This window comes from Phascolarctos cinereus, unplaced genomic scaffold, assembly GCF_003287225.1.
Source record: "Phascolarctos cinereus isolate Bilbo 61053 unplaced genomic scaffold, phaCin_HiC Scaffold_726;HRSCAF=1367, whole genome shotgun sequence".
Taxonomy (NCBI): domain Eukaryota; kingdom Metazoa; phylum Chordata; class Mammalia; order Diprotodontia; family Phascolarctidae; genus Phascolarctos; species Phascolarctos cinereus.
Window position 1 is genome coordinate 97,154,858 of NW_027556098.1, and position 144,179 is coordinate 97,299,036.

The 144,179-nt window shown below is 37.6% G+C and overlaps 1 protein-coding gene and 1 long non-coding RNA gene across 3 annotated transcripts in view; both read right to left on the bottom strand.

The window, feature by feature from the left end:
- Positions 1 to 3,700, bottom strand: part of LOC144454505 (uncharacterized) — a 3,890-nt gene extending 190 nt beyond the window's left edge. Inside the window, exons 1-2 of the long non-coding RNA XR_013482942.1 lie at positions 2,237 to 3,700; positions 1 to 770 (exon numbers count right to left, since the gene is read on the bottom strand). The exon at positions 1 to 770 is cut by the window's left edge and continues 190 nt beyond it. This is a non-coding gene — a long non-coding RNA (uncharacterized LOC144454505). The remainder of the gene's footprint in view (positions 771 to 2,236) is intronic.
- Positions 3,701 to 13,734: 10,034 nt separating this feature from the next.
- IFT57 (intraflagellar transport 57) lies at positions 13,735 to 88,140 on the bottom strand. 2 transcript variants are annotated; one of them, XM_020999927.2, is made up of 11 exons: positions 87,874 to 88,140; positions 85,563 to 85,725; positions 81,028 to 81,146; positions 79,692 to 79,782; positions 73,987 to 74,055; positions 56,679 to 56,801; positions 24,045 to 24,116; positions 23,330 to 23,461; positions 17,310 to 17,372; positions 14,966 to 15,032; positions 13,735 to 14,010 (listed from the first exon to the last, which is right to left on the bottom strand). In XM_020999927.2, the coding sequence occupies exons 1-11, from the start codon at positions 88,089 to 88,091 to the stop codon at positions 13,832 to 13,834; spliced, it is 1,296 nt and encodes a 431-aa protein (XP_020855586.1). In that variant the 5' UTR covers positions 88,092 to 88,140; the 3' UTR covers positions 13,735 to 13,831. The 2 variants fall into 2 exon arrangements, with proteins under 2 accessions (XP_020855586.1, XP_078002812.1); XM_078146686.1 differs by having other exon boundaries at positions 13,950 to 14,263.
- Positions 88,141 to 144,179: the final 56,039 nt, after the last annotated feature.

The following is a 144,179-nucleotide window of genomic DNA, read 5'->3' on the forward strand; positions in this document are numbered from 1 at the left end:
GGCCAGATTTGAACTCAGGTCCTCCTAACTCCAGGGCTGGTGCTCTATTCACTGCGCCACTTAGCTGCCCCTGTAACCCTTTTTTTGCTGTTGCTCAATTGTTTCATTCAGGTCTGAATCTTCATGATCCTATTTGTGATGTTCTTTTCTTTCTTTTCCTTTTTCCTTTTTTAGTATTTTATTTTCTTCCCATTACATGTAAAAACAATTTTCAACATTCATTTTTAAAAATTGAGTTCCAAATTCTCTTCCTCCCTCCTTACCCCTCCCTCATTGAGAAGGCAAGTGATTTGATATGTTATACATGTGTAGTTATGTACAATGTATTTCCATATTACTCTGTTGTAAAAAAAACCAACCAAACAAACACAGACTGAAATAAAAACCAAGAAAAATAAAGAAAGTAGAAAAAGTATGCTTAGATATGTATACAGATTCCATCAGTTCTTTCTCTGGGGATGGATAGCATTTTTCACAGTAAGTCCTTCAAAGATGTCTTGGATCATTGTATTGTTGAGAAGAATGGGTAAGTCATTCACAGCTGATCATCTTACAATACTGCTGTTACTGCGTACAACATTCTCCTGGTTCTCATTTCACTTTGCATCAGTTCATTTAAGTCTTTCCAGGTTTTTCTGACAGCATCTAGCTCATCACTTTTTATAGCAAAACAGTATTCTCTCACAATCATATACATTTGTGGTTTTCTTGGCAGAGATCTGGGAGTGGTTTGCCATGTCCTTCTCCAGTTCATTTTACAGATGAAGAAACTGAGGCAAACAGAGTTAAGTGAGTTGCTCGGGGTCATACAGCTTGGAAAATGTCTGACGTGGGATTTGAACATGTGAAGAGAATTCTTCCTCACTCTAGGCCCTGCACTCTAGCCATTACACCACCTAGCTGCCCTTGCAACCCTCAAAATGTAGCATAAATGTGATGCTTATTTTATACTGTTAAAAATAAGTCAACCCAAATTAAAAGAGGTAGGGAAGGAAGGGAAACTGGGTAGTAAATGATGTATGCTTAGCAATCCAATTTAGCATATTTGATATTTGAAATAGTGAATCCAGTCATGAACATATGAATATGCTAAAATATTCAGTGTCTAAAGAAACCACAGTGGGCTTAGGAAAAATTGGGCAACAAGCAATGAAAATTGGAGAGTCTAAAAGAAATTTAGCTCTACCTGCTGTTCTTTCTGTGCCCTTTGAGTTATGCTGGAATACCTGTGGGAACACAGGCTTGTGGGCCACTGGCTGTTTTTACATGTAATTTCTGAATCTGTAGAGGCATGGTCAGTCAGTTCAGTTCTTTTGGCATGTTCAATGGGCAAACTGCTACAGAATTGATTAGATCCACTTTTCTGTTAGCTACTTGGATAGTCAAACAATGCATGAACCAGGCCTAATAGTTATTTCAGTTGCATGGGCACAGTCTTGAATATTTGCTGTAGCAGATGCTGAGAACTTATTAGCCTGCTGGCATGATAAGGAGTAAGTAAAAAGGAAGAGGGAGTGGGCAGCTAGGGTGCTACCAAACACAGGTTGAACGGAGATTAAAACTAGTTGTCCATGCAGACAATGAATGTCTTTTTTTTGGCCCACTTACTTCCATAGCTAGTTCAATCTAGTCAGTGCAGAAAAGACTTGGTTTTTAAAAACAACAGCAACATCAACAAAAGCAAGAATAGACTGGTAGCCCTTTATAGAACAATCATTTAGGTGAATTCTGGGGCCTTTGAGGAGGTAAGAAAGCATAAATTATAGAAGTAAGAGCCTTCCCAGAAAACCCACCTTCCTTCCTCAAAGAGTTCAGTGCCTGACTCACAAGCCTCTCTCTCCTCCCCAACTTCTGCCCTCATACTTGCTGTGTTCAGCTGGCCCAACTCTTTGTGGCCCCACTTGGGGTTTCCTTGGCAAAGACACTGGAGTGGTTTGCTATTTCTTTCTCTAGCTCATTTTACAGATGAGGAAACTGAGGCAAACAGGATGAAGTGATTTGCGCAGGGTCACACAGCTAGTAAGTGTCTGAGGCCACATTTAAACTCAAGTCTTCCAGCCTCCTGGTCAGACACTCTATCCACTGGGCCACTTAGCTTCTCAGCCCTCACATTAGGGGACTTCAATGTACATACTGATACTCTCTCAAACACCTTTACCTCTGAGTTCCTAACGTTGCTTATTTCTCATGACCTACTCCTCCATTCTACCTTAGATACACACAGAGATGATCTTACCTTTGATCTTGCCATCATCCACAAGTGCTCTGCTTCCATGTTTAGAAACTCTGAAATTCCCATATCTGATCACAATTGGTTTATTCCACCTCTTCCTCTGCCTTGTGAACCCTACTCTTCTTCACTATGATCTCTAACCCCTGAACCCCTAAATTCTTTCCTAGGTAGTTACCCCTTATACTCTCCTCCCCTCCCCATCTTGGACTTCTTAGTGAACCAGTTCATCTTGACACTGTTCTCTTCTCCATTCCCTTACCATGGCATCCTCTATCACTGATCTTGTCCCGCCAAAACAGCTGTGAATTACCCTTACCATCTTCTGCCTTAGCTCCTGCCTACTGCTGCCTAACAAAGCTGAGAAAAAAAAAATCCTGAAACTGTACTGACTGGACCTACCACAAATTTGTGTTACATAATATCATCTACTGCAAGGTAATCCTTTTACATTTCCCTAATTGACTTACTAGACCACTCACCGCAGTGGCTTTTCCAAACATTTTTATCTCTCCTCAAACCTCTCATGGTTCCCCTTTCCCCACCCTCTCAACTGAGAACCTTGCCTTATAATACACTGGAAAAACAGAAGTTCCTCACCAACAGCTTCCTCTTCTCCCCTCTTCCTCAATTCACATGCCTTGTGTCACTACCTACTTCTTCCTCTCATTTCATATGATGAGGCAACACTTTCCCTTGCCAAGGCAAGCTCCTTCTACATGTATGAGTTCATTCCATCCTGTCTTCTCCAGAAGACTGCCTCCTCTATCGTTACCACTTTCTTACTTTTCTTCAATAGCTACTTGTCCAGTGGCTCCTTCCTTACCGCCTACAAATATGTCCATGCATCTCTCATTCTCAAAAAACCCCTCACTGGATATGTCCATCTCTGGTAACTAGCATCCCTCATTTTCTCCTTCCTTTTCTGCCTAAACTGCTTGAGGCCATCTACAATAGGTGCCCCCACTTGCTTTCCTTTTACTCTCTTTTAAATTTCTGCAGTGTGGTTTCCAAACTCAACATTCAACCAAAACTGCTTTCCCAAAGTTAACAATCTCTTAAGTGACAAATTGGGGCATCTAGGTGGTGCAGTGGATAGAATGCCAGGCTAGAGTCAAGAAGACTCAGCTTTGTGAGTTCAAATCTGGCCTCAGACACTTACCAGCTGTGTGGCCCTGGGTAAAGGTCACTTAACCTTGTTTGCCTCAGTTTCCTCATCTGTAAAATGAGCTGGAGAAGGGAATGGCAAACCACCCTAGTATCTTTGCCAAGAAAACCTCAAAGTGTGGGGAAATGGCTGAGCAACAAGTTATACATCTTATGGCATTTTTTCTCAGTTCTCATCCTTCTTGACATCTTTGTAGTCTCTGACACTATCAATCACTCTCTTCTTTTTTGGTAAATAGTATTTCATTTTTTCTAATTACATGTAAAGATAGTTTTCAACATTCATTTTTTATAAGATTTTGAGTTTCAAATTTTTTTCTTCCTCCTATCCGCCCCCCCCACTCCCAAAGATGGCAAACAATCTGATACAGGTGACACACGTACTATCATGTAAGCATACTCCCAACACAAGTCAGGTTGTGAAAGAAGAAACAGAACAAACCTCTTCTCCTTTTTCTCCAAGTTTTTGTGCCCCAATCTGGTTGCTTCTCAGTCTCCTTTGCTAGATCCAGGTCATGCCCTTTAGCTGTGGATGTCCCACAGGGCTCTAAGCCCTCTTTTCTTCTTCTTATATTATTTAGTGGTCTTATCAGCTCTCCTGGATTCAATTATTTCTATCATATCAATATCTCTATGTAGTATTAATCATCTCTATGCTGATGATTCTCAAATCTACTTATCTAACCTAATTTCCAGTCTTGCATCTCCAACTGTCAATTAGACATCTCAAATCGGAATGTCCCAAAGACATCTTCCATACTACGTGTCCCAAACCGAACTCATTATTTCTTCCCACCACCAAAATCTCCCTTCTTCCTAACTTCCCAATTACAGCGGAGAGTATCACTGTCTTTTTATTCACCCACGTTGGCAACCTAGGCATCATCCATGACTCCTCATTCTCTTCCAAGCCAACTTCCCCCCATCCAATCTATTGCCAAGACCTATTGTTTTGTAACATCTTTCAAATACATCCCCTTCTCTCTTACCATGATGCTGGCCCTCATCACCTCACAGCCAGATAATCAAAAAGAATCTGGTCTCCCTGCCACAAATCTCTCCCCACTCCAGTCCATCCTCCACTCAGCTATCACTGAGTTTGACAATGTCACTACCCTACTCAATTATTTTATTATTATTTACTAAAAATCTTGTTTTGGATTCAAAGCTCTTCATAACCTTCCCTCTTCTCCCCCCTCACCTACTAGTCTTCCAACATCTTATACGTAGTCTGTGATCCACAGACAAAGGCCTCTTTGCTGTTCCTCATGCAAGACTCCAAAACTCTAGGCATTTTCACAAACCTGGAATCCTCTCCCTCCCCATCTCCAATTCCTGGCTTCCTTGGCTTCCCTCAGGAATCCTTTCCAGATCCCCCTTAATTCTCCTGCCTTCCTTCCCCCATAGATTATCTGATTACCAGTTTGTCTATAATTTAATCCCATCACTTGAGGATTATTCCCATCTCCCAGGGAGGAAGTAATTAGGAAGAGCTGAGGTGACTCTTAATCCACCTACTCATTAAAATGTCTACCAATCAAGATTGCCTTACCTTTGCCAGGGGCAGTCTAAATGATGTAATCTCAGACCAATTAGAAGAAAGACACATCTAGGTTTAAAAGACCCTGTCAGCCCCTCACTCTGAGCCTTTGGTCACTGAAGCAATTGGCTCAATTTACTGGTTACTGTTACCCTAACTAATAAATTTATCATGTTTAGAACCTTGTCTCTAATTTCTTTTTTTTTTTGCTTTTTAAAAATTTAGTATTTTATTTTTCCCCAGTTACATGTAAAAACAATTTTCAACATTCATTTTTAAAACTTTGAGTTCCAAATTCTCTCCCTAACCGCCCCCCCCCCCCCCCCGGCAAGCAAAGTTTAATTTTCAAAAGTAACAATAGCTTGATTATACATAGTTGTTTGCATACTGTCTCCCCTATCAGACTATGAGCTTCTTGAGGTCAGGTACTGTCGTTTGTTTTCCTTTGTATCCAATGCCTGGCACATAGAAGGTGCTCAATAAATATTTATTGATTGACTAAGCGGGGGACTTCTTTTCCCCCATACAGAAAATAAGGGAAGTATCATTGTACACAAAATTAAACACAGCCCTATTACTTCTTCTGAGGATGTGGCCTGAGGTAAGCCGCAAATCAGGGAATATGGATGCCAGCATCATAAGCACATCTCCCTGGTTGCCAATCCAATTCAATCCAGTGAGACTCACCATGCAAAGGCTGCATGCTAAATGTTAGGGCTACAAAGACAAAGAAAAAAATGGGTTCCTGCCCTCATGCGATTTGCATGCTATGGGGGAAAGGGGATATAATATGAAAACAGACAATGTATGTACAATATAAACAAGGAGGAGCACAAGGAAAGGTTCCCCATATGTGACACTCAAGCTGAGCCCTGAATGAAGTTAGGGATTCTAAGAGGTGGAGGTGAGAAGAGGCATTACAGCTATGGAGGGACAACCCCACACAGAAGCACAGAGATAGGACAGGAATATCAAGTTTGGGCAGCATTCAATTGATCAACTTGGCTTGCAAGTGTACTGCGTAATGAGAAAGATACAAAATAAGTCTGAAAGAGTAAACCGGAAGCAGATTGTGAAGGGTTTTAAACGCTGAGCTGGAGTGTCTATTTTATCCAAGAGAAAACAGAGCGTCATGAGCAAGGGAATGAATGACCTGTTCAGCCTTACTCTTTGCAGCTTGAATGAGGATGATGGGAGTGAGGACAGACTGGGGTCAGGGAAACCAATTAGTCGGCTACTGCAACAGTCTAGCCAAGAGGGCTTGAACTTCAAGGAAAGCAAATTGTTTTGGGTAATAGAACATGGAAATACAAAGACAGTTTGTCAAAACGAACTATGTGCGTTAATGGTTTTAATGTTTAACACAAATGGACAGCGAGATGTTCCTGGTAAGTACTACAATGAAATTTCTAAGAAAAATACGTTTGGTACATCTTTGCAATGGAGAACTTCAACTTGACAGTTGTTTATGGTGCCTAGATGCTCCACTATGATTTTCTAACTCCAGGGGCTATTAATGTCATTGTTGAGAGAAGAAGTCAAGGCCCAGTAGGGGAAGAGTAGGAACTGCCACAGTGCTGGGAGGGAAAAGGGACTGATGCAGGTCCCCTCATCATGTGTTTTCAACCTCTTTCCATACCCTTAGACACCATTCTAATTTCTTCCCCTCCATGCCATCAATTTCCTATGCTTTCTGGGCACTTCTTCTAGATGCTCCCTTGGTTTTAGTTTCATTAAATAACTACAGAATACCAAGACTGAAGATAAAACACATTTCTGTAAAGTAATAAACAAATGAAAAATGACAACATACTAAGTGACAGGAAGAAAGATGCTGGAGAACCATCCTAAGGAAAATAAATAGGGCTGGAGATGCTGGGAATACTGATAATATATTGAGATAATATTTGTAAATTGCTTTGTGCATCTTAAGGCGCTACATAAAAGTTAGCATTTTTACATTGTCATTATCATCACATCTAGAGTTTGAACAATCCAATTACCTACCCCCTAGCCAGGATCTTCAGGCCCAATTCTCATGGATGCATACGATAGAGAGACCAGGTGGCCGACTGTATGTAACACTCTGAGAGTCAGGAAACATCCTTACAGAATTCACTTCGTTTGAAAGAATAAAGCAGGACCAAAGAGGCCCTTTCACATTGTAGCCAGTGCATAATTTGTAAAATTTTAACCTTGGTTAAAAAGCACAGTAGCAAAAGCACAAAATTATGATATTTGATGTCTTTGAGATTTTTTTAAAAAAAGAAAATGCTGAGTTGTATGCTTAGTACTTCAGAAATACCTCCCCTTCAAAGATTCTTGATCAAAAAAGAGGCTCACTTTTGTAATGAAGAGTTGTCAAGAAAACATAAACTGTGTGTTCAAAGCCAGTTTTGTCTTATTAAAATAGTACTTCACTCTTTTCTATGCTGAATTTTAGGGTTCATGATTTTGTTGCTAATTCACTGAATTCAGAAAATAGCACAAGTCAATCTATCAGACCCTGAAATAGGGCGGTATATTGTATCTACTATAATAATACTGTCATACTTCAGTGGAACAATGGGTTAAGTGATTTGCCCAGGGTAACACTGCTATTAAGTGTTTGAGGCTGGATTTGAATTCAGGTCTTCCTGACCCGAAGCCCAGCACACTATCCACTGTGGCCCCTAGGCTCCCTTAAGAGTTATAATTCTTAATTACATTATTAAAAGTTGTACTTTGTCTTAAAAGATCAGGAGGAGGACCTGCGTAATCTTAGTGCACTTAGTACAAATGAGGGTAGCTGACACCATCCACTAATAAATCTTGTTTCACATGAAAACTGAAACAATTAGCTGGATGATTCAGGATCTCCAAACCTATTGAGTCAAAGTATTGGGGTGGGAAAGGCGGCACTTTTTTGGGGAGGAGGCAGCTAGGTGGCACAATGGATAGAGCGTTGGCCCTGTAGTCAGGAAGACTCTTCTTCCTGAGTTCAAATCCAGCCTCAAACATGTATTAGCTGTGCAACCCTGGATAAGTCACTTAACCCTGTTTGCCTCAGTTTCCTCATCTACAAAATAAATTCGAGAAGGAAATGGCAAACCACTCCAGTATCTTTGCTGAGAAAACTCCAAATGGGTTCATGAAGAGTCAGGTACAACTGAAAAACTACTGAGCAACACTGGTTGAATGCCTGATTTAATTTATCAGATAATCTTTCTACTTTCTCATTTGCCTGTTTTAAAAAAAAATTCTGGGAATCAACACTAACTTGGTGAAATTTTGGGGTAGGCCTTCCTTTCTAAACCAGGTCCCTATTCTTGCCTGTGCAATTACAAATAGAGAAAAATTCTGGGGCTATTTAATCTACTTGCTATCTCATGGTTTATATTTTTTTTCTTTTCCTCTTCCTCCTGAGAAACAAATTAAATAAATAGGCTCGCATCCCATTGTATTGATTGTTATCTTCTTGAGTAATGAAGTAATTTATACATAGTGATGTATTTTTATCTGTTTGGATGATCTTCAATGAGTTTGGAAGGAAAGTAGAATATAGTATATAGGGGAGGGGAAAAATTAAATAATGAAAACAAAAGTAGAAAAAGGTTAAAGAAGGTGATAAAGGAGGGGAACCTGATTAACTACACATAATATGACTTCCACCAACTTGTCATCACTGTTGCCTTTCTCTATGTCCAATAGAGAGTCTAACACCCACAATAATATCTGCCCATCCAAATATCTCTCATTTTGTTTCAGGAATGGCTGGCCAGTTTGTTGCTCATTATTAGCATAGCTGAGCACAAATAACCCTTCACTTGAAGAGTTTGTCATTTTTTCTTTTCCTTATGAAATTCCTTTTTATTACATGTGAGTCAAGTGCAAATTATAATGATAAGATGTGGCTAGATACCTGTTCTCTCCTTACGCTTGGGAACACCTACCCTTACATTAGTTAAAATGTCTAGTATCTTTCTGGGGGCAACAGAAACTGGATGATACCTCTAACAGAATCATTTTCTCCACAAAATCTCATGTAGCACTAAAACAACTAAATATCAAAATTTAATATAGCTAGGACTTTTAAAAATGTGCATTTTTAAAGATTTCTATTTCTCCAAGAAAAATAAAAGGTAATTTCAGATAACTGGGATACAGAGAGAAGAATGACTTTGTCTTCCTGGAGACAAAACTACTGCAACAGCATCTCAAGACTTCCTCAACTAGCTTTACATAATAAGATCCTATGGAGATTACAAAGACCTACTCAATACTCACATTCTATTTTCTAAATTTTGACATATACATGGAGGACACATGCTTTTCAAAATCTTATTTTCAATCTTTTAGCCAACTATATGATATAATCTACTGTAGAATAACTCATTTGTGAAAACCCATCTGTTTCCTTCCAAAATCATAAATAACTAGGATCAGAGATTTAGAGCTCTAGGGGATTTTAGAAGCCACCCTAAAATGCTTTACCCCTTCATCTTTCAAGGGAGGAAACTGAGGCTCAGAGAGATTAAGAGGCATGCCTAAGGTCATACAAAGTGGGATGCACTCAATATATGTGTAGATTATTCTCACAAAATTTTTACATGGCCAGGAAAAATTCCCTGAAAGTTGTAAGAACACAGATAATACCTTGTTATCAAGAGAGGCTGAAGGGTACTTTTGGCCAAGACAAATGCCTGAATGGGCCTGGTTACTGACAAAATGCTGACATTTATTTTAGACTGAATAATGATCAAGAAACCCATTGACAATCTACAGTTACTTCTTCCACCTCAGAACTGCCCAGTCTGTGGAGGAAGCTAAGCCCGTGGACAAAGGAAAAGGAGGCCCTCCAGATAAGCAAATGGAGTGCAGAGGCATTCTCCCAGCAAGCAAGGAAAGCAGGGGGCAAGGAAACCTATAAAGTTCTGTGTCTTCGTAAAGGCATTGAGAGTAAATGGGGTCCCAAGGAAGTCCCAGGGTGGCCCAAAAGCCCCAGTATGGAGACCCTGGAAGTCCCAGGGAGTGGCAGCAGGCAGCGGTGCTCATACTTAGACAGAAAGCCTTTCCCGATCGCCTTTGCCTGGGATGATTATTTCCAGTCTGTCCTCTATAGGGCTTGTTTATACAGAGTTGTTTTCATGCTGTCTCCTCCATTAGACTGTCAGCTCCTTGAGAGCAGAGACTGTTATTTGCCTTTCTTTGCAGAAGTAATTTAATGTTTATTTGAGTGACTGAGCTTACGCCCATGGTCTCTGAGGACCCTAACACTCTGTTATGAGACATCAGAGAGGGCCCTGAAGCTCCAACACTGTGAACTTCAAAAATTAATAGGCAGGGAAGAGAGGGGAGTACACTAACTCTGGGAGTTGGTCAGTTTAAGATCCTTGGGATTCAAGTTGAGACCAAGCAGGGTGGACCATCTCACCCAAAAGCAAATTTAGAGATTCCCCAAAACGAGTAAATAACTCAACAACTAGGCAGCTAGGTGGGGCAGTGAATCAATGGCCTGGAGTCAAGAAGACCTGAATTTAAAGCCAGCCTCAGACACTTAATAGCTATCACTTAACCTCTGTGTGCCTCAGTTTCTTCGTCTGTAAAATGGAGATAATAATAACACCAAGGGTTGTTGTGAGGATCAAATGAGATAACTGTGAAACTTTTTGTACAGTGCCTGGCACATAGCATTATATAAATGTTAGTTATTTTTATTATTATTAACTGCAAGCAAAGGAAACATTATTTTTCCACGACGACTACATGAATAAGTACAATAAATTAAGTGAAATTTTAAAAAAATGAAATAAAAGCTCTAGAGCAAAGAATTGGAAAGAGAATAAGTATCTTAGAAGATAAAGTGATAAACCTTCCCCAAGAAATGGAATCCCTGAAAACTCAAACAGACCAAACAGAAATGAGACAGCAAAAAATATTGGAACAAAATTAAATGGTTGAAAGAAAAAAAGAAAATATAAAATATCTGATTTAGAAAACTAACCTGGAAAACAGGTAGAGGAGGGAACTGAAGAATCACTGGACTCCCTGAAAGCCATGATTAAAAATAAAAAGCCTAGATACTTTATTTCAAGGAAGCATATATAAAAAATGTCTAGATCTATTAGAACCAGAGGGCCAAGTAAAGATAACATGAATCTACCATTAGCTTCCTGAAAGAAACCCCAAAAGGGTAAATCCCCAGAATGAAACAACCAGAATCCAGAGCTTCCAGGAAAAAGAAAAAATGTTGCAAATAGCTAAAAAGGAGTTCAAAGATCTAGAGTCAAGATCACATAATACCTGGCAGCTTCTATTAAAAATGAGAGATTTTGGAATACAATATTGCAAAAAGATAAAAGGTAATAGATTTATAGCCAAGAATAACTTTATCTAGCAAAGCAAAATATAACCTTGTAAGGGGAAAAAAAGAACTTTTATTGGAATAGAGAACTTTTAAGAGTTTCTAATAAGCTAAATACAAACTCTGAAATATAAACAATAGAGTCTAGAGCAACCTAGAAAAGTAAAATTATTTGAACAATCGGAAGAAGCACTAGGATGACACAATGCTAGCAATTTAATAGGGAGAGAGGAGAAACAAGCATCCCTTCAGAACCTTAAAATCTTCAAAGGGTACTGAGGGAGTTAAATAACATAAGCAGAGATATTAGGGGGCAGTTGTTTTATGACTATTGTTCAGACTAAGTGATTTTTCTTTTTCTTTTTTTAACATTTTTTTTCTTTTTAGGCAATTGGGGTTAAGTGACTTGCCCAGGGTCGCACAGCTAGTAAGTGTCAAGTGTTTGGTCTGAGGCAGGATTTGAACTCGACTCCTCCTGACGTCTGGGCCGGTGCTCTATCCACTGCACCACCTAGCTGCCCCCTAAGTGATTTTTCTAAAACACAGGTCTGATCATGGCATCGCCCCACTCTATAAACTCCAGTAGCTCCGTATTGCCTCCAGAATCAAACACAAAATGTTCTGTTCGGCATTCAAAGCTCTTTATAACCTAGCCCCCTCTTACTTTTCAAGTCTTTGTATACCTTACACCCAGAAAAGTATTCTTTGATCCACTGACACTGGCCTCCTAGCTGTTCCATCAACAAGACCCTCTATCTCTCTGTTCCTAGCATTTTCTCTGGCTGCTCCCCAACCATCTCCCCCCATGCCTGAAACGCTCTCCTTCCTTTGCTCTAACTACCGACTTCCCTAGCTTCCTTTAAGTACCAACTAAAATCCCACCTTCTAAGGGATGCCTTTAGCAACCCCTCTTAATTCCAGTGCCTTCCCACTCTTATTTCCTACACATCTTGTACATAGCTTGCCTTGAATATTTATTTCCTTGTTGTCTCCCCCATTAGATTGTAAGCTTTTTGAGGGCAGGGATTATCTTTTGCCTCTTTTTGTATCCCTAGCATTTAGCACATAGTAGAGCCTTAAAAAATATTTCTGAATTGAACCGAATATGCAGTTGGATACGTAACCTATAGCACTTGTCTATATATGCAGATGTATACACACATATACGGATATACACATGTATGTAAAAATTTTGATAGAATTGAAAATAGACAATGGGTTGGGCCCAGAACGAAAAGAGGGAAAAGAATAGTCTTGACTGCCTTTTAGAAACTGCAGTTATTTTAATGATCTTAAGATTTCCTCTGAAACAAAAGTTTGACATCGATATTCTTCCAATGACAATACATGGTTGCGTCTAGATGGCACAGTAAGTAGAAAGATGAACTTGGAGTCAGGAAGTGCTGAATTCAAATCCGGCCTCAAACATTTACTAGTTGTGTGATGCTGGCCAAGTCATTTAACCTATGTTTCAGTTTCATCTTCTGTAAAATGGGGATAATAACAGCAACTAACCTCCCAGGGGTATTGTGAGAATAATATCTGTAAAATGCTTTGAAAACTTTTAAATGATATATACATATTAACCATCATTATGATGATGGAATAATATTAACATAATAATGATTATGGTAGTCTCTGAAGGATTAAAGCTGAAGATCACTCAAAGGGTAATAAAGACGTACATAGCTGGCTTGACAGGGTGGCAACACACTAAAAAACAGGATTAAATAGGAGAAGCAGTATCAAAGAAACATATTTTTGAAAAAGAAGACAGACTAGTCACATAAAAAGAGGAAAACCAATGGACCATATCCTCCAGCAATATACTTTTGATCAAGAGAATGCAAGGAAGGTTCCCCTGCAGCAAATTTATATGATGGGGGGCCAAAGGTCACACAGCATAGGTAGGTTGCTTTGCACATCATTGTAAGGAATTCGCATTGTGAGGAAATCATAGATGCACTGGAGTGTTTGAGTACATTTTGTATTATAGTCATTTGTGTACCTTTATCTCCACAATTAGAGTTTAAGCTTCTTGTAGTCAGAGATAATTTTATTTAGTTTTATACCCCTTCTCCTCAACTCCAACACAGTGCTGTCCATGGAACAGGCTTTTAGGAAATGTTCATTTAACTGTTACTTCTATTCCTGTTAAAGGTTTATGAGAAAGGGGCAGAACCAGCCATACCTCCATAGCTCTAGCATATGTAACAAGAAACAAAGACAAGCTCACTAATAAAAATTTCTAATTATTTTATTAAAATTATATTCCATCTCAAAGTCAAATTCACCATCACACAATGAATGTGAATATATATACATATATATATATATACATATATATATATATACATATATATACACATATATATATATACATATATATATATATATATACATATATATACACACACACACACACACAAGAATAAGATATCTTAGACATTCTGATAATATTCAGTGAGGTATAATTGTTTTTTAAATTAAGCAATATGAAATATAATTGGACTGAAGAAACAAATGAACAGAGAACAAAGTACAATAAATTTTAATAAGAACCTACTGCAGATTCTGGAATGATTGTTGCATGCATATCCCTAGTCATATTTGACTTCTCCTTTAGTTTTGACTGAAGTAATGTGTGTTCCACTACACCAATTCTAATGTCCATTTGGACTGTTTCTTGCTTCAGTTTGGTTAAGCTCTGTTTAATCTTTACCAAAGGAGCTGTAAAACAAAAATAACATGGAATAAAACTGTACTTTTGGGGTGTTGGTCTACTATTGTGTTTGCATAATAACAATTTCTTTAATCTTTGCCTTACACAAAAAAGAGAGATTAAAAAATATAGCCAACAACTCACTGTTGTCAGTTTTGCTGTGGTATTTTGGACATCTGTGACATCTTCCAAATCAGAAAAGACCTTACTTTTGATGTGCTGTGTCTGATCCTTTTTTTTTCTTTTCTAGGGAATAGGCTGCTGTAAGGGTGAGGATGAATAAATAGAATTTTACATGCCCCTTTTAAGTTATCATGTGTGTAAATGGTGGGAGACTGGAAAGAGAACACAGTGAAAGTCAGTCACCTTCCATGTAAGGGCAACACAGCTACTATGGTGAGGTGCAACATGGGAAACATATGGCCCCATTTGGTAAAGCTTTGGGCAAATTAGGAAATCTTAGGAAAATTGAAAAAAATATAGATATATCTAGCTCACTGTGAGAGCTGATTTTTGATGAATGTTTCCTCTTGCTCTTTAATGTCTACTGTGGGAAGAAGAGCAATGTAAGATCATTCCCACTACTACTCTTGTGCCCATTTGTACAAAGAACCAACAATCTTCGGGCTGTACTTAGAACAAAAATCTGTCTTTTACTATATGGTACTATTTTGTTTAATAAACTGATTATTTTTATACTTTTTGCTCTCTCTTTGACTTCATTAAAAAGATGAATAAAAAAATCAAAGTCAGTCACCAAGTTACTAGTGAACTATAATCAAGAAAATATTGCTTTGAAAATTAGAAATCTCTTTTGTATTATTTTACCTCCAACAAGTTAAACTAGTTCATATAAAAATTATAATCATTATCTTAGTAATATTTTACTAACTTGATTTTTTAATTCAGTAATCATTCATCTCTTTCATTGACATTTTTTCCTTAAAATGAGCATATACTTACCACCATCAGTCATGCTGCTGCCCTTTTCTTCCATTTCCTGTTTTACCTTTTCTAATTCTTCTGTAATCTTAAATTGAAGGGAAAAAAGGTTTTCATGAACGCTGTATCTTTAATGACCATTTAAATATTCTGAATGCTTATGGTAGGAAGAAAAAAGTGAAGTTAGTATTAAGAATGTAATCTGGTCATGATTCCAGTAATAAAAAGAACTATACATATACTTAGTATGGTAACCTTTGGTTCACCTTCTTTGGGGTATCCTGCATGGGTGTGTAACAGTCCCAGCCCATCATTTTTGGGATCTTTCCCACTGTACAATCTTGCCTAGTTGCCTAGCTAACATATCAAGACTGAGCCCTGTGCCCCTTTACCACTAATCACTGGAACCTCCTAGTCCCCTACCTCAGTAGAGATGATTTGGCATCAAGACCTGACCACACAGAGAAAGAAGGGACTCTAGTCTATCCCTTATATAAGTCCCTCCACCATTCCCATGGCCAAAAACTGGTGCCCCTTTCCATCTGAGGGCAATACATTCTATGGCATCCCTTCATTTGTCTGAGCTGCTTCTGGTGATAGGTGCTGAACCAACACGCTTTTTTGACTTGCTTACCGCCTCCTCAGTTCCTGAAGCTTCCCATGACCCTTACAGAAAATCCTGTGAATATAACCATCCTCTTGCGCTGTGCTATGTGGTCCCTGTCCAACTCACTCCTCTCTCCTACCTACTTAGTAGAGCCACTAAAGGACAGGACACACAGTTTCAGAGATTTTTCATCTTCAAAGAATTTTACATTAGCATTAAAATTTACTAAATTAGTTTCTTATTCACTTTTCCAGGCTGCAAGATGGTAGAATATATCTATTAAAATTGTTTTAGGAACCGGGCGTTCAAGATGTGTGTGACATATGCATATCCTATTACGCTATTCCCTAATAATCAGTTATTAATTAAAACAGTATAAACACCTAAGGAGGTTTGGGATTCCAAAAAGCCTCATATTTATCTTTTTGGTGTTGAGATTTTGAGGAAAAAAAGGTCATAGTTTGGTATTGTAGGGAAAAAAGACAAACAAAAAACCTTTATGTACACTGTGGCAAAATGTTAAAATGCAAAGCCTGGCAAAACATTGCTGCTAAAACAAATACTGTTTAGAATTCTGTAATATTAAAATTAAAAAATATGTTTTTAAGCTGTATCTCTTTTTGAGTCCTTATCTGCAACCTATATCCGGACTGCATTATTTCTATTATCAGCAGTAACATAAACTTCCACTAGAAAATGTGGCCAATTACTTGTTAATTATGAAAAATGTTTGATACAATCTAGACATTATTGTAATTTAATAGGTATTATTCTGTCATAATTTGGGATAAATAAAATACTTCCAAGGCATATAATACTCATTCAAATAAATCAAGTTAATTTTTCATACACCTAAAAGTTACAATTGGGAAAATTACCTCTTCTAGAAAACTAAATGATTCCCTGGAATCCTTAAATTGTTGATTTCCCTAACATATCTGGGCACTTTTTTCCAGAGAATGTTTTATCTGATTGGGTGCACCACAGGATTAGATTCACAGTATTTCTAATGCTATATATCAAAATACTTTAAAGTCATTAGCAAGTTTTCCTCATTTTTCCCTGAGCTATTAAAAAGTATAGTTTATGAAATACCACTGGATTGAGAATAAAGAAAATGTGGGGTTTAGTCTCAAGATGTCCACCGATCTTGGTGATTTAAATTTACTGTTTTGGGTTTTTCACTAAAAAATGGGAAATAGAATCTAGAGCTTCTCACTTAGAATCTTAGAATAGAACAATCTTAGACTCTCACTTCTAAGAACATAAAAATGAATTAAACAATAGGTATGAATGGCATAAAACCATCAGAAGAAGTTACTATATTAGTATCTCTCCTTTCTAGTTTATGGATGGTGAAACAGATAAAAATAGGTTAAATAAAAACCCTAGATTACAGAAGAAATGAATGGTTATTAAAAACACTGCTTACATGGTATAGAATCCTAGACTAGTGTTATACTTTTTACACTATATATTTCTTCTAATTATGACATAGTATATTATGATTTATGCAATTAGAGAGTTAATCATATAATGAAGAATTTTCAATTAGAAAATTAAAGGTCTTTTCTCCTATAGAAGATTATTAAAAGTCACAGGACATCTGTATAATTAAAAATGACTGCAGAGAACATTAACCAATGCAGAAAGCAAGTATTAATGCCCATGGGATGACTTTCCCACAACTGAAAACAGCATGTGAAAGCCTAGGTAACTAAGGGCAGGATCAACATATCAGAAGTGCCATCTCTGTACCTCAGAAAGAATTCTAGTTCTTTCAGTCACTCCACCATTTCCCTGCTGGTATCTTTCCCTTGCCTGAAAAAGAAGACATTTAATTTAGTCACACGTCCAAAATAGAAGCACAAGATTACTTAAATATGGCCACTTTGCAGTTGCCATTTCTGCATATCATTACATGACAAAAGCCTCCTTTTTTGGTGGAAATGTTTGTGAAAGTATCGATTAAGTGCAGCTATTTTACATGGCTAATGAACATTATGTCCATCAGATATATATCTGACCTACAGCACTATAAAGTGATAACATTATCTTTATTTTAGGATTTTGACTGTATAACTTGCAAAATCATTGTTCAATGTAAAAATCATCTTCTGTAATTCTTAAGCAGTATGGGAGAATGGTTTGTGTTCACTCAGATCTGCACAGCAAGCAGCGAAAGCTAGTTCTAAAAATCAATGAGAATAGATCATCATGCTCAGCACTTTACCAGATTTAACTAACAGGATGACTACAATCAGTATGTATATAGTTGTAGGGAAGAAATGTTAAGAAAATAGTTAATATTAATGCTTGACAGTTACAAAATGTAACTTTGGAAACAGAATTAATCTGTTTCCAAAGCATTTCTGAAGAAATAACAATACATATAAGTATATAACATGTGGTTAATCAAGGTAACAGGAATATGGGAACTGTCTCAAGTAAAAAGCACTATCTACTTTGTCTTTATGTGGGGAACTCCTGAAGACCAGCACAGTAGCTTTGTTTTTTTTTCCCATTTAACAAAATTCTACCTCTTCTCCCTTCCCTGCTTTCAGTGGGTGCAAGTGTCTGCTAAAGTTAGAAATACGACTTTTATCTATTTATGCATTTACCATCATTCTATCCCAGTTTCAGCAAAGCAGAGAGATAGGCCCCATGCTGATGAACTCTTTTTACCCCAACTTTTAGAAGAATGGCTACTATAAAATTCTGCCATCTTCTTAAAAGTGAAGGACTTAAAAAATAATTCTGATTTAATTAACTGATATGTCTGGATTTGTTTTGTTTAGTCACTTTTTAGTTGTGTTTGATTGTGATCACTTTTGGGGTTTTCTTGGCAAAGATACTGGAGTGGTTTACCATTTCATTTTCTAGTTCATTTAACAGATGAGAAAAGTGAGGCAAACAGGGTTAAGTGACTTGCCTAGGGTTACATAGCTAAGTAAGTGTCTTGAGGCTGGATTTAAACTCAGGTCTTACTGACTCCAAACCCAGTACTCTATCCACTACACCACCTAGCTGCCCTATGCCACCTGGCTACCCCTAGATTTAGCCTTACTTTTATGCCATTTATTTTGTTGTTGTAAGATATTATGGTAAAAATTGTCTTCTTCCTTTTCTTCAGCCATTCTTCAGGGACTCTAAGATCTCACTGGTATGGATATACATCTCACCGGGGCAGTTCCAAATACCTCCATGGTTTCTTATTCTTCCCAATTTTTGTCCATTGTTTTCTGTAAACCTTCCATACAGTGTCTACCCACTGTCTTTGATGACTTTTTTTTAAAAAATATTTCTTAGATACCAATGCAGCACTCAGGTCTGTCCATCCGTCACTCTTACTAAATAACCAACCCATTTTCTCTTCTAGCAATACATATCCTTGACAATGACTATTACATTTCCTCTATTCTGAGCCATATGCCTCTCCATTTAATACCTCTTTGTGACTGTCACACAGCATTACTGAATCATATTGAGCTTGTAGTTCATTAAAACCCTCAGATCTTTTTCACACAAATTGCTACTGGGCTAAGCCTCCCTTATGTTCATAAAGTAGAAATTCTGAATCCAAGTGTGGGCTCTATTAAATTTCAACTAAGAAGATTTATCTAATTGTCCTAATTTCTTGACTGCTTTTTAGTTCCTGATTCTATGATCCAATGCACTAGTGACCTCTCCCACTTTGTGTCTTCTGAAAAAATAATAAACATGCTATTTAAGCCTTCATTTAAAGCACTGATAAAAATGTTGAAAAGCATAGGGCCAAAGATAGAATCTAACAAGTTGTCACCAATTTAATATTCTTTGAGTTCAGTCACTCAGTTAAGTTCTGACTCATCTCTCCAGGGAGAGTATGACAGACTTTGCTGAATGCTTTGCTGAAATCTAGGTAAACTATATCTATATCTAGAATTCCTTTGATCTACCAGTATAGAAACTACATCAAAAAAGGAAATGACAGTAGTCTACCATGACCTGTCATGGACAAAACCATGCTGCCTTTTCTTTCTAAATGCTTACAAACCATTTCTTCAGTACTAAATTCTAGACTGTAGCCAGAAAATCAATCCAACTTACTGGCTAGAAGTTAATAGACTCTGATATCCTCACTTTTTAAATAATAAGGACAATCATCAATCTTCTCCAGCCCTGTGGTACTTTCCCTATTCTCAAAAGCCATTCAAAGGTCACTGATAGAGACTCATCAATGACATCCTCTAATTCTTTCAGTAACAAATCATCTGGCTTTGGTGACTTGAACTCACTAATGGCAGCTAGATACTCCTATTCTCTCATCTTTGACTTCAATTCTCTGTTATTAACTCTTTTACTTTGTACTGCTCAGCCCAAATATTTTCTTTGGCAAAGAAAACAGAAACAAAGTAAGAGCTGAATAGTTCTATTTTTTCCTTTTAACCTGTTATCTTATTCACGTTAGGAAGTCGTCTTTCCCCTTTTTTGATACTTCTTTTTCTCTTAATAGAACTAAAAAGGCTTTTTTGTTGTTGCTGTCCTTAACATTCACCACTAATCTCAGCTTCTTCCGAGCTTTAGCATTTCTGCCACTATTCTTTTAAGACATGCTCTAGTTATGTACTCATCCTCCATTAACTTCCTTGACTCAGTCAGGTCTTTCCAAAATCCAAATTCCTTGATAAATCTCCCATCTCCACTTTGGTTTCTTTACGTGGATAAGTCTTTTTTATTCTTTATTGTAATTGTTTTTGTTTATGTCTTTAGAATTGTATTCAAGAGCTTCCCTTCCTATAGAGGACTTACTTCTTCTATAGAATTTTAGGCCATCGGAGCCTACCTATCCACTTCTGAACTTTGAAATCCAATCTCCCCAAAGCTGGGATGCATGTCAGACTATGTCTGGCTTTCCTTTTTTTCCCTCCAACACAAATAATAAGATGGAATGGTCACTTTCCCATAAGGTCCCTATTATTTCTATTTCAACAACCAGTTTCTTCTTATTAATCAAAATCAGGTTCAAAATATCTTCCCTTATTTTCTCCATCTTTTGAAGAATGAAATTATCATTAAGTTGATTCAACAATTTGTTAGTGCTCTAATGTGATGACCAGATGACCAGATAATTTTAGTCCCCACTTACAGATTAAAGTCTTTTGAATCAGATTTGCAAGACTCTACGCAACAATATTTTACCAGCCCTCACTAGGTGCCCTCCATCGCTGGCCAAGAGCCTATTATTTCTGTACTTGAAGACATGGTCCAGAAATCCAAAGCCTGTTCTCACATACTATCTTCTTATTCAGCTGTTCACTTTGTAAATCTGTTGTCCTTTCCAAAATCCCTCCCTTCAATTGGCAGCAGTGATAAAAACACCACCTGTGCCCCAAAGGTTTCCAATTTTTTGCCCAGAACTTTATAATTCCTAGCAAAGCTTACTTCATTCCTTATGGAGGTATCATCTGCCCTCTTCTGAATCACCAGAAATAGGTAGTGATTGTCAGGTTTAAAACCTCTCAGTTATACGAATGGGAAAATGTGACATGTTGCAGAAAACTACCCTGGCCACTCCCTGCTTATGCTTCCTTCATGGATGCCTTCAATGTATACAAAGATCAGTCTCAGAAAGATTTTGTGGAGTTGAAAAAAGTAGATATATGGCTCAGTAGCTGTAGATATTTTTTAGTTGCCTTTTTTTGTGTAATAATATTGCTTGTAATTTTTTCCATTCTTTCAGGCTCTTCTCTTCTTTGGGATAGCTTGAAAATTGATCTGAGTACTTTAAAAATTGTGTCATTGGCAGGATGAATTTCTTCTGCATTTCTTTATTTAGCAAAGTCTGCAAAGCCTGGTCGCTCTTCCTCACTTATCTTTGAAAGTACATTCTTGTTTCTTCTTCTTATGCTGGGTAGTAAGACAGTAAAGCCAAATGTGCAAATGTGATTCTGTTATTATCAATTAGAATAGATTGAGTCTTTGCTTGCTTTAGAAATGCTGGCATATGTTTCACTTCACATATCTTTTCTTTTCTTTTTTTGCTTTTTGGTGAGGCAATCGGGATTAAATGACTTGCCCAGGGTCACACAGCTAGTAAGTATCAAGTGTCTGAGGCCAAATTTGAACTCAGGTCCTCCTGACTCCAAGGCTGCAGCTCTATCTACTGCACCACCTAGCTGCCCCCACATATCTCTTCTGTCTTCAGTTTCATTTATAAATGTTCTTGGTATGATCTGGTTTAGCTGGATCTCATTCCAAGATCACTCTGGAAACTCATTTTCCCTTCAAATACTTTTCATTGTCCTGTGAGCTGTCAGATTTACCATAATATTTTGTAATAGTTTACAGATGAGTTTGTACTCTAAACCAATGATGTCAAACTCAAACAGAAATGGAGGCCACTAACCATACATAAAGATCTCTGTGATTTTTCAAGACTGATTTAGAGAACCATGTATTAATATAACATGAGTTTTTTCTTATTTTTGTTTTTATAAATATTTCCCAATTATGTCTTAACATGGTTCGGGCTGCACTTGGGAGCATTGTGGACCACACGTGGCCAGCAGGCTGCCTGTCTGACACCTCTGCTCTAAACTACTATTGCCTTTGGTCGCCCTCGATTTCTGCTTGACAAGAAGATCAGCGGGTTGTTAGCTGAAGTGGTTTCTATGTTTTTTTCATGTTCCACTGGCAATTAACTTATGTTCATTAAACTTCTCCGTAAAATTTTAGTACTAGTCAAACTCTTCTGTCATCCTCTTTTTCTATAAAGCTTTGTAAATGATCTGATACTATAACTTGTCTTTGGCTGCTACATCTCCCTTTGTTGAGGAGAACAAGTGCTTGCCAGCCAAGGGGTTCCAAGTATTTTTGATTTCTCCTTTGTGATGACTATTTTGCATGGCTAAACTTTTCTAAGAAATGGTAATAATAATTGTCTAAGAAATGGCGACAATTAGTTTTGTCTATTTCCCATTTTTTCTCTCTAGGCCAACAGTTTATTAAACAGAGTGGGTTGTAGGTGCTCTAATTAGGTACCCTTATCTTCTCATCTTTATCATTTCTTTTCATTTACTACTAATTTTGCTCTATGTAGTTGGTGATTTGATTACAGCAAACAGCCAATTCTGCGATGACTTCGACTTTAGTCATTAGGTGTTTCTGGTCTCTTAAGAGTTAATTTAATTTTTTTGTGATGTTATTTGGTACTGCACATAGTTGGGGCTTAAGACTATCTGATGAACTGAACTTAATTAAATGATGCATAAATAGGAGGAGCCTTCTGAATCAGTTGTAAGCCTCTGACTTCTCACATTTCTTGATTCCTAAATATATTTCCCAACATTACTTTTGCCCTTCTCTACTGTGCATAAACCTTTATGTTACTATTGTCCAATATTAAAGGAAAACATGGAAGTGCATTTTATCTTTTTCCCTCCTGTTCACATAGCAAGTTAATGGAAGAATCAGAACCTGAATAAGAGAGTTCCCTGTCTCAAAGTTTACTGCTCTAGATATGTTCCTCAGCAATATGAACCCGGACCTCCATTTCACATGGATATTACTTCAAGGACCTCCATCCAGAAGACGGGTCTTTAAAAAGGAAATTACAGTCTTGGCATACCTGACAAAAGGGGATAATTAGATCTGCTGCCTACTTATTTTCCAGAATTACCAACAGAAGAATATGCTGCTATTGTAAAGAACTTCAAGTTTCTCAAGAGAAAGGTGTTAAGCTAATGCCAAGGATTAGGATCATTAACCAGAACTCTCCATAGTCACTCTTCAGTTACCTCACTCAGCTGGGCTTGAGCAGCACGATACTCTTGAACCAAGTGCTCAAGCTGATTGTTGATATATTTTTCTCGGCTGCTGATCTTTTCCAGGGTCCTACTGATCTCGTTATGGAGTTTGTCCAAAAATCCCTAGAAATTTCATAGGATTTTCAGTATGAAAGAAATTTCACAAAAATCTTTTTCAGAAATCCAAATGAAATATATTTATCATTCCATAAACCTACCTAACATTGCTCAACTCTCTAAAGACATGTATGAAAAATATTTCTAAAATTTTTAGTTATGAAAAGTTTAGTAAAAATATTAGGCATACTTTGAAGACTGTGAAAAAGCACCTATGTTAATGTATAAGTCAATGCATTTTTCTGTCTTGATGTGTGTCGGAAATGTGCATGTGTAGTATTAACCTTGTACAGAGTAAAATACATAGAATGAATATGCCCAAACTGGGACTTAAAGAGAGCTCCTTCAGTGGAAATATGACTTTCCAGTCCCAGAGCTCCTACTGTTCTGGTATGTCTCATCCCCTCCCTTCCTGGCCAACAGTGTCACCATGATAACAACACAAAGAAAGTTAGCTTTTCTTACATACTATTCAGCTAGATGAGCTCCTCACAGGACTCAGTTATAGCTTCTGTTTCATTTATGTCACATCACAATGAGGACTTTTGTAGGAGAAGAAATATTTGCTGACGGATAGTAATGTACTTACCTTTGTCTCTTTTAAAGAAGATTCAATTTCACTTTTGTGTTGGTGCATTTGGTCAACATGGATTCTCCAATCCTAGAAACAAAAACATATGAAAGCATCAAGTTTATCAATGGCATATGGAAAAAATACTTTTTTTTTCCTAAAAGAGAGATATATGGCATCTCCCCCTTTTTGTTGTTGTTGTGTGGTGCTGCCCTATATGTAAATCACTATACTTAGAATATTTCATCCCAGAAATGGCCCCATTTTAAGTGAGGAAGTTCCTAAATATAGTTTACAATCAGATTATAAAGCAATACATGTAAAGCATTTTAGGATAAAAGGTTCTAAATAAATGTAAATTATTTTATGTGTTCACAGAGTGATATCTGACAATTTGAATATAAATTACTATTGCACTGCTGGTGGTTAATATTTATGACTATCCATCAACATAAAAAGTATTATGCAAGAAAAGAAATAATTATTTAAGCAATTAGAATCATGTTGCCAGGAACCTCTTTGGACCAAATATCACATATCAAAAGATTATGTGTCCCTTGGGATTAATACTGAACCACTTGCTTGTAATAAGATATTTTAAGTCAACTTTACTTATGAAGCTCCTGAATATTGCTATAATTTTTTTTCTCAATTTGACAAAATTTATTGAATTTTATGTATGAGATGTATCTACGAGGGCAGCTAGGTGGATGCAGTGTAGAGTGCTGGGCCCAGAGTCAGTAAGACTCATCTTTCTGACTTCACTCAGACACTTACTGGCTGTGTGACCTTGGGTAAGTCACTTAACCTTGTCTGCCTCAGTTCCTCAACTATAAAATAAGCTGGAAAAGGAAATGTCAAACCACTCTAGTATCTTCACCAAGAACACCCCAAATGGGTTCACGAAGATTTGGACATGACTTAAAATCACTGAACAACAAACGTATGAGATACAACAAACCATGGATGCTATTTCTTCTAGATTTCTTGACTTCCTTAAACCTGCTTGGCTAATTGATTAGTATGCTTGTTGAAATCTATACTGACATTTAAGTTGTATTAATCTAGTATCTTAAAAATCATAAAAATCATTTAGAACTGAAAATAGAGATTATCTAGTGTGACTTATTCATTTTAAGGATCTGGAAACTGAGGCTAGAGAAGCAAAAGACTTGCCCAAGTCCATACAAATAGTGAATAGCAAAGCTGGGATTTGAATAGGTCCTTTAATTCCAAAACCAACAATGATCTCAAATGTTTTGTTTTTTCAAGATTTTTATTATTTAAAAATTCCTAACAGTTTTTGCAAAAGGGACCTTAGAAATATTCTCTGATCATGTCCTATTAAAAAAAATAAGTTACAACTATGTAGACCATTGTACTTTATGCTGTGGTGCTTAGTGGAAAGTGATTAAGACCTACAAGCTTAGCCTGACAGGGGAGATAAGATGTATATGTAAAAAAACCAGGATATAAAAAAGCAGAAGAAAGCTGCATGGGGCAACTTCTAAAAGAGAGTCATAAAATGCCAAAGGAGCTCAGAGAAGGGTCAGGTTAATTCTGGCTGAGGACATGAAGGAAGGTTTCAGAGTGGAGGTGGCACCTGAGTTAGTATTTAAAGGATGGGAAAGACTTCAGTGGGCATCACAGAGCACTGGAGGTGTAAAGAACAATTTTAGCAAAAGAATGGAGGCAAAGGCGTACAGGGAATTTGTGGGCAATAACAAATAGCACCGTTTGGCTTGAATGTAGGGTTGTGTGAAAGGGAATAATGAGAAATAAAGCTGGAAAGACAGATTGGGACTGGACCTGGTGGGCCCCGAATGCCATGTGATGAGGTTACATGGAGACTAGGTAGTAAGGTGTTACAACAGTCCAGATTTGGGTAAGACAAGTCTAAATCTATTTTTAAAATTATATATACATTTTAATTGTTTTCTATGTACAAAGGAATAAGACTAGGTAAGGCAGAGAAAGCAAAAAAAGAATAAGGAACTTTCAGTCTTGTAGGGGAAAGAAGATATTTATGTACCCCAAAATATAATACAAAACAATAGGGGCAAAGGGGAAAAAAAGAAGAGAACAAATGAGAAAAAAAAATTGATTCATTAGGTCTAGCTAAGGGGAAATAAGGTAGGAATCAAAGGTAAGCCTGGGGTTCAGGCAATTAGGAGTGACCTAGGTGACTAGGAAGCCTGGGTGACTAGGAAGATGGTGGCATCACTAACAAAAATAAGGAAGTACAAAGGAATAGTGTATGTTGAAGTAATCGATAGAGTATGTATAAAGGACTTTTCTAGAACATATTTCATATTTATTTATATAACTTCTTCCCCTAATCCTCCTACATTCTATACATCACTTTATTATAAGAAATACACAAAAATGTTTCACGAAAAACTTCTACTCATTTTTTCTTTCTGCTTTGGAACAATAACTCCAGGTAGGGTCAATGTAATAATTAGGGTGGGTGATGGGCACTTTTCCCTTGGGTTCTCCCGGTCTCCCCTCTGTGGCCCTGGCCTCCCCAGTATTGGTCTTCATATATGTCCTAGGTGCTCTGTCTTCTCTGTGGTGTGATGTTGCTCCTTATCTTCTCCCTTTCTTCTACCAAGGTTTATGGCCCTTTCTCCATCGTGAAAATTGCTAATCACAGCTTTGCCTATGGGTGCCAGCAGGGGCTACCTGGGCTACCTGGAAACTTTTAAGTATGTCAGCTGGCAACATTCACTTTGTCCCAAATTAAAGGAGCAGCCAGACACTTTGTACTGACAGGTTGTAGAACAAAGAAAGAGTCAGCACTTACATTTTACACTCATTTCCTTTAATCCGTTTCTACTTAATCTCTGTCTCCCCTTCACCTATGCTAGGCTAGGTTTACAACGCTTTCAATATAAAAAATTGGCTTGCAGTGAACTATGGCAATTATGACTGAGCAGATTTGGCCCAGGAATAAGGCCTCACTAATCCTGCCAAGAAACAAAGGTACAGTAAGAAGTTGCCTGAACCTTAAACTTTCTTTTCCTGTACCAAAGGTACAAGTACTAAATATAAATGCTAGCTTTGAGTCATTTTGTGGATCTCCTTTTTCATCCTGTCCCTGTCTTTCTTTCAGACTGCTAACTTACTATCACTGGTCAGGTAAGTATTTAACAAAATACTCACCCTTAAATGATTAAAAAAAAACACAACAACAACCCAAAGCAGGGCTAAGAAATGGAAAATTGTTAAAAATAAAAACAAAACAAAACAAACCACCACCCTAGATTTCAATTAACTTTGTCTTGATGGCTGTGTGATTCTGGGTACGTCACCGTTTTTTAAGTAAATGGAAATGTGAATCTCAATGATTAAAGTGGCCAAGGGTGGTACTGGACTATGACATTATGCTTACTTAATTCTACCACCATCATCATTTGGGGATGAAAATGCTAGGTGAAAAGATGGGGAATTATGATTGAATACTATACGGGATGATTTCATATCCTATATGCTTTGGCTTCAGCCTAAATCATGCAAGATTTTTTAGCATTTGCCACCATCCTTAAAAATGAAAACTTGGTAAAGTCACAATCACAAATTTAAGTGTGTACTTTGTTAAAAAAAAAAAGTACTCATGGAAGGCTATAAGGAAATTTGAGAAACTTTGGAAGGGGTTGACTGACATGGTTATAGTGACAATTATTTGAAATGTGGTATTTTAGATTGACTTGAATTCATAACATCTAGATTACAGAAGCTTCTAGAAGGGCAGGAAAGAGAAGGTGTCTCTATACTATAGCTTCAGGCCAAAACCAGCCTGCCCTACAGCCCTGAGTTAAGATGGGTTTTCACATTTTAAAATACAATGAAACTTAATTTAAAAATGTAAATATCAATCGGCATTTGGGCTGTAGTTTGTCAGGCTCAGCTTTAGAAGAACATCACCACTGTCTACAGTATCAAAAGGTTTATGAGGATTTTTGCAGTAAGAATAGGAAAGAATAGGAAAGAAGGTATGGATTTTGGAGGTGTGCCAGGACTTGAAAATAATTTGGATTTGTGATCAGGTTTTTCTGCAATGCCTCTAAATCACGAGGAATGGCGTTCGCAATAATGACTATCTCACTTTTATATCTGTATCAACAGCACCTAGTAGGCACTTAATAAATGTCTGACTGATAGCAAATTGATATACAAGATAAAGTAAGAGATTATGATTTATATTTGTACTATGCTGATTTTGTAGTGCTCAGATAAAAGGGGCCATTTGAAGGAGAGGGAATGGATCTCAGTATTTTACTCCTATCTGATGGTCTAAGAATCCTCAGTTCATAATTTTTAGAAGATTTTATGATATCCTATTTCTTTGCCCCTACATGAATGGAAGATGACTAATACTACTAACAATATCTTATATTTATGTAAGTTTCATACTTTTTCAAATTACTCATATACACATGATCTAGTACAATTCTCAAACCAACTCTCGGAGACAGACAGGGCCCAATGTTTATTAAAAAGAAAACTAGACCTGAGTTTGGGTCCTGGCTCTGTTATCGCTTCCTTTGGCAATTTTAGGCAAGTAACGGTTTCTCCCTGGGTTAGTCTAATCACCTGTATAAAGAAATATCTGATATATCTAGTTTGAAGTGAAATTAGAGAATTAGAGAAGATTAGAGATTAGAAGATTATGAGAATCAAATGACACCATCAATGTAATATGCTCTATAAACCTTAAAGTGCAAAATGAGTCAACTAATGATAACAGCTAACATTTATATAGATAGCCCTTAAAGGTCTGTAAAGAGCTACATATATTATTTAAATTTGAACTTCATAACAACACAATGAAATTAAACTTCTATGATTCATATCCCCAGTTTAGAGAAGAAGAAATTGAGGCTTGGAGAGTTTAAATGACTTGCCCAGAGTTATTGAGCTGCTACTGAGGTAGGATACGATTCAGGGTCTTTTCTGGCTACTCTGCCTTTAAGTTACTATGATTTGGAGGCACACCTCCAAAATCCATACTTTCTTTCTTATTCTTACTGCAATTATGTTATGACTGAGAGAATTATTATTTCTTTCTCATATTAATAACTAATTAATTGAATCAGGACCAAGGTTTTTTTCATTTTTCTACCTCCCCAGAAATCAACGAGTGTGGGAAATATTGGGCAAAGACTTACCCAGACTAAGGTCTAATTAAAGACACTAAAAGAAATTCTAAGTTTAGGTGAATGGGTAGATGCCTGCTCACTGTGTTTACTCAGGTCTGAGGAAATATGGATTTTCCCTTTTGTCAGACAAGTGATACAGAAATTGACGTTTCTTTGACAAAGATTTGGGTGCTCAGTGTCACCTACCTCAAGACCCACCTCTCATTATAATAGTCATTCACTGATTGTTAACCAATTAGAGTTGATTGCCAGCTTGAGGAACTACTCACTCTTCCAAGGGCATATAAACTGTGAGTCCAGGGGCCATCTCTAATCGTCTTGATCTATATCTTGCCACTGGACTCAGATGATCCTGGAGTAGAAAGTGAGGCTGATGACTTTGCAGAGCCCTCCCTCACTTAAATCCAATTCATTTGCAAGACATGGCATCACCTTCCTCATGTCATGGTCCTCTTCAAGAACAAAGGACAAACTACAACAAACTGTGAGCCCACTGCCACGAGGGGCCTTTGGCATTTCAGAGTGTCACTGACCTCTTTTATTAATAAAATACTAGCATTATTAATGAAATGACTAATTACCCAGACATTATGTCTCTCACACTTTTTATACATCAGTGATAATGAAAGTAAAGTGCTTTATAACTCTAAAGGAACATAGATCTATACCATTCTCTCCCCTGCCCCACCCCAAAGAAACAAGCACACTGAGATTAAATGATTTGTCGAAGTTTCCAAAATGAGTTAGTGACTGAGCCAGAACTAGAAACTAGGTCTCCTTAATACAATGCTTTTTCTACCATAACATTAAGCTACCTCCCTATTTCTCTTTTTTCTATCATTCAATTTCTATGAGAAACAAATTCTAAGTACTACCATATCTGATTGCCTCAGTTTCCTTAATTATAAAATGAAGGGATTGGACTCAATTATGCATCAAAGCTTGAAGAACATAATGTAAATATTTATTAGCTAGCACCAGTGGTATGCAAATTATTTGGGGCAAGCTCTAATTTTTGTAATGGTTTCATTTTGTGATAGAAATGGTCAGATATGTGTGAGCTTCTATTGATATTAGACTGAACCAGAATTTGTGACCTTGTACAGATGAAACCAGAAAGAGCTAGGTTTCTCGCCTTTTATTTTAGTTCTCTACCAGCTGAGTGCTAGATTTCATGTCATACACACATCTCATTGCTCTTTTTTTTTTTTTAATTCTATGGTTTTAAACAATGGGTAATATTCCAAGGAAACATGCAAGTTGTAGCTCTTAAAGAGCACACCCAAAGGACAACAGAGATATTGAAGCAACTGGGGAGAAGGGGTGGTGGTCAAGCGTTTCAAGAATCACTCAAGCTGCTGAAACCAGATCAGTTGTGATCAAGTGCAAAGGAAGGTGTCATAAATGGAAGGGGGGAAAAAATCCTCTAAGAACTGAAAAACTATTGATGTGAAACAGCTTAATTAATCCTTAAAAAGTAAAAAAAAGACTTTCAAGGGGATCAGAAAGCTGGAAGGATTGCTAATGATTCCTTACAGTGAGGATTAGGTTTCTTAGAGAAGATGGAGGAATAGTGAGATCAGTTTTAAAAAGTTATGAAGAAGCAATACCTGTCATTGGCAAGACAATATAAAGACTGGAGTATTGAAGATTGGGAAAAGGCAATTTTTACAGATAAAAGACACTTTTTCATTTAAGGTTATGCCAAAACAATTGTTAAGAACAGGTAAGCCCGTAAGCCCTGGGCACTGTCATCAGACTGTAAAAACAGAGCTAAAATATGTTTTGGGGATTTTTTTTAATGGTGAGTGGGCCTGGAAATCGTGTTCTTCTATGGTGAATGATGAATTCTGATAAATATATTGATATATTGTGGGGCAGAAATTATCCTAAAATTATTGAAATTCCAAATGGAAACAGAATCCCACACTATGACTTGCAACATGCCACAAGTCATTAAAGGTTAAGAAATTCATCCAAGAAATGGAGATAAACATGCTTGAGTGACCTGGGAACTTACTTGGTTTAAATTCCACTGAAAATCTATGTGCTATAATCAATGTTAAATTCAAGAAGACAAACTGTTTGTCAAACATATAGTTAATACTCAAAATGACCAATATGTATTTTCATGATGAATTACATCTTATGAACTCAATGCCAATTCATATAAAATAAATAATCAGAAAAAAAGGCAGCACGTTATTAAGTTTTTTAAAAATGTAAAAAAGTTTGAAGGTTTATTTTAATTTATTTTCCCTTGTCCCAAGTAATTCACAGGCCAATACAGGATCACAGATTTAGAATGGGGAAGAACCTTTAGAGGTCATCTAGTCTAACCTTCTTATTTTATCGATGAGGAAACCAAGGCACTGAATTAAGTGACTTGCCCAATATCACACAAAGCTAATGTCTGAAACAGGATTTGAACCTAGGATTTCCCAACTCTAGGGCCAGTGTCCTAACCACAATACCACGCTGCACCCTTACATATACGTATAGTGGTTTCTGTATACTTTCTATTTGTCCGTCACTACAATCTGTTTACATGTAAACTCCCAAGAGGCAAGTCCATATTTCTTTAAGTTTTATTGCATAAAGCAACAGTGTGTAGGTGGATGCTTAATGAATTCTGAAATCTGTCTACTAAATGTACCACTTCATATATTTGGTCTCTTCTGCTAGGGAATGAATTAACTGTAAAAAGCCAAATCACTGAAGCTTATTTTTTTAAGTGCCAAAAGCTTAATTTAAACATTTGTGATAGAAAGCTTTCTGAAATGTTATCACCTATTTCCCTGCCTTCTTGAATAATCTTTTTCCTGCTTGTTAAGGTTCATGATTATGAACTTCAATTACTGTCCTCAGGAATAATAATACAATAACTGAAAGGCTGACTGAAGTGTACAGCGGTGTTTATTTTTCCCCTAAATGGCCTCACACTACTGTGCTTTTTAGGTTCTTGGAGCTGTGTTTATATTCCTTCGCTGTCAGACTTTAACTAACACTTATTGCTGTTGTCAATGTACACTTTTGACTTTGCAAACCAGATAAGCAAGTTGGTTAGAGCTATGCAGTAACAGTTAAACAGGCTCTTAAGTGAGGGCCTATTTTTTTCTTCCTTGTGAATAATATAGCACTTTGGGTATACTAAGAGTTCTGGACATATTTGATTCTCACAACCACTCTGCAAAGTTGCCTGTTTTATAGGCAAGGAAACTGAGGGTCCGAGAAGTTAACTGACTTGCCCAAGCAAGGACTCAGTGGCAAGGCCCAGCTCTTGGGACTTCAGTTCAGTGTAGTTCTCTCTCCATTATGACACTGCGTAATCTTTAAGTGAAAACTCTCTATTTTGCTTACTCAGGGAGTTTTTACTTCCTTCCTGTTGGGTTTCCCACAGCCACCCTCTCCTCCATGTGAAATCCTCAGAGGTTATCTTGTCTAACTATGTCATATTTTATGGCTGAGGAAACCGAGGCACAGAGTGGTTAAATGACTTGTGCAAGATCATAAGAAGCAGAACAAAGATCTGAGCTATAGTTCTGATGCCAAATCCACTTTTCTTTCAGCTGTACTGTTCCTTTGATTCAACATTATTATATAACCACAAGATGAGAGCATATCCCAGTTTAGCTGTAGCAAATATTTCTGGGACAAGGCTATTATTCTTTTATTTCTAAGATCATTCATTTATTCAACTGGCATTTAGTAAATGTCCACTGTCTACCACAAGACACCAATCCTTCTCTTCTCCTCAGACTCCCTTCCCTGACAAAATAATTACCTCTATTTTTTCCTTGTACAAGTGGTCTTAAGAGTACCTTTTGTTTTGTTTCTTTTCCTTAACAAAAGGAGATTTCACATTTATTACTAATGGGATTTTTTTGTTGATTATCATTCAATTAAAGACCTGTTTCTTATTAGTAAACTATTTAAGTAATGAAAAATTATGCTGATCATGTTATAAAACAATGATTTTTGAATGTAACTTTTCTCAATTTTTAAATTTGGCATTTTTTCCTTTTTGTCAGTAGTACTAAGCCTCTTGCTGCACACCCCTGAAACTCGTATGCATGATTTTTTCCTTCGGACATTTAAAAAAAATTGCTAAAAGAATCACTTGAGCAGGCTCAAGGGGCAGATTGAAACAGATTTTTGAACTAGCTGAAATACTTCTTTTTCCTGCTTTCTGAATGTTCTTATTTATATAGAGAGAAGCAAGATAATGGGGGTGAAGGGTATGTAGAGAGGGAATATGTAGTATCAAAACAGTCACTGTCATTTTCAATGTTGCCTATAATTAACCTGAAGCTAGACACTCATGATCTCAAAATAAAAATCCTTTATTACTTAAACAATTTTTGTTTCTAATGTAGGTTATGAGTTTGTTATCTTTGTTCAATGCCATCTATTCCCAAGGAAGAGATTTTCATTTTTTGATGAAGAGACGTCCTATTCATTTATCCTGATTCATGTATCTCTCTCTAGAGCTGCACAGTTTTTTGCTGTTTTTTTTTTTATGCAAGGTTTCCAGAGACATGAAAGGGAACTCCATGTCTGGAGAACATACTTGGCAATACAGAAAGGGAGTGAATCAGGCTCTGGTAAGCCAAATTAGAATCTGCTAATTTTACAATGTACGAAATAATTATTTATTACATATCAAAACCTAAGTCACCTTTTAAATGAGAAACAACCTACGCAGACATCAATGACAATTAAGTCTGACAAGGAGCTGGGTGTGGTGCAATGTTATAAAAACTAAAAGGCTCCCAATTATGAAGAAAAAGCCAACCAAACACTGGCAGTATTAACTATGAGACTGCTGCTACAAAGAGAAAATTAATCAAATCAGTAAATATATAGTTTTTCTTTGCTGTTTTTTAGCCTTTTAAAAAATTCTGAAGTTAAACACTAAATAAAATGGGCATTTCCATACATAGATAGGAACAGAAAAAGAAGGTTTTATGTGAAACTGCAGATTTCTATTATATCAATCTCACTTTTAAACGTACAACAAATTCAATTTTAGCTTTCAAAGCTGTCTTGTTTGTCTGGGTTTCTTTTCTGGCTCTCCTTCTGTTCTCTGTATTTTTTTTAAAATGCCTACTGAGGCATTTTTTTATTGTGAGACTTATTTTTCTTTTAAAAAATGTACATTCTTTAGGACAATCTGCATAACAAAAGGTCTGCTAATTTGTATTAAACATTTTAAAAAGAAATATTATGTTCCATTCTTTGACAATAATGAAACATTCAAGTAGCCTGTAAATTTTAGTAAATTAATATTCAATTAGCTAATCTCAATTATAAATGCCTATTTATATGATACCCAGTAGCAGCACACTCCACAGCTTCCCCTTGAAGCATTTACACAATAGGTATATCCTTTATTGGAGATTTCTTTAAAATCTGCCATTGCTTTTCACTCTCTAGTTACAGATGATGGTAATCTCTAAAGCAAAACACTTCTTTTCCTACTTCAACTTGGAACTAGTGATAAATGGAACCTTTGCATGAACCAGCTGAAACATTTATCAAAATCAGGGTAGATATTCAGGAAGGCATTATCAGGCTATCTTTAAACACATAGTATCCTGGATATTTGGAGAGGCTGTAACAAAAACAACTGAAACTGTTCTCCAGTTATTCAAGGCTGGCTGGATTTTTCTCCACCCCTTTGCTGTATATTTTTACATGTATAACCTTAATTATAGGATTCCTTCCCACTATCCTGAAATGCTTCTATTGCACAGACTCTACAAAGAAGGAAAAGGTTTGACCTTGATGAGACAACTTTAACTTCACTACTGAAGCTTCATTCAAAAACTCCTTGTTTTGTTTTGTTTTTATGTGTCAAGAAAAGCTTTCTGCAAAATCTATTTTGTAGTCCATGACTGAACGTTTTCCTATGTTCTCAGACAGCACATGTTTGTCAGTTGACTAATCATCCATGCTGTTCAAAAGTATGTGTCTAGTTAATTTAAGCAGTTTATTTTGATAGTGTTCACCTCCTTTTGATTATAGCAGGTGTTTCAAGGATAAATTTGCTGAAAATTGTATTTTGTTTAAACAACAGCACCATGTACATTTATGGCCCTACTATATTAAACAACATTTATTGTCTGGAAGCAATAGATACAATTACAAACATTTGTGACAGTAATTGGCGCTATTACTCCTGCATGAAGTCTCACAGAGACCAGCTTACTGCCACCTGTATTTACATTTCTTTGTTGCTATGTAATTCCCAGACTCGAATTTTTTATTTGGCATTTTATTTTTCCTCAAATTATGTGGATATTTCTCAACAGAAGGTCTGTGTACTTATAAATTTACCAGAGATAAAAATGTCATCTCACCATTATTCAAATTATAGGAGGAATTTCGTTTTAATGAATAATGTCCAATTCTATATAATAAGGCTAGTTCCACATCCTGGCAGACAGCTCATTCTAACACTATTTTGCTGATATGGATACAAGAATTCAGGTAAAAGAGAATGGGTAAAAAATGAACTCAACAAACAGTTAGTAAATCTTGGCCTTTGCAGTAAGGTTTTATTTGCATTTCAATACCTGGGTGGTGGCAAATATTTTTAAACAAAATTTGGAATTTTTTTTCAAGATGTTGCTAGTGTTGTTTTGGGATTTTTGTTTGTTTCTTAACAGTGATTCTTGACTGCTGATGTTTGGGTGGGTGGGACTGCAAAATGAGAGTGTTCTGTTCAACTTATGGAGGAGACAATTGTGAGGAAATGTAGGTTTCTTTGCAGTGCTCACAAACTTCATAGGATCACACATTTAGATGCGGAGGTTATCCATTCCAACTTCTTCATTTTATGGATGGGGAAATAAGGCCCAGGAAATTTAAGTGCCTAGCCCAGATCACAAAGACAATAAGTGTCTGAGTTGGCATTTGAACCAAAGTCATCTGAGTCTAGAACCTGTGCCACTAGTACCATGATATCTTATAGGCAGCAAAGTGACCAGAGAATGGTTTATTGCCAAACTTGCCAAATAAAACTGTCATAGTCATTGATAACAGAATTTCAGTGCTGAGAGGAACTTGGAGGTCATTTAATACAAAGAAACTGAGAATTACCTCACAGCTCAGTTAACAGCAAAGCTGGGGGCTTGAATTTCCACCAAGAACTATGAAGTATATTTTGAACGATGATGTAAATTATTTCATTATATGAAGTAATTAACAGAACAGTCCTAGTAAAATGTACTGAAGCCAAGAGATCTGGTTCTAATTTTAGCTGGCTCAGTACTTCACTGTGTAACCAACAAGGCTGAAACTTTCCAGGTCTCAGGATCCACCTTTGGAATGGATTACCCATCACTAAGCTCCCTCCCCATTCGAAGGATAACAATTCACATTCATAAAGAACCTTAAGTGATTTCCAAAACAATTTATTCACAACAGTAGTGAAGTAGGTAACAATCAATCAACATTTATTAATTACTTACAATGTGCCTGGCACAAATGCTAAATGCTAGAGATAAAAAAAAAATAGCAAAAGACAGTTTCTACCCTTTAAAGTGCTTACAATCGGGGCAGCTAGGTGGCGCAGTGGATAGAGCACAGGCCCTGAATTCAGAAGGACCTGAGTTCAAATCTGACCTCAGACACATAACACTTACTAGCTATGTGACCCTGGGCAAGTCACTTAACCCCACTGCCTAGCCAAAAAAAAAAAACACCAAAAAAAATAAAAAAAATAAAGTGCTTACAATCTAATGAGGGATGAAGAGGTTTGGTGAACTGGATAGTGAGTTAATTAGAGATGTGTATAAGGATTGCCTTGCAGCAGTGAGGGCCCAGTTGAGTAGCATAAATGTGTAGTGGACCTGGTCAGCACAGGTTTGTGATTTTCTCCACCTTTGTTTAATCATACACGCTTAAGAGCAAAGGAAGCAGATAGTGAACATGATGTAAGGCTGAGGTTTGGCAAGGCAAGACTGACAATACAATAAGGGGGCAAGAGACTCAAAAGCAGAGGGCAGTATAGAGTTGAACTGGCTTACCAAGCGATCAAAATGGGGAAGAGGAGAGAATAAAGCAAGTGTAGGAGTGATGGCTGGGAAACAACTGAAGAGCTGGTAGTCATGGTGTGGATAAAGAGCAGGGATCAGGATTGTAAGGCAGAGGGAGAAGGTAGAATGACAACAAATTGTTATCAGATAAAGGAATTTCAGAGTATACAAACATGGAACTGGAGTATTTGTAGGTGATAACAAGATCATCTTTGTGTATGGCTGAGTTGAGATGGATTAAATCATGTTAAATTAGTAAACTGAGGAACAAATATCCTTTTACAGAAAAGGAAACTGAGCATTAGATAAATTTATTGATGGGCACAGCTCATTATGTCAGTAAGCATTAGAACCAAGACTTGAAGCTAGGTATGCTGACCAGAGTTAGGTCTATAATTTTTACAGTGCCTAGTACTGAAGTACTAACAATTAAGAAGTATTCTTCACTATTACTAATATTCAACAATTTCTAATACTCCCCAACATTACTGACCCAAAGTTTTACAAAATATGTGAAAATAACTACATAAGCTGTAGTCATGGCTCAGAGACAACATTATATTTGCTCTTAGTCAATAATCTCTATATATTTATAACCTCTACCCTTCTCACTTGCCCCTTGTGCCATCATGACTTCTTACTGTTCGAAAATGTAAAGCCATATACTTAACATCTCTTTTAAGTAACTAACACATGAAGGGCTACATAGTGTCATAAATGGAAGTCAAAGAAAAACTGGGTCCTAGCATTAGGAAGACATGTTCAAGTCTTATCGCTGATATAAGGTAGACAAAGAGCCGGAAAGGGTCTGGACCACCTAATCTAATTCCTTCATTTTGCACATGAGAACATTTAGATAGGAAGTAGGTTGACTTTATTACTGAACATCAGAGATGGGATCTGAACCCAGATCTTCTGGCTCCAAAGCCAATGCTTCCAAGTAGTTGTTTAACCACAGAAAAGTCAATTAACCTCTTAGTGCCTGAGACAGCTCTCTAAGACTATAAGTTTTACTAAATGCTACACAATTATAACAACCAAGAATCCTGACCCTGGAGAAGAACTGAGAAAATGCACTTCTTTCCTTGCAGAGTTGGAGGGTTAAAAGGATGGGATGTTAAACAGTCAGATTTTGTTAATATGTTGAGTTTTTTTTTCTTTCTCTCTTTTTTTTAATACTCTGCTATAAGGAAAGGGGAGGGGAAGGAGGAGGAAGGGATATATTCTAAAATGAAGGGGATGTAAAAATAAAGGATGACAATAACTTTTTTTTAAAGGAGAGGGGAAAAAAAGACTATTATAGGAGAGCTAGCAATCTGCTTTGGTAGAGGAAATTTTCACATTGGGAATTTCCTAGACGAAGGAAATCCAGGTCCAAACCAAAAAAATTATCACCATTAAAAATATAAACAACACAGTATGTTTTTCTACAGTATCAAAATTGCCTTCCATTTTTATGGGCTTTTGTATAGTTAAGCAACTCTGATGGTCTTTCAAGTTTATTAAAATGAAATTCTATTTGTAATCCTCTGAAATCTCATACCTTTTATGTATCGTCATTTTGCACGACGTTGGCTATCTGGACAGAAGCTACGGCTCTGAATCTTAGCTCTGTGGCTTACTGGTGTGACCTTAGCCAAGTCACTTCAGCTCTTGGGCCTCAGTTTCCTCCCCTGTAGGTTACACCAGTTAATTTCTAGTTGTAACGCCTATGAGCCTGTGAAATAAGTCTCTTATTTGTTTTAGTCACTGGTTCCTGGGGAAGAAGCTGTGATATGTGGATGGATTAAAGCACTGGACTTTGAAATCCAATGAGATTTCCTTGTGCAGGTTCAAGTCCCGCTCAATGCAACTTCTTATGTTTAATCAAACAATGGAAAATAGGGCAGTTTTCAAAAGAATATAACAGCCTTATGCAAGAATGCTTCCTGCAAAGATAACAGAAAAAAAAAGGTCAAAGTTGGCAGGGCTATGGGGAGACGGGCACACCCACTGCACTATTGGTGGAGCTGTGAATTAGTCCCTCTACATGGACCCTAACCCTCCCACACCACCCCAAACTGTAATACTGTAAAAGTAAATAAATTGTACAAACCTTTGATCTAGTGATACCGCTATTAGACATATATATTGGTATACAAGGAGGTCAAAGGCAGAGTGACAGGCCTCATATGTACAAAAATATTTATGGTAGCATTTATTAGAGTACCGAAGAACTAGAACAAGAATAAATGTAAGACCCCAGTGACTGGGAAGTGGCTTATAAAATTGTGGAATATTAATGTAACAAAATTGTTACTGTGCTATACAAACTGAGAAATATGGCTAGATATGAGAATTCATATTCACAAACTTGAGAAGACTTGTATGAACCATACAGACTGAAGTAAACAGAAACAGAACAATTTATAATACTTTGACCACAATAATTTAAAGGAAAACAGTACTAAAAAACTTCAGAACTCTGATCAATGCAATGGACCATCAGAATACTGACAGTGAAACATGCCTCTTGCCTGTTACTGTTCCACTGGGTAGTGGGATGAGGAGTCACTAGGAAGTGAAAGTATCATAAAAAAAGTATCAACAAAATATCTTCCCCCAAAAGAATGCTAGATTAAGAAGATCTGGGTTCAATTCTCAGTTCTGCCACTGACTAGCTGGGTATCCTTGGCTAAGTCAAGCAACTTCCCTCGGCCTCAGTTTCACCATCTGTAAAAGAACCTCCAGTTGGTATAGTGGGAAAAATCCTGTACCTAACAGTCAGAGGACCCGGGTTCACATCTCAGTTCTGTCACTACCTTTGTAACTATGGACATGTGACAAGTTCTCTGTACCTTAATTCTCCATCTATAAACGTAAAATGAGGGGTATGTGAATAAATGACTTTTAATGTTGCTTCTAGTTCTAAACTTAGGATCCTATGCTCTTTAGTGGTTAAACTATATGACCTTCAAGATAAATTTTAGCTTTAACATTCTGTGATCTATGATAACTGATACTTCAATATGAATTTTTTTTTTACGTTCAGGTTTTAATTGGAAAGCGATGCAAAACTAAAGGCCAAATGAGATTCCAGCTGCCCCTTTCTTAACAATATACATTTTCTAAAAAATCTTTTGCAAATAATAAGATCAAGAAAGGAGTATGTGTTTTAAAATTATTTTTAAAATTATCAAATTATTTGTAGGAATTGTTTGTGCTGTTGTTTGTAGAATCCAAGATTGTTTTTACAAGTGTAATTAGTGATGGGGAGGGGAGAGAGACCAAGAAAAAACATGTAAGCATAGAAGAAATGCAATGAAAAGGTTTGAGATCATTAGAAACTTCCAAGCCTTTTTGGTAAGAATCTCTATATCTAAATTCACTGCAATGAATCTAAAGATTTACATAATTATGAAAGACGCTTTTGATGGAATGAAGGAGGTGGCCAACCATCTTTTGAGACAACAAAGAAGGAAACATTTAATTACAATTTGGAAAAAAAAAGCTAAGTCATTAATCAAAAATTTTAATTCTCATATCCATTGGGCATTAAAGCATGTTAGAACATTTGTTCAATGCATCAAATATCCTATATTAAATCATTATAATTTATAATGTTAGAAATAATTTCTGTATAAATGAAGAGAGTCATGCAGGCATTCACAGAAAGTTACCTCACATTTTCTATTACTCATTATTTCCAAAGAGTAGCAGTAAGGTATCAGAATGCTAATTTTCCCCTGGTCTCTGGTTAGAGTTCCAACCCTTGTCTAGAAATATCACTATCCAAATAAATGCTAATAAGTTTAATCATTTTAGGCAGCTATTTTCCCTTACTTCAGTGCATGAAGTAAAATGAAGGTTAGCTTTATCATTAAGACTGGAAAAGGGAACATAAAATGATTTTCTAGCATTCAAGACACTTCATCAAATATTTAGAGGTTCAGAATTAATGAAAAATAAGAAGCTTCCAAATAATCTGTAGACGTTTCATCATTCTACCTTTTTTTAAAAGTACACCTTGAAAATAAAGGCTTCTTTGCAAATCTATTTCCACAACTATTTAAGTGAGCAACAAAGAGGGGGCAGTGTAGGAGTAGAATAATTTAATTTTTAAAAACAGTCCATCATCCAGGACAATGCTGTCCTTTAGCTATCCCCTAAAATTGTGAGCTGACATCATGCTAAATCCAGACAGGTAAACAGCTGCTTTGCTAATATTCCCAACCCGCAGTTTGATTTGATTCCAAACTAGTTCTACTTGCATTTCTTTATGTACTAGCATTTAATGTGTTAGAGATACATTTCTGACATTTTATGTGCTATCTCAACACTTAAAATTATTATTCATCTTTTGTTTATACATCACATATCCCAATATTTTCTTCCCTATTCCCTTCCCAGAGAACCACCCCTTTTAATAATGAAGAAAAAAAAGAGAAGCAAAACATGGTTCAACAAAATGAACCAATACATTAAAGATTTTAGTGCTCCACACCCACAGTCTACCATGTCTACAAAGAAGGGAGAGGTGAGGTACAGTCTCCTACAGCTTCTTTGGGGCAAGCTTGGTTGTTATACTTTTACAATAAACTGTACCTTTTTTGAGAGCAAACACCCTACCACTTCTTGGAGTAAGAATGGGTGCGCCTAAATCTAAGAGTAGCTGACATTCTTTTCTATTTCTCTAACTGAGCCTGTTTGTCTTTTTTAACTGTTAGGAATGTTTGCAGTTTCATTTTTCACATGGAAAGCTTGAAGTGGGGGAATTTCAAGTACTCTTTGGAATAAGGACCCATATGAAATCTGTCTGGACCTCTTAAGACTATACTTTAGGGGATCACCAGGGGGACCCTAGAGAATTTTGGTGTGCCCTGAGTAGAAAGGGACCTTTTTTGTCCAGACCCAGGTGGACAGCTTTGTGCCCTGAGGAAATCATGGAAGAGTTTCCACTGAGGAGAGTTTTCTCATCTGAGAAAGTTGAAAGAGTTGACTTCAGGTCCCAAATCCCTGTGGGGAGAGCTGCATGCGGTTTGGAAAACTCTATGCGGACTGGATTTCCATCTAAGAAGGGAAGACAGTTTTCTTTGCCTTTCTTTGCTCTTTCTTTTGCTTGTGAGTTGAGGAAGACCCTGGCACATACTGCCTTTTGAACACAATCCTTATCTCTATTTTAGGAGTCATCTGTGGAGGCATAAGCAATGATCTCTCACTTGCTTCCCCAGTGCTGTACAGTAAAATCTCAAAACAACCAACGTTGCATGATCATATGCAACACCACATGTACAGATGAAATATTTCATGAAGTTTGCCAAGGATTTCTTCTTGCTAAATCTTAGCCTTACAGAGCCTTTCTCAACTGAATTATAACCCTAAGCATTGGACTCAAGATAATCTGGTGCTTGGATGGATTGTTAGTCTATTATAAAAGTAGTCTTGAAATACACCCTTCAACTGGCCTCTCTCCATCTTAGGTTAGAAACACATTCAGTTTGGACTTTGAGAGCTGAAGGGCAGATGCCACTTACCTCACACTTTGGTTCACTATGGGACCATTTCACAGAGAGAACAAACCAATTTTTTCATCATCTGTGATCAACTCTCAATTATACATGCCAATGGAGGGCACTGGTGATATAGCAAATTCAAGAGGTTATATAATTAAAAAAAAGTTTTGCCTCTCTGATTCTGGAATATATAATATACATCTTGGTGACAATGGGTTTATTTTCCTAACTGTATTTCTCTTAAACCAATGTTAGGTAGGAATAGCCAAGATTCTAGTAGAATTCTCCCCAACAATCCGTTCCAAATAACTTTAAAATAATGCATCAAATCAGATTCTGGAGCAGTGTAATTAACAAAAGGTCAGAGTGAGACATTTTTCTAGCCCAGAACAACTTGGGAGGTTGGAATTAAGAGGTCTGTGGCACTAAAGTGGGGGCTGGCTAGGAGGGCAGCAACAACACCAGTTAGGGGCCTTGGAAGCAGCAGCAGAAGCAATACCAAGAGCTGTCACTGCCAAGAGATGATAAGGGGACTGTACAGTTCATCAGAAAGAGATTACAGGGGACGTCTGTACTGGTACTAGGTGTGGGACTAGGTATAGGGCAGCGACTTCATCGCTTATTACCCAGTTCTGGGTCCCAGTTCCAGGGACAGTGCAGCGCTTGTAGTCACAAGATATAAGAACCCTAGTTTCAAGTTACAGTTCCAAGGCAGGGAGGGAGCGCAAAAAAATACACTGAAGAAAATAATTCCCCCAAAAGCAGAATTGGCCAAATGGAAAAAAGGATACAAAACCTCATTAAAAAAATAATTCCTTAAAAACAGGAGTAGATTAAGTAGAAGCTAATGACTCCATGAGACATCAAGAAACAATAAAACAAAGCCAAAGGAGTAGTGGTGGTGGTGGGGAATAGAAGAAAACATGAAATATCTCACTGGAAAAACAACTGACCTGGAAAACAGATTGAAGAGAGATAATTAAAGAATATTGGATTACATCAGCCTAGACATCACATTTTAAGAAATTATAAAAGAACCCAGAACTAGAGGGCAAAACAGAAATGGAAAGATCCCAAAATGAAAACCTCTAGAAAAACTACAGTCAAGTTCTAGAGCAATCTGGTCAAGAAGAAAATATAGTAAGCAACAAGAAACAATTCAAATATTGTTGAGCCACAGTCAGGATCATGTATGATTTAGTAGTTACCATGACAAAGGAGAGGAAGACTTGTAATATAATAAGACAAATTCAATAAGGGCATTATACGAATAGGTTAGAAATTAATTGGAAACTAAATAACCTAATCCTAAAGAATGAGTGAGTCAAAAAATAAAAGCAATCAACAATTTCATTAAAGATAATGACAACAATAAGACAAAATACCGAAATGTGTGGGATGCAATCAAAGTGGAACTTAGGGGAAAATGCATGTCTTTAAATGCCTGCATCAATAAGAGAAAGAAAAGATCAATGAATTGGGTACAAGTAAAAAAAAAACAGAAAAAGAACAAATCAAAAATTCCCAATTAAATACAAAAACAGAAATCCTAAAAATCAAAGATGAGATTAGTAAAATTGAAAGTAAAAAAAACCAAAACATGAAACCACTGAATAAACAGATAAAGCTAGGATCTAGTTTTATGGGGGGAAAAAAACCAACGAAATAGATAAGCCACATGTTAATTTGATTTTAAAAAGAAAGAAGAAAACCAAATTGCCAGTAACAAATAAGGGTGAATTCACTAAATTAAAGCAATTTTTTCAAGTTATTTTGCCCAATTATATGCCGCTGAAACTGACAATCTAAGTGAAATGGATAAATATTTACAAAAATATAAATTGCACAGCTTAACAGAAGAGGAAATAGAATACTTAAATAACTCTATCTTAGAAAAAGAAATTGCACAAGTCATAAATGAATTCCCTAAGGAAAAATCCCTAGGACCAGATGGATTTACAAGCAAATTCTACCAAACATTTAAAGAACAATTCATTCCAGTACTACATAAATTATTTGATACAATAAGTAAAGAAGGAGTATTAACCTAATTCCATTTATGACACAAATATGGTTTTGATATAAAAACCTGAGAGAGCAAAAACAGAAAAAGAAAACTATAGACCAATTTCCCTAACGAATATTCATGCAAAAATCTTAAATAAAATACTAGACACTAGCAAGGAGACCACAGCAATATATATCACAAATACCTCATACTATGACCAGGGGAGATTTATACCCAGACTTTAAGGCTGGTTCAATATTAGGAAATCCATAAGCATGAGTGAACATTATCAATAATAAAAACAACAAAAATCATGATTATGTCAATAGATACAAAAATAGCTTTATGTAAAATACTATACCCATTCCTATGGGGGGAAAAACACTAGAAAGCATAGGAATAAATGGAATTTTTCTTAAAATGATAAGTAATATCTATCTAAAACCAAGAGCTTGCATTATTTGTAATGGGAATAAACTTGAGGCCTTCCCAATAAGATTGCGATGAAGCAATAATGCCTATTATCACAACTATTATTCAATATTCTATTAGAAATGCTAACGATAGCAAGCAATAAGACAAAAAAAGAAATTGAGGAATAAGCATAGGCAATGAGGAAACAATACTATCACTCTTTGCAAATGCTAAGATGATATTCTTAGACAACCCAGAGAATCAACTAAAAAACTAGCTGAGACAACTAACAGCTTTAGCAAAGTTATAGGATACAAAATAAACCCATGTAAATCACCAGTATTTCTATATACTACCAACAAAACCCAGTAGCAAGAGACAGAAAGACAAATTCTATTTAAAATAACTGCAGACAGTAGAAAATGCTTGAGAGACAACCTGCCAAGATACACCCAGGAACAATATGAATAAAACTACAAAACACCTTTTACACAAATAAAGACAGATCTGAACAACTGCATAAATATTAATTGCTTATGGGTAGGCCAAGCCAATTTAATAATATAAGAACTTATTCAGTGCCATACCAATCAAACTCCCAAAGAGATCAAAGAGAAAGGAAAAGGGATTGTATATACAAAAACATTTACAGCAACTTTCTGTGGCGGCAAAGAATTAGAAATTGAGGGAATGCCCACCAACTGAGGAGTAAGTTGTGGTATGTGATTGTGCTGAAATACTATTGTGCTGTAAGAAATGACACAAGAGATGGTTTCAGAACAAACAGGGAAGACTTATACGAACTGATACAAAATGAAGTGAGAAGAACTGGAGAACACTGTATATAATAAAAGCAATATTGTAAAGATAAAAGATATTGCTACTCTGATCAGTACAATGATCCATGCCAATTCCAAAGGAATTGGCTATCTACCTCCAGAGAAAGAATTGATGCAGTATAGACTGAAGCACATTTTTCTCACTTACTTTTCTTGCTAAGATGGAAAGATGTTTTGCATGACTTCTTATGTATAATGGGGTATCATAGTGCTTGCCTCCTCAGTGGATGGTAGAAGGGCTGGAGGGAATGAGAGAATTTGGAACTGAAAATTTAAAAATGAATGTTAAAATAAAGTTTAATTCTATGAGCACTATCTGTAGCAAAAGGTGATGGTTTGAACGTGCTAAGCAACAGGAGCTTAGTTTCTACCAGACTGCTTTTCAGTTTTCCCAGTATTAAAACTATGGCTAGCCTACAAAATGAAGAGTCGGCATGTAGCTAAAAGACTGTCATTAAGGTTGCATATTGTCAATGCTTGAGCACTGTAAAATGCAGAGAAGAAATAAGAAGGAGCTTTACCATTCTGTATTTTTTTAAAATGAGGCAACTGGGGTTAAGTGACTTGCCCAGAGTCGCACAGTCAGTGAGTGTTATGTGTCTGAGGTCACATTTGAACTCAGGTCCTCCTGACTCCAGGGCCAGTGCTCTATCCACTGTACCACCTAGCTGCCCCCATTCTGTATTTTTTTTGCTGGCAAGCAAAGTAAGGAACAAATCTGAACTTTCTGCTAGAAGGCCAAGATGGTAAAGTGTTTGGTTAGGTGCCAACTAAACTGATTTGCAACTGATCCAAAGCCATTTAAAAGTTAAATCCATAATGGACTTATTAACTGTTGCCCTTTATTACTTGTCTTCCCCATCTCCATGACACTTAAAAATGAATTTAAATGTGAAGAATGAGATACGTTGATCCTAAAGAGAATTTAATCCATTCCTGTTGTGCATGTGTGTGTGCGCACATACACACATGTGCACAAGCTTACGGACAAAGTTTTAACTGTTAATTGCACCAGCTATTATATGTAATAACAGACTGTCATTTTAGCCAAAATAAGTTTTTGTTTTAGCCAGGAGCTGAACAAGAGTGGAATCTGAGGTACCATCTAACTCTTTAAATTCAAAGAGAAAGTGAGTGCTTGAGGAGATAATTACCTAAACGAAGCCTTAAAAATATGTTTTCATATAAAATTTGTTTATTTGGAATGTGAAAAGTACAGATAATTTGTATTCATTAGCACCTTGTAAATGGTCTAGTGTATAATTCTATTTTACTATATCAAGTTTAATGGAAGATGTCTGACTTTATTATAGTACTTTTCTAACCAATCTGTAAAATATTAAATTTGATCCTCTAGCTGCATTTGCTCAATCTGAAATGTTCAGAAAGAAAATGTTTTTGATATCAATTGGAAATAATTGATTTAGACCAAACTGCCTGAAAATGAGAATTCCTAAAGACTGGTGATTATCTAATAACTTTGGGTCATTATATTTTTACTACCAAAATGCAAAACAAAAGGTGATGATGTACTTCAAGAAACAGTAAATAGAAATATCAAAGAACAAATGTTTTTTCACTTAACAATATGGCTTTTTTGCCTAAACCTTGAATTTTGCTACTTAAAATAAATCTGTTCTATTATGTTTGGTAAGTGCAAAGTTTTCAAACTATCTAATTCTTCCTAACTACTAGAGTATGTGGATCTACTAAATGTTGAGGGAAAAAAAACCTATTTAATATTCTTAGCATATACTTCTTTTGCCTTTCTTTGCATCTCCAGAGCTTAGCATAATACCAGACATATAGTAAGTTCTTAATAAATGGTTATTAAGGATGATGATTTTTTTTTATATAAGTTACCTTCCTATATTACATATTGCTGCTAGATGTAATCTTTTTTTCTGAGCACTAATAAGTGGTAAAATAATGTACTGCAATGAATGGGTCATTTAGGATTGAAGTTCCATTGAGAGAATACTCAGGGTAGTAAGGGGTAGCTAGGTGATGCAGTAGACAGGACGCTAGGCCTGAAGTTTGGAAGACTCATCTTCCTGAGTTCAAATCTGGCCTCAGACACTTACTAGCTGTGTGACCCTGGGCAAGTCACTTCACGCTGTTTGTCTCAGTTTCCTCATCTGGAGAAGGAAATGGCAAACCACTCCAGCATCTCTGCCAACAAAATCCCAAATGGAGTCACAAAGAGTTGCACATAATTGGGGGGAAAAAAAGACTGAAATCAGGGCAGTAGAACAGAAGGGAGGTACTGTCACTGGTCTCTGTGTGTCTAGATATCATAAAGAAGAAGAAACAGAGCTATTTTAGGAGGAATTCTATCACCAAATGTTCTCCCTTTCCTACATTTAGTGATAGAATTCCTTCACCCACACTACACATGAATGGTAAGTGCTTTCTCTATGTAATGATTAAAACCAGATTCCTACCTGAGGTCTGTAGAACCAGGATGAATGTTCTTGCTAGTTAGGTTTGGAAATATGTTTATTAAATATTGTTTGAACTGGTTACTTGGTTGGTTGATTAAAATGCATTATAATGGCTATAGGACCCCATTCCACTTCTTTCTTTGACAGTAGCTGCAGGCGGGGCGGCTAGGGGGCACCATAGTGCAGAGTGCTGGGCCTGGAGTCTGGAAGACCTGAGTTAAAAAAAATCTAGCTGGGTAACCCTGAGCAAGTCACTTAACTTTGTTTGCCTCAGTTTCCTCGTCTGTAAAATGAGCTGGGGAAGGAAATGGCAAACTACTCCAGTATCTTTGCCAAGAAAGCCCCAAATAGGGTCGTGAAGAGTCAGACATGATTGATGTATATGGCTTGTTTATACATAATTCTTTGCATGGTATCTCCCCCATTATATTGTGAACTGTGAGGACAGGGACTGTTTTTGTCTTTATTTGTGTCCTGAACACTTAGCACAGTGTCTGACACACAGTAGGTGTTTAATAAATGTTTACTGACTGACCAGACTCAAAGAGCACTGATATGAAACAGACATAGAAGTTTTAGCTGACTAAAAGCTAACACTATGCTGCGGCTGCAAAAAAAAAAATCATCTAAGGTTGCGTTAATAGAAATAGAAAATTACAGTTAGGAGGAGATGGCTCAATCCTCAGCTATGCTCCTGTTCAACACTCATCAATAGTTTGGATAAAGACAGATGGCATGAAGTTACTAAGAAGGTAAACGAATATATTAGAAAATAAAAATAAGATCCCCAAAGATCAAAATATGCTAGAACAATGTTAGATTAACTTTGTATTACTTTTAAACTGTTTTGCTTGTTGGTGCTTCCTTCTGAATTTCCTTCCCTTCTCTCTACATTTTACAATGTTTCAATGGGTTAAAAGATTTGCATCTGATGCCTACTCCCTCCCACCTCTTTCTCCGTGTTTTTATACTCTTCTCACACATGTTAATCATGACAAATTGAAACTTTCACTCTCTTCTTCCTTCTTTCTATGTTCCCTATGCTTTTTTACTTTCCCTTCTTTTTCTTCTCAAAACAGGACCAATCCACCCCCAAGGTTTCTGTGTTTATCTTATTCAATTTTTCTCTCCTTGGAAGATATTAAGGTTCTGAATTTTTTCAAATTCAAAAATGTGTTACTTAAGAACTTGAATAAACTTCTTTGTTCTTGTTTCTTCACCCCCAAAGCATGTTTAGCATCGTATTATCATAAACCCCATTTAATTGCCCAAATAACTTTATCTTTCTAGGTTTCTCCAAGTCTCATGTTTGCATTTCAAAATCTCTACTCAGTTCTGCTATTTTCATTAGGAATTCTTGCAAGTCCTCTCTTTCATTAAAGATCCATTTTTCATTGTAGAATTATACTTAGCTTTGTGGGTTAAGTTATTCTTGATTGTAAACCACCTTTTACTCTTTGGAATACTATATTCCAAGATCTCCTCCCATTTGTAAAATTCTATCATTTATAAACTTATAGGAGTCTTACTGGCTCCTCAGTATTTGAATTCTTTCTTTATGGCTGCTTGATGTATTTTTTTCTGTGACACAGAAGCTGTGGATTTGGACCAAGACACTCCTAAGACTTGGTTTCCTCCAGGAAGTTATCAGGGAATTTTTTTCTATCTTTAGTTTGGCTTCTGATTCTAATGGATCTGGGCTGTTTTCATTTATGATTCCTTGAAATATAGTATCCAGGTCTTACTTTTTTAATCATGGTTTTCAAGACATCCAATGATTCCCAAATTATCCTCCTTTCCAGGGCATTTTTTTTTATCAGATATCTATCTTATTATTTTCTATTTTAAAAAATCTTTTAATTTTGTTCTATTATTTGCCATCTCATGGCTTCACTGAATTTTGTTTGATGTAATTTTCAGGAAATATGCAAGGTTTACCACCTTCTCTTCTGAGCTATTTATTTACCTTCCAATTCTCTTCTACAGAACTTTTATTTCATTTTTGAATTTCTTACTTCATTTCTCCTAGGTAGTCATGTAATCCTTATGTAAAATCCATTTTTTCTAACAGTCCTGAACTGACCTCTGCCTCAAAGGGTTAGTCCCTCATGGATCTTCAGGGCCCTCTGTGTCGCCTCATGACTGGCTGTTGAGCCTTAGAGCGGCCCATTCTAAGTGCTGCCAAGCACACACTGGTGCTATTGTTCCCAGGGGCTTTTAAGGTCCATGCTGTGGATTTCTGACCATGCTGGGACATCCTCAGGGAAGTCCTCCGCTCTTGCGATCTCCAGAGAACCTGGCAGGCTATACATCTCTATCTCATCCCTGGTTGTGTCAGAAGGCTGCTAGCTGATTTGCCTTCATTGGAACTGGCTTTGCTAGAAGGCTTTCTTTCCCTGAACAATAGCTTCATGGGCTGGCTGAGGTTTTTGTGCAGCTCCTCAGTGGAAAATTCATTCATTATAATGTCTTACTGAGTTTCTTGAAGAATATTTGGTCTGTTGTCATATTTAAGTTTTTGCTTGAGTAGGTATGTGGGATTTGGGCTCTCTGTTGCCATTCAAGGTAACTATCATGGCTCTAAGTCCCTGATGGTCTTCAGTTGTTTTTGTCCAAGACTTAGATAATTAGGTAGTTAAAGTATTTATTAAATTTTTGTTATATTCTAGGCAGTGTGCTGGGCACTGGCGATACAATTAAGAAGCAAACAAGGGAGCCCCTAAGAAGTTTACATGCAAAGAACACATAAAGGGGAGGTGGAAAGGCAGGAGGAGTTGAAGGGAAAGAGTGAAGAAGAAAACACTAAGAATGAGGTTAGGAGCTACTAGCCTCTAAATGCAAAAGAGACCTGGTTCCAGACAAGATAAAGGTGGCACCTATGAGCCGCCTCAGTGGTTCCAGGGATGAAGTCCAAAGTTCCTGTGGAGAAGAAATAGGGATGGATGCTGTCCAGGGTGGAATCAGCGTGGATTAGAGTTGTTGGCCAGAAAGTGACTTTGTAGTATTTGCTAGGTTCCTTGTAGCTATGAATGTCCAGGTGAATCACTACAAATAGGTAGCAGCCAAGTGTTTTTTAAATTTTTTTAAATAAGCCTTAGGAGATTCTCTGCTATGGCTTGGTTACATGTCCTGGGAATATAGGTGGGTCACTCTCTTGTTAACAGATTGACAAATGTCTGTCATGCTGTCCTTGATCCACGAGAGTCACCAACCATTACATTCTACTTTTCTGACCCTTAAAGGATACTCTCTCACATGACAGCTCTTACCATTTTTACTATTTTTTTGATGACAAATATCTGCTTCCTTTTCAAGCTCCTGCCCTCTTTAGAACTTCAAATTTGTTTTTTCTTTTTCGCTCCAAATAGCCCTTTCCTTCCCTTCCTCTTCTGGATGACAGTCTTCTAGGCTCCAAACTCTTGACATAGGTCAAATTTTCTCTGATACTTCAGATCCTTTCCCCTCCACCAGGCCTCCACCTTCTAAAGTCAGTCTCTGAAGGGTCCCACTATTCAGTGGGTGGCACCAGGGAGTGGTGCTTCCACAGCTCCTCAAGCCAATGTCCCAGGTTGTTTGTACTTGATACCCGTTTGGGCAGAATCTCAACCCAGTGGCACCATCCTGCCCCGTTCTCAACTAGTCCCAAGCAGTACCCCACACCTCAGTCTCAGTTCTCTCCACTTCCAAAGCTGCTGTCTTCTTCTGGTGTCCTTTATAGCCCCTTTTACCTTTAAACACAATCACATCTCCCCATCTTAAAAAAAAACAAAACCAAAACCAAAAAGAACTTCACTCAACTCTGTCCTGTATTTTTTTTTCTTCCTCAAACCAGAAAAACCCAACTACACTCATTGCTTCCACTTTCTGTCTCACTCACTCCTCACTTAACCCTTTGCAATGTGGTTTGTGACTTCATCACTCAACTGAAACAGTTCTGTTCAATATTATCAACGAACTATTAATTGCTAAATCTGATAATCTTTTCACAAACCCTTATTTTTCTTGACCTCTGTTCTATTTGACGTTGTTGACTGCCTTCTCCTCCTGCTTATATTCTACTCTCTGAATTTTGTCATTTCATTCTCTTTTGGTTCTTCTACCCATCTGACCACTCCTTTGCTTATTATGACCTTTAACCATAAGTGTTAACTAAGATCTGTCGTTTGCCCTTTTCTCTTTTTCTCTCTCTTTGTGTCTCATGTCTCAAATATCACTCCTCTGCACTTCTGCCTCACAGAATTCTTCTTTCAAGATTTAGCTCAACATCTACCTGATTCTCCCACTTGCTACTGTACCTCTCTCCCTAACTACTTTGAATCTATTTGCATTTACTTTCTTTTTTATTTATACTCTGGTATGCTTATACATGTTCTCGTTTCCCCTGATAGAATACAAGCTCTTTGGGAGTAGCAAATATATTATTCTTGGCATTTGTATCCCTAGTAAGCATCTAGTAGATACTTAATAAATACTTAATAAATGTTTGTTGAATGATTGAAAAATGCTCTTTTACTGATTTGTGGGTGTCTATACTTTTTAATCTCCTAAGTGCCTTTTAAAAATAAATATTTGCTAAATATCTGTTGTTTTTACATTGTCTAAATCTTTCCCTGTACTTTCTTCCATATAAAAAATAATTTTTTAAGGGAAAAAAGAAAAAGCAGGAGAAAAGGAAAAAAAACATGCAACAAAACCAATCGACACATACAAAAATATAATCAAACATATGAATGTTCCACACCCATCGACCTCCCATATCTGCAGAGGAATATGTGTGTATGTGATAGCAGGGGAAGGGCGTTGGGGAAAGAAATATTCTGACTTGTCAGATCTCTCTTTGGAGTCTTGCTTGTTTGCAATTTTGCAATATTCTGCTTTTCAATTTTCCCAGAAGTTCTTATCAAATAAGGAGTTCTTTCCCAAATAATTTATGGTTTCAGGTTTATCAAACACTGTGTGATAGAGTTCCATTATTTCTGATTCTTGCTTGTCCAGTTCCTCCCACTCCACGGATCTACTTTTCTATTTTTTAACCAATACCGTATAGATTTGATGACTACTGCTTTAAAATATAGTTTGAGGTCTGAAATGGCCATTCCTCCTTCATCTTTTTTCCTTGATATTCTAGACCTTTTGTTTCAACAAATATTTTGTTATTATTTTATCAATTTCTGAAATTTCTCTCTTTGATGGTTTGATTGGTAGAGCATTAACATGTATATTAACTTTGAGCATACTGTCATTTTACTGGGGAAGGAAATGGCAAACCATGCCAGTATCTTTACAAGAAAACCCTATGAACACAGATGTCCATGGGATCACAGTCAGACATGACTGAAAATGACTAAACAACAACAAAATTGTCACTTTGCCAAGCCATAAGCACTACATATTCTTCCAGTATGAAAAGGAATTAACAACTTAAGTTGTTCTTTCTTTAGGAACACTTTGTATTAAGTCGCTACAAGTACATTTTTTTTTGTTTTGTGAGGCAGTTGGGGTTAAGTGACTTGCCTAGAGTCACACAGCTAGTTTGTATCATGTGTCTGAGGCTGGACTTGAACTCAGGTCTTCCCGACTCGAGGGCTGATGCTCTATCCACTGCACCACCTAGCTGCCCCCGACAAGTACATTTTGTATGCTTTACGAGCTTGATCTCCAAATATTTTAATGCATTGAAACCCCTTTTGAAAGTCCTTAACAGACTTTATCACCTCTTTATAGCAAGCCACACCAAACTTCCTTTCTTATGTCTTAACAACTTCATAGCCACACACTGCTTCTTTTAGCACTAACTTGTTTTTCCCCATCAATTTGTTTAACCTAATTTCATTGCAAGGACCAACAGAAATATAAATATTCAACTCTCATTGCTTATAATTTGCTTTCCTTAATACTTTGACATTTATTTTTCATTTACAAAGCTATTGATTGATCACCCACAAACTCACATTTTAAAATTCTTTATCTAGAATGTCCTTACGTCTCATTAATAAGAAATAGTTATTACTGTTTTTTAATTTCTCTCTGTATAACAATACACTTGTCCTAGTGCTAAAAGCTAATGGGAACATAACATTCAAAGCTGTCAGAAGAAACTTAGAGAAAATCTAGTCCAACTGCCATATTTCATGGATAAAGAGACAGAGGCCTAGCAAGGTTAAGCTGCTCTGTCCAGTCACCCTGGGAAAAAGTGGAGTGAACCCTAGTCCTCTGATTATATTTTTAAATTTTTTTTTGTTAGGCAATGGGGTTAAGTGACTTATTGAAATTTCATTTAGAGCTTAGTCCTCTTGGGGAGAAATCTCATCCAAGACTTTGGTTATATCAGAAGAAATCTACTTCTTAAATTAAAAGCCAATTTATTATGATACTGGGTACTGTAATATAGTAAAATGTTAGTAAATGTTCATATGCTAGTAAGTGTTATGTGTCTGAGGCTGCATCTGAATCCAGGGCCAGTACTCTTATCCACTGCGCCACCTAGCTGCCCCTAGTCCTCCGATTATAAATCTAACATTTTGCCACCATATCATTCTGGTGTGTTTTGCCTCAAAGCTCTCTAAAACCTTCTCCAAAAGGAAACTACAGTTAAGTACTTTCTTCCTGCTTCGTAACTCTGACTCATTCAGCACCCACCTCCTATGGTCTCATCGTTTTATAACCAACTACTGCCAGATGCTCCTTGAAGGCAACAAATCTTTTTTTCCTTCTTTGAACATTTCAACACCATTTAATCAAACAGAACATAAATAGTTTTTAAATATATTACAAAAACTTAGGCCAAAAAGTTCACATGGTGCTTGAAGGGGATGGAGGAATTGTGCAGATAAAGGCCAGTCCATGAGGCAACTCCTGGCAAGACTTCAGTGCAAGTCCATTGCTCCTGAACTCAATCACCATCACAGCCCCTATCAGAATAGCATATCTACTTCATGTCTCATTTTTTTACCTGGAAAGTTTTTGTTAATCCCCTTTAAAGACTGGGTTTACAAAAAGCTAGCATTATGAAGTTCCTTATTTCCTGCTAGGTCCTATGCCTACAATGTGGATAAGCTGCTACAAGATTAAATACAGGTCAAATCTTATTATGCAAATTCTTTTTAGCATATTGTGATTCTGTCATATTGGATTATAAGGAGAAACAGGTATTAACAGGGGTCTAGAAATCCTTTTGTTATACAGAAACTTTTTTGTAGTAAAATTTGTTGCTACAAGATTTAACCTGCATTTAATTTTCTAAATGCTATTATACCCATGCACATTTGTGATTTATTTTATTATTACTTATATTAGGTAGCATGTTTGGTGGAAACACATAGATAAAAATGTCTTTAATACACACATATACAGATATTGGTCATATGTTTTAAATACTCATATATAAGTAATGAAAGAGATCTTTAAGTTTGAGCATTTGCTTGTAAAATTTTTAAAAAATAAAAATTTCCTTCATGATATTATTATTATTAATTTACTAGCATACAAACATTTACTAACATTTTACTATATTACAGTACCCAGTATCATAATAAATTGGCTTTTAATTTAAGAAGTAGATTTCTTCTGATATAACCAAAGTCTTGGATGAGATTTCTCCCCAAGAGGACTAAGCTCTAAATGAAATTTCAATAAATTAAATTAAGATTTCAAGCATGATCTAATAGGAGAAAAAGAAATTTCTATTGGCATATATTGACATATAGGAGATGTGAGAACATCCCTGGAATATCCTTCTTTCCTAAACCAAGCTGGTTTAAAGGGAAAGAGGAATAAAAATAAGTCAAGTCCAGGAAACCTCTCGAAATTCTAGTAAATTCTATAGTTGTCACGGGAGCTAGTTTGGTTAACTCTAAAATGAAATGGATTTTAAGGCCCATTATGGGAAAACATTGAGGCAATACTTCAAAAGAGTATTTTTTTCCCAACCAATTTGGTACTTCAGAACAAATCTAAAACAAATCTCCTACTGCCATTCTGCTCTGGGTATACAATGGAGCAAAAGAAAGACAGAAAAGGAAGAAAGGAAAGAAAGAAGGAAGAAAAAAGGGAAAGAAAGAGGGGGGAAGGAGGGAGGAAGGAAGAGAAAGAGAGAGGGAAAGGGAGGGGAGAAAGAAGGTGCCTTTGGTTCCTTCACCCAGGCATTTGTCTGGCTCATTTTGGAGGTGGAGGGGGGAAGAGGGGACACCATCATAGTAGTACTGACAGGAGCAGCCAGCTCCACCATCATGCCTCTTCTATCTCTCCATACCTTATTATCAGTCCGAATCGTGACTTTCAGTTGTGGTAGTACACGTTCCACTTCTAGATTCCATTCTGCAGCATCTGTTGTAGATTCCAAAATATCTTCTTGTTTGGCAGACTCGTTCATATCCTAAGAAAAGAAAGATATTACAAGATTGGGAGTTTATAAAAAGATATGGTGAAATCTTGAAGCATTTTAGCAGCAGTACACAATTTAAATCAGGCACAGTACTACTGAAATTATAATGGGAACAGAAACTATTCTATCATCCCACCCATATCAAAGCAAAATTATTCAAAACTCTGTGTAAAGTAGCAAGAGTATAGGAATCAAAGGATCACAGACTTAAAGGTGGAAATGACCTCGGAGTCTATTCTAGTCCAGTCTCCTCAGTGTAAAGATAGGGAAACTGAGGCCTAAGGAGTTTAGGTGACTTGCTTAAGATTACCTGGGTAATAAGTGGTAGAGCCAGGATTTGAACCCAGGTCCGCATCTTTGAAGGGAGGCAGTGTGCTTCAGTGGAAACAATTCCGAACTTTTCCACTAAATTTGGAGCCATGGGACTAGAGTTTGAATCTCAGCTTTGCCATGTAGGTTCATCTTGTTGTTCAGGTGTTTAGTCATGTCTGACTCTATGTGACCCCGTGGACTTTGTTTGGTCCATGGGGTTTTCTTAGCAAAGATACTGGAATTGTTTGCCATTTTCTTCTCTTGTGTGCTCCCTCCCATTTTACATATGACTGAGGCAAACAGGTGTAAAGTGACTTGCCCAGGGTCACACAGCTAGTAAGGTCACATTTGAACTCAGATCTTCCAGACTCCAAGCCTGGAGCTCTATCCACTGCACCAGCTCACCTAGGCTGGTCTATCTAATCTTAAGTAGGGGGTTGAACTTAGATTTGAAAGAGAAAGCACTGTATAGTGGAAAGGGAACAAGATTTGGACTGTAATGTTAGGATTCAATTCAGGGTTTGTTGCTTTTTATCTATGTGACATTAGGCAAGTCACTTCCTTTCTCTATGTCCTCATCCATAAAAATGGGAGAATTATCTTGAAGGTCCTTTCAATCTCCAAATCTTTGACCCTAAAAATGCAAAATAAGATACTTTGCTGGGTTCAAAATGAAAGGGACTTTAGATGTAATCTAACTCAAACCTATCATTAAAAAAAAACTTGGGCACAGAGTGAGAAATGACTTGGACAAGGTCACCCCCAAATCACAGAGGCAGGATTCAAAGTCCAGGTCTGATTCTAGATCTAGCATTCTTTCTGCTGTGACTCTGCAGATTGGCAGCTCAGGATTCTACTGGTGCTTGAGGTCTTTAATGGCTCAGAAACTCATTCCCACTTTGGAGGCTTAAAACTACACTAAGACTTTTGGGACACCCTGTGTAAAGAAAATACAGGCTCTGGTGAGTGCCTAATGGGCAGCTATATACATAATATCATGTAATAAGAATTTCACTTAGTTATCCCAGTTTATAAGTTGCTCCATGCTAAGCTGGACACTTTAGGAAGTTGTATTAACCTTTTCAGAACACAAGGGTGTCATTTAGTTCATTTATGTAGTAATTTGCTAATCAGTAAGATATCCTAGTGAGCTGAAAAAGCCTTTCACATAGCTACTCAAATTTCCTAATTCATTCCTAGAAAATAACTTATATACTACCAGAATCCACCTAATTACTTAATAAGGATGGGGAGAAAAGAAAAAAGGCTAGGGTCTATAAACCAGCGTTAACTCAGGACACTTCAATTACTTCCTGTTTGCCCCATTTATTTGACTACCATTTTCCCCAAATGAAATTCCTAATGCCTAGTAACTTGATGCATTAACTAAACAAGCCACAAATTTGACCAAGTACATAAAATTTTCAAAGCCCACACCTTGCACTGGTTATATTATTCCCTTAAAATATTATACTTCCCAACTCATTTGTTCTCTATTTAGTAAATGTAATTTTATGCAGGGTTCTGAGGAGAAGAGAAACAAATAGTTGCTTTGGTTTAATCAAAATGATCTATTGTGATGACAAAGCACTCCTATAAACCAGCATTCACAGGGACAGGTCCTACTCTTGGGAAACAGCCTTTTCTAGGGAAAAGCTGCTATAGGAATAGCTAAGCCTAAAGCCAGATCGCAGTCGCCAAGAATCCTTGGACCACAGCATCATTCTGGATGGCAAAGTTCTCTTGACTAACAGTTAATCCCTTTTAAATACTAACATCTTTTGTTTTTTGCTTTTAGTGGACGACAAACATTTTTTGTTTCCTTTCTTTCTTTTTTTATTAATTTATTTTGATTTATCAACAATCACTTCCATATGCTTTTGAGTTTAAAATTGTTCTCCCCCTTCTTCCCCACCACCCTCCCCAAGACGACACACAATCTGATATAGGCTATCCATATACATTCCTATTAAACATATTTTCACATTAGTGATAACATCTTTAGTTTTAATTATTTCTAACAAAAACACATGATAATTCATTTATTCACTCAAAAAGCATTTATTAAGCATCTAGTAAGTGCCAGGTATTGGAGATACAAAATAAAAAAACAAACAGGCCCCCTGTCCTCAAGAAGCTGACAGTCTACATAATGTAAGCTTATATACACAGAGAAGAAAGCTTACATACATAGAAAAGAAAGTACAAAATATTTACAAAATAATTTCCAGGGGAAGGGGACTAATAATAATAGAGGGAAGGAAGAATCTCTTTGCCTTCTTAAGAAGAGTTTATTGAAAGCAGTTTAGCTTTTTCTTCATAACTCAGAATCAGCCTCATGAATATCAAATTTTATACTAACACAGAGTGGTGCCCTTAGAGCTTAGTAAGGTATTTTTGGAGGTTCACCCTTATAGAAAATGGTCCTAGACCACTAATTTTCTTGAGTTCTTCTGCCTATTGTTTCTTCCTCACAATTTTTCTGTCTCCTTCTTTGCTGCCAACTGACACAAATTATTCCTGCCTACAGTAGGCCCTGTGCCTAGCCATTTTACTTCTTGTAATTTTTATGGCCCTGGAAACCAGATAATTAAGTTTATTAAAATTATGTGCATAATAAGAGTCAATACACTCTGAATAAAAGATTGAGAAGCTCTGCTATGAGTAAAATTGACACAATTTATTTAGTGAAGACACCTATTTTGTGACACCTATTTTGGTGATTCAAAGCTTCCTTCCTAATTTACTCTAGATACGTGAGATATTACTATTGGGTAACAGAACTTCCCTCTTCATGTTTCAGGCATAAATGGAAAGCGAATAATAATATGCTACTTGGATTAAGACGATTTTCCCCAGAAGATATAACCATTTTTAAGTAAAACAAAGTTTAGGTTGGAAGAATCTTAGAATCTTGTATGTCTCTTTAAATGCTGTATTTTTCTTTAATTCAGTGAATTTGATTCATTGCTTTCTTGCTATATTAGGTTTTACATGATTTAACAGTATATTACCATGAAGATAAATGTTTAATAGTAAAAGTTAAAATGTATATTCAGATCTGTTCCGAATGATTCATATTCAATACTAGTTGTAATCTATCAAGGGAAGAAGATGGATAGAAGCTCATGTCCTTAAATACACTTGGTTCATGAAAATTAAAAAACAAAAAACTACCCTCAAGTTTCAATGCTAATAATGAGAAGAAATTTTATCCCAGACTGAGTAAACTGAGCACTTCAGAAAATCACATTCTCATAACAAGAAATGTTTTTTAAAGAAGGAAAAGAAACAAAAAAAAAACAATTAAAAAACATCACTTTTTATTATTTCAATTAGAAATGTTAACTAACCTTTGAAAGGTTTGATTGCCAAATTTAACTTTTATTAAGTCAGTTACCAAGAAAAGAGGTAGCTGATCATAAAGAGAGAGGCATTAGATGGTTAGCCTGAGTATAGCAGAGCTACTGAGAAAATTAACAAACAACTGGAAAAGGGGAGAAAGCTTCTCATGCACTGGGGAGATAATGTGAAGCAGTTTGGGGAAAATATGGGAAAGAATTGAGCAAAATATGAGAAATTATAGAATAGAAGGAGTGTAATCAGCATTAGCCGAAGAAATATATAGGAAATCATGTATGTAACAAAGTATCAAGGCACAACATATAGTTAGAGTTGGTCCTTAGAAATGCCAGGTCCCACATGTATGCACAGTGAATGGCTTAAATTGTACAAATATGTGAGCAAGCTTGTAAGAAAGATTTTAGGGGGTGAGGCTTTCACAGCAGGATAAGAAATTCCAAGATTTTGTGGACAGTCCCTCAACCACTCAGAAAGTGCTCCAAACTTTTCTGTAAACAACTAGTTCCTTAAGAAAGAGCCCTAAGAGGCTAAACCAGTTGCAACCAGCCAGGTTCAAGAATGGGGCTTCTACCAGGCAAAGGCTTTTCTCCACTGGGCTTGCTTAATAAGCTTATTGAATAAGAACTTACAGACCCCAAGGGCAGAGATAGCTGCCATCTTTGAACATGGGACCCATGAAGTGAGTGGAGTCAACAGAACAAGGATGAACATGTGATGGGCTGGTCAGGAAGGGTATAACTCAGATGAACTAGACCAATAGGAGCCCTGATGGGTGGAATATGGATCTTACTAATGGTTTAAAAGTTGACTCTACCACTGAACCAGTGCCCACATGCTACTAAAGTGAGTCGTGCCTATTTCTCTCACAAGAAGCATAATAAAGACTTTCCTTCACTCACTCATTGTAGTAGATTTTTATTTCAGATTTTTCTAACAAGCTGTCACTGCATCTATTTTCTTCCATTCCTTTCTAATTATGACCCCGGAGGGGCAGCAGCCATGGTGCGGGCCCTCCTGGCAATGGTCTTGGGCTCTAGGGCAACTTTTGCCTGGAAGCATCACCCAGGTTCAGCACATCCTGCTCAAGGTAAAGAAGCTGGCCTCTGAACTTGGGTAAGCACGCTATTCTTAAAGTATTAGTTTTAACTGTTAATGATGAGATGTTGATTTTCTGCATAAAGTAACTTGGAAACACATTTGACAAAACTGAAGTCACCTGATTGGTAATGGGTTTGTTTCAAATTTCAAACTGGTGAACTTTTTGTATCAATTATGTCAAGCAACTTTTCATAATTTGGTTACCGCTAAAATAATTTGGCCATTGTTGGTTATTGTTTTAGTGTGTAAACTTGCCAAAAAGCTTGTTTGGGTTATGTATGGTTTGCTGAGAATTTCCAAGTGTACAGAAATCTCTAACAATTGGCTTTTTACACCAGGACAAATTTAAATTTAAGATGTAAATCCTGGAAACGTTTTTCCTAAGCTGTAATTAGTAAAACTTGCTGTTTGAGGTAAAAGCTCATAGGATTTTATTTTGAGTTGTCTGATGGGTCATAATCCATCAATAATCAATAATCCACCATCTGAGAGAAATGCCACAAGCTACTCAGAAGAGGTGATACTGGTGGGAAGTCAGCATCTGGAAAAGCTGAGAGGACAATTTTAGCCTCAGTTTAAGATGGGATCCTCATGGCTAAGTTTCCCCATTATGTTCCTTTGAAAGGGAGTTACCCACCTGGCTATTCCTGAGTCTGGCTATGAGGTGGATTTGATACTGCATGGTTGGAAAACTGAATTATCTGAATCCAAACAGAGCTAAGGATGTTTTATCCTCTCAAAGTTGGGCCCTAAATCTACTCCCTGTTTTATATCTGGGCCCTGCAGTCTTTTCTCTCAGATTTGTGTCTTCTAGACTAAAAGCCATTCACCTACAGTTGGTGGCAAACAGCAGGTACCAGCTAATGTCCCCCCATTGTTCCCTGGATGCAGCTTGTGCTCCATTCCAGTCAACTCCTCTTTGGGACCCCCTTGAGGCAGGGACAGCCCTCTGCCCCTTACCAGCAGGAAGCAGTTTCAGAAGCCAAGACCTTCGCCCCTTGCCCCCAAAGAATTTGGGTCCCATTTGTTTGAGGGGGGACCTAGACCAGAAAGGAAAAACCCTGTACTTTCCTACTTGGCCAAATCTCTGGCATTCGCCTGAGGCTATAATGCCATCAACTGGCCTTTCATTGTGGCTACACCGAATCTCCCAATTCTGTTAACCTAGCCTAGCCTTCCTTTGTCTTACCTCCCTATGTATGGCCCCAGGCCATTTCCCACTCTTAATCCTAGCTAGGCTCCATTCTCCCTTGGCCACGTGGTCTAGGTCCTAGGAGTTCTGTTCACCCCAGCTTACTGGCCACTACTAGGTCTCTCCCACAGTCTTTCTGTATATGAGGTCCACCTTATTTCCATTAAGATGCTCTGATTCTTATAATCTAGGCACTGCTCAGATTCTTATAATCTAGCCAATAAGTCAATAGTTTACTAATGTTCAGGCTCCTTAAGAGTCTGCCCAATATGACAGATGTTCTAATAAACCCTGTCTTTGGTTGAATGAAGGCTTGGGTCAAATTCTTTCGGACAGGACCCACATGTTGTGATCTCGGGGTCTCAGCACCCTTAAACCTCTAGACCTCATCAATGGAACTGATCAGACCTGTGCTTTAGGAAAATCACTTTTGTGGCTGAATGAAGAATGGACTGGAGTAGGGAGAGACTTGCAATAGCCCACCGTCACACTATTGCAGTAATCAAGGCCTGAGGTGAGGAGGACATGAATCAGAGCAGTGGCAGTGTCAGAGAAGAGAACGGAGTGTATTTAAGGAATGTTGAAAAGTAAAATTGACAGGCTTTGGCAACAGTGTGGATATGGGGAGTGAGAGAGAATGAGGAATCCAGGATGACTTCTAGGGGGTGAACTTGAGGGACTAGCTGCCCTCTATGGTAACAAGGCGGGCAGGAGCAGGGAGAGGTTTGTGGGGAAAAGATAATGAATTCCATTTTGACATTTGGTCCTTGATCTCTAGGAGTTTATAATATTTTGGGAGTGACAAAACATATAAAAATTATATATAAACAAATATATGTCAGAAATCATGACAGTGAATGGTTATTAAAATAAAGTTAAAGACAGTTATAGAGGAGATTAAGATAAGGAAAAGTTCAATGTATGACTGGCAGGCTTCATAGAGGAAGTGAGACTTGAACTAGGTTTTGAAGATTAGAATTTAAAGAGTGGAGAAGAGGAGAGAGGGCATTGCAGGTAAGGAAAACAGTGTATGCCAAGACACAGAAGCAGGAATTAATAGGACCTATTTAGGATGCAGTAAACAGAATGGCCTGAAGGAACACAGCGAGGGCTGTGGAGCCGTGGAAAATAATACAGGACAGATAAGGTAGACTGTGAAGCACCTTGAAAGGTAGCCTTAGAGAAATTTGTATTTTATCCTAAAACCAGTAGGTGATTATTGAAAGTGTATGAACTAGTTAAAAGTATGAAAGTGAATTTTGGGAAGGCCCAACAGTTAAGTGCTTAATTAACTATTGCTGATTAATTGATTGAAGGTAAGAGGTTGTACATAGAGAGCCAGCTTTGAAATCAGAAAGCCTCAGGTTTAAGATAATGCAGCAGACACAGAGTACCCCTGTGACTTGGGGTTAAGTCAGCCTCAGGGCCCCAGGAAACTCTCTAAGACTATAACTTGTTTAAGAGTTGCTGATTTGTATTAGAAGAGGAAGTTTATAATCTAGGAAGTTCCTATAATGATGAAATCATAGGTAACACACACACACAAAAGGCTGATGGTAATGTGAAAGATGGAATCATCTCTTCTCTCCTAAAGCTTATCTTCTCTTCCTTTTACCCTTTTAGATCATGACCTTAACTTACTTTAAAATACTTACTTTTCTCTTCGCTGAGAAAATTGAGGCTATTTACACTGGAAGTTCTCTCTTCTGCTTCTCTTCTCAAAACCCCTTTCCCCAAGTGTCTAATAATGAAGTGGTCCTTCTTGCCAAGGCCAGCTCTTCTTCACATGCACTTGATCCCATCCATCTTTTCCAGCATATTACATCCCTAATCATCTCTCCCTTCCCAATCTTCATCATTTCTCTACTAGTTTCTTTCCTGCTGCCTTCAAATATGCCCAAGACTTCAAAAATCTTCACTAGACTCTACCCAATCCCTTAAGTCATCATTCTACATATCTTTCTTTCTCAGCCCAACTCCTAGAAAAAGCTGCCCGCTCTCACTGCCTCCACTTCCTCTCTCTCCCTCATTCGCCCCTCAATCCTTTGCAACCTGGCTTCTGACCTTATCACTCATATTAAAAAGCTCTCTCCAAAATTACAAAGAATTATGAACTGCCAAATCTGATAGACTTTTCTCAATTCTTTCTTCTTGACCTCTCTGCTACACCTGTCACTACTGATCACCTTCCCCCCTCCTGGATACACTCTCTTCTCTGGATTTTGGTGATGCCATTCTCTTTCTTAGTTCTTCTACCTGTATGATTATTCTTTTTTGGTCTCCTTTGCTGTACAACATTCAAATCGTGTTCCCTCACTGTGGGTATCTTCCTAGGCTCTGTCCTGGGCCCTGCTCTTTACACCCTGCCCACCCATTCCCCTCACTCCTTCACTAGTCCCAATCCCAATTTTGAACCTCAGCCCCACATCACCCATTGCCCACTGGTCATTTCAAACTGGATGTCCTGGAAACATCTTAAACTCAACATGACAACAGATTCATTTTCTTTCCCCACAAACTTGTTTCTTTTTTATTTCTGTCAGTGGCACAATCGGTCTTTTTTTTTTTAAAAGGCAATTGGGGTTAAGTGATTTGCCCAGGGTCACACAGCTAGTAAGTGTCATGTGTTTGGTCTGACACCAGATTAGAACTCAGGTCCTCCTGACTTTAGGACTGGTGCTCTATCCACTGTGCCACCTACCTGCCCCTACAATCAGTCTTCCAGCCTCCCAGTTTCATAATCTCATTATCAGTCCTTACTCTCCTTCCCCCATATAATTAATCAGCTGCCAAAAATGGCTATTTCCACCTCTACCTCACATCTGACTCTGTCTCTCTAGTCGATCACCACCTTAGTTCAATCCTTAATTATTTTTTCCTTTAAGACACAGCTGAAATCATCAAAACTACTTGGTGCTGGAGTGGTGAATCAGTGGAAAAGGTTAGGTACACAAAACACAGTAGTAATGACTATAGTAATCCATTGTTTGATAAACCCAAAGACTCTAGCTTCTGGGATAAAAACTCACCATTTGACAAAAACTGCTGGGAAAACTAGAAAATAGTATGGCAGAAACTGGGCATAGAACAATACCTTACACTGTATACCAAGGCAAGGTCAAAATGGGGACATGATTTAGACATAAAGGGTGAATCTATAAGTAAATTAGGAGAGCAAGGAATAGCTTACCTGTCAGATCTATGGAGAACAGAAGAATTTATGACCAAACAAGAGACAGAGAACATTATGAAATGCAAAATGGATAATTGTGATTACATTAAATTTAAAAGTTTTTGCAGAAACAAAGCCAATGCAACCAAGATTAGAAGGGAAGCAGAAAGCTGGGAAACAATTTTTACAACCAGTGTCTCTGATAAAGGCTTCATTTTTAACATATATAGAGAACTGAGTCAAATCTATAAAAATACAAGTCATTCTCCAATTGATAAATGGTCAAAGGATATGAAAAAGCAGTTTTCAGATGAAGAAATTAAAGCTATCTATAGTCATACGAAAAAATGCTCTCAATCACTACTGATTAGAGAAATGCAAATTAAAACAACTCTGAGGTACCATATCATACCTATCAGATTGGCTAACGTGACAAAACAGAAAAATGTTAAATGTTGGAGAAGGTGTGAGAAAATTGCAACACTAATGCACTGGTGGTAGAGTTGTGAACTGATCCAACCATTCTGGAAAACAATTTGGAACTATGCCCAAAGGATTATAAAACCGTACACACCCATTGATCCAGCAATATCACTACTAGGTCTGTATCCCAAACAGATCAAAAAAGAGAAACAGACCCACATGTACAAAAATATTCATAACAGCTCTTTTTGTGGTGGCAAAGAATTGGAAACTCAGTGGATGCCCATCAATTGGGGAATGGCTGAGCAAGTTGTGGTGTGTGAATGTAATGGAATACTATTGTTCCATAAGAAATGGTGAGCAGAAAAATCTGGAAAGACTTATATGAACTGAGGCTGAGTGAAATGAGCAGAACCAAAACATTGTACACAGCAAAAGCAACACTGTGTGATGACCGACTTCATCAGACTTTGCTCTTTCTCAGCAATGCAAGCAAGGATCTAAGACAACTCCAAAAGACTCATTGTGATGGAAAATGCTATCCACATCCAGAGAAAGAGCTATGGAGTCTGAATGCAGATCAAAGCATACTATTTTCTCTTTTTTTGTTGTTTTTTTCTTTCTTAGGGTTTTTCCCTTTCTTAGGGTTTTTCCCTTTTGTTCTGATTCTTATTTCCCAACATGACTAATGTAGAAATATATTTAATATGATCATACATGTATAGCCTATATCAGATTGCATGCTGTCTTGAGAGGGAAAGGAGGGGGGAAATTTAAAAGTCACAGTCTTACAAAAGCAAATGTTGAAAATTAAAAATAAATAAATTGAAAAAAAGATACATTTGTAGCACCATCTTCTTTCTACACAAAGCCTTTCTAGAACCTGCCAAGAGCAAATGACCCCTACCTTTAACAACAGTGTATTTACTTGTATTTGTTCTCTTTATACTTATTCCTATTATATATATATATATTTATATAAATATGTATATTTATATAAATATACACACATATATGTATACACACATAATATATATAAATATGCATATATATATGTGCATATATGTGTACATATTTTTTCTTGTCTTATTCTGCCATACATATTCTTATCTCCTCTTCTAGAATGTAAGCTTCTGGCCAGTAAAGATGGTTTCATTCTTTGTATTTATATCCCAAGTGCCTAACAATAGTGCTTGACATCTAGTAAGAGCTTAATAAATGCTTACTGATTGACTGAAAGAAATCACTGAGGGTTTGTTTCCAATTCTTTGCTAGTGCAAAAAAAGGCTGCTATAAATACTCTGGTGAACAAGGGGCCTGTCTTTGTGTCATTGACATCCTTAGGGTATATCCCAATAATAGAATCTCTGAGTAAAAGGGGATAGACATTTTAGTCACTTTCTTTGCATAAGAATTTGAATTCCAAAGGGCATATGATGATTTACTGATATTTAAACCTTTAGAGTGGTAACCCAACTCTCTTTTTCTTACACTTCAATATTTTTCTGGATTTTGTTCCTCAGTAAGAACTATTGACAAAAATAACAATTTTTTCCCTTATTATTAGTTATTTTTATTATTATTAATAACAAAATGAAAATCCACAGGCTTTGCAAACAGTATGATTTCTTGTCAAATTCTCAGTCTTTCTGAAGGAGAAACATTTTTCTGAGGGGAAAATATCTCTGCTTCTGTGTTTACTTGCATTCAGCCACCTCTTGACTTGAAGACACAAAGTGAAATTCTTGCTCAGCATTCTGGATCTCTTGCCAGGAGCTCCAGGAACATCACGTTACCGCAACAGCTGGCGAACACCAGGCTGACAGTGCAGGTCTGGTGCATGGTGGCTCTGGGGTGGAATTGGGGGTAGCTGGAGTGGGCTGCCTAAGTCGCTGTCCCTAGGTGCCAGGCTTCTCCGTCCACCTCAGCCAAGAGCATCTCCTCTGGGGTTTCTGGCAGTGCCAGCTTTCCACTCCTTTGAGGAGCTGTCTATCCTTGGTTCTTGAAGAGGATCATGACATCAGGGAGGTGATGCCGTGACATACAAGTGAATTATATTTAAGTAGGGGAAGGCTGTGCAAAGTCACCAGCTTCACTCTTTTCTCAGGAGCCAGCTGGGTCCAGTGGCAAGATACAGATTAGGACGACAGGAGATGGCCCTGCGGGCTACTGTAGCAGTCCAGCAAAAAGTGATGAGGTGTTAGCTTTATAAATAAAGAAGGAATAGAGTTGGAAATAGAGAAAGGAATTTTGGAGACTTGATACAACTTGGTAATTGGAGATAGAAGATGAAGTACAGGTACTGATACTTTGAATGACTCCAGGGCTTCAAGTCAACAACAGCAACAACAACATCATCAACAACAAGAAGCCATATATACTAAGATTTTTATGTAAATTTCTGGAGGACAGAAACTATATCCTTTTCTGTAAGGTGTCATCACCATACAGTGTTACATCCATGAGGTTTAATTGCCACGTGATACAAAAGAATACTGTTATCCTAGTGTTAGTAAACTCCTCCAAATTAAGTATAGAGCTCTATCTCTCAGGACTAGAAAGGACACTTTTTCGTGCCTTTTCTACTTCCACAGCTTACGACTCAGATGAAGGTGAGAATCCATCCTATTCTGAGTTTAAAAAAAAAAAGATCCCAAAACTACATTAACAGGGGCGGCTAGGTGGCACAACGGACAGAGCACCTGCCCTGGAGTCCAGATGACCTGAGCGGCCCCAGACACTTACTAGCTGTGTGACTCTGGGCGAATCACTTAACTCTGCCTGCCTCAAAAAACAAAACAAAACAAAACAAAAAACCACATTAACAGACTGAGTGAAACTCTGTCCTGTTCACTGAGGAGGACAAGAATCATTTGTCCTCCTAAAAGCAGAAGAGACAGATTTTTCTCCCCAGTTTTCTACATTTCTGTCCATTTCCAGATATTTAGGTTCTAAGAATGAGGGAAAAATTGGAGAACTAAAAATAATTCCACCACAGGCTTTATTCCACCATAGAGAACAAGAAAGCAAAAATTATAAAATCATAAAGTGTAAAAAAAGGTTACTTTTTAAATTAACAAAAAAACCCAAACCCTACATTTTCCCTCTTTGACTGCTACATTATTGAAAATCTGTACTAGTGACATTCTAGCTAAAACTAAAATAACATTTCCATTCCAAGCCCACATTTTCACTTTCTTATAGCTTTTGCTTTTCAAACTAAAATTTCACATTCTTGGTACAATGATATTTTTGCTAAGCAATTAAAAACCAATTGTGTTCAAACCTTTTGAAATGCTTAGTTTTATTCTGTATAACTCAGGATTTGGTTTCTAAAATCTCAAATTTAGCATCTCAAAGAAGAATAGTGTCTAAGACATGTCTGAAAAAATGTTTTGAAATGAAGTGATGGGCATTTTAAAATAGCATTTAGAGTATGCACAGTTTCCTTACTTTTTTTTTTTAACCACGGAAAGAGAATGCAATATGCCAATGTGATGCTGTTACATGTGCACAGACACTGCCTCCCTCTCCCTCACTGCAGAAACTACTGCCTTGGAAGCCTTAACCCAGCCTTCATTCTCATCTTCCTGCAGCCTAAACCCTCCCTTAACAATGCCACCAGAGATAACCAATCACAAAAGCCTCTGCTCATTTTCCCACTAGTGATTTCTCAATAGACTTGGGCTCTGCATGCAAGGATCAGAGCACCACCCCATAACATGCTTCCATTGGAAGACAGTTCCGAAAAAGGAGCTCATAAATACTTTTTCAAATTTAACATATTCTGCTGGTTTTACACATAACGCATGCACTATTTTCTTTAAATTCTGCATATTTCTTGCTTTGGTAAAGGTCCCATTACATTCATTTTTACTAAAATAATCTCTCTTCTACCTTGCAAGTCCTCCTCACTGAATCGTAAAATCTTAAATCTATTATGAGACAAACCTAAATAGCAATCCTGTTGTGAAAGCGCAACCTGTGTGATCCTAAGCTGCAGTCAGACACACAGCTGTCTCAGGCAGATGGCTTTAGTGGGCAACATGGTGAGCTTGCCAGATTTTTTAAAAATGAAAGAGTTTCTGCCTCATTAGTACTTGATGGCTGACCATCCACAAACACCTGGTATTCTAGACTTCTTGCTCTTATGGAATTGCAATCATAGTCTTACCTATTGAGGATATTTACTATATAACCCAAGTCAATGGAATTTAGTACCTAGAGGATTTTACAAAGCCACAAAGCTGAAAAAAAAATCACTGAAACTTACCTATTCTATGTAATAGAGGTGGGGCAGAGAAGGTTCTAGCAGGGTCACAAGCCAGTGATGAACAGGGTGGGGAAGCCACACTGTACCATAAAAATTATTTCTATCTTACTACTCATATCTGGTTATTTTTTTTCCCTAAGGAAGAAGTCATGAGACAATGTCTGATATAAAAATTATGAAGAAATACATTTTCTTCCTTCTAATAACCATTTACACATCCATCTAAACTACTTTTTCTTTCTTCTTATAACTGTTAAGTTCATCGTGTCTATTCTATGATACCCACATCCACCCTCTTCCCAGGATCACGAAACAAAAATATTGTTTAAAAAAGATGGCAAGGTAATAATGCATTCAAATGGCAAATGGTAGTTAATGAGCCTTGCAATGGTTACTGGATTTTTATCTGGAATTCTTTAGCTTATTTGGATTTAAATGCTAGGTTAACAGTTGTATTCAGTGGTTTGCTGGTAAGTATTTAACAACCGACTCTCTGGGAAAAAAAGTACACATGATAAACTTTAAAGTTTAAGCTACATTGTTAACATTTTCTCCATTGCTTTCTTAAATCTAGGCAATCAACAAAACAATAAGTCAAGTCCTGATTTGTAGCATTTATTGATATCTGAGATAAACATTTGCTTATTTCCGAGGTATAAATGCTCTCAATGAAAACAACTATTGAGTCAGTTTGAGCTGCTCCAGCACCCCCCCCCCCCCCCCCCGTGTCATTTGTTGTTTCAATTTAAGTTCAACAAATGTTTATTGAGTCTTTACTAGGCACAAAGCACTTGCTGGGTACTTGGGGAAATACAAAAAAGCATGGTTCCTATAACCACAAAGCTCATGATCTAGTTAGGCATGGCGATTAAATAAAATGGTGGCTACATTCCCAAGATAGCCTATAAAAGCTAACTTAACCCACAAGGTACTAAAAATATAATAGTTCAGTACTATACTTAGTACTACAGAACCCAATCAACATGTTTCACAATGTTTTTATGTAGGAAAAAAAGGCATGTGTAGTTGTAACTTTGATTGCCAGCAACACATTTCTCCTGACTCCTACATTGGGAATGGGTAAAAGTTCTAGTTTGAACAGGGACTTCCTCAGCTCTCATCTACTCCCTGGCTCCCATAGTTTTTAGGTCTATGATTCCAATAGGGCAGAGGCTGATAAATGAATGATGGAGATGAGGAGTAAAAAGGTGCTTAGAGGGATAAGAGGAGCAGAAATAGGACTTTGGGATTTCTCCATATATGGCACAGTAACTTAGACATTCTTCTAGTCTACACAGCATGCTCAGGATGAGTCTCATGATGGCAGCCCTCATTCCTTCTCTCCGAGAGCAGAAATTACCCTCAGTCCTTAGCTGCAGCTGGTGTGTGGTCCCCTAACAGAGAAGCTCCTTGACAGTCACAGCCAGGATGTTAGCTGTTATTGTCATCACACACTAAGAACTCTTCAGAAAAGTTCAGTTATTGGGGAACATGTTTCATTTAAATCAGGGGGTAGCTGGCATTTTGGCAAAAGTCATGGTCTTTGTTCCTCTAATTATTCCTCCTTTCACCATAATTAAATGAACCTTGCTTCTCCTCCTGAGCAATTGCTCAGGATCCAAAAATGACTCTATTTCCCTTGGGCCCACTAGCTCCCCAGCTAAGGAAATGCCAGCGGGATATTGCCAACACCTCTTTGGTTTTCAAACAGTATTACTAGATATAAGTTTACAGTGTATTCAAGCATATTCTACCCTTAGCTTATATTGGCCTTAGCCTAGTAATCACAAATATTTCATGCTAGTCTATGTATATAATACTGGCTTCTGCCAAAGATCATAGGATCATATATTTAGTCCTGGATGGGACCTCAAAGGCCATCCAATCCAAACCTTTCATTTTACAGATGAGGAAACTGAGGCCTAAGGAGGTTAAGTGACTTGCCCAAGATCACTCAAGTAAACAGAAGAGATGGGATTTGAAACCAGGTCCTCTTATTCCAATGAGAGTGCTCTTTTTTCTTTATTGGACTAGAGGCCCTTTGACCACATGCTGAACAACTGATGGAGAATTCCCTTCTCCGATTAGCCACCTGAGCTTTCATCACTTTTTTTCTTCATGTCCTGCTGAGCTTAGTTTATTCTCTTTTATTTTTGGTAGTTCCCATTGCTGCCTTCTTTCCCTTTTCTGAACTGTGAAACGCATGCCTAGTAGTCAAGTGTTTGAAAGACAACTGGGTTCACTATTACATCCTGCTAGACCCATAGCACAGTCTAACGCTTTCTTCTACAGGCCTTGGGTTTGGCTCATTAGCTTGTTTCCCTCTACAGCATTACTAACTCTTTCTGACCATTTTTTTTTCCATCAGGTAGTGGGAAGAACACAAGACCTGAAGAGAGAAGACTTGCGCTTGAATCCTGGCTCTTGAGATTTTACCCTTTTCCACCTCCTCCTCAGTAACACCAGTAGCCACTGAAGACTTTGGACATCTTGGGCTGGGCCAAGGGGAGAAGATGCAATGGTAAAGTGACAGTCCAAGGCAATATGAGTTGAAGAGGAAGACAAACAACAAAGAAGGAAAATCCACAATAGGGATGGAAGTGCCTTTAGTATGACTATTAAGCTAACCAGTCAAACAACTGTTCAAATGCAAGACATTGGGTTTTTCTATAAAAAAGATCTACTCATTGACTTTCCAGTTTATCAACCACAAATAAATATTTATTCAACACACAGGGCACTGTGAGAGATACACAGAAGTGTAAAACAAAGTCTCCACCTTCAAGAATTTTAGTAAATAAGACATTTGCTTATAATAATATTAATGAATGATATAAAGTAGCACTTGATAATGTCAAATGAGCCCCAGAGACACAGTATTACTACCTATCTGGCCACTAATAATAAAAATAAAAATAAACTCACATTTATATAGTATTAAAGGTTTACAAACTGATTTCCTCACAATAACCCTATGAGGTGAACAAAATAAATATTATGATCTTATTTAAAAGAGGATGGAACAGGCTGCTCAAAGGAGTTAATTGCTTGGACACTGTTAAAGAACCACTAAAGAAGATAGCCTTTTTTCCACTGTACTATGTTAACTGTATTTAACTAAGCCTTAAATCAGTGAAACTATAGTATGCATTTGTTTATTCACTTTTTTGTTACAATTATTTTTTAAAATGTGAAAATAATTAAAGAACTTTTAAAACAAAATCTCCAAAAACAAAACCATTGGTTCTATTAATTTCAACTTATACCAAAACATAAGTAGTGATTAAAGCTTAAATACTTAATGTTTTTTGTTTATGAATCAGTAATGGATATATTAACTCACCAATCGGTAGGTCTGTGCCTTTAAAACATTGAGATCAATAAAGTTTTCTTCATTGTCAGTCTCCTCTTCCTTGGAAAAGAAAAAAATTTCTTTAATACATTGTTATCATAAATCATAATTTAAAAATATTATATGAATACACATACATTATGTTAGGTTTTATCTAAGATTTCTTGCAGAAAAAAAGACAAATCTATAGAGTTTGTGTATAAGGAAGTATACCATATTGAAGGCAGTATTTCCTGATGAAAGAATTTATGTCTGTCATTTGCGAACCATCCTAGCAAAATGAATGGTTAAGGAAATTTACTGGGACTCAGTCTTATGACTGATTAAAAAACAGAGAAAAAATATGCCAGTGCTAGAAATGAGTGGTTCTGTAGTCACTGGAGGCTATTTACAGGGCTGCAGAATTTGGGACAGTTACCACGCAAATGAACCAATGTATTGGTTTTTTAAAAAATATACAGAGTATCAATTTATACTATAAAGGAGTAATCATCAAAACTTTCTGGAATTAGTTATAAAAACAGAAAAGTACATCAGTAGAACAAGCTAGATAAAGAAGAATCAAAAACATTTTAACTTAGTAATACAATGCTTGATAAATCCAAGAACATAAATTACTTATGGAAGAATCCTCTATTTGACAAGAACTTGTAGGAAAATGTAAAAAAAAATGGCAGGAATTGGGTTTAGACCAACATGTTATGTCATATGCCAACATAAGCTAAAAATCCACACAACCTGAATACCATAAGAAAAAAATACAAGAACCAGATCACTTAACTTTCATAGCCAAGTCTAGGCAGGGGGAGACTTCTTAATCAAACAAGGCACAGAGGTTATTACAAAAGATAAAACAGATAACTTTTAATACATTAAATTAAAAAAGTCTTTGCATGAAAAAAGTTATGCAACTAGGATAAGAAAGGCAGTAGTCAATTTAGAATATCAAATATCTCTGAAAAGGGTCTGATATCCAAGATATAATATGTAGAACTGATAGAAATATATGTCTAAGAACTATTCCACCATGATGTGTTTAAAGGATCTGACCTTTGAGAACAAACATTTATCAAAAGAATTATGAACTATTAAAAACCATATATGAAAGACTCCTCCAAATCACTAACAAGAGGCATACCAATCAAAACAACCCTGAGGTTTCACCTCATAAATAGCAAATTGACAAATATGAGAAAAGATGAGATTAGTAAATGCTGAAAAGGCTATGGAAAGACAGGAAACAAAGATTGTATTCTTAGTGGAACTGTGAAGTGGTCTAACCAATTTGGAAAGACATTGCAACTATGCTAAAAGAAGTGACTAAATTTTGCCCACACTCTGTGACCCAGATATTCCTCTGCGACCCCCAACGAGGCCAAAAAAGGAAAAACCCTAGACATACCAAAATATTTATGGTACTACTTTTTTTAAGGTAGTAAAAGACTAGCAACAAAGCAGATGCCCATCAATTGGATAAAGGTAAAATTAACTGTAATATATGGATGTAATACTATAACCCCCAAAAAGGACGATTATAAAGAATACAGAGAAGCACAAGAAGAGTTATGTTAGTGAAATAAGCAGAACCAGGAAGACAGCATACACATCAACTATGTAAATGGAAAGAGCAATCACAGCAAGAACAACAACAAAACCCAGATGCACACATCCTAATTAAAATAATTTTAACAACTGAGTTGTGTCCCAAAGAAGAAAAGAGAAAATGAACCCCCCTTTTCCTTTCTTGCAAAGGCTAAGTAATATGGAATGGAAGATTATATTATATATAAAGGCAGATTTGGCTTATGGCTTGGTTAGTTTTGCTGAGATGCTTTTTCCTTTTCCTCTCATTGTTTTCATATTTCTTTCTTACACAGGATGCCTTCTAGGTAGGGAAGAGTGAAAGATTTATTTGTAAATGAAGGTGATATAAAAACAAAAATAGAAGTAAAAAATTTAAAAATCATATCTATATGTGTGTATATGCACACATACAGATGCATATATACGTCTCTTTCTCTCTCCATATTATAGAGAGGACAAGAGAGAGATGGGGCCACTTCATGGCTTCCTAGAAGCATTTAAAAACAAGTCAAGGTTCTTCTAAATTTCAAAAGCATCACCATCCTTCCATATTGACTCAGGATGTTTCTCAAAGAAACTGTGATTCTTTATGATGGAGTCAGAGAATTTACCTTGGCTTTCCTACAATCTAATCTTTTGTTCAGAGTTTAGGCTGCCTAAACTACTCCACCTAGTAATTTCCTACTACAACCTGGTCACATGCTTAGATAGTCAATCAGTTACTCTAAGTGTATTTTTAATAGCCTGAAGAAACAAGTCCAATACTTTCCAAAATTATTAGCCTATAACTGCCCCAGAAAATTTTTATTGGGAAAGTGTGTGAGACATAGAGGGGGAATCACAGAAATAGTGTTACGGACTGTTAAAGAGTCTCCTGAATTTGAAGTATAGGAGAGAATGATGATAAAAAAAAGAAGTGCAAATACAACTTTGAAAAGAAAGCGTTAATATTATAATGAAAAGTGGGAAAGAAGTGCAGGGATAAAACTGAATGTGCACAGATAGAAATGTTCCTAGGCACAGGCCACATAGGAAAGGATCTGAATCTATTAGAAAAGCCTAGCTAGGGAACTTATTTCCATGGATTCTCTAAGGCAGTGCTATCAGAATCAAATAGGCCACATATTGACTTAGAAAACCACAAATTAGCATTATTTATGTTTTATTGCATTTTTATTTATTTTGTTAAACATTTCCCAACTTCAATCTGCTTCCACCCATGGCAGGGCTCAGGGAGGCATAGTGAAGGGGATGGGATGATGGAGGAGGAGTTTTGCAAGTTTTGACATCTCTGCTCTAATGTGATCTTAACCTCTTTCAGTGTCATGGACTTCTCCCAGAATAATGTTTTTAAAGGCATAAAGCACATAGAAATACAAAGGAAACCAATGGATATTGAAATAAAGATATATTTTTTTTCTCAACAAAATTTGTGGATGCCCTGAAATTAATCAGCAGAATCCTCGGGAGTCCTTGGACCCAGGTTAGACACCCCTGCTAAATGATTATCTCCCCTTTTCCCCCACTAATGCTGCTATAATTTGGTTTTAAATGCACCTAGGACTTCAAAATGCTGAGGTGGCCCAGAAGCCACAGCAATAATGTGCTACAGTTTTATTTATGTCAAACAGCATGTGGTGGAGGATCATTAAAGATTAAAAATTGAAGTACTGGGACAAGACTTAACCTTTAACACCAGGGCAAAAAAAAATGAACAGGAAAGTAGAAGGAAAGAGGAGTCTGATGTAACAGGGACAGTGAAAAAGAGTTTTAGAATTATATTTCTTTACTGGAATCAAAATACTTGCCAAGGCTTATATATACCTTCAAATTTTCAATTTATAATGCAAAAAAGTATATTCTTTTAAGTGATACTAAATTCATAAATACAGTTATCTGTAATATAATGGCTTTTCCATCTTCAGTTAGTGAGTAGGAAATTTTCTCTGATGGTTGTTTGCTATCTTAATTGCTTTCTTACTTACTTCTACATTGAGTTTTCAGGGCATTTTACTAGTTACACGCAAAGTTTACTCAAAAATTTTAATTAGTTCAGAACACAATAATTTACACACAGAATGAAGTAGTTCTTTAATGTATTTCAATCACCAAATTCCACATATCTTTCCATATTCAAATTGTCAAGTCTAATCTATCTCAAGTTCTGGGCAATGGGACTACCTGAGAAGGTCTCTCTGTTCCCACTGGCCTCACAATTCTGATCTGTTGTAGCAAACACAGATTTAAACACTAGAGACCTAGTCTTTTAGTTTCATATTATGAACAGCATGTTAAACATGCACAAAGGCCCAAATGGTGTAGTGCAATTTAAATAAGATCTTTTATTTGAAGCCCTCAAGAACATTTGACCAACATTTATTGATCTGAATATTTCTATGGGGTGGTATTGTATATTCATTTTATAGACACAAAAAGCACTAAGAAATGAAATTATGGTGTTAGGGCAAAAGAATAGGAATTAAGCAAGGCTTATGTATTTGGCTAGAACACAGAGTGTATTGAGGGGAATGATATGAAATAAGCTTAAAGGTGTGGCAAGAGGGAGCCACTGAAACTTTTTGAGCAGGGCAGTGACATAGTTAGAGCCATGCTTTAGGAAGATTATTTTGGCAATGGCACAAAAGACAGAAATATCTATGGAGAACAGATTGGAGAAGACTGAGAGCCAATTAGTAGGCCCAAGCAAGAGGTGATGAGAATTTAACTATTAATCAACAGGCATTTATTAAGAAACTCCTCTATGTGAGGTGCTAGGGACCCAAAGCTTTGTTTTGAAACAAACAAAGGTGGTGGCTATGGAACTGAAGAGAAGAGGATAGGTGAGAAAAATGGGAAAAATAGGTGGAAGCAGAATCAAAACTTGGCACTTGCTTGGGTCTGGGGAGAGGAAGAAGAAGAGGCAGGGAGAAAGAAAGGGGGGGAGGGAAGGATGGGGAGAGAGAGAAAGAAGGCAAAGATAACTCCCAAGCTGTGAACCTGAATCAATGAAAAGATAGTGATAGACTCCATGCGACATCCATGGCTACTGGAGATGACAAACTGGAGCCCAGGAGAAAGATGAGGTCTGGGTGTGAAGATTTGGGAGTCATTAGAATAGAGATATAATTGAATGCATGGACACCAATAAGATCACAGAGAGACAGAGAAAAGAAAGAGAGGAGCAGGGGTTTTTAACCATTTTTTTGTCACGAACTCCTTTGGCAATCTAGTCAAGTCCATGGAATCCTTCTCAGAATAAGGTTTTTTAAATGTATAAAATAAAATACAAAGAGTTACAAAGGAAATAAATTATATTGATAGTCATCTCTCTCTCTCTCTCTCTATCTATCTGTTTTTTTGGGGAGGGGGCTAGGCAATGGGGTTAAGTGACTTGCTCAGGGTCACACAGCTGTGTCTGGTCTGAGACAGGATTTGAACTCAGGTCCTTCTGACTCCAGGGCCGGTGCTCTATCCACTGCACCACCTAGCTGCCCCCAAAATATTTTAATCAAGATTACAGGCCCCAGGATAATAACTCCTAACATAGAAGGACAAGACAACTGACGATAGTTCCTGATGTAAAATGATGTTTAGCAGGTGGGACATGGTTGATGATCCAGCAATAAAACTGGGAAGGAATTCAGACAGGTATGGGGAGAACAAGAAAGAAATATCTCTCTTGGGAGGGGAGTAGAAAGGCAAGGGTTTTACTAATAAGGAAGACTAGAAACTCCCAATCTAAACCACTTGATGAAAGAGGGGGAATGATCTGAGGGCTGGTAGATAACTGCAAACAGTATCTGCATATATGAAGGAGATATTAGCAGAGGGAGGGCCTGGAAGTAGCAGTGAAGAAGCACATGCCTACTCTTCTGACCTGGACCTATATTTAACATTTTTCTCTCCTAAAAGTTACTGAAAAAAAATATATTCTAGATATGACAACTTCCATCACTGTATTTTTAAAGTGCTTAAGCCAGTGCCTGGCATATAGTAGATGCTTAAAAAATGCTTCCCTATTCTTATAGGAAACAAAAGATATTTATGCACAGGAAACTCAGAGCTAGTGATTAATACAATTAATAAAAAATCTGATGTAAACAAACACGTACCACAATTTCTTCCTCTACTTTATTTACTGTCAATTCTGCATCATCTTCTGCAACTGTTTCTTCTTCTAATTCTTCTACTGGGTATACTGGCCTAAAAGAAGACAGCTAAGTTTAATTTGTGTATTTACTCGAAAAATAAATCATACAAGAAATAATAAGGAAAATGCTCAGAACAGAAACAAACTTTTATTAAAATTTTCTAACTTCTGATATATGAGATTTACAAAGTACAAGCCATAACAGTGACGTTCACTGGAATTTTCCTGAATGTGACATTAGGGAATATGAAAAAAATATGAGTTAGTATTTGTGCAAACTTCCAAGTGATCTGTGCATGCTAAAATAATGTTTATGTTATTATATTATTAAATTGGCATATTTCTATGTAGTACTTTAGCATTACTTCTGTGGTAGATAATGTAAGCATTATAATCCTCATTTTAAAGATGAGGAAACTAAGGCATAAAGAAGTTAAATTACTTGCCCAGGGTCATATAAGCTACTAAACTTCAAACTTTTAAACTTTAAACTCAGGTGTTTTAACTCCAAGATAATGCTTTTCCCACTATACCACAGTACTGATACAGATTGTCATCTATGACAGTTAAGATTTTATGATTCTTACTTGGAGTTGTTGATTTGCTGATTGTCCCCTCTAATTTTTTTTTCCATCTATTGCTGTTGTTCAGTTGTTTGAGTTGAATCTGACTCCCGTGACCCCATTTGGGGTTTTGTTGGGCAAAGATACTGGAGAGGTTTGCCATTTCCTTCTCCAGTTCATTTGACAGAAGAGGAAACTGAGGCAAACAAGGTTAAGTGACTTACCCAGGGTAACACAGCTAGTAAGCATCAGAAGCCAAATTTGTACTCAGGAAGATGAGTCTTCCTGACTCCTGGCCCAGCACTCTATCCACTGGGCCACCTCACTACCCCTTTCTCATCTATGGACTATGTAATTTTATAAGGTCCTTTTCTTTTTTTTAAACCACACATCATTCCTCATGTGTAAAATGAGTAACTTGGTCTATGTGACCTTAAAGGTCCTGTCTAGCTCTAACAATCAAATACAAAATGCACACATACCTGCCAGTACAAGTTTATATAGTTGATCACAGAAGCAAAATATCTAATACTTTACTTTAAAACTAGCATAAAACGTCACTAAACATTTCAGTTCTATATTGACTTTTTTTCTCTTCTCTATTACCTGAGGTGTTTTTCCAATATGATATAAAACAACAGGAAGGGTTCCCCATGAGATCACTTTTTAAGGCTCTGAACAATTTGGTTTAATGTGCTGCTTACATAATACAGTACTAATATACTATGATCTTACCTCTTCCAACTGAAACCAACATATTTTAGGGCTTCTTCAGCTAAACAATCAAGAACATAACATACATGCTCTCCATGACCTGACTTTAATTTTGATGGAGGAAAATCTGCAGATCTCCCCTAAAATAAAAACAAAGTATTTTCTTTTTTATATTCCAAATGTGATGAGACAAATGACATGCTGCATATGTGTGTATGTGTATGTGTATGTGTGTGTATGTTTTGGGGAGAGGAAGGTTAAATACTGTTTTAAATAATTATACTGCTAAGTCCATCTTTTTTTTTTCCTGTCTCTTCTTCCTAAGACACAAATAACATGGCCTAAATTTGGCAAGAAGTCAGTTCATCTTTTCCTGATGAGCTATCTGACTAGGAAAAATCATTATTCCCCTAGGCCAGCCTACACACAAAGGCAAAACAACCAGTTGAAAAGTGAAAAAAAAAATCAATAAGCCTGCTGTTTGATCTATACAATGCCAACTGGTTTTACAGAATCTCTCAAACTCCAACACTGAATTGCTGAAATCAATTTAATTTAATTCAAAAAATTATTAAGTGCCTACTATGTACAAGGGACTTTTCTAGGCACTAGGGATACAAAGACAGGCCTGACTGTATCTGTGATGAGGATTTATAACTGAATGGTGAAGAAACACCATCACATACACATAAAGGATTATCCAAGGCACAGAAGTTATAGGAGGCATGGTCTCAGTCAGGAAAATCTGAGTTTAAGTCCCATCTCTGATTCATATGTGACCCTGAGCTAGTTACTTAACCTCTCGGTGTCTCCAAGCGACTCTTTAAGACTGGAAGTGGTAAAGCAGTAGCTGAATCTGCACTGTAAGGTTTTTTTCACCTGGAGTTCCCTATACTACTGAAATCACATTCCCAGACAAAAAACAAGAAGAAAGGGAGGAGGATATCAAGAAATGCTTCAACAAAGAGGTGGCACCACAACTGGTGATGAAGCACTTTAACAGGCAGAGATTTTGGAAAGCAAGAGAAATTCCATTCCTGGTAGAAGGAATAGTTTGAGCAAAGGCAGTGGGACACAATGACAGCAGAATACAAAGAGGTCCAGCCAGAACATAGCCTAAGTGAAAGGGAGTGTGTGAAATAAGGCGGGAAAGATAGAAATCAAACTGGGGAAGATCTCGAAATGTCAGGATTAGGAATTTATAAATTTGCAGACAATGGAGAGGCAATGAATTTTTGAGGAAATAATATTGAGAAGAAATAACATTACCAAAGTGATATATTAAGAAGATAATTAGGATCCCCATACGAAGGATGGAAAGTGGGATAAACTAGAGGCTGACAGATCAGCCATTTTATTTGCCATTGAAGGTCTACTACAGTCTTAAGTATTTGGAAGATTATAATGAAAGTAAGATAAAAGATGGGATGGTAAATTAGGGCCACCCATGGTAGCAACTGGAATGAAGGTTCCCACAGGTTTTTAGAAATGAGTAAGACATGATCAGCTTCTCCTAAGCCCTTTCAATTTCTTCAAGGCAAATGTCTCTACAAATGCATGAATATACAGTAACTGTGTTCACATTAGAGACTGGAAAAAGAAACCCACACTCAAGACTTATGTGCCTTAAGGATCTTTATTAAGGGATAGTTTTTTTATAGCCAGCTGGAGATGGGATGCTACAAACTGGCAAATCCATATCCAGATTTGGGCAATGGTTTGGCAGTCCAGATTGGGGTGGATACAGAACTAAGGTTGTTTTCCAGCTTCCTCTGAAAAGTCCCATCTGCCATATATGTTAAGAGCTGTTCCCTTCTTTTCCAAGGTTCCCGGATGGTGATCAGTGGGTGGAGTCAAGAGTGTTACCTAACATCTGGTTCAGGCATACTTTTTTTTATCTTTCAGCATAGTAATTGGTTGAGAGAGATGGGAATGCTCACTGACTTACTCAAGGTTAGCTAATGAATGACGAAATGCAAGGTGCTATGGGATTGTCTGTGTCTACATGGACACTTTATAAATGAAGTTATTTGGAAAGGAAGAAACTTTCTCAGCAGATTTTAGAGCCGAAAACATGAAATCAAAGCACAAATCACTTTGTAGAGGTGTTGTTTTCTCTTCTCCCTCTCCATTCTACGAGTGAAATGCTAATTTAGATTCCATAAAGGGGAAGGGAGAATAAACTTTCAATACACAAAGATCCAGATAAGCAGAGAAAGCCCCAACATAGTAATATAGTCATGTACAGATGTGATTATTTACATTTCTCAGAGGAAGGATAGATTTTCAATTTAAAAATTCATAGAAGCAAAATTATACCCTCATACACATAATGAGAGGGATATAGAACTGGAGTGACCATACATTAGGGAAAGCATTGCAGTACTTAAAAGTACTTGGCCCTGTCAGGTAGAAAAGGTGTAGGTAGACTGGGGAGGGGGGAAAAAAGGCAGAGCAAGAACACCACTTAGGCTATTATAACAGGCTAGGCAAGAACTGATATTCTACTCTCTTACATATCTGGCTGTTCCTTCTCAGCTTTCTTTGCTAGATCATCATCCGCTTCATGTCTCTTACTTGTGGATGTACTCCAAGACTGACAGTTTCTCTTGCATCTCTACACTCTCACTCAGTGACTTCATTAGTTCCCAAAGGCTTAATTATCACCTCTCTACAGATGACACCCAGATTTATATATTCAGGCTAATCTCTCTTATGAGCTCTAGTCCCATATCACCTACCACATATTCGATATTTCAAATTGGATGTACTGGAGCCATATCAAACCCAAAATATTCAAAAGCAAACTCATTATCTTTCCCAAAAAAAATCTCATTTTCCCACTGAACTTCCCTATTTCTGTCAAGGGCAACACCATGATTTTAGCCACTGTTATTCTTCAACTTCTTATTCTCCTACATCCCACATAGCCAAACAGGTGTCTTGTATGGCCTTTTTTACCAGTATAATATTTTTACAGCTGCCCTTTTCTCATACAGTCACCATGTCTTATTTCAGGCTCTAATCTGTTCTTGCCTGTATTATTATACTGGTTTCCTGATTGTCCTTTTTGTCTCATCATCCTCTACTGTAAGCTATCCTCTCTACACAGCTGCCAAAGTGATTTTCCTTAAGCACAGATATGACCATGTCACTCCTCTACTCAAAACATTCCAGTATCTCCCTATTGCCTCTTGGACAAAAACATAAACTCTTTTGTTTGTTTTTCTTAAAGTTTTTTACAGCCTCATCTGAACCTATCTTTCCCTTTTAATCTTATACATTACTCATGTTCCTGTATCCTATGGGTAGCAAAGGCTGTTCCATTCCATGTACCACCTCCCTGACTCTGCAATGGCTGTCCCCCATCCCTAGAATGTACTTCTCTACTCCACCTCATAATATCTCTCATGTCCTTCACAACTTAGCTCAAGCATCTACATGAAGGCTTTCCCAGTGCTCCCACGTACAAGTACCCTTCCACTCTAAGTTGTATTTACCTGTATCTATTTTGTACATATATCTATATACACGTGGCGTCTCCCCTCAATAGAGTGTATGCTCCTTGAGAGCTGGGACTGTTTCATTTTTGGTTTTTGTATCCCCAGCACCTATAACAGTGCCTGACAATAAGCAGATACTTAATAAATGCTTGTTGATTGACTGGCTGAATAGATAAGATTTTGACTGAGATTAGCTAGAGTGAAAGTAAAGGAGATAGATCTAAAAAAGGTGAAGACAGAATTGGCAGGACATGACAAATGATAATATGCAGGGGAAAATGGAGAGGGAAAGATGACTTCAGGATTTCAAGCCTGTATAACCGTGCAGATGCTAGCACCAACCACAGGAAGTTAGGGAGAAAGTTAGTTTGGAGTGTGTCTATGTGTGTGAGAAGGGAAAGATGTAAAAGAAAGGGAAAGTGAGGCCATGTCTATATGATGGAGTGCTAAGGAAAGCACAGAGGTAGGTCAAGTAGATATAGCCTCTGATTAATTTTTACAACTTTTACAATTAGGTACGATGACAATGTACAATTTCTCTGATGAAGCAAGTTCATGAATTAATTAAATGCTTGCATTATGTTTAGTACCTCTATTAGCACCACTACTACCTCTTCCCTGGAGTAAGAACAGAAATAAAAAGTATACCTGCATTATGAACCACCATCAAAAGATGTGTCAAAATATAAATTGTTGTTCAGTTGTTGGATGCTGCTTATTTTTTTCAGGAAGGTGAGCTAAAAATCCATATTTTAGTTCCGATTAAGAAATTTTTAAGATTAAGAAAAATCATGTACATTTTTGTACTATATATCAGTGTAAATTAACAATTTTTGGAAGACAGGTACAGAAACCTAGAGATGCTTAAAACTATCTTGATAATACTTCAAATGTAATTATAATACTTTGATATATTTTGATATATACCTTCTGAAAAAGTTAGAAATTTATAAACAGGAAAAAGATTATAGCCCGCCATTTATATTGAATTAATTAGCAAATACAGTGAGCTTAAAATTCACAATTTGAAAATACAAACTCTTTTGCACTTACAAATGATCGAAGCTCAGATAATATATTAGATATTGTTGCATTGGGGTCATCATATTCCTGTGGCTGTTCAAAGGGGCATCCTGCTTTACTAATTAGCCAAGCGGCAAGAGTGCAAAACATGTAAAATTGTTCACCTGGGTTGGTAGGCAAAGCAAAATAATGTCTGTTTCAAAGGAAAAAAAAAAGAAATCTTAAAGAGCTGCAAAATAGTAACATCTATGATATTTCAAAATGATATTTTATTTTAATAGCAACATCAAAAACAAACAGAAATCTAACGATAGAGCTCTTTATCAATTTCCATATACCACATGAACATTAAAGTTTCTTAATACAGAAAATCACAGGTGTTAGAGCTGCAAGGGAAGGTAGAGGTTTTCTCAGGTTAGAAATTAAGAAGAAAAAGAAGCACCCAGAGTGACCAAGCCAATTTTTAAAAATGTATTTATTATTCTGTTTCAAACTGCCAAAAGAAGTTACATAGCTAGTTACTGACAGCATCGGATTTGTTAATTTAGGTCTCCTGATACCTAATTCTGTGATCTTTTCACTACTACATAGCCTTTCCAAATGAAAGAATCAGAAAAATCATTACCGTTATTACAAATGAAATACTTGAACTAATATGTCTATAGTACAAGGAAGAAAGGATATGAAATAAAGAAGTGTATCTGAAACTTTAAAAAAAGATTAAGAAGATATTTAAGATACCACATTTTAACTCTACAATACACATATTCAATGTAACTTCTAACCCCCAAGTCCAACAAAAAACAGTCCCAGATCTGAGATCTTATGAAATTTAATAACAAATTTCAGAGCAAGATAGCTAGCAATAACATTAAAGTAATACTAGTTCAAGAATTTTTCCTGTCTCTGTCATGATCATAAACTTTAATTTATAAAAAAGCACTTATTATCTATGTTGCAATTCAGTTTTTGTCAACTTTTTTCAATACATAGCCCACCTGTGAATGGCCACAACAGAAAGGGGAAAGAAGGGAGATGATGACATATTATAAACACAAGTACACATATACCTCTTAAACCCTTCCACAGCTTCTCTCAAGATTATTACGGTTACATATGGTTATTACTACACCTCCACTCTCCTGGTCAAAACTGATAAATGGAAATGAAGAAACTCAATATGTCTCTATACACATATTTAAGATGCACTCAAGTAGCCTGATGCACTGGTCAGGTAATAGTGATACAATCAATATTAACAGAACACAGGAACATATTACTTTTACTCTCAATGTATTTGGGCAAAGTGTCACATCTTTGGCAGTACAAGTATTTTGCAGAATGGGTACTTAAGTGTTTGTTGAATTGAAATATAAATGAACCACATACTAATCAATCCAGTCTAAGCAATAAATTTCTAATAATATGTAAATCATAATATATAGTGACCTATGACTAAAACCATGTTATAAGCATGTTGTTCTTTTCCTCCAACTTTTCACTGATTATAGATAAACTATGCAAGAGAGATGACTTAGATAAAGCCCGGGTAGTTTAAATTTTGGATCGTTACAAGAATGAAGAGTAGAAGATCATGTTTGAGATAATCCCAGGAAAATTATTTGGGCTTATTACACATCAAGTAAAGCAAAGTTGCTTCCAACTCTAAGAGTCGAAATCTAATTCGAGTCCATCCGTACAACACAAAAATAATCAAAACATATCAACATCATTATGTAAAGAAATTTATGAAACCAATTTATTTGGCTAAATCTAGACTCGGTGGATTGATGAAGAAAATGGTATCTGTCTATTCTTACCAAAGAAAAAGAGGCACTGTCTTGTACATATGATAGGTTCTGAATTTTCCACACAAACAAAAGTATTTTGTTCTTCAGACTTCATAGAACACAGTGCTCTGCCCACAGGATGGAGAACTATATACCAGGAGCCTGGTGTACATGGCAAGAAACAATAGACGTAGTCCTATGAGCTCTGTCCATAAACCCTACGAATGCATTTTCCAGCCTCTCCTTGCGTCATGCCTTGCAAATGGGACACATTTTGAAAGATATCCAATCTGAACTTTTGCACTCTCTCTCTCCCTTCTCATCCACGCCCCCAAACTCCTCGGGTTCGGTACTGCTGTCTTAGCTGGGCGATGCAAGCACATAAGAGTCTGGCTCAGCTACCTCCTGGTTGCGATAAAAAGGGTGTGCGCATGTGTGTGGGAGACTACGGAACGGACCGGATACCATCAGCCCCCCTGGCCCAGGCCGCCCCGAGCTAGGCGCGGGGCGCCAGGGGCGGGAAGGGGGCGTGGCCGGCCTAGGGGTCCTACCTGGACAGCGGCTTCAGGTTGTTTCTGCGCAGGATCTCCTCTTCGTAGCGCAGCAGCTTCAGCTTCTCCACTAGGTCTTCCATCACCACGAACATATGGTAGGCCGCTCCAGGGCCCCGCTCCACGTACACGCCCTCCCCGGCCGCGTCCCCGCCGCGGGGCCGAAGCACAGTGTCCTCTACGCCCACCGGCGACACCACGGCCGTAGCCACAGCCATGTCTGCGGGGGAAAGGGAGGGGGATGGGGGAGTGGGGGCGGGGGGCGAGATGAGTAGTCCGAGTCCGGGATAAGCGGCCCAACAACCTCCCCCGCAGGGCCGCGCTCAACTCCGCCGCTAACTCTGGGCGCCACCGTCGCCTGGCAACACGTCAACCTCCGGTGACGTCACGCCCCCTCCGGGGTCCCGGAGCCCCGCCCTTTCCTTGTGATGCCCACGCGCCCGGGAGCTCCACACCCCTCGGTACCTTGGCCCCGCCTACTCCACTCTGTGCATACATGAGCAGGCGGTGGGCGGGGCCAGGGAACTTTTCCTGGCGTTAGGTTTTGCGTCTGTCCAAAGATCATGTGCAAAGTGAAAACCTAGTCCCCTCCCACCTTTCCAAGTCTTTTTATATCTTACTTCCCAACTCGCACTTGTTGATCCGTTGACCCCGGCCTCCTGCCTGTTCTGTGAACAAGACCCTCCGTCTCTCTTCTCTGGGCATTTTCTCTGGCTGTTCCCCATGCCTAGAACGTTCTCCCTCCTCCGCTCCACCTGTTGCGTTCCCAGGCTTCCTTAAGTCGCAGCTAACATCCTACCTCCTACAGGAAACCCTCCCCAAACCCTCTTAATTCCATCTGTTAATCATTTCCTATTTAGCCTTTATATAGCTTGATTTGTGTGTGTGTGTGTGTGTGTGTATGTATATATATATATATACATATATGTATGTATATATGTATATATATATACATATATGTGTGTATATATATATATTTGTTTGCATGTTGTCTCCCCTATTAAATTGTAAGCTCCTTGAGGGCAAGGGACTCTCTTTTGCCTCTTTTTGTATCCCTAGTGCTTGGCATAGTGCCTGGCAAGTAGTAGGCTGTTAATAAATGTTTATTGAATTGAATAGTAGTAGGTAGGCGTTGAGCAAAATAAGTTTGTGTCTCCTAGTAAGGCATAGACGCCAGCTTTCTACCTCTTAGAACTCTAAATTTTCTGTAAGCTTCGAAGCGCCCTCTTCATTTTATTGTCAAGAAATGATGGTTATTTTCTTCTCTAGTGGACTTTATTGCTTGCAGTTTATAAAGTTCTTTAACAGGTTTTGTAGGCTCCCAGAATAGAGAGAAGGGGATGGAACATTCTCTTGATCTTACCTATCACTGAAGCTCTCAGTTTAGGGGATAAATGCAGTGTGGAGACTTCGAGGTAGGGGGAGAGAGAAAGAAGAGAGAGAACATAAGAATTTCTGGTGTTGGTGCATTTTTGGCTTAAGGTGAATTTGGAGAGATCTACAACTGATGGGGTGCTTGAATGCTTGTGCTTGTCCTTGGACCCCAATTTCTCCCTAGTCTCAGAAACACTGTCTCTGACAACCACTCCTCAGCACAAGTACACTGTGCCTAGCAGTGATTCAAGCGGTGGGCCCCAGCAGGACCCTTATCTGTCTTCCTGGTGCAGCTGCACAAAGCTGGGTGAGAGAGTGCTGGGCTGCTCAGGCTCAGGCCCCTCAGAGCATGTTTCTGGAAGCCTCCCAATTCCTTAGTAAGTTCCTGTCCTATAAGAAAGCTTCCCCTTGTTGTAGAGCATTCTCTCATCAAGACAGAGGGAGAGGGGTGCCTTGCCCAGCCCAAGGAATTTTGTCTTTGGCCAGTCCAAGGACTCTTCCTCCTGCCAGACTCCCAAGATCCATACCTCTGTCATCTCTCTCCCTGACTGGTACACTTCCTGTACTTTCCCATCCATAGCCCCCAAAGACATCTGGACCTTTGGATTGCCTAATCAGTATCCCTAGCATTCCTTTCCTATGCCCTTTTCAGTATAAACCCTAGGTCCATCCTCAATCTCCCGCAGGTTCCTTAAGAATCCTTGCCCACTGAAAAGTATAACAACAAATCTTTGCCACTTTGACTTAAAGAATGCTTGAGTCTGTGAATTCATTCCAGACTACCTGTCCCGTGCTCTGGTCTTTGAGGGGTCTCAACCTCTCAGACCCCAACACAACCTACAACCAATTTACCTGTTAACTGCAGAAATTAGTGGAGGGAGAGTATTTGCAAGACTCTGAAAAGTGGTCTTGTGAGGAGTACCTCAGAAGGGTTGTGATTGAATAATGTCTACAAGATAATCCTAAAAAACAAGTTTTAGAAAGTGATTGTAGGAAGTTTTAAGAATAAAAATTACTTAGCATTTAAGAATAAATATTACTTAGCACTTAGTGAGCTAATGTCTTTATCTGGTTCCAAGGGTGAGGAGAGTTCAAGTCCCTACAGGTTTTCAGCCACAAAGATTTCTGAAACATTTTAAATTGGCCTTAATGGTATAGAAATTTGCAGTTGAAGTCCAGAGTGATTCCAGAAAGGAAAACAGGCATTGAAGGCATTAGAGCTGCTCTTGAGGAAGTATTTCAGCTTCAAATTCTATTGGCAGGCAATGATGTATTGCCTTCCCATGAGTTTTTTCTCTAAATTGTGGGAGAACTATAGTATTAACTAAGGAATAAAGCTTCCTCTGTAGTTTCATGTAGAAATTTTTTTAAAGAAGTAGTTACAGGACATACAGAGGAAATGTTTGTAAAGTTTTATGGGGGCGACATTAAAGATTAGAAAAATCTCTTGGCTTTTCTCTATGTTTAAACTAGTTTCAGTGGATAAAATATTGTAGTCTTTCAAGCCATTCCTTCTAGATCTCAGCAGGATTCTTTATCCATTAATTTTCATTCACTTTTACTTGGATATGGTAGCACCTGACAATGATGCATTTTCTCTGTGCTCCTGGGTGGTAGTAGTTATTCACTGCAGGCAATTTCTATTTTGCTGAAGCTCTCTTCTCATGGCATTAGTTGGCCCTTTGGATGCAAGCCCTTTTTTTTGGTTTTTAATGCTCAGTAGTTCTTCTTGCCTTTTCCAGGTGAAATGCTTAGCTATATCTTAGAACAGGGATGGGCAACCTGAGGCTCAGAAGGCCACATGCTGCAGGTTCCCCACCTCTGGCTTAGGAAGACCCACCATTTTGTCAGTGTTGAGACAATAGTGGATGATTTCAAGAGTTGCTGTGGTGAAAAAGATTTATCAATAACCAACCTCTCTGCATCATGCCCAGTTGACAGATACAGTAGTTGTCAGGGCCCACTTTAGAAACTTTTCCAGTTTGGAGAGGAACTGCTAGAGCTTGGGGTCAGCTAACACAGCCGTCAGAAATCCAGAATCACCTAAAGTCTATCAGCTGATACTGTTTCCAGTTTTCATCCACAGTTAAGCAGCTAATAAGGAAAGCAGACAACTATAAGTAGGGCAGCTGTAGGTTAAAAAAAATGGTACCAGGGAATTTGCCATCCAAAGTTGAGGCAGGAGTAAATGTACCACATTAGAGATTGGTAGTGGGATTGAAGCTGGTCAGAAGGCTCAAGGCACTCTTTCTTTCTCTGATTCTTCTGGTTCCTCCAATTACGTAATAATTGGTGTTTTAGCAACAAAAAAATATGGTAGTATACTGTATTAGGATATGGAAGTCCTGGCTTCTAGAATGAGTGACTCTAATACTTAATTGCTGTTACCTTGATCAAGTCATTTAATTTCTCTACTACTCATTTTTTAATTTTGTTTTATCTGTAAAATGAGTGAGTGGAACTAAATGTTCTTTTAGGTACTTCTAGCTCTGTCCTAAAACTGTGAAGTTTGTGTTACATGGGCTTAGATGAGTAAATTTGATTCATTTGGTGCCCATTTTCAACTCTGATTCCAAAGCATAATAATAATAATAGCAGCTAACATTTATGTGGTGCTTACTAAGTGCTGCTCACTATGCTAAGCACTTTACAATTATTATCTCATTTGATCCTCACAACAACCATGGGAGATAGGTGCTGTTATTATCCCCATTTTATAGATGAAGGAAATTGGAGGTAAACAGAGGTTAACTCCAAAGTCATACAGCTTGTAAGTATATGAGGCCAAATTTGAGCTCAGGTTTTCCTGACTCCAGGCCCAGTACTCTATATACCATGCCACAATAGTTGAGGATCAAGTGGGAAACCATGAAATATTATATATACAAATATAAAGTTTTAGTATTACCATCAGTAGTGAAAATTCTAGATAACGTGATACTGCTAACCTTTTGTAACACATATTCAAAAATTACTTAATGCCTACTATGTGTAAAGTATTGGGGGACAAAAGGCTGACAGGTTCCCCAAGAGTATAGAAAAGTTACATACCCATACTACTAGAAATGTAAATGATAACCCAATTCAAGGACTTGAATTGATATGACATTTAGCAGACAGATCTACCAGAGACAAACACAAGAAATATTAAACAATTCTGTTCAACAAATGCCCCTTCAATTCCTTTCAAGTTGAGGGTGTTCTCAACTTGTAGAATAGCAGAATAAGGAAGGATCTAGTTCATTAGGACTATAGCAGGCCTGTACAATGTACGGCCCACAGGCTGTTTGCAGCCCACCAAAGGATTTCAGGTGGCTCTCAAAAAAGGTAGAGACTATAAAAGAAAGTAAAGGTGTAATGAGTGCTTTGTCCGTGTACCACTTAACCTGCCTTCCACTAGTCAACTACTGTGCCTGTCATGTAACTTTGGGGATGGGTTGCCACTGTGCACTCTCTCCTGTTTGTCACGTGACCTGTAGTGATGGACCATTGTCAGTCTGTCTCTAGTGACTAGACTATCTGTGGCCCAATGAAGTTTAGCTTGTTTTAATTTTGGCCCCTACCTACTGTCAAGTTGTACAGGTCTGGACTACAAGGTTACAAAGATAAATGAGGTAATGTGTCTGACCTTAAGGACTTTATAAGCATGCAGGGGAGATAAGTCTTATAAGTTTGGTAGGTCTAAAAAGCTGCTACGAAAGATGTTTAAGGAACTCTTTTTGCCCCTGTGCCACCTTTCTGTGACTTGGCTTTTAGTAATGGAATCTGCCAAGCCTAAACCCTTTACCCTTGGAGACTTTCAATATGTGTGAAAAGTTAAATAAGCAATTGGAACCTTCCCATAAATCTTTCTGTTGCCCAGCCAAAAGACCCTAAATGCATTGAATAAAACAAATTGATAAAAAATGATGGGGCTGGACTCAGTGACCTCTGAGGTCCCTTCTAAGTCTATGAGGTAGACGGAGGCTTTGGCTCAAACTTCCCTAACTGGGCTTGTTCTGGGTGTCACATGGGAGGAATTAGCATTCTGCCAGGGTGGAGAAGGTTAGCTTTCTCCCACTCCTCATGGGAAGTCCCAAAATTACATAATACATAAATGCCTTGGAGATTCAAAAGTAGAGAGGAAGCCAGAAGGTGGGATGACTCATTTTTATTTTTATTTATTTTGTTAAATATTTTCCAATTACATGAAAAAAATTTCACATTCTTTTTTTTTAATAACACTTTGAGTTCTGAATTATCTGTCTCTTTCCTTGAGAAGGTAGCCAATTTGGTATCTATTATACATGTGATGTTGGCAGAAGAAAACAGAGACCAAAAAAAAGGAAAAAAAGAAAAAAAAACCAAAGAAATAAAAAAGTATACTTCAATTTGTATTCAGAGTTCATTAGTTTTTTCTCTGGAGGTAGATATGATTTTTCATCATGGCTTCTTTGGAATTGCCTTGGATCATTGTCTTGATTAGAGTTGCTTAGTCTTTCACAGTTGATCATTCTTACAATTTGCTGTTACTATGTGCAGTGTTCGCCTGGTTCTGCTTACTTCACTTTGAATGAGTTCACATAAGTCTTCCCAGGTTTTTTTGAAACCATCCTGTTCATCATTTCTTATTGCACAGTAGTATTCTGTCATAATCATAGACCACAACTTGTTTAGCCAATCCCCAATTGATGGCCAATCTTTGCCACCACAAAAAAACAGCCATGTACAGCTGATAAAAGCATACTACTTTCTACTCCCATTCAGTTTCCTCCAGAGGTCTATCATATCTAACTTTTCAAAGATTCTATTCATCTCCTTGACTTCTTTCTTATTTATTTTCTGGTTAAATTTATCTGTGTCTGAGAGGGGAAAGTTGAGGTTATCTCATCAGTATAGTTTTACTATGTATTTCCTCCTGTAATTCATTTAACTTTTTGTTGTTGTTGTTTTGGAGAAAAAATCATTATACATACAGAATAGCCACTAACTAAAGGTAAACAAGCTAGGGCAAAGTTGTGCTGGATGTGGGTCCTTTCCCCATTTTCATGATCTCTTTGGGATACAGCCCTAGAAGTGATATTGCTGGCTACAAATTTTTGTAGCCCTTTGGGCATATTTCCAAATTGCTCTCCAGAATGGTTGGATCAGTTCCCAATTCCACCAACAATGCATTAGTGTTCCAATTTTCTAGGCTCTTTTTTCAATCATGGATTTCAGGTAATCCAATAATTCTTAAATTATCTCTCTTCAATCTATTCTCAGGGTCAGTTATTTGTCTAATATTTCATATTTTCTTCTGCTTTTTTTTATTCTTTCGACTTTTATTGTATTATTCCTTGATGTCTCATGGAGTCATTAGTTTCCACTTGCCCAGTTCTACTTTATAAGGAAAATCTGTCTTAAATGTCTTGCATTGCCCTCACTAGCTTTTTGATCATGAATATTACTTCCTTGGGCAGGTAGGTGGCACAGTAGATAGAGTGCTGGCACCAGGCAGGAAGATTCCTCTTCCTGAGTTAAAATCCAGTCTCATACACTTACTAGTGGTGTGACCTTTGGTAAGTCACTTAACCCTGTTTACCTTAGTTTCCTCATCTGTAAAATGAGCTAGAGAAGGAAAATGGCAAACCACTCGAATATCTTTGCCAAGAAAACTCCAAATGGGGTCACAAAGAGTTGGACATGGCTAACAGACTAAACAAATTGCATCCTGAGTCCCAACTTGTCAGTACTCTCTTCAACCAGCCCCAATTACCTTGTTTTTACTTGTCTGTATACGAATTATTCCCCTACCTCAAAGCAAAGCTCTTTGAGGGTGGGAACTTTCATGTTTTGTTGCTTGTATCCCCAGTACCTAGAAGAATGCCTTAGTAGACATTTAATAAATGTTTGATGAATTTGATTGTTTAATGCCTTTCGTGAGCAGTGATTTCTTGGTAGACTTCATCAAATCCAATTGCTCTTAAGCCCTGTAAGGTGATGGGGCCTGTTTTTTAAAGCACTAGTATGTGTAATGAGGGCAGGTAATATGAAGTGACTAAACTCTTGCCATTATCAGGGAAGCAAAAGTTGGAAGAATCTTTTGTTTCTTGAGTAGTGTTTTTTCCAAGGGAACAGGATCCACAGAATCTAGTTTTCAAATGGGCTATCAGGAAGCTCCAAGAATATGCTTGCAACATTTGTGAGAAAAAGCCTCTTCCAGTTCCCTGAGCAACAATTGCCAGAACTTGGAGAGGAAAACAAAGAGAAAATATTCTCTATTGCTGCTTTAGAGAATGTTCAGTAAGTTAAAATGGTCGTGTGTGCAATATTTTATAGTATCCTTTGCATCCAGATACAAGGAATGGGAGAAAGACACTAAGAAGCAGCACAGATCATGAACCCCTAGAAAGTGACTTGATAGGACTGAGGACAATGGCCCCAAGAGCCTCTTGCTCACTTCTTGCAAAGGCTTGAGTAAATCTTGAACTCAATTTGACTTCCATTACTCTTTCTTGAGAAATGTTATTTTCTTTGGAAAACCTCTTTTCTTTTCTTTTTCTTTCTTTCTTTCTTTCTTTCTTTCTTTCTTTCTTTCTTTCTTTCTTTCTTTCTTTCTTTCTTTCTCTTTTAAAAAGACACAATTCAGCAAAAACATCAAACTGTGAAGAGGTAGCGGGGTACAATGGAAAAAGCCCTACACTGAGATTTAGATGCATTATTGGTTCTAGCGCATATTCTGCCTCTAGCTGTGTGACCTTGGGCAAATCAACCTCTCTGAGGCTTCTTTTCCTTTACCTTAGAGTTCTAATCTAAGTATGAAAAATTAGATCGATGTTTCCTAACTGCTGATATACAGCCAATTTTTAATGGTTCCATTAAAACTTTTACTAATAGACAGCCTTACTACTTACATCTCTAAGTTTAAACTGAACCCTGCCTCACTGCTTTTCCTTGACTCTGAGTACTTACCAATATGTGTTAGGAGATCCTGGGTGTTGAGGCTTCAGAAGACAGAGTAATCTCAGGTAGAGAATTTAAATATTTTGCAGTTTTGGTTGGAAAATACTAAGCTAGAAGCTCCACCATTGTACAAACTGTTTGGGCTTCATGGATTTGCACATCATGTAATGTAACTATAAACAGATGTGACAGGTTAACACTGTTTCCCTCTAGTGGAATATAATAACTGCCTTGTAGTCAGAGACTATTTCTTTTTTTAATCTTTTTAGCTATCGTATCTATCATAGTATTTGGTACACAGCAGGTGCTTAATTAATACTTGCTGACTTGTTTTCCAGTTGTGTTCTTAATTTTTATTTTATTTATTTTTGAATTAAACAATTTATTTATTAATGTTTAGTTTTCAAAATTCACTTCCATAAGATTTTGAGTTCCAATTTTTCTCCCCCTCCCTTCCTTCCCCCTTCCCCAGACAGCATACAGTCTGATATAGCTCTACTTATACATTCATATTAAGCATATTTTCACATTAGTCATGATGTAAAGAAGAATTAGAACCAATGGGAGGAACCACGAGAGAGAAGAATCAAAACAAAACAACAAAAGAAAAGGAGAGCAAATAGTATGCTTCCATCTGTATTCAGATTCCACAGTTCTTTCTCTGGATGTGGATAGCTTTTTCCATCATGAGTCTTTGGGAATTGTCTTAGATCCCTTGCATTTCTGAGAAGAGTTAAGTCCATCAAAGTCAATCATTGCACAATGTGGCTGTCATTGTGTACAGTGTTCTCCTGGCTCTGCTCACTTCACTCAGCATCAGTTCATGTAAATCTTTCTAGGTTTTTTTGAAGTCTGTCTGCTCATCATTTCTTATAGCACAATAATATTCTTCTACATTCGTATACCACAGCTTATTCAGCCATTCCCCAATTGATGGGTCTCCCTTCAATTTCCAATTCTTGACCACCACACAAAGTGGTGCTATAAATATTTTTGTACATGTAGGTCCTTTTCCCATTTTTATGATCTTTTTGGGATACAGCCCTAGAAGTGCTATTGTTGGGTCAAAGGGTATGCACAGTTTTATAGCCCTTTGGTGTGTTCTTAATTATTAGCTAATATGCAAATTGAATTGAATTTTTAAAATTCAATTGAATTAAATTGAATGAACACTTACTAAATGCTTGCTATGTGTAAGGCACTGGTAGGCACTAGGAAGACAGAGAAGAAAAAATACATAGCCTCTTTCTTCCTGGGACTTATTATATTATTATTATTAGGAGTTTACAGTATATTAAAACAGAAATCTCAATAAGGATTGAAGCTTAAGCATCATAGAGCAGCTATCTCCCTCAAATTAATGATTTCTTGGAACTTCATGGCATTAAACTGCTGTTCAGACCGTCATCACCTCTTGCCTGGATTATTGCAGTAGCTTTTTAATTAATCACCCTGTTTCCAGACTCTAACCTCTTTAATTCATTCTCTACACAATAGCCAAATTGATACTCCTAATGCATTTGTTGTTCAGTTATGTCCTACTCTTTGTGACCCCATGGACTTGTCCATAGGGTTTTCTTGGCAAAGATACTGGAGTTGTTGGTCATTTCCTTTTCCAGTATGTACCCATTTTACGGGTGACTTACTGAGGCAAATAGGGGTTAAGTGACTTGGCCAGGGTCACACAGCTAGTAAGTATCTGAGGCACATTTGAACTCAGGTCTTCCTGACTCCAGGCCAGTGCTCTATCCACTGTACCACTTAGAAACCATGTCATTCCCTTATTTCGATATTAGAGAGTCTTCAGTACCTTCTTATAGCTTCTGTGATAAAATACAAACTGCTCTATTTGCCACTTAAAACCCTCTCAATTTGGCTTCAGCCTGCCTTTCTAGACTACTTCCCCTCATTCCCTATGTGTTTGCTGTTTCCTAGGTCCCAGGAAATAGCGCCTGGCACGCAGTAATGGCTTAAATACTTTTGCTGTGGCATTTCATCTCCCACCTCCTTGACTTTGCACAAGCTGTCTGCTATGTGTGGAATGCTTTCCCTTCCCATCTCTGCCTCTTGGAATCCCTCATTCTCCCTAAATATGAGGCCAGGAGATATCTATTATACAAAGCCCTTGAGAACTCTATCACCCACTTCTAGCTCTAAGGTTCTTTCCTCAATAATGATAGATTTATTTATTTTTCTATATATGTAGTTTTCCTCTAGGTGAATGTTAAGCTTTCTGAGGGCAGGGAATGTTTTGTTTTTTTGTCTCTGTATACCAAAAACCTAGCACAGTACTTGGAACACAATAGATGCTAAATAAATACTTGTTGAGTTGAATTGAATTAAGCAAAGCTACTAACTGCATCTTTGATTTCCTGCTATGGAATTGGTGATTTGAGTCTATTTCAGCTGATGGGGTTGTCTTATGCTTTTTAAAATTTAAGGCACTTAAGACATAATCTGGTATTGCATAAATGTAGCTGGAAAAAAAAACAGCAGATAAGTAACTCTTAAATATATTTTAAATATTGGGCCTGTTTTCATGATAGGAGTTCCATTCCATCAAATATGCTAGTGGCAGTTTAATTTGTTACATATCTTGGCTGCTAACAAGGAGAATTGATCTAATTGCCAGAGTTTGAAGGTTAAATGGAAATTTAGTTTACTCTGTGAGGGACAGATTAAAAAGATTCAATTAATTTCACAGTCAGAGTAAATTTTTTTTCAAAAAGAAATTAAATTCAAGACTCAGGAGTTGGGTTAACACACAATTTGTAGAAGAAAGCTTCCGGTGGTATCTTAATGGAACTCCCAAGGATCTGAATACACTGAAAATCTTGCTAAAAAAGTCAGATTATTTCCTCTCTTCTGTAGGAACCCTCACATGTGCATGTATGTATGATGCAGAAAAGCTTCAGAGTGATGAATGATGACAGGAAGAACCTTTTGAATAACCAGTCTACAAATGTGTGACTTATGGAAACCTGTCCTGTACGTTAGGAGGCATTTTGCAGTTAAAGAAACTATTTAATAACTGGCAGGGGTAGGGGAGAGGGAGGTATTCTTAAATTAGAATTTGATCAACTCTTTTTGTCCTACTGGAGGAGAATTAGCCCCTGTCTAGTGCTGCCCACGTTCTTTGCCCCACAAATGTCAGCTTTCTGTCTTCTGTAGCATACTACTCTGTGTTATTCATTGATCACAACTGTGTTTTACAAATCACTTTCCTTACAACTTTGTAAGACAGATAATGCTCCACTAGGTCCAGGGCTGGACCACACTCTTCTCACCCAGGTCTGACAGACCTTTCCCACTGACCTGAGTTGTCTTTGGCATTTGTGGGTTGAGAAGTCTGGAAACCACCATAGCTCCCCTTGACTAAGTCCCCTGAGGTCCACTCCAGGTTTGCTTTGGCTCAGTCTTTGCCTGCATATCCCAAACTGAAGTGCATTCCTCTCCCAAGCTGGTGCAACTGGCTTTTCCTGTCAACCTTTTAGGTTGTCATGGGCTGGAAAATTTTCACTCTGTCTTTTTGTGAGTTCTACTGCTCTAGAATTTGTGTATAGTCATTTTTTTACATTTGGAGGGGTTTGAGGGAGAGCTCAAGTAAGTCACTGCTTTTACTCCACCATCTTGGCTCCAGCCCCAATTCCGAAGTTTTTAAGACAGACCTTGAGAGTGTCCTTGTATTGCTTCTTCTGACCACCATGCAAGTGCTTCCCTTGTGTGAGATCTCCATGAAATAGCCTTTTAGGCGAGTGTACATTTGACATTCGAACAACATGGCCAGCCCATTGTACTTGCATTCTCTGCAGTAAATTTGGATGCTTGGCAGTTTTCTTCCAAAAAGGACCTCAGTATCTGGTATCTTATCCTGCCAGATGATCTTAACCTGGTGAATAGTTTGACAAATGAACGAAAAAGTATCTATACTTAATACTTGGCCCTCTGCTAACACTGGGTATGCACAAAGTCCCTGTGCTCAAAGAGCTTACTTTGTAATGGAGGAGAAAACACAAAAGTGAGTGGTAATCCCAGAGGAGTACTTTGGTCAGGGAAGTTACAGGGATGATGAGTTGATTGACACCCCATCTAGGAACAATGGCAGAGTTGATCATGGTTCATTCCATGGTTCATAATTCCATTAAGTGGGGAACAGGAAGATAGCAAGGCAGTTGGTGAGGCTATGGATGAGGGTTGCTGAATGATGATATCATAGGTCCATTTGAGTATTGACTTTATTTCTGGGCTATTATGTAGGAAAAACAGTAAATTTATTTTATCTCCAGAAGGCAGAATTGGGACCAATGGATAGTCCATAGGAAAATAGTTTTTAGGACTGATACTAACACTTGATTCTACCTCAGCAATATCATTCACATCTGTGCCCTCCTCCTATGTCCAGTGGGTCACAAATCTAGATCAGAAAGGCATTTCAAATATAAGTTAGTCCAGAAGTATCAAACATGTGGCTTTAGGACCATATATAGCTCTGAACCAATTAAAATGGAAATGGAAATATTCAATAAAATAAATAAAAGTATAATAAAACATAGATAATATAATACTGCATTTTAAAACTAAATCAATATGTGGCCTGTAGAGATCCTTTATTAGATCCTTCTCCGACGTCATGGAGGCAGCTAGGAGGCACAGTAGATAGAGCGCTGGGTGCGGAGTCAGGAAGACCTGACTTCAAATCTGGCCTCAGACACTAACTAGCTGTGTGACCCTGGGCAAGTCTCTTAAACTCTCTTTGCCCTAATCTACTGAAGAAGGAAATGGCAAACTATGGACAGTATGGCCCACAGGTCACAAAAGGTCAGACTGGGCTGAACAACAACAACAACCACTTTGGCATCATACCCTGTAACCCTAGGTATCCCTCAGGGCTCTTCTCTTCTCTTCTCCCTCTATATTATTTCACTTGGTGACCTTATCAGCTCCCAAGAATTTAATTACCATTTCTATGCTGATGATTTTCAAATCTACTTATCTTGCCTCACATTCTCGAGTGACCTCCATTCTCAAAACTCCAAATGCCTTTCAGACATCTCAAACTGAATGTCCAGTAGACTTCTTAAATTTAACCTGAGACAAAAGTCATTATCTTTCCCCTAAACTCTCTCTGCCTCCTACTCTTCCTATTACTATAGAGGCAATACCATCCTCCCAGTCCCTGAGGCTGTCAACCTAGGAGTCATCCTAAACTCTTCACTATCTTCTTCCCCACTCCTCTTCCCACATACAATCTGTTGTCTAGGCCTATCAATTTCACCTTTGCAACATCTCTCTGATATTCTCCCTTCTCTCCTCTGGTATTGCCATTACTCTGGTACAGGCCCTCATTACCTCACACTGGAACCATTGCAGTAGACTGCTGGTTGGTCTCCCTGCCTCAAGTCTCTCCCCACTCCAATCCAGCCTCCATTCAGCCACTACATTGATTTTCCTAAAGTTCGGGTTGAACCACCTTACCCCCCTACTCAAAAAACTCCATTAGCTCTGTATTGCTTCCAAGATCAAATTCAAAATGTTCTGTTTGGCATTCAAAGCCCTTCATAACCTACCCCCCTCCTACTTTTGTAGTCTTCTCATACCTTATTCCCTGCCAGGTACTTTTTGATCTTATGACACTGGCCTCCTTGTTCTATGAGCAAGATATTCCATCTCTTAGCTCCAGGCATTTTCTCTGATTGTCCCCTATGCCTGGAATGCTCTCTCTTCATTGTTCCTGCTGACCTCCGTGGTTCTCATTAAGTCCCAACTAAAATCCCTTCTGTTATTGGAAGCCTTCTCTATCCCCTCTTAATCCTAGTGCCTTCCCTCTATTAATAACTTAATATTACTATCCTATATGTATATATGTAATTTGTATACATAAGGTGTGATATATATGTATTTAATTGTTTGCATGTTGTTTCTTCCATTAGATTGAAAGCTCCTTGAGGGCTGGGACTTTTTGCCTCTTTTTGTATCCCCAGTGCTTAGCATAGTGCCTGGCACTTAATAAATGTTTGTTGATTTATTGATCCTTATGTACAGTGTAATGGTGACCATTTCTATTCGAGTTTGATACCATTACATTACACGATGGTGTGTGCCATAATTGCTATTAGATTGTAAACTCTTTGGTGTCTCTTTGCCTTATTTTATGTTTTGTATTCCCAATTCCTTGCACAATAGGTACTTAATAAATATAACATTCAATATTTAAAAATAGAATGGTCCTTTTTGTGAGGTAGAGAAATTCTCAGAATCATAGGATCGTAGGTAATACCTGGCATTTATATAGCACTTTAAGGTTTGTCAAGTGCTTTACATATATTATGTCACTTGAAAAAGGAAAACAAAGGATAGTTCAAGCAGAACAACTCAGTGAACTGCTAATTATAGAGTGAGTGGGTATGTTTGTATGAATTAGGGGGCCCATAAGCAATAGTTCTGTGGCACATGACCAATGTATGTTAGAGATCTTAACCACAGTGAATGATGTCTTTGCATTATTCATTCATATGGGTGGGGAGACTATTTGTCACATAAGCATTTTGTCAGTTGCTTAAATTGAGGGATTCTCTGATGTTTGGGACCCTGAGCAGAGTTCTGCTTGAACCAGGCCTCCTTCAAGTAGAAATAAGATTCTTCGTTCAAGTAGAAATTATGGTCTTGAACTGTGTTCTTAATGCAGTATGTTAATTTCTGAAGTCATAACCTCCATGATAATAAAGTGAGTTATGGTCTCTTGTCATCTAAGGAATTGAAGGCAATTTCAGGAAGGTGCCTGGTTATAAAGGAACACTTCAGCAAGATGGAGTTTCATTAGTAGTAAAAATTTTTTACAAACTGTGGTCAAGTGACCCCCACTAAGTCTTTTCTTTTCCTCAGGCCTTAAATGTTGGTTGCCCTGCCCCACATCATTTTTTGCCTTAGTTTATAGAGTGTGGAGATAGATGTTCATGTACCAGAGTGACCGGGAAGCAGGCTATCCTACAAAAGCTGTCCTACATCCACCAAGATGTTCTTGGAACTGGGAGGGGCTTAACCTTGGTAAGAGAAGGCTTTTGGTGAGGAGCAAGGAGGTAATGGTAGACATGGTAGCTGTGTTCAAGGGCTTGAATAGCTGTCATATGGAAGAGGGATTAGACTATCCATGTTTAACCCTAGAGGGAGAACTAGAAGTAATAGGTAAATGGGGTAAATTTAGGCTTAATGTAAAGAAATACTTCTTACAATAAAATGCAAATGAAATGGGCTAGTCTGGGAAGAAGTGGGTTTCCCCTTTGTTGGTGGTCTTCAAGCAAAAGCTTGAAGCAGTTCTTTTGGGGGGCTTAGATTAGACTAAATGAGGTACATTTAAACTCTAAAATTCTGTGCTTCTGTGATACAGTATGTAAACCATATACAGGCATCCCTCTGAATTAGGGAGGAAGCCAGACATGGAAACCAATGGATCAAAACCTTGCAGGAATCTAGAGATTATCAAAGGAAGGAGAGTGGGTTGTGTCAATAACATGTGCTTTTTCCCTATTGGACTTATCCCAAGAAGGGCAAGAAAGATGCAATGAATACCTATAGCTGCCAACCTTTTACAATGGCCAAGCGTTTAGGAAAGATGACTTCCATTGTTACTATCCACCAAGACATTGAGAGCTAGGTGTTAAGCTTCCTGGGATGGAGTGACACTTGCCCTTCTTCTATCACAGCTATTACTACTTATTCAGTTAAAATCTGCTTTCTACCCTGAGCACTCTCCCATATCAAACAAAAATTTGCTCTTTTCTCAAGGCTGGTCTCTTCCTTGAGCACAAGCATTTTTTATATGCCAACTGATTTTTTTTTTCTCTCCCTAGAGCACTTCCACAGCAAACTGGTATTCTGCAAGGAAGGCTGTAGAAAATAGATGTTGACAGAGGTTAGTCCCATAGGAGCCAGTTGTTTAGTCCATGAAATCAAACAGAGGACCCATCCTAGTGAATACAGAAATAAGAGTTTTTGATAGTTTTATTTCATTTGAGAGCATAGAGGAATCCTTGGGCAGTATAGAGTACAAAGACTTGAAAATTAGTACCTTCCCCACCCAAAAAAGGGCTGTTAGTTAAATACAAAGCAGAAGTGGCTTTTGAGAGACAAAATATAACATTAAAAATATATTTCGTATATTCTATGCTGGGTAGCAGTAAACCAAGTAAGGAATGAGCAAGCCTTAAACGTGATAGTCTTTTTCTTGCTATACAAACTACTACTCTCTGCTCCTGAACTTTGCTGATTCCAGGGACAAAAGGCCTCTAATGAACCTGGGTGAAAAGGGTATGGCTGGGGCAGCTAGGTGGCAAAGTGGGTAGAGCACCAGCCCTGGATTCAGGAGGACCTGAGTGTCAAATCTGGCCTCAGACACATGACACTTACTAGCTGTGTGACCCTGGGCAAGTCACTTTCTCTAAAAAAAAGAAAGGTATGGCCTAAGCTGAGATATAAGGGAAGTGCCTATAATGCAATAACATTGAGAAAATACCATGAGGGTGGCTGTTACTGTGTACAATGTTCTCCTGGTTCTGCTCATTTCACTCAGATCAGTTTATATAAATTTTTCCTGAAGTTTGCCTGCTCATCATTTCTTGGAGCACAATAGAACTTGTTTAGCCATTCCCCAATTGATGGGCATCCCTTCAATTTGCAACTCTTTGCCACCACAAGAAGAGCTGCTATAAGTATTTTTGCACATGTGGGTCCTTTTCCTTTTTTTCGTGTTCTCTTTGGGATATAGCCCTAGTAGTGGTATTGCTGGATCAAAGGGTATGCACATTTTTATAGCCCTTTGGGCATAGTTCCAAATTGCTCTCCAGAATGGTTGGATCATTGCACAACTCCACCAACAGTGCATTAGTGCTCCAGTTTCCCACATATCTCCAACATTTATCATTTTCCTGTTTTGTCATGTTGGCCAATCTGATAGGTGTAATGTGGTACCTCAGAGTTGTTTTGATTTGCATTTCCATAATCAATAACGATTTAGAGCATTTTTTCATATGACTATAGATGGCTTTAATTTCTTCATCTGAGAACTGTCTGTTCATATCCTTTGACCATTTACCAGTTGGGGAACGACTTGTATTCTTATACATTTGATGCTGTTCTCTGTATATTTGAGAAATGAAGCCTTTATCAGAGCACTGTTACCAGTTTCCAGCAAAAGATTAACTTGTATAAAGCAGCCACCATGAGGAAACCAAAAGAGCCCAGGACTACTCTGCTTGCCCAGCAGAGAAACGTAGCAGCCAAGGGCAATATTAGTTTAAAATATCGTCTCATTTATAAAACACCATGAAGAAGGATGAAATAATATTGCTTTGGAAAACAACAATATGCAAAGGAAGAAAAACTTGTTTAAAAAAAAAAAAAAGAAACAACTCAAGCCATATTATCCCAAAGGGATTCTTAGAGGAAAACGGTAGAGGACAACAAAGATATGAAATGGGACAGATTTGTCAGTTTTTCTATAATTATTTATTGTCTTTGTCAATGACAGTGAAGCTGCCACTCTTGTACTGGTATCTTAGCCTCTATAGCCTTAGCTATAGAGATCAGTGGTGTCAAACTCAAATGGAAATGGATTCCTGGAGCACCTGCATATTGACTAAGAGAACCACAGATTAACATTATCTATGTTGTATTGTATTTTTATTTATTTTGTTAAAACATTTCCCAATTATATATATGTATATATATTTTTTCTTTTTCTTTTTTTTGGTGAGGCAATCAGGGTTAAGTGACTTGCCCAAGGTCATACACCTAGTAAGTGTCAAGTGTCTGTGGCTGGATTTGAATCAGGTCCTCCTGACTCCAAGGCTTAGAGCTTTATCCACTGAGCCACCTAGCTGCCCCCTCACAATTATATTTTAATCTACTTCAGACCTCATTCCTGAATTATTGTTGTTATTTGGTGGGGGGTGCTGCTTGTGACCTACTGGCCATGAGTTTGACATTTCTGTATTATGTAAAGAAAATAGAAATAGCACTTATGAAGAGTGGTTGGGTCAGACAAAGAACACACAAGAAATTAGTACTGAAGACAACATAATCTTGAAAACACTTAAGGACTGGTTTTTTTTTTGGGGGGTTGGTTTTTTTTTGTAGGATAGCTCAGGAAGGAGAAAAGAATGGGGAAAAATCATGGATGATATTGTTATCTAGAAGGCGACATTAATAGTTACTGATGCATATAGCTGCTTTCCTATCCTTTAAACATTGTGTGAATGTTCTATTCTATACAGATATCAAGGCTATCCTTTGTGAACATGAAAGAAGAGTTAAAAAATAATTATTATCCACATCAGACTACATCTTAGAGTGATGTAATAGAAAAATGCAGAAAAGGCAAGATGTCACTGTGTTTGTTGATTTTTAATTTACCCCTTCCCACAAAATGACTTTATAGAGCACAATTCATTCTTAAAGGCTATCTCCCCAAGGAGACTATTGTGTGTATATTAAAAGCACAAAAGATTCTTTGATAGATGTAATCACTACTCATGGAGAACTCGTTTCACCAACTTTCAGATCATTAATATCTAGCAAGGCATAAAAGAGAGAAATGTATACTCAGCAAAGGTGAATTATGGATTTGATCATCAGTGCTATAGATCTCTTGCACAGTGTCCCAAAGGAAAGAGGATTGATTACTTACAGATGATAAGGTCCCCCTCCATCCCCACCAGAAGCTCTGGTTTGTGCCTATAAGTAGGTTTTGTGGTATGTTTCTAACCACAATCTATTTGCAAAAAGAGGCATGAGTGATAACATCTAAGTATAGGAAAGGACATGGGCGGTTCATATGTAGCTGCAGCCAGGGATAACATCTGAATAGCCTACAAATTACAAAAATACCAATAAAATGGAAAAACGACTTAGAAAAAGGCGAATCTATCATGTTGGGATGGATTTATGGGAGAGCATGGACAAGAATTGCACAAGAACAGAAAGTATGGATTGATTGTGATCTGTACCAATCAATGAAGGTGAGACCCACATAGTTGAGATCATATATTCACTGAAGCTTACATGATCAGCTTCTAAAAATTTATAAGGGGCTAGAGTGAAGGGGATTGAATAAAATGGAATTTGTTTTCAAATTATTATTCATATCTTTTGTTTTTGTTCTGACTTCATTTATAAATATACCCTTCTCTAACCATCACTAAGACATCCTTTGTAATGAAGAATAAAACAAAGGTGAGGGAAAAAAAACATTTCAGTGAAACCAACAGTCCTACTATACACTGCCTCGTTCAGAAAGTGTACGGAGTGCTATTTTCAGTTTTAGGCTCCATGATCTAAGAAGAAAAGGCTAGAGATATCTTGATGATGGCGACCAGAATGGGGAAAAGGCTTCAACTATATGATTGAAAGTTCTGATAAAAGAAATGGTGATTTGTTTAGTTGGAGAAGAGGAGACTCAACAGCTAGGGCTTAGGCATTTGGCTATCTTCAAATGTTGCAAGGGCTGTCTTGTAGAAAAATGGTTAAGATAGTTTTCCTTGTTGCCAGAGGTTAGAACTAGGAGCAGTGAATGGGAATTCAAGATTCCTATTCAGGAATAGAATTAAAAGGGTCTCCAGAACATTTTAACTCTGAGATTATGTGATTTGGTAAAATTTCAGAGGGCCAGATTTCTGCTAAATAGGAATACATTTCTTAACCGTTCAAGCTATCCTAAAATAAAGTAGACTTTTTTGAAAGGTGACCTCCCTGTTACTGGAGATTTTCAAGTGGATATTGTCAATGGATGTTCTAGAGAACTTCATTTTAAAGTCTGGGTTAGCCAGGATAACTGCAAAAATACCTTCCAGCTCTAAGATTCCATGATTTTATAAATCATTAAGCCTCTTTGGCTCAGTATCATCTACTGCACCCATTTTGCAAGTGTGATGTGGTATACATTTGATTTTAAAATCTCAATTCAACATTCATTAAGTTCCTACTATATGCGAGCCCCTAGGGTATATGCTCTGTAGCTAGATGGCACAGTGGATAGAGTGCCAGGGCTGGTGTCAGGAAGACCAATCTTCCTTAGTTAGGCCTCACACACCCCCTAGCTCTGTGACTCTGGGCAAGTCACTTAATCTTGTTTGCTTCCATTTTGTCATCTGTAACTTGAGCTGGAAAAGGAAATGGTAGCCCACTCCAGTATTTTTACCAAGAAAACTCCAAATGGGGTCATGAAGAGTTGGACAGGACTGAATAATAACAAGTGACATGTGCTGGGAATATAGAGATGAGTAAGACATATTCCTTGTTCTCAAGGTACTTAACTCGAGACATAAGCATCTCCTGAATATACTGGACAATGATAATAATATCTTGTCAACTTAGTGGATTTCATATATGATGGTTGGATACCTCAAGGAACTTGGAAATTGTCTGGAGAGAACTTTGGAGTGGATGTCAAAGACCTGGTTTCTAACCCAGCTTTATCATTGACTAATGGTATGACCTTGGACAAGTCACAAAATCCTATAAGTTTCAGTTTCTTCATATATAACAGGGAAATAAAGTCTGTCCTAGGATCTTTGAGTTGTTATAAGCTTACTAAAATGAGAAAAAATGTAAATGAAATGTTTGTTTTTCAAGAATGATTTTTAAAAGTTATCTAAATGGATGCTATGGAAGTTGTATGTTCCTTCTGTCACTGTGTTCTTTGTGACCACGAGGTCACTAAGATGTCAACCAGAGGGAGAGAGGGGAGGAGGAGGCTGTAAGGGGTGGGAGACAAGAGCAGAAATTGTCAGGGCCCTCCTCCTTCCATGTACCATGCCAGCTCCCGGGCAGGACTTTTCTCCCTATAGCTTCAGAGACACACATATTCTCTGGAGCTTCACCTTTGGTTTCTTCTTCTTCTTTTTTTTTTTTTCCTAAGTGGATAGAGCACTGGTCCTGGAGTCAGGAGCATCTGAGCTCAAATCTGCCTCAAACAATTACTAGCTTAACCCCCACTGTCTCACCCCTTCCCAATTCTGAATTTAACAAGCACCATAGAAAATGAGTATGTACCTATATATTGTAGAATAGTAGAAGATTATACCTGAAGTTGGGAGTCTCTGTTATGCATAGCTTTCTTTTCTTTTTAAGTAAATAATGCATTCAACATGCAACTTTCTTTCTTTCTTTTTGGGAGGCAGTTGGGGTTAAGTGCCTTGCCTAGGGTCACACAGCTAGTAAGTGTCAAGTGTCTGGTCTGTGATCGAATTTGAACTCAAGTCCTCCTGACTGTAAGGCCAGTGTTCTATCCACTGCACTACCTAGCTGCCCCCAACATGCAGCTTTCAAAGCTATCCTACTTGTCTGTGATTTTCTGTTGTTCTTTTCCCTTTCCTTTCCTTTCCTTTTTTTCTGTTCTCTTTCTTTCTTTCTTTCTTTCTTTCTTTCTTTCTTTCTTTCTTTCTTTCTTTCTTTCTTTCTTTCTTTCTTTCTTTCTTTCTTTCTTTCTTGTGCAGGGGGCTATATGCTTACCTTCCCCCACAAAAAAAGAAAATCAAAACCCTTTTATAGTCAATCAAAACAAATTTCCCACATTGGCCATATCCAAAAATATATGCTTCATTCTACACCTTGAGTCTATCACCTTTCTATACAGCAGTATATAGCATTATTCAATATCAATACTCAAAATTGTGGTTACTTATTTCATCCAGCTCATTGGTCAGAGATTTTCAGTCTTTCAAAGTTGTTTTTCTTTACAATGTTGTTATTGTATAAATTATTCTCCTGGTTCTTCTTAGGTCATTTTATAGGGTTTATACAAGCCTTCTCAAGGTTTCGCTGAAATAGTTCCTTTCACAAAGTTTCCATTTACTGCACAATAATATTTCATTACATTTATAACAATTTATGACTTGTTTAGCCATTTCCCTATTGATAGATATTCCCTTAGTTTCTAAGATTTTGCTACTACAAAAAAAAAAGCTGATAGGCATTTTAACCTAAGGGTCATTTTCTTCTTCTTTGACCTCTTTGGGGTATAGACTTAGGGGTGGGATTGCTGGGTCAAAGGAGATGCACGGGTTAGTGATTTTTAGAGGGAAAGGTAGTATAATTCCAAATCTTTTTCCAGAATATCTAGACCAGTTCACAGCTTCACCAATAATGTTTGTGTCTGTTTTCTCAGGTCCATCCAATAATTGCAATTTTCTTTCCACCCTTGTTTCAATGGTAGTGAAAGTTTAGGTTCTTTTAGTCAGGGGGAAGTGAATGGCCCTGACTCAAAGGCCCAGAAGAATGGCCCAGAGAATTTTAAAATTCTTTACCTGTCGTGGGATTTATTGAGTTGTTAGTGAGAGTAAAAATTATATCAATAACTGCTATATCTGCCCCCAGGTGTTCTATTTGACAGCCAAGACAGGATGTGTGAGCCTCACTTGTTTTCTATGAAATATTAAACCTCCTCAATTCTACCTCCTTTTATACTTTTGACCAGCAATTAAAGTTATATTTGGCAAGATTATGGAGAATGGACTTTTTTTAGGTAAATTAATCAAGCTTTAAAAAAACAAAACAAAACACCATTGCAATTATAAATGACTAGCACAAAGGGAGTAGAAAACATTAAGACTGAATCTCTATCTGAAAGAGTAGATGAGGGCAAAACGGAGAAAGAGGACACTTCTCACCATCTTGGCCTCATAGCCAATGAGGGAAAAGCAACTATCTCTTTCTTCTCCCATGCTGGTTGCTGAGGTGCCCAATAACTATCCCAAATAGCCTCTACCCTGCTTTGCCCATCTCTAACAATGCTGATACTTCTCTCCAGAGCCCATTACTCCTCAAGTCCTAGCATTTAAATCTGCGCAGTGCAAAATCTCAAAATCTTATGTAATTTTTTTCTAGCCATACTCTCCTGGCCTAAGAAGGGAAATGAAAACCATATCTCCCAAGATTCTTTGCCATCATTTACATTTATCCCCATGAGATTTTAGCACCTTCTTTAATAGTGGGTTTTATACTAGCACATGTCTGATTAATTTACATAATTTGTTTTGGTCTCATGGGTAAGCACTCCTGTTATGGGAGTACTTCAATAAAAGTGGTCTGGCTGCTCCTAAAATGTTATGGAGAGGTCCTTTGGAAAAAGCAGATCCTGCCTTCTTTCAAGCAGAGTTAGAAGAACTGGGCTGGGTTCAAACATAGGTAATTCTTATTGATAAAGCCCTTAGTAATATACTTAATAATATATTATTTAGAATAATCCCCATGCCACGTGATTTTCCTGACGATGAACCTTTTTCATAAGATAAGTTAATGCAGTTTTTGGCAAGGTCCTTAATGTTGTGTGATGAAATAGGTAGATAACCAATGAATAATCCCTGATTGCCTTTCTATAGCAATGGAACAACCTTCAGCAAACATATTAGGAGGGAGAAACTTAGGTTTCTTTTCTTTTTTCTTCAAACAATTCGGAAAACATGGGGAGATCTATAGACCTCTGGATGGTGTGGAGAAGAAAGAAGAGAATACTTCTGGAGTGACCCAAATCAGAGGGGAGTAATGCTAAAGCAACTCACCTTGTCAAGGTAACCTTCTTACTCCTGTAAGTCGAAGATATTTCAGATTATTCCTCATTTTTCCATGATTAATGGGAGTGAATCTGGATTTGGTAGGTAAAGTCCAGGTTAAAGACAGGCTCACCACAATAAGGACCAATGGTGAATGGGGTGGGGTAGGTGCGAGGGCTGCAGAGAAGGCTATTTTGTTTCCTTGAGGTTTTGTCAGATTTTGGGTAGCCATCCAAACTTGATCTGCATGTAAGGGCTCTCTGGGGAATCTGAGCTCCATTAGCTCTCAATTATATGTAGTTTTGACAGTCCTAGAATAATGTTACAAATAGCCTGGGCAGTATCCAGCTCCTCTAGGCAGGCATTAACCACAGGAACCATAGTGCAAAGAGAGTGGGAAAGAACCAAGGGTGGAAATCATAGTTTGTACTCAAGAGGATGTAAATGGAGTCATGGCAGAATTCCACAATGAGTGATGGAATAATCTATTAATCTTGTTGACATAATATACAGCACTGGAGATACTGTTTAAAAGTCTGGTCAATACTCTTCTGTTGTTGTGTTTTTCAGTCATTTTCAGTTGTATCCGACTCTTTGTAACCCCATTTGTAGTTTTCTTGGCAAAGATACTGGAATGGTTTGCCATTGCCTTACTTTATCAACGAGGAAATTGAGGCAAACAGGGATAAGTGACTTGCCCAGGGTCACACAGCTAGTAAGTGCAGAGGAGTTGATACTTCATACCAAAATTACTCATTTCTCACAGAAAGATAAATTTTTGCTGCAGTAAGAGATGTCCAATAATAATTCATATATGTGTAATACTTGAAGGTTTTCAAAACTCTTTTTCTCATAACAACCATGTGAAGTAGAGAATGGAAGTGTTATTTCCCCCATTTTATAGGTAAGGAAATTAAAGTGCTAAGAAGGTGACTTGTTCATAGTTACATAGCTAGCTCCTAAGTGGTGTCTGAAATGGGACTCAAACCCATGTCTTCTCACTCCAGATCCAGTGCTCTATTCATAATATATTTGATTTAGAGGTCCAAAGGGCCCAAGGGGCCATTGAATCCCAGCTCCCTTATTTTACAGATGAGGAAACTGTCACAAAGATGTTAGGTGACTTGCCCAGGGTCACACTGCTAGTAATGTTTAAAGTAGAATTTGAATCTCGATTTTCCTAACTCTAAGTCCAGTGCACTATCCGCTATTCCATGCTGCTGCAGGGCATAGGCTGCCTGGTGAAGTAGTGAATTCCCCATCAGGGCAGGTTTTCAAACACTGGCTGGATAAAGAGCGAGCCACTTTAGTCAAGGTGTCCATAGTTAACAGTATTCCCTCATGTTACTAGGGTGAGATCAGGTCCATACCTAGATAGAAGGTTATAGAAACAAATGGCATGTGTGTGTGTGTGTGTGTGTGTGTGTGTGCGTGTGCGCACACATGTGTATGTGGCAGGGATGGGGGGGGCAAAGTGAACATGATTTCTGAGTAGAAGAGTGACATGAGAAGACCAGTGCATTAGGAAGATTATTCTTGCAGCCACTTGCAAGTTGAATTTAGAACAGAAAGACTGGAATGAGGAAGACCCCTACAAAGCTGGCAATGAGAGGTATCTGAAGGTGCTCTTAGGAGTACATGGTTTTAAAAATGCAATTCATTTTTGATTCGCAATAGCAGGGAAATAAAACCAGTGGCTTTTTTTTCCCACCCAAACCGGAACAATATTGCCAGGTATCAGAATCTCTGGTGTGGGCCAAAGTTTAAGAAGAATTGAGATGAATTAGGCAAAAGAACACAATCCGAGCCTGTGAGATAAAAGGTACAAAATAGGTTAGAGGGGCAAGAGAAAAGTATGCTGTAACATAGGTCAGCAGAATGTCATGGAAGCCTTGGCACCAAGAGTTTGTCTTGTGCACAGAACTGGCCTGAGAAAGCATCCTTTTATGGCTGTGGCATGTTAAGTATGTCCCATCTTCTCTTCACTGAAGGTCCTGAAAGAGACAAAAAAATGTAAAAAAAACCTCCTCCCCCAAAAACCCAAACATGCATATCTGGCACCTCTTCCCTTTTAGGTGACCACCCTTTTTTTTTTTTATCACCTGAGTGATAGCTTTTTGTGAAAATCTGTGTCTAGCAATACCAGGTAAATACATTGCAGAAGTTAAGGACCAGAAGAAAATTCTTGCTTCCTTGATCTAACAGCTAAGGTTAGTCTTCAAGAAGGGGTAGATAAGACACCAGATATATCTAGAGGACAGCAGATGCTTCAACAGCTCTACTATTTGGTCCGTGCCCTCTTTTCTTTACTCAATTCTTCCACTACCTTGGTTCAGTCCTCTCAGCACCTTTCACCTGAACTGTTGAATTGCTGTATATTTTGGTATCTGGAAGTCCTTGCTCCAGAATCTCCCTTCAGCAATTCAGCTTTCATATGGTCCAAACATAATCTTCCTAATGCATTGGTCTTCTCTTGTGACTCCCCTGCTCAGAAATTTCCATTGATTCCTCACTAGGTGAGTGGGGGGGGGTCATTTGCGGTGTTCAGGGAGGATTAGCACCTCTGGTGTGAGGACTGCTGAGCCCTTTACAAGGCTGCTTTCCACCTTTGGTGTCCACCTGTCAGCCAACTCTCAACTGCAGCTCCAAGAAGCTGTAGCATGCATAGCAGCCATACTCCAGTAACACCATCTTGGTAGGTGGGCTAAACCAGGTTGAGGGTAAAGGTTTGAGGCCTCAAACCTGTCAGTGAATTAGGGGGATGTCTATCCCAAGTATGTGAAGACTTGCCCAAGTGGAATGGGTGGAGGAGAACAATTTCTTTCAGTGGCCACGTAGGTGGCTGAAGCAGGTACTGTGGGACACTTAGAGCTTGGTCAGACATTGAAGATGCCGGGATCATCCACTACATCCTTGACCATTACCATTTGTCTTGACTTTTGTTTTGCCACTGCACTTTAATGACTCTGGAAGAGATAGTGAGGTTGATGACTTTGTGTGACTCTGCCTCATTTAAATCCAATTCACTCAAGAGTCAAGACATCACCTGTGATATCATTGGTTCTTTTTGAAAACAAAGGACAAGAAGCAGCTAGGTGGTACAGTAGATAGAGCACCTGCCCTGGAATCAGGAGGACCTGAGTTCAAATCAGGCCTCAGAATCATAACACTCACTAGCTGTGTGACCCTGGGTGAGTCACTTAACCCCAATTGCTTTACAAAAAAAAAAGAGAACAAGGACGAACAACAACAACTGCTTATAGGATAAAATAATAATTCTTTTACTTGGCATGTAAGATCCTCTGCAGTCTTCCTCCAAAACATCTTCCCAGGCTGTTTTCCCACACTATTTTATTCATTTACTTTATATTTCAGATACACAGGTATAATATGTTTTCCCCATTTTGTCCTTCATTCTCCTGCCTTGGTATATTTGTATAGTTGAGTATTCTTCATGCCTGAAACATGTCTTTCCTATTTCTACCTGTTTGAAATCCTTGGTCTTTTTTTTTTTTTTTAGGCAAGTGGGGTTAAGTGACTTGCCCAGGGTTACACAGCTAGTAAGTATCAAGTGTTTGGTCTGAGGGCAAATTTGAACTCAGGTGCTCCTGACTTCAGCACCGGTGCTCTATCCACTGCGCCACCTAATTGCACCATCCTTGGTCTTTCTAAACACAGGGCAGTTGCTTCTGCCTTTATACCCTCTTTCTTAATATCCCTCTCTGCCAAGTATACCCTATCCTTTCTGACCATCCCCCTTCCAATAACATACACTGGTTCAAATACATGCCCTTTCCCTCAAGGCTGGGATTTGTGGTCATTGTAGTTGGTGTTCATTTTTGTATTTCAGGGTCTAGCACACAGTATGTACTAGGCTGAACAGAACTTGTGGAATCTATCATTAAATGTTACTTTGGAAAGAATGTGTTCATTTGATTAGCATGAAAATGCTTCATGGGACCATATGCATTCTGCACCTTGTATAGAAGAGTTTCTGTGTCCTCAAGTATCGTCTCAGGGATTCGCTCTGATCTAACTCCATAGTTTGTAGGCAAAATGGATTTTTGTGCTGCATGCCTGTGGTCTGCAGGGCTTTGATCACAGTTGATGGGAAGAAAGGGAAGGGCATTTGGAGGAAGTTAGAGGTCAGGTGGACATGAAGCTTATTTGAAGGGCAATGAGATGATGAGATGAGATGAGAAAATGATCTTAAGGAAGTTTCTAAAGTACAACTCAACTTCAATTCCCCAACAGCAGGGAAATAGAATTAAAGGGTTTTTTTTCCCCCACCCAAACCGGGTCAATATTTGCCAGCTTTCAGAATCTCCAGCATTGGCCAAAGTTTAAGAAAATTTTAGACCTCGTTGAGGGAAGAGAAAAAAAATAGGAAGACAACCATGCCTATGTGGAAGAATATTAAAACAAAACAAAGTAAAACAAACCAAAAAAAAAGCCTCCATCTTACTTTCTCTAGAAATATCAAAATGAAAATTTCTCCAGCTTAAAGCTTTTTCTTGACTTTTTTTTTCCCTTTTTAGTCTATTGGGGTTAAGTGACTTGCCCAGGGTCACACAGCTAAGTAAATGTCAAGTATTTTGTCTGAGGCCAGATTTGAACTCAGGTCCTCCTGACTTCGGGGCCAGTGCTCTATCCACCGTGCCATCTAGCTGCCCCTCTCACCTTTTTTATTCCTCTAACGAAGTCTGGGATCTTCCTTTGAGATGGAGTAAGGGTGATAATCACACTTAACTCTTATCTAGATAAGATTGACTCCCTCTACTTGGTATCAGATTGGTACCTTGATCTATGTAGGGCCAGTGTCTCTCTCTCCTCCTTCTTTGCCTTCTTCCAGATATGAACTTAATTTGTGGAGTATATTATTAGTTTTATTTTTTTCTTCAAGCTGTGAACTCCAAAGAAACTTTATTTCCTCCCTCGAGTCGATTTTGAAGATTTCTTACGATTTCCAAGCTTGATTCACAGATTCTGGTATTCTTGTATTGGAAAAAGTAGCTGGAATGATATGACACTTTAAAATTGAGCACTGAGAAATTTGGATTGATTTTGGGTTTGATAAATTAATAAGGGAAAATTATTATTCAATAATAATTGAACGGTAAGGGTAACTGCTAGTGCTGTATCTTTATAGTTATGCTATAACTATAACTATGCTATAACTATAACTAAAGCTAAAGTGATAACTACTCTATGCTGGTTTCTGAATGCAGTATAGAATGCCAGGTTTGATAGATAAATAGAATGGGTTGTTCCATGTAGCTGATTTGGGGATGCATTCAATGGGATTAAGGTTATTTGACTGGCAATGCATTTTTTTCATGTTTTAAGTCCATGATAATGTGTTGAGAAAAATGATATTAATAACTAATGATTTGGGGAGATCCAGAATTCCTCCTTTTTCTTAAGTCCCCAATTCATAGCTTAATCTCTGAAGGACATTCCTGATAATGAGACTGAATTAACTTTCTCCCTTAGTATTGGTGAGATCCTACCCAACTTTAAGGAATTGAATCTAAGGTAGGGAAGCCCATTGTGCTCTACACAGGTTTGGGTGGGGATAAATTCTTTGCCCAAGGCTGGGCAATTTAGAAGTAAATGACATCATCAAAGTTACATTTCCCCAGACCCTCATTGTAATATTCATTCTCTCATTAATTGTTAATCAGTCAGAGTTGATTGCCACCCTCAGGAACACCCACTCTTCCAAGAGCATATTAATTGTGAGCCTATCACCATAAGTCATTTTTGGTCCAAGAGAGAGACAGCCAAATGACCATTCCTTTTATTAATAAAATGCTAGCATTATTATTAAAATGACTAACTATCCAGAAACTATGTCTCTTGTACTTTTTAAACATCACAGTTTTGTGTTAGTATTATGTTTGTAAATTTCTTGCATCGTGTTTTTAGAGATATAGAAGTGCTGTTGATTTGTGGAATGATAGCTCGAGTATGATGCATTTTTGTATTGTTAGGTTAGTTTCTCCTTTGATCTGAATGCTGTGATTTTATAACTTTAAGCTTTTAGTTCTTAGAGTCTTTTGTCTGGAAGACATCACTCTTCCAGTTAAAGACTATTTCAGTATTAAAATGAGACTATACCCTGGTTTTGTCAAAAGAAAAAGAAAAAAAGAGTTAACATGGTGATTGTAAAAAAAAGTATTTATAAGACATCTTGGGTAATCTCAGTATAGATGAGAAATTTTGTGAGAACTTGGCAGCCCCTGCGAATTCTCTGCCTTAGTGGAATCATAAAACCTTTTCAGCTTTGATAAGGTGTATATAAATGAAGGTCTTACTAGAGGTGGGGAACCTTCAGCCTCAAGGCCACATATGGCCTTTTGGACCCTTGGGTGCAGCCTTTTGACTGAATCCAGGGTTTCCAGAACAAATTATTAAGGGGATTTGTTCTATGAGGTTTGGATTTAGTCAAAGGGCCACACTTGAGGACCTAGAGGGCCACATGTGGCCTCAAGGGGACAGGTTCCCCACCCCTGGCTTATACTTTAATATGTAGCAAAAGTCTTTCATACATGCTTCCCATTTTGTTACATAGAATATTAAAAAACATGTACTCAGGGTTGAGATTCACCAACATTAATGATTTTTATTGCTTCGTCAATGACATTCTTAAATGAAGCTGGCATTTAATTTTATTTTATTTTTGCTGAAAATGCATGGCAATGAAGAATACAAGACTGGTAGGATGGTTTGGTGCGAATGACTTGATTCATGCTAAGGCATCCGCCATTTTACCCACCATTGCCTTTGTACTGTCAGGGCTCATGTCAGCACAGTTGTTCCAGGATAAACCATGAAATTCAAAAAAAAGTTATTCAACACTTTGAATGTCTCAGCATCACTTTTCTGTTGCTAAGCATTCTCATCCAAGATCTTCAGTGATTAGTTGGTTCTACTGCTAGGCAAATGCAAACAAAATAGCAAGTCCAGCCATGTCTGTACATTCATTCATTTGTAGGGCAAAAATGTGATTTTGCAGATGAGATACTGACTCAGTCTTCAAGTTTGCAGGTCAATCTTAAATTCATAGGTCGTATAGTCTCTGGAAAAGTCTACTGTGTACTCATGAGAGAACGAATGAAAAAGCTAAATGACATCTTAATGTTATTGTGAAAAAAAAATTGACCTTTAAGACACCCTGAAAGGGTCTTGGGCAGCCTCCAGAGATACTTTGACCACAGTTTGAGAACTGCTGGATTTGGTAAATAAATCTTTCAACTCCAGTCATTTTCCTGATAGGTAGTAGGGCTATAAATTAACACATCAGTCAAGTCCAACATATGCAGGATTCCACACCTCTGTTCCCCCCAACCCCCCAACCTCTGCAAAGAAGGAAAGAAGTATATTCTTATAGCTCTTCCTTGGAGACAAACTTTGACATTATAAATCAAAGTTTTGGTTTTTGTTGTTATTGTTGTTCTTTACTTCAACATTGTTGTTTGTATATGTTACTGTTTCTTCTTGATTCAGTTTTCATCAGATCATATAAATCTTATCATACTTATCTCCTTCATATTTATCATTTTTATAGTACAATAATATTCCATTACACTTATATACCGCACACAGTTTGTTTAGCCATCCTCCAATAGATACCTACTTTATTTCTAATTTTTTTCTACTACTAAAGAATGGCAATATTTTGCTTGATGTGAATCCTTTCTCTTTATCATTGGCCTTATTGGGTGTACACACTTAACAATGGGATCTCTGGGTCAAAGCCTATAGACATTTTAGTCACTTTCTTAGCACAATTCCAAATTTCTTTTGAGAGTTGTTAGACCATTTCATATCTCTGCCAATAGTGTAATAAGGTGGGTGACTGTCTTTTCACAAAACCTCAACCCTACCATTGACTTCTCATCTTTTATGTCACATTTACCAATTTACTGGGGTGTGAGGTGACACCTTGAAGTTGCTTTAATTTGCATTTCACTTATTGGTGATCAGGAGTAAATTTCCATATGGTCATTAATAGTTTGCATTTTTTCTTTTTATGACTGTCTATTGCTTGTCTTCCACCATTTATCTAGTGGTGTGAATGGTTTTTGCTTGTATATTTGTGTTAGGAACTGATTCTTGAATAAGGGAGTGATGTAATACAACCTATGTTTTAGGAAGGTTATTTTTGACAGTGTTGCAAAGGATGGATTGGTGGGGTAGGGGCTGCCTGGAAGCAAGGAGACTTCTTTCTGTTTCAGTCATGTTTGACTCTTCATGACCCCTTTTGGAAGCTTCTCAGACAAATACAATAGTCTAGGTCAGGGATCGATATGGATCTGGGGCCAAATCCTGTTGGCAGACTGTTTTTGTAGGACTGGCAATTGAGAATGTTTTTTGCATTTTTAAATAAAGTTTTATTATATTTAAAAATGTAAAAACCATTCTTACCTCACAAAAGAAGGCCAGAGGAGTTGGTTCTGTGCTATAGCTTACCATCCTCTGGGCCAGGTGATGAAGGCCTACACTAGATTGATGGCTGTCTGCTTGAAGAGAAACACAAATGTGGGAGAAATGTGGAGTTAGAATTCAAAAGATTTGTTCATTGATTAGACGTAGAAGAGAAAGGAAAGTGAAGGGCTAAAAACATTTTTTAGGTTGCAACCTAAATGACTAGTAAGATAATAATAACTTGAGTTCGTACAGCAAGTTAGGTTTACAAAGTCCTTTACAGATTATTTTGTTTTATCCTCAACAGTCCTAGGAGGTGAGATAGATGTTCTTATACATCCCCATTTTAGAGATGAGGAAACTGAAGCAGACAGGTCAAGTGACTTGCCCAGGGTTACACAGCTAGGGGGTAGGTTGGGTAAGGGAATAACCATTTATATAACTTTATTACTTGTGCTAAATGTGTTTTTTTGTTTTTCATTTTTTACAAATAACTCATTCAATCCTCAAAATAACCTTGCAGTGTCTGTGCTACTGTTATCCTCATTTTACAGTTAGATAAATTTAGAAAAACAGGGATTAAGTGACAGCTGGTAAGTCTCTGAGACCAAATTTGAACTCAGGTCTTGCTGACTTCAGGCCCAAAGCTCTATCTACTGCACCACCAGCTGTGTATAATATAACACAATTAGATATCATGTCACGTCATAGCTGGTAAGTATCCAAGACTGGATTTGATCTCAAATCTTCTTCATTCCAGGCCCAATGCTCTATCTACTGGGCCACCTTGTTGTTTCTCTCTCTCTCTCTCTCTCTCTCTCTCTCTCTTTTTTTAAAAATTTTTTATTTATTTATTTCCTTTCCTTTCCTTTTATTTTATATTTTGTTATTGTCTCTTATAATGGATAGTTGTGTACTCCATAAAACTAGGGAAGAAAGATTTGTGTTGCTGCTATAGGCTATGTAGACAATTTCCGGAGGACTTTTACTTTCTGCCCTCATCCTACATGAAATGAGAAACATAATTCAAGGGCTCTCACTGGGCTCCATCTTCTCAATTTCTTCTAGCTCTGATATTGACACTGGCTCAACTGGTTCTGGTACTGAAGGAATGTCATATATTACTTTTAGCCATATTTTTGTGTGGATGCCTTTGTTACTCTTTTTTTTTTTTTTTTGGTGAAGCAATTGGGGTTAAGTGACTTGCCCAGAGTCACACAGCTAGTGAGTGTCATGTGTCTGAATCTGGATTTGAACTCAGGTCCTCCTGACTCCAGGGCTGGTACTCTATTCACTCACCACCTAGCTGCCCCTGTTACTCTTAGTGCTATCAAAATATTCCTGATTTTTGGAGGAAAAAGGGGGGGAGGGACTTCTTTTATGAACAGATAATTTTCTTGTTGGCTTAAATTCATGAGTCAGCTTCCCTGTCACAAAAATGTTGAGGAGAGACAATCTGGACCTGACACACTGAGTTGCATAACTTAATCTGCCTTGACAAATGGGATAGGGAAGTCTTCTAACTTGAGCCAGTCACCTCCCCTCTCTGGGCCCCACCCAGTTTCCTCCTGTAAAATAATGGAAGGTATTAGGGTAAATGACAACTGAGGTGCTTCCTGTGTTCAACACTTTTGGCAGTAGTAATATAATCTAACTCAGGAGATGGACTCGGGGTGTCAGTGTTCAATCTTGCTTTCTTGGGCTAGGATGGAAAAGGAAAAAGACATTTGTGAGGTGTTGCTCAGGTGATAATTCAACAGGACAAACACTATTTGTTAGGACGTACAATAAATGATATATTGAATAGTAGAAAGAATCTGACAAGACATGTTGGTCAAACTTCTACAGTTTGATTCAGGGAGTTCTCAATAAATAGCCTATATATATATATATAAAATATTTACCCCTCAGGGTTGTTGTGAGGTTCAAATGAGGTAAGTATTACTTTTGTCATGAGGGATAGGGACTAGACCTGGGATTTTGATTGGTATTGAGAACTCTTAGATATGGAAACTCCTTCACCAATGCGGATTGACCCCTTTTCAGCAACTTATGGTCTTAGAGAGTTACCTAGTTGCCCTGAGAGGTTAAGTAACTTGCCCAGGATCATATAGTCACAATCTATCAGAGGAGGGCTTGAACCCAGGTCTTCCTAGTTTTGATGTTGGCTTGTTAGTCACTAAACCACCCTGCCTCTCTTGCATTATTACATCCATTTTATGATTGAAGAAATAGAGGCTCAGAGAAGTTTAAATGGTGTGCCTCGGGTCATATGACAAGCAAGTGACAGAATCAAGCTGTGAATCTAATTCCCTTGATTTCAAATTGAGTGTTCTTACATTATACCACCTTAGTGGTCTGTGTTATCCTTTTAGCTTGAAGGTGAGGAAGCTGGTGACAGCTTAGATATGGCTGCTGTCTACAAGTAATTCAAATCACTTTATGTTTCCTATCTAAAGTGCCAGCATGGACCCACTGCCATAGACTATCATTTATAATCCATAGATAATTTGGAGCTGAGCTCACTGCAGCAGAAGCTTGAAGATATAACAAGGGGGCTTGGAGCAAGTGTACTAAAGAATTCCAGGTCTGTGAAACCCATCTATGGAAAGGCTTCTTGGTCATTTCCTGTGGAAAAGCAAATGCTGTCTGAGAAATTTACACCAAATAGTCTGAAATGTATAATTCTTCTTTACATTAACATGTAGTTCTGTTCTTCCAGCCTTGTGGGAAAGCATGCAGTAATAATAACTCTGGAGCCAAAGAATGACTGCAAATATTCTATAATTAATTAAGGATCTAAGCTTAGCTTTTGGAAGAAATTCATGAGTGAGTTTGTGATTTAAAAAAATGAACAAACACCGTAACATTGTAGGCATGGAGGCAGTTATGGAACTTTGCCTTCTCTGGTAACAGTTGGAGATTTGATCATTTTTGCCTAGTTTCATTCTGTAGACAACACTCTTCTTGATTGGTAAGCAATTGTTTCCTTAGTGCCATCTGCCATTTAATGGCTAAGTCACCCAGTAAGGTGAAGCATCTGTGATAAGGAGAAGTACTTTATGTTCATTGTAATGTACATAATAAAATGCGTGCATACATATTTTAGCACAGACTAAAAATTTAGGAGCTACTCAGCATTCAAAGTGGCCTCATGCTAGAGAATTCACTACTATGGAAGAAACCAGATCAAGTAATGATTCTGTAATGGTTTTCTTTTATAGAGCAAAAATAATATATAAATTAAATTGCCCCAGGAAGGATTAAAGTGCTTGCTTCCTTTGTGGAGAAGGCACATGACAAATGTCACATATTTTATCTTAGGTGAGGTGAAGATTAGCCCAATGAAATGGTGTAAAGGTGACAATAGAAGTTTGAATTCACATTTTTTGGTACTTCAGACTTTTTTTAGGAGTTTATTAGACAGTATTGGCCATCATTAATATATGGCACATACCCAAGGAATATGCCAGGTGATACATGCTGGTATGGTAATTCGTTATAATGTATTTTTGAATAAAATAGAGGCAATGTGGTACAACAGAAAGAGTCTACAGTGGAGTCAAAGGACCAGGGTTCAAATCCCTCCTCTGCCACTTCCTACCAATTTGACCTTGAGCAAGTAATGTTCCTGGGCCCCATTTTCCTTATTGGTAAAAAGAATCAATCACAACAATAATTTATTAAGTCAATAACAATAAGCATTTATTAAGTGCCTAGTATGCACACTGTGTTAAGTGCTCAGGATAGAAACAAAGGCAAAAACAGTTCTTGCCCTCAAGGAACTTACAGTCTAAAAGGAGGGGCAATCTAGTTGACCTTTAAGGTTTCGTTAAACTGTAACAGAATCTGCAAATAGCATTTGTACATATCTCTGCAGCTTATACAAGAGTGTGACTTAATCTGTAGATGCTGTGGAATATACATTTGCTATGTTCCTTTCAAGAACTTCTTGTCTCTCTATTATGGGCAAAATTTATGCTGAGAATAACTCTGATAAAATCTATGATATGTAGTGATTCAGTTTCACTGGCTAAGGTCTTTTCTGGGTTCTCTACAAGTCCAAATTTATTCAATTAGCTTAAAATTATAGGACATCATAAATTCTGCATACAGGGTGACTTCAACACTTCTTTGGAGGGTCTTTTAAACTGTAGGGCTCTATAGTATGAGCAATAATAATATACAACAAAGAGGTCAGACAGAAACAGAAACCTGATATATATCAAAATATTCATAGCAGCCCTCTTTGTGGTATTAAAGAACTAGAAACAAAGTGAGTGTCCGATTACTAGAGAATGACTGAAAACTATACAAGGGTGTGCTAGTTAATGTTCAACAGCATAGTTTTAAGTTTAATCTGCATTATTTACATTTTTTCCATCACTTTAATTCTAAACAATTAACAAAATAGCAAATCAAGCCTTGATGTATAACATTTGCTGATTTCTAAGGTGTAATTGATCAAACTGAAAACTTATTAGTTGTCTCTCAAAGATCTGGTACATGCTAGCTTCAGTACCCTCTTGGAAATGAAAGTAATGCAATGATATTGTGTACCACAGATTGATTGATGTGAAGAATTCAGAGAAACATGGGAAGATATGAATGAGCTGATGGAAAGAAAAATAATCAGGACCAAGAGAACAATCAATAAAATGATAGCAAAATAAATGAAAACAAAAAGGAAAATCAAAATCAGTAATGGAAGAACCAATGAAGGTGCTAGAGAAGATAATGAAACATATTTTCTCCTTTCCAGCAGAGAGATGTGGTAGTACTAGGACAGAAAAGTGTATATATTGTCAAACATGGTCCTTGGCTTAGATGTTTTTGTTCAATTATTAAATTTTTTTTTTATCATGAACTTGACAAATACCAACAAATATGAACATTTCCGTATGTAAAGAAGAGGACCAGATAAGTAATCATGATAGTATCGTGTACAGCTTATATTTTTAAAGTATATATTAAATTTAACATAGTAGTATGAACATCGTCCTGCTTGTCTGTGCCTCCCTTACAATTTTCCTTCTGTTCTCCTCTGTATACATTTAAATGCCATGTTGAGTTTTTTGGGGGGTATATCTTTGTTGTTATGTGTCCCCACTCCTTTCTACTAACTTCTCTTCCCCAAAACCCTTCCTTGCATCAAATGAGCATAGTAGAGCAAAACAAATCCAAATATCTAAAATTTTGTATCTCATTCTGCACGACTAGTCCATCACGTCTCCGACAAGAGATGGAAAGCATGATTCATCATCTGTCATCTGAAGTCATGATTGGGCAGTTCATTTACTGGAGTTCTTAAATCTTTCAAAGTTATTTTCCTTTACAATATTTTAGTAATTTTATAAGAAACTATTCTTCTATTTCTGTTCACTTTGCAGAAGTTAATAGAAATAGTCTCAGGCTTCTCCAAAAATGCCCCTTTCATTATTTTTTATGGTACAATAATGTTCCATTACATCCACATACCATAATTTGTTCAGCTATTCCCCAACTGATGGACCACTTAGTTTCCAGTTCTTTGCCGTTATAAAAAGACCTGCTATGAATATTTTTCTACATGTAGGTCCTTTTCCTCTTTTAAAAAATCTTTTTTGGTTATAGTCCTGGTGTTAGTATTGCTGGGTCAAAGGGGATTGCTGGGTCAGCTAGAAGAAATCATAGCTCCACCAACACTGTATCATTATGCTTCTTTTCCTGTAGTCCATCTAACATTGGTCATTCTCCTTTTCCCTCATCTAATCTTAGCTGCATTGGTTCTGCTCATGCAAAAACTTGAAAATTTTATGTAACCAAAATTGTCCGTTTTATGCTTTGTGATCCTCTCTATCCCTTGTGTGGTCATGAGCTCTTTCCTTAGCCATAATTTTGAGTGGGAATTCCTTCTTTTGGAGCATTTTCCTCTATAATTGTTGGTAGCCTGCATATCTTCTTTTGAGAACTTCCTGTTCACATTCTCTGACCATTTAGCTGTTGGAGAATGACTTTTATATATTTGTTTTCATTCTCTTTGTATATTGAATATCAGAGCTTTATCAGAGAAATTTCTTGCAAAGATTTTTTCTTCAGTTAACTCTTTCCTTTCTAATTCTAATTGCACTGATTTTGTTTATAAAATTTTCAATTTATGTAATCAAAATTATTTATTTTATCACCTTTGATCACCTCTCCCTGGTCTGCTCAAAAGCTCAGCTTCTAATCATCATTGTAAGGTATCTCTTTACCTTCTCCAATTTGTTGATGAGATGAACATAGATAGATAGATAGATAGACAGATGACAGATAGGTCATGAATCCCTTTGTTGCTGATAGGATGTGGTATGAGACAATGGCATAAATTCAATTTTTGCCAGACTGGCTTCCAATTTTCTCAATAGTATTTATCAAATAGTCCTTACTTAAGTAGTTACTGCCCTTGGATTTATTGAACACTATGCTACTATGTAGAATTGCTTCTGGGTCTTGTGTAACTAATTTGTTTCACTTATCAACTTTTGTATTTTTCAGCCAATACCAAATAGTTTTGATGATTAATGCTTCATAATACAGTTTGAGAGCTAGTATTGCTAGGCCCTCTTCCTTTCAACTTTTTTTCCATTATTTTCCTTGAAATCTTGGCCTTTTATTCCTCTAGGTAAATTTTATTTTGCCTAGTTCTATAAAGTAACTTTTTGGTAACTTGATTGGTACAGCACAAACTCTGCAAATTAATTTAGGTAATATTGTCATTTTCATTATGTTGGCACAGGCCAATCATAAATATTTAATATCTCCAATTTTTAAGTCTTTATTTCCATAAAGAGTGTTTTGTAGTTATATTTTTACAATTCCTGCGTATGCCTTTGTAGGTGGACTCTTGGATAGTCCATGCATTCCACAGTTATTTTGAATACAATTTTTCTCTTTATCTCATCCTATTGACTGTTTTTCTTTGTCGCAAGGATTAGGGTCTTCAGATACAAATACAAAAAATGAAAAAAAATCTCTACTTTCAAGAAGTATGTAGTCTAATGTGTATATATGAGATGTCCCGAAAGTCTTACTGTAGTTTTAATAGCTTAATAATAGCCTTTTAAACTTTGATAATTTAAAAATGCACTGACTTTTAGAATACCTCATATATGCATGCATATATGTACATGTATACATATATATGTGTGTGTATGTGTACCTCTCTTTCTCTCTATTGCTAAATGAGCAGGCGGCTTCCTTTTCTAACTATACACGTATACATGTCCTAGATGAATTTTTGCTATTTCTTGCACACAAGTCAATGCTGGAAATGTAGTGCAGCCTAGTTATATCCTCCATACATCTCTGCCTTCCTTCTTGGGTCACTGACAGTTTTGATTCTTAGGAATTTTTAACATAACTCAAGTTTTGCACTTAAGTTCTAAGACTTAACGACTTCTAAAAAAAATAAATAGAAATCATAGGACCCTAGGTCTAGAGCTGGAAGGAAATTGGGAGGACATCTAGTCTAAACCCTTCATTTTACAGATGAAAAAATGGGCTCAAAGGAGTTGTGACTGGCTCAGGGTCACTCAGGGGTACTCACCATTCTTTGGAAGTGTTATAGTTTAGATTTCTTATTTGGACAATATATACCAAACATATTTTAAATCTTTTCATTAGCATAAACACTGTGAATATTAATTATTGCAATATAAATGTATGTACTGATCATGTGAGATGTAAAGCTGAATATATATGCATATGCATATACAATACACATATAAAATAATTATACACATGTATATGACTGTATGTATATGTGTATATGTACACATATACATATATACATATATATGGACATGTGTAGATATACATATATGGATATAAATATACATACATGGATATATGTGTGTGTACACACACACAATTATTCCCCTACTGGATTGTCTTCATTGACATTTAGGTTTCTGAACAATAGCTGTTTCTTTTCTAATAACCTCACAAATTCATCAAATCCTCTAATCTTAGTTGAAGCTGGGCTGCTGAGGGGTCTTATGGCATATGTTTGGGCCCTGAAACATTAGGAACACAGCCTAGTATAAATCAGCACATTTCTATTCAGAGCCTTCAAGTTCAGAGCCTTGAAGCTAGAACAGTTGCTTATCGTGCAAATCCCAAGAAGCAAACTGGCTGACATGATACTCTTCAGTATGCCCAGAAGCCACTTTCAGGCTAGAATCTCTTCAGGTGTGAGGATGAAGGCTATATTCAGTTCCTTACCAGTGATAAGATCCCATCTTTGTTTCCAGAAAAAAAGTGCTGGGTATTATAGTAGTAAAACATAAGGAACCAGCAGGCCTTAGATGTGATAATCTTTTGTTGCTGATTTTAGGAAAATCCCATCCTAAAATCACTCTGGCATACTAATTGTAGGAACTCAAGAAAAGGAGAGGAATAGAAAATAAAGTTCTCATTAACATTGTACCACTGGGTCCTGGAAATGCCCAAGTATATATTGAAGACCTACAAACCCAGTGCTTAGCACAATGCCTGGCACATAGTAGACACTTAATAAATGTTTGTTGATTGATAGATTATTGACTGATTAACACTTTTAGGCAATTAAAAAGGTCCCTGACCTCAGGGAGCTTACAGTCTAGTGTGTGTGGGAACTTATTCAGCTAGCATTTATTGGGCACCTACTACATGCCAAGCAATCTCCTAAGTGCTAGGGATACAAAAAGTCCCCCCACCTCCACGACTTATTTTGTTGTTGTTTGTTTGTTTTGCTTTTTGGTAAGGCAATAGGGGTTAAGTGACTTGCCCATGGTCACACAGCTAGTAAGTGTCAAGTGTCTGAGGTCAAATTTGAGCTCAGGTCCTCCTGACTCCAAGGCCAGAGCTCTATCCACTGTGCCATCTAGCTGCCCTTCAAAGACTTATTTTCAAGAAAATATGTGCAACCTGGTGAAAAGAACAATGAAGTGAAGGCCTAGGCCTTTTGATTACCTCTGGATCTCAAATATCTGTCCTTCACTATTGTAGCATCTTTTTAGACAGGAAACTTATGGAGTATTTACTATGTTCTAAGCTTTGTGCTAAGTGTTGGGAATGCACATATAAGCAAAAAAAAAAAAAAAGGCCAACTTCTGCCCTAGAGTTTACAATCGAATGAGGGGAAACAAAGCTGAAGGGGGTAGGTGAAGGTAGTTGCGTGGAGAACATGGTAAATAGATCCAGAGAATCAGGAGCAGAGCCTAGAGAGAAGTGATAGAGTAAGCAGGGATGGCCTGGGAATTTCCTCAAAATGGAAGTTCTGGGAGGAATTCACCAATCAGAGGCATCTTCCAGGGAATGAAGGCTTATAGAAAAATCCAGGGAGTTAGGAGGAGACCTAGGCCAGGGGTGAAGGAGTGAACACAACTACCCTGGATACTTCCTCAAAATGGATGCATTCAGCAAATTAAGCCTGAAACAGTCCACAAATAGCTATTGCTCTGTTTTGTTTTTACCTGCTTTTATACTGTATTTCCTGGTTAGTTTCAACTCAGGTCCTATTCTTATTTCTTAAGGACATATCCCTGAGTTCCTTTAAATTATGCTGGGAGAAGAAAACCTCTGGCAGATCCTCTAAAATAAAAAAGGCTCTGAATCTGTGTTTAGTGCTGGACCATGAACTGTATCTGCCATTTAAAGACTGGCCTGGCTAAGTTTGGAGATCCTTGTCACCAAAAGGTTGAATACCAGATGATCTTTGTTGTTCTTCCATAACAGCAAGCAACCGATGAAGACTGCTTTCTAAAATGATATGGATAAGTCCGCCATCAATTTGAGAAACTCTTTCCTCTCCTAACCCTATTCCCTGTTAGGGGCTTAGCAGGCTCTCTTCTACCACTGGATTGTCCAGAGGCTGGAATGTAAGATTCTCATCCGGCTTACCGTGTTGTCTGTAAGAACAGAGGGACATCTCATGTCATTCTTTCAGCCATTCAGGAGATTTCCTCTGCCCACCTATCTTTGTTCAGTGGGCAAACTTTTTTATTCCACCCAAACTTATTAAAGACTTTTTCCCATCTAGTTTATACCTTTGATTTAATTGAGACGTCTGGGCCTTCCGTGCTTACATTAATTTGGGTCCTGTAGAAACACTTCCAGTAAGATGTGGTGAGATTGTGATCTTTGTGAGTGAAGAGAAGAGCTAGCAATGAAGTTCTTGATCTTTTGATGCTAATGTAGAGGATTGGTGGGGGTCTGATGACTTGAAGAGGTTATAGGCAAGTGAGACTTTTTTCCTTTGGGACTTCATATATCCCTTTGATAGTAGGTGCCAAGTTGTTCTCAGTCAACTCCCTGAAGTGTTAATGGGAATCTCCTGGGCCTGGATACTAGACAACCCATTCATCCTTCAATGAGGAAAAGTGATTAAGTGCCAGTCTCTGATACTTAATTGGCACAGGCTATTGTGTATCTGAATGGTAGCCCTATGAAAGAATCAAAGAATCAAGGAGAGAGAACTGAAATAAAACTGAGTGGGTCTGATTGGGGAGATAAGGGGAGTTGAGTGGAGAAAGCCTGTGCCATCCACATCCTCTCCCCAGCCACCATTAATGACAGTCCTAAAAGGCAAGGACCAAAAGCCCATGCATCTGCACATGCCGTTAACCACATTGTCCCTAAAGAGAACACAGTCATTCATTCCAGTCACTTGGATGAGGGACTTCCAGGAGAGATCTGTGCTTTTGCCTTCTAAAAAGAAAAGGATTATTTCCTAGACAACACTGACTTCTTGGAGAAAAGAGAATGGAGAACTGTAGGAGACCTATGCTGGGGGGAATGAAAACCTAGACGCTTTTTGGTAAAATGCAGATCCAGTGGGAAGGGGAATTCTTCCTTTGTAAAGCTAGGCTTATTTCCCTCTCCGGGGAAGTCCAAACTCTTAGGCTGGCTATGCAGGACTGGAGGCTAAGATAGATCCTAGGGCTAAAGGTGGTACTCACTGGTATGTTTGGGTCAGTATCTCTTTAGCACCCAATGGTTCATTCCCATCTAAGTGGAGTCTAAGCCTTTAATGATATAAGACTTGGAGCCCTGCAGAGATCCTTGAGGTGAAGGTGGAACCCACCAGAAAGGGAAAGGAACTGGCTGTTTTGGGGCTACTGTAAATCCTTTGTGTTTTGCTTTTTTCTGTATATAATTGCTTCCTTGCATCCAATTTGCATCATCATCAGGGGTGCTGAGAAATTCAAATGATATAATTGGTGTAAAGCACTTTGTAAACCTTAAGCACTATATAAATATCTGTTGTTGTAATCCTAGTTACCAGGCCAATATTCTGGAGATGATTTAATTAATTCCCTGAACTATCTGTCTACTGCACACCTGCTAAGCTCAGGCAGTGTTTATGAGGCAATAAAGTGGGTGTGCTAGTAAATGTTTAACAACCGGCCACTTGGGAGGAGAAAAAAGTCTGTACTCACACCAATTTTATTTGCAGTATTAATACTTTCTAAAAGCTAGACAATCAACAAAACAATAAATCAAGCCCTGATTTGTAGTGACTGCTGATTCCTCAGGTGTAAATGCTAACACTGAAAATCTAGCAATTCCAACACACCTCATATTATTACTTTGGGTGCGTCCACATGAATAGAGACTTAGAAGCTAATTCTGAGGATGCCAGATAAAATCTGGGTGGGGATGGGAACTAGTCAGAGGATTTTGATTGAATCTCCCTAATACTGAATTCAGAGCTTGGGGTTCTGAGTCATGGGTTATATTGTTATGTTTACTACATTATTACATTAATTATATTAAGCCTTTTATCGAGGAGCTGGATTAGCTTTCAAAATCAACAATGTTTTCCTAGTCTCTGAACAAGAATTCCTTTCCTAAGTTTCTTTTTCTAACCTGGAGACACATGTATTCTCTAAACTGGACTGTCCTTTCATCTTGTCTGATATTCATTCATTGAATCAAGCTTGTATCCTAGTTCTTACTTACTATGGCTAACTCATATTCATATAGTAGTATGTCTTTTGTTCAGTTGTGTACTATATTCTCCATGACCCCATTTAGAGTTTTCTTGGCAAAGATACTGGAGTGGTTTGCCATTTCCTTCTCCAGCTCACTTTACAGATGAGGAAACTGAGGCAAACAGGGTTCAGTGACTTCCCCAGAGTCACATAGCTAGTAAACTTCTGAGGCTGGATTTGAACTCAGGAAGATGAGTCTTCCTGATTCCAGGCCTGGCACTCTACCAACTGCACTACTTAGCTGCCCTTTCCTGCCTGTTGTTATACTTGTAGTAAGGGTATGCTGGAGCCAGATCAAACTGGCATGTGAGACTCAATTGTTAAATTGTGTGAACGTGAGTGAATTCACTGAATGTGAGCATTCACACCTGAGAAATCTGACAAATGCTACTTACTAATCAGGAGGTGATGATTGTTTTGATGATTGTCTAGACTTAAGAAAGTGATGGAGAAAATATTAATGATGCAGATTAAATTTTAAAGCATGTCGTGCCTATAAAACATTTATTAGCGTACCCTTGTTTGTAAGATTCATGGAATTTAGCCCTTGAGTGCTTGAGTGATAGATCTTATTGTTCTTACCTATTTTTTCCCCGGAAAGAGATCTTCTATCTCTAGGAAAGTCACACTGAATTCTCTTGCCGTGCAACTCCATATGGGGAGGTGGGAGAGAAGCATTGTATATTTGTATAGGTTAGCTTACAGTTTAACCACAAATCCATAACATCTTTCACTTAGTACTTGAAACTCAAAATCACTTTCCTTACCAAAACCTTGAGAGGTAAGTAGTACTAGATTTTATTATTCCCATTTTACAGGCTAGATTTTATTATTCCTGCTTTACAGGGAGGAAAATGAGGCCTAGGGCATTAAATGATTTTTCTAGGATTATGTCTACTAGCGTAGGAGTAAGGAGATGTGGTAATGGTAGACTTAGTCAGAGGGCCCAGGGTCAAGTGTTCATTGAGTACTTCTTTATGCAAAGCCCTACTGAGGTGGGGCGGAGACACCTCCTCTGTGAAGGAGTTTGCAACCCAGTAGGCAAGAGAAGGTATAATAGGAAGGAATGTTAGACTGTGTAGCTGCTTGCTTCATGTGCTAGACTGTGCAGTAGGAGTTGAGAGATCAATGAAACCTGGATATATCTAAGTTGATTGATTGGACCCAACAATGATTTAGAATTGAGAATCTAGGAAGATGTCTCAAGATTCTTTTCCTTCCCTTGGGCGATGACTAATTATAAAAATGTTCCTTCTCAATCAACAACACCATATACAGGCTGACAGATTGAGACACTTCCAGCATACATACAATTTTAAGGCAATAAACAACTTTGCTTCACCTATCCAAATGCTTTTTATAAATTGTAGACTTGGGCAAAAGAGACCAGTATCTTAAAATGGATAGCCTAATTCAACTTTAAATTCGAGTAACCAAGCACCTACTATGTATGTACATGATACTTTAGGGACATATGGAGCAAATATAGTGGTTCCTGACTTTAAAGAATATTTGAAATAAAATAACACTGCTTACCTTTAATTTCTATCATCTCTTCTGCCACCATCCTCCCCCAAAAGCAAAAGCAAAACAAAGACCAAACATTTATACAGAAAGTATAAAGGATGTTCAATTATAAAACTCCAAATTAAATTTGTCATCTTTATCAATATATGTATATGTCTAAAATCAAGGGGAAATTAACATGATGAGGCTACACCAAGATTATCTATGGCTTCTGTGTCAAATTGTCCTTCAGATTTTTTAATCTTCTTGTGACTTAAACATGAAGAGTGTGTAACTGCCGATATTGTTTGTAGAACTCAGAGGTGTCAGATGCATAAACTAGCTTTTTCAAATTAAAATGAATTAAAGATAAGAGCATCTACACTTTTCAAATAAATTGGCTTGGGGACTACCTAGAGACTAGGCACTGAGCTAATTGTAGCTACATTAATAATGAAACCTTTATTGAAAATTTAGCTGGGCCTTATTGGTTAATACAAAATTCCTATCTTCCTTCTTTGCATCAATAAATGTCATTTATTTCTAACGCTAGCTTTGTCTCTGACAATCAATCTACCAGTAACTTTTTAAATAAATCCATTGAGTGGGTGCTTTTGAAGGAAAAAGATGGTATAATATCCATCAAAAGGATATGATAGTTTAGTTGAGAATAGAGAAACCTTGTTCGCCTGTGAGTTTAAGCTTGCTTCTTTACAGAATTGTAAAGAAAGGACCAGGGGTTTACTAGAGGCTAAGGGTGGGATATACTTCCTGCCTCTGGCAGTCATGCTAGGTGAGGCATGGACAGTTGTGAGAAGGAATTGTGTGCCACTGAATGGAGGAACCCTAAAGGAAGCAAAATTACTATTTCCACACCCCCTTCATTCTTTTGCCTTGTCCTGGGCTATCCACTCCTTGCAGGTCCCATCATTTTCACACTTTTCTCTGGGGTCTGCCTTCTACTGTTGGAAGAGGTAGGCCCAGAACTCAACAGGAGGAGGCTAGGCTAGATTAGATTACCTCTGAGAAATTATATCCTGCTTTTAATTATCTATTCCAAGTTGCTCCCTAAAGCAAAACTCCATATTTTTAAAATAATTGTTTTTCTGGTATTACTGTGTAGATAAAATTCAAGGAACCCCACAGTTCCAAAAAAAAAAAAATCAAAATTGCCAGTGACCCAAAGGATAAGGGAGAGAGATATGGGGAAAATAAGTAGGCTGTACCCTACTTCCAGCTCTACTGGTAGCTAGGTGGAGCAGTGGATAGAACACCTGGCCTGGAGTCAGGAAGATTGGAGTTCAAGTCTGGCTTCAAACACTTACTAGCTGTGTGACCCTGGGCAAGTCACTTAACCCTGTTTGCCTCAGTTTCCTCATCTGTCAAATGAACTGGAGAAGGAAATGACAAACCGCTCCAGTATCTTTGCCAAGAAAATGCCAAAAGAAGTCACACGACTGAAAAACAGCAAACAACACTATTTCTAGTGTTGACTTATATACAGCAAATACCACAAAAGATATCATCCAGGATCTACATAGAGAAGGAAGTTAGCTGTTCATGTAGTAAGTAAGGAATAATAGACAGACAGCGTGAGGGCTGGTACCCTGGTAAAATGTTGTAGAAAAATCAAAACTAAAACTAAAGCAGGGCCTTCAGCATGATGGGCAGGTAGATCCCTATGGAGAATTTATGGGCAAATGTGGATGACAGTCATACTTTATGAGAAGGCATGAATAGGTTGCAGTCTGTACCACTGGAGAAAGTACCACATGAAGGAGCTCATGTATCCACAGAGGAATCAAATAAAGAATAGGAAGGTGGGAGGTGTTCTACATGCATGGACTTTTATGATAACTAGAGTTTTCCACTTAAGTTCTAAGACTTTTCTTTTTAATTACTTTAAAAAACATAGGTCCAGAGCTGGAAGGGAACTCAGAGGCCATCTAGTGCACACCCTTCATTTTATAGATGAGGAAAATGAGGCCCAATGAGGTTAAATGACTTGCCCAATATCACACATTTAGTTAGCACAATTCTTTAAACTATGTTATACTTAGTTGTTTTCCTTTTGAAGAAAGCATTCTAAAAACTTTTAACCTTGTTGTCAGCATCAGCATTATGAATATTAATTATTGTGATGTAGCCACTGATGCAGATTATGTGAGATGCAAAGCTGAATGGGCACTGACCGTAGAATTACCGAAGAACTCACTTACTTGAAAATTTCTGGGGAGAAAAAGGAAAACTATTTTTCCTTCTTGCGTAAAAGTACAACAAAGAGCATGTATCCACTTATACTTCGAGCAGTATAACATGGCTACCTTTAGTGAATCTTGGATACTGTATATTTGTTAAATAATGCTTCATAGAATCACAGACTTAGAGTGATAAGATAAGGGAGTTGCCCAGGTTACAGAGCTAGTATCTGAGGCAGAATTTAAGTTCAGGAAGACTGGACTCAATGTTCTATCCTTTGTGTTACCTCACCATTTTTCAAGTTGTCTTCAGTTGTCAAAGCACTTTACCATGCCCTTATTTGGACATAGGTAGGCAGACCCCTATTTTACAGATGTGGAAAAAGCATTAAAGCACTTATGATTGTCCAGGACAAGGGTGGGGAACCTGTGGCCTCGAGGCCACACATGGCCCTCTAGGTCCTCAAGTGTGGCTCTATGATGTACTTGAGGACCTAGAGGGCCAAGTGTGGCCTCGAGGCCACAGGTTCCCCACCCCTGGTCCACAGTCACACGCTGTAATTTGAACCCAGGTCCTTTGACTTCAAATCTAGTGTTCTTTATACTGTGCTGTTCTTCTAACTTGTATTACAATGGCCAGGTCTATGCAAAATATTCTTGGATAATGTGTTTGAAAGGATAAAGCAGAGGTTCTCAGTGTGGTCCATGTCCCTCGGGGTGTTCCCAGCCCCCTTTAGGGGAGGGAGTTTCTCAAGGTCAAAACTATTTTTATACCACTACTAAGATATTATGTTTGCTTTATTAAAATACTTCTCTCTTTTCTGGCTACGTACATATGAGTTGGAATTTTCCGCATATATTTCAACCAAAACAATGTATTGCAGCAGATTGAATTCAGAAGAAGAAATGAGAAACCAGTTGTCTTCTGTTAAGCCAGACATTAAAGAGATTTGCAAAGACATAAAATAATGCAAGTCCTCACAGCTTCTCTGTTTTAGAAAACAGCTATTTTTATAAAACTATTATTTATGTTAACATATAATATCTATTATATTTAGTGAATTAATAACTATGAATGTATCCATTTAATTTCTAATACATCAAATTATTGATAGATATAACCCATATATAAACAAAAACTTTTGTGGGTCATTGATAATCTTTAAGAGAGTTAAGGGGTCCTGAGACCAAAAGTTTGAGAACTTCTGGTAGAGAATTTCTTTTGGGAGTAGTGCTTATTAGGAATTGTAATCTTACGCAGACATATGTATGAGAATAATCTGTGACATCAGGAACCATTGTTCTTAGGCTCTTTAGGAGAGTTGTCCCCCTCCCCCAACTCCCTCTTGCCAGAAGAAGACAGTCTAGCCAGATTAGTTCTCTAGGATACCACAAAAATTGTCTTAATATTGCACCAATTTCTTTCATCTTTACTAGGTTTGAAGGTGATTGTAAGCCTTACCTGATTCCCTTCTAATTGTAGCTGCATTGGTTTTGTTTGTACAAAACGTTTTTAATATTATGTAATCAAAAGTATCTATTTTATCTCCTGTAATCTTTCTTATCTTTCGTCAGGTCATGAATTTTTTCTCTATCTATAGATCTAAAAGAAAATTTCTTATTTTCTTCTATAATTTGTTTATGATGTCACTCATCTCCACTTCTAATCACATTTTGCGGCGGTATCTTTAAGACCACTTCTTCTTTGTAGTTGACAATACTATAGGCTGTGGTTTATTCATTCACACCTAGAAATTCTCTATTACCCTCTAAATTACCTGGAATTTTAATTATTTGGACATTATAGTCTTCAATACTTTAGAATCTTCCATACATCCATACATAGAATCATCAAAAATATACTGATAATGAAAAGATGGACTTTTGGAGCAAAACTATTATGTCTGAAATAAAGAAAGCTAAATAATTGGAGAGACATTCATGAACAGGTCAGACTAATATAAAAATCATAATATTTCCTAAATTAATTTATATATTGAATGAAATAAAAAACCCAAGGGGTTTCTTGTATAAACCACATTATGAAATCATAAAATCACATTATGAAAAACAAATAAGCAAGAGTATTAAAGTGCATGCTGGGGAAAAAAAGCCTGAAGGTGGTCTTGCACTCCTATATTTTTTAAAACAAACTAAAAAGTGGTTGTCAAAATCATCTGGTTCTGGGCAAAAAAAAAAAGGGAGAAGTAGATTAACAAAATAGAGTAGATATACCAGTCAAGGAATATGTATATCAAAAATCTAGTTTTAAATCTACAGAAAATAAAAACTAGACCAAAAAAAACACTAGACTTATAGTCAAGATGGACCCAGAAGGACCCAAAGTGGGTGTACCTCATATGCTTACTATGTATGTGATTGAATATGCTCTCTTCTCTCCTCAGGCACTGCCACCACTCCGGTGTAGGTCATCATCACCTCAGGCCTGGATTATTCCACTAGCCTGCTAGTGAGTCTTCCTGCCTCAAGTCTCACCCCTTTCCCCATCTTCCATTCAACCACTAAAGTGATTTTCCTAAAACACAAGTCTGATCATGTCACACATACCTCTCCCCCTTAATAAGCCCCAGTGGCTTCCTATTGCCTTCAGGAGCAAATACGAACTGTTTTGCCAGGCATTCAAAGCCTTTCATAATCTAGTTCCCACTTACCTTTTCAGTCTTCCTTTTTTTTCTTCTTTTCAGTCTTCTTGCTTCTTATTCCTCAATACACACTTTTTAGTCCAAGTCACTGGCCTCCTGGGTATTCCATTAACAAAACACTTCATCTCTTGGCTCAAAGCATTTGGCTCTCCTCCATGCCTGGACTTCTCTCCCTCCTTCACTCTGACTACTGACCTCTCTGGCTTCCTTTAAGTCATAACTAAAATCCTACTTTTACAGGAAGCCTTCTCTGTCCCCTCTTAATTCCAATCCTTCCATCTGTTAATTATTTCCTGTTTATCCTATATATAGCTTGCTTTATATATATTTGTTTGCATGTTGTCTCACCCACTAGATTGCAAGCTCCTTGAGGGCAGGGACTGTCTTTTGCCTTTTTTTTTTGTATCCCTATGCTTAGCACAGTGGCTGGCATATAGTAGCCGCTTAATGTTTATTGATTGATTGATCATAGGCAAGGAGATGGTGTTAACTAGTTCTCAGCCTTTTGGCTATCTCCTGATCAATAGTTTTATAACAATTTAAGGAATTTAGCATTGCAGTATTTTGTTTTCTAAGGACAGCTAGGTAGTGCAGTAGATAGAGCAACTGTCCTGGAGTCAGGAAGACTTAAGTTCAAATGTGACCTCTGAATTTACTAGCTGTGTAAACTGGGGCAAGTCACTTAACCCTGTTTGCCTCAGTTTCCTGATCTGTAAAATGAGCTGGAGAAAACCACTTCAGTATCTTTGCCAAGAAAACCCCAAATGGGATCACAAAGAGTCAGGCACAACTGAAAACAACTGAACCTAAACTGAACCTCAAGCCTTTTAATCCTACAAACTTCTCCATTAACTATCATAAAGTTGGGAAGGAGATTTGAATGGCAGGTTCAATAGCCAAAAAGATACTGACAGGCTAATGTGATGGGCCATATGTATTCAAATAAATCTGTGCTCTTGATCAAGAATTCCCTCCAGGAATGCAAATAGCAGTCCATCCATGCATCCATGGATGGACTTTTCCATGTTCTCTCAAGATAGTGAGTGATAAGGAAAGAAATTAGAACATTAGAGTGCAACATTTTTTTTTTCCTTCTAGGAACTTGGCTGTGAAAGAAAAGAGAGAAATAAGCTAGTATTTTGAAGGAACGGTAGAGTCAATTGAGGATTTTTTTTTTTAAGAATGGTGATGACCTGGGAATATTTATAGGCAGCAGGGGATGAGATAGAAGATAGGGAGACATGGAAGGTTAGAGAGAGATGGGATGGTTTTGCGGGTAATCTGCTAGAGGAGGTAGGAGGGGATGGACTCATGGGCACAACAAAATAGGTTGGTCTTAGTGAGAGTGGCCATGTCTTCATCAGATTGGAGTAAAGGAGAAGAGAATGGGTGGTGATATCAATGGATTTTGAGAGGTTGAGTAGAGAAGAGGGAACCGAACAGTGAGTAGCCTCTACTTTCTCAATAAAATATGAGACAAAGTCCTCTGCTGAGAAGGTAGAGTAGGGGGTGAATGGGGAGACTTGAGGAGAGAAGGGAAGGTTTGGAATAGTCACTATGGGGAAGTCAAATGCTGCCAGAGGAAATCCTGAAACTGCAGCCTGACTCTGTTACAGATTTATGCTCTCTAACCTCAACTGAGCCTTCACAGAGTGAATGTGTTTTATTGTTGATTTGAATTCATTATCATGCTGGAATAATGAGAGCTATAGTAAATATGGATGAGAAAGAGACTTTATTATAGCTTTGGAAAAAAAAACACAATTGTCTTGATTTTTGGTTTTGTACATTGTACATAAAACAAACAGCCAGATTTATTCTAAATCGTTTAAAGTATTTAAAATAGCATAACATAATCTTTGAGAAGGGAGTTTGGTTTTTCTGTCTCTGCCAGCATATTAAAGGATACAAGCAGCTGAATGGTTCGCAGCTCTGGAAGTTTAAATATAAAATAGCTGTATTGGAAATAATTCACAATTATACAAGGATTTTAGGTTTCTAGAAGGAAAGTTAAAGGGTTCTTGTAAAGGAAAAAAATGTGAATATCATTTTTGCCATTTTACAGATGAAGCCATTGAGATTCAAGGCCTGGAAGTGTTTATCAGAGCTGGACACTGGTACAGAGCGTTTTCTGGATCTAAGCCTTCTCAGATGTGGCAGTGCCCTAACAAGTCAGATTAGTTTTTAAAAATTTTTTTCAATTTCAGTTTTGTCTTTTTTCAGATCAGTTTTGTAATGGCTTTTGAAGCTGGGTTTTCTTTCTAGGCTAGGCTTGGGAATCTGGCAATCAGACTCCTTTCTGAGTTGCATGCAGATCTCTGGTGGAGTTTCAAAAGAGAGCCTCTGAAGGGTGAAAGAATCACCAAATTTTAAAGTTGGAAGGGTATTGGCCAACTAGTCCATCCCACATACTGCCTTTCCCTTCTTCACCCCTTTCTCCAAATCCCTACTGTAACATATTGAAGACCTCCGAATATAATGGTGGTGTCAATCCTGGGACCTTAGTGCCAGAAACCAGTGAATCCAGGCCAAGGAGGTCTCTATCTCCTCATCACATCCTCTAAGTTTCTTATGGGAGCTTAAATGCTAGTTTAAATTGCTTCCAAATTAGTCTCTTCCTTTAGGATTTTTAGATCATCCTTCTAGGTTGTATTCTCTTCTTGAAGTTGGCTGAGATGTGCCCTCTTGACAGTCCTTTTCCTATACAAATGTTTTGGCTGGAAGGACCAGTGGCAAGCAATGAAAGCTAGAAGAGAATTCTAGGCAACACAGGCCATGAGGCAAACTAGAGATACAAATAGTAGGAAGATTTTAAGTACAGAAGGGTGAATGTCTTAGATCAGATGCTGAGAAATGTGGATCATGAGCTTTCTAGAACAATAGGAAAGCAGCATGTATGGAACGGATGGAAGTAATAATGCGGTGCCAGTTTCCTGAGTCAACGAGTTAGTGATAGCCAATGAGAGGCAGCAGCCTGATCTACCAAGTAGGTACTAACCCTTCTACTATGTGGGACTTTAAAGAGTAAGTTGCCTAGGCTTATATAATAATAATTATTATAGAATTTATGTAGTGCTTTAAGGTTTTTAAATTGTTTTACATGAATCATTTTATCCTTGCAACAACCCTGGAAGGTAGATGCTTATCCTCACTTTATAGATGAGGAAACTGAGACTGGGAAAGTTAGGTAATTTGCCCAGAGTCACAAAACCAGTAGGATTGAATTCTTACCTCAGATACTTCCTCATCTGCAAAACAAGAGTGTTAGAGTTGATGGTCTCTCACGTTCCTTCCAGTTTCAAATGGTTATTTCTAGGATAAGGAGGTCCACTTTTAACCCTCCGCTGTTATTCCCTGCAAAGGCTATATTTTTCTTTATATTCTAATTTAATATACATTATATACAATTCTTTACATTTCTTGATATGTTCTACCTTCAAGAATTCAAATATTTCTATTAGTTCCCTTGTTAGCATTTGTCTTTCATGCATAATAGGTAAAATGGGAAGAAACTCAGCATGTGGCAAAATTCTATTTTTGATAAATATTATGTTAATGTAGAATAATGAAGTGATTGGCAGTGAGGTAAACTATAGCACCCATTTCCAGCCCCAAGACAGGCAGTGTTTACTTAGTACAAATATACATATGCTAGTTGATCTTCCAGTTGAGGTTCACAAATTAAAATTAAGGTGTATCTCGATAACCTTATGGTACTATATTTTGCTAAAAATTGACCAACTCCTTTGGAAAGCTAAAACAGAAAAGACAGATGTGAAATGACAAATGAGTTGAAATATATCTTGACTATTTGGTCAAACATGGTGTTATGTAGAAATCTGCACAGCTATGAATAAGTTAGACATCTGTAACTTGTCTCAGAGACGCCATGGAACGCAACTCTGTTGACCTTCAGACCTGGCATTCTTCCCATACATCCTGTTCCTGATGATCTGTTCTCAACATTCTTTACAAAGCTTTTGTCCCTCTGTGCCTGCAGCTTTCCTGATGTTTGTATCCATAAGTTGGCTCATAAGTTACGCGTCTTAGGATCTTTGACCTCTACTGGACCTGCTTTCTAAGTTTGGGCCTTAATTTGTTGTCGGTCAGTCATTTCAGTGGTGTCCAACTCTTTGTGACCCCATTTGGTGTTTTCTTGACAAACATACTGGAGTGGGCTGCCTTCTCCAGCTCATTTTACAGATAAGGAAACTGAGGCAAATAGATGTAAGTGACTTGCCCAGGGTCACATAGCTAGTTAATGTCTGAGGCTGGATTTGAGCTTAAGGAAGATGAATCTTCCTGACTGTAGGCCTGGCATTCTATCCATTCTATCTATTCTAGATCTTTTAGAAGGCAGAGGCCACTTAAAACCCCTCGTTTGACAGAGAAGTCCAGGAAGTTGAGGTGATCAGCCAGAGTCACATAGGGAGTAATTGTCAGAGGTGCGGTTTGAACCTAGGAATCCTGATTCTATAGCAGTGTTCTTTCTACTGGCCATGCCTTCTTTTCCCAAGGTGAAATCAATAATTGACAACAGAAATGACTCTTGACTTGTTAGGGCACAAACTTCATTTCTTATGGGACCGTGAAATGTATTAGAATTAAGGAAAAAGTACCTCAGGGTCTTTTTTTTTATATATTAATTTTATATTAGTGGTAATTTTTAATTGGGGCAGCTAGGTGGCGCAGTGGATAGATCACCAGGTCTGGAGTCAGGAAGACCCATCTTTCTGAGTTCAAATGTAGCCTCAGACACTAGCTATGTGACATTGAACAAGTCACTTAACTCTGCCTCACTTTCCTCATCTGTCAAATGAGCTGGAGAAGAAATGGCAAACCACTCCAGTATCTTTGCCAAGAAAACCCTAAATGGGGTCATGAATATTTAGATATGTCTGAAATGACTGAATGACAACATATTTTTAATTCCTTGTCATATATTCAAGGATATTCTGGTAAATGTCTTTCTGGGAAAAAAAAGTGTACTCATACATTTAAATTTTAATTTATATGATTAACATTTAAGTCTAGACAACAAAATAATAAATCAAGCTTTGATTCAAGAAGGTTGCCAGTTTCTGAGGTGTTAAGTGCTTGTATTAAAATTTAATTCACAAATAGGTTAGAGCTGGCTCCAGCATTTTGTTATTCAGTTGTGTCTGACTCTTCATGATCCAATTTGGGGTCTTCTTGGCAAAGATACTGGAGTGGTTTACCATTTCCTTCTCCAGCTCATTTTACAGATGAGGAAACTGAGGCTAACTGGATTGAGTGACTTGCCCAGGATCACACAGCTAGTAAGTGTCTGAGGCCAGATTTGAACTCAGAAAGATGAGTCTTCCTGACTCTAGGCTGGGTACTTTATACACTGTGCTACTAGTTCCAGCATTCCCCTGCATACATTTCAGTTGGAAGACATTGTGGTACAGTAGAAAGAGCCCTCACTGGCTTAAATAAGTCATAGGATGCAAGTTCAAATCCTATCTCTGATGCATACTACTCATGTGATATTAGGGAAGTCATTGAACTGGGCCTCAGTTTCCTCAGCTGCAAAATGAAGGCTTAGAATAGGTAGCCTCAGCGATCCCTTCCAACATTGGATCTGTGATCCTATGATTCTGTGGGTATGTAACCATGTGGATTGTTATCTGCCATTTTGGTAAACATTAA

Bases quoted from the DNA above. Each gene is read 5' to 3' on its own strand.
- IFT57 (XM_020999927.2), bottom strand. From the start codon at position 88,091: ATGGCTGTGGCTACGGCCGTGGTGTCGCCGGTGGGCGTAGAGGACACT. The intron at 85,726-87,873 runs GTAGGACCCCTA...CCTTTGAAACAG, and splicing joins AACCTGAAGCCGCTGTCCAG to ACATTATTTTGCTTTGCCTA. The intron at 81,147-85,562 runs GTAAGTGCAAAA...TTTTTATTTTAG, and splicing joins TATCTGAGCTTCGATCATTT to GGGAGATCTGCAGATTTTCC.